Genomic DNA, 116049 nt, shown 5'->3' on the forward strand with positions numbered 1-116049 from the left:
CCTGTATGCTATAGGAGTAAATTCAAGGTACTAACTCACACCTATAAAGCACTGAACAACTCTAGCCCCTCTTATATCTCCTCACAGATCCATAGGTATGTCCCTTCTCAGTCTCTCCGCTCTGCCCGTGACCACCTCCTGTCCGTTGTCCATAATAGGCTGTTTATACTATCACTGTATGTTATTTTTATCTACGACCCCCCGCAATGACCACACTACATGTCCGTTAATATGACCTCACCTGAGGCTATAACTAGACAACTTCTCGACTGACATATTGCTCATCCTGTTTCATGCATGTTAAGTTATACTATACAGCTTACAGGGCAGTTCTGTTTACGCTTCTTTGCCTACGCTAGCTAATGTGAACCCGTTAATATGACAGAACCTACACGCACAGCTTCCTGTTTGTAATGTTATTATAAAAACGTGCAGTTCTTCAGACGTTATATGATCTTTGACTTCACACGCATTTTGTACACTCATATCATATAATAATGTTTACGAAAGCTTATCTGTCAAACATGCACTACCAAAAATAAAGAGAAAATATATATATATATATATATACATGTACAAATGAATTGTGGTTGCTGCTGTGTATGATAGAGCTGCATTTTTACACAATATTCTTACAGCATTAGATTGTTATGATTTACATTTTTCTCTTTTACCCTTGAGCTTCCAACAATAAACCCAGTAGTTATTGGAATACTTGGTTAAATAGTTCTGTACTTTAACATTTTGGTAATCCAGGTGTTGTGGACTACATCTCCCCTGATGCTTTGCCAGCATTATCGCTTTAAGAGAATTATGGGATCTGTAGTCTTTAACATCTGGAGTTCTGAATGATGCCTTACCCTGCCCTAGATAATGAGATATTTCTCTGGTTGTGTCATGGTCAGACATGTCATTTTAGTGAATAAGTGTCAGTTTTTGTGGTTCTTGTGTCTTAAGCTCGTCACCTGTCTTGATCAGTCTTCATCGCTATATATAGCTCCTCTGTGCAAGTCATTCCTTGCTGTCACTGTTTTACTCTAACTGCCTGCTGTATAGACATCAAATGAAATCACGAAGCCAAGTGTTTTATTCCGCAGACAACCATACGGAGAAAATGGGTTCTGTTGTGTGGCTTACTGTCTTGGGATTACTTGAACAATCTTGCTTTTCACAAGAAGGTGAGGACTTTATATCGTACCCAGAAGCCTTTTCTAACACTATAGTAAAAATAGTCTGTAGGGTTGTGTCATGAATGGTGTTGCGGTAGCTCGGCTATTGTACGCTCCATACCTTTTGGGACAGATAGATTTGTCACATTTTAGGGATAACAAGAAGTGTCACAGATCCGGTAGCTTGCTATTATCAAAGCTAAATAATAGGCACACGATGGGGTCGACATTTGATGCCATTTTGAAAATAGCAGAGTCATAGAGTAGATACAGATTATGTTGCATTTGTGACAGGAAATAAATAAAACAAACCACTTAAAGATAGTTTTAAAAGATATATTTTGAATAGTCAGACATATAACGGGTAGGATTAGGGCCTAGGGTTATTGTTAGGGTTCCTTTAATCGTAGGGGAGCATCTGCGTGTTCATGTCCAGAGGATTATTTTTTCCACCTTGCATCTGTTTGTATGTGAGTGGTGCACGTGAAGTAGATTTCTTTGTCTTTCATCCCTCAATGAACTTCGGGCTTTTCTTTTGAAGAAAGGTCTCTGTTATCCCACTACAAACAGTTCGGGACTTGCATAACAACATTCCAAGAACATTCCAGGAACATTCCAAGAACACGTGAAGCCTTTCTGGAGGCAATGGCTGCTTACATACATTGATATTAACTGTTTGCGATCTGGTGTTATTTTTGTCTAATGAGTATAAATTGAAAATATCAGATGTAGTTATGGGACCTATCCGTTAATGTTTATTTTATTCCATCAGCATTTCAACCTTTCATGGGTCTATAGGGAGATCTTATTATAATTACCAAAGCTGACTTAGTACCCAGAGAAGCTTTATTATACGTGGAGTAGCCCCGTGTGCCATACTGGTGAGACTCATAATGTTGAACTTCTACAGTCCATGCTTGGTTTCTGCTCACTGGGCCTTTTGGATAGGAACCCATACTAGGCTTACAAATCTGTGTTTAATACAGTACTCCATTGCTAAGAGTATCTGCAGAATGCACAATGCTGGTCTGGAGCTGGGAATCTGGGAGAGTTGTGAAAACATTATTTCCCCAAATTACCGTCTATCAGATCTATTTTTTCCAAGGTCTTATTTGAGATATGTAGATGATGAAGATGATGAACAACAGTAAATTTAATATTTATACTAGGCAGCAAGTGAACAGGCAGTTCTTGAATTTATTGTGTTGGAAGTAGGTAAAATGAGCCAGTGAAAAGATCTGAGTGACTTTGATCAAGGACCATGTAGTGATGGCTAGACGACTGGTCAGAGCATCTGTAAATGGCCTGTCTTGTGGGGGAGTTCCAGGTATGTAGTGGTTAGTCCCTACTAAAAGTGTTTCAGAGAAGGACAACCACAGCAAACCAGAGTCAGGGTCATGGGCAACCAAGCCTCACTGATGCACCTGGGAAGTAAAGACTAACTGTCTGGTCCAACCACACATAAAAGTTACTGTAGCTCAAATTGCTGAAAAACTTAATACTGGCCATGAAAGAAAGTTGTCAGAACACACAGTGCATCACAGTTTGCTGCATATGGGGCCTGCGTATCTGCAGATCGGTCAGAGTGCCCACAATGATTCCTGTCCACAACTGAAATGGTGGCTCTAGACTTTGTGAGGCCTTAGGCGAAACTCAAACATGAGGCCCCCACTAACACCCAAAGTGGAAAAAAATAGGGGTTTCATTGTGTGTATAAGGTGCTGTAGTTGTATTGAAGGTAGTCTCTGTATTCTTTGTTTAGAGGCTTGCAGTGTCGTGGCTCCCTGTGCCGCTGCGTTGTGAGCTCTCCCACTGTAGTTATGGCATAATTTGCAAACTAAATTAATTAGCAATAAACAAATTTAATTAGCACTTATTCTACTCATGTATACACGACTGCGGGTTATGACTACATAGCCTTGCAGTCGTGTATACATGTATGTACGTAGTGGGCATTGGATAGCATTCCCTTCACCCCCCATAAAACCATAACTTACCCCTTCAAATAACGACAGACAACTTCTTGGAGAAAAACAGGCCACAGCATTTATTAACATAACCAAATACTGTATAACCCCTTTAACATATAACGAAATAATAAATATCATAAATCAACAAACAATTTGCATATAGTCATACAGTAACCAAAGAAACCGTCCTTGCCAATCTAACTTCCCCAAGGCTCTCATCTCCCCCCCCCCCCCCCCCTCAGCATAATAAAAACATCTTCCTTTTCAGGGCTCCCCACCAACTCGGTGGGGCCCAACCATAATGCTCCCCACTGGTCGACTTACAACCCAGTGGGGACACGTCCAACCTGGTACCTCCTCCATGTTCACCATAAGAGACAGGGGGAGGATGAGACCCGACCATTATCCCCCTTTTTCATCTAATCTACCAAACCATCCCTTATTTCTCAAGGACACCCCCCCCCCCCCCGCCTCGCAAAGGGAGGGTGGGCGGGAAACTTGTTGCTGGCCCGGCTCCTAAGTGGCACTGAGGTCAGTCTGATCTGTCACCACCCACTTCCTCACATCTCACACTCCCACATGTAGCATATAGCCAATCATGCATTATCCATCCCACATGTGCCCCTGTCCGCTAAGCTGCGCACTCTCCCTGGGGCCTTTACTGCCGGTGTGTGTATTTCTGAGTGTGTCTGGCATTGTCTACCTGTGTATGTGCATGAAAGTTTGTGTCTGACCGAGAGTATCCTTGTGTGTGAATGTATGTCGTTATGAATATGTGTCTGGGACCGTATGTGTGTGGGGTAGCTGTTTGCGGTGTGTGGTGTTTATGGGGGCTGCCTGTGACCTTTGTGCATGTGTGTATGATAAATGTCTTCAGTTTCTGACTGTGACAAGGTGAGTAAAGGGGTAACTGTGGCAGGCTGAGTGTGACATGGTGAGAGGGATAAATGAGACAGGTTTTGGGGGGGGAGAAGGGAGTGTGACAGAATCAGAGCTGGTTTGGCAGCACGAGGGAGACCTACCTGATATTATGCGGTTGGTTTTAATGTTCTGACTGATCGGTGTATGTGTGTTTGAGCAAGGTACGTATAGTGGCATGATGCAGCTATACATGAAGGATTAAGGCTTGTGGCTGCCTCTAGTCTGAAAGAAAAATAAAACAAACACACATTACTGGTCAGTTAAAGTATAACTAAAGCCAAGGTGAAAACAGAAGCTGCCATCGTGACAGGTGCAGGAGTGCTCAGATTGATCCATGCTAATCTATTATGGAGACGAAATAGGCTGGTAACAGTATTTTTAATTTCCTTTAATTTTTTGCTAATCATTATTTATATAAAAGCTGTATTATGTTTTATATTTGTAGCACACAAAGGTGTATGTCCTTACAGATATGAATGGTCTAAGAGCAACATCTGTTGTGTTGATTATAAAACCAAACATGTTTTCCAAGGTTACTGCCTGTTTGTGTTGTAAGGTGAGAAGGATATTCTTAAAAAATGTGCATTGATTGTGAGGCATACATTGTAATCTACTTAGTGGCTAGATTCACTCTTTGTAACACCTTGTAGTCTATTACCTGGCAGACCAAAACCCGACAGTCTAGTACCTGGCAGACTAAAACCCGACAGTCTATTACCTGGCAGACCAAAACCTGGTAGTCTAGTACCTGGCAGACCAAAACCTGATAGTCTAGTACCTGCCAGACCAAAACCTGGTAGTCTAGTACCTGGCAGACCAAAACCTGATAGTCTAGTACCTGGCAGACTAAAACCTGATAGTCTAGTACCTGGCAGACTATTACCTGGTAGTCTAGTACCTGGCAGACCAAAACCTGATAGTCTAGTACCTGGCAGACCAAAACCTGATAGTCTATTACCTGGCAGACCAAAACCTGATAGTCTAGTACCTGGCAGACCAAAATCTGATAGTCTAGTACCTGGCAGACCAAAACCTGGTAGTCTAGTACCTGGCAGACCAAAACCTGGTAGTCTAGTACCTGGCAGACCAAAACCTGATAGTCTAGTACCTGGCAGACCAAAACCCGACAGTCTAGTACCTGGCAGACTAAAACCCGACAGTCTATTACCTGGCAGACCAAAACCTGGTAGTCTAGTACCTGGCAGACCAAAACCTGATAGTCTAGTACCTGGCAGACCAAAACCTGATAGTCTAGTACCTGGCAGACTAAAACCTGATAGTCTAGTACCTGGCAGACTATTACCTGGTAGTCTAGTACCTGGCAGACCAAAACCTGATAGTCTAGTACCTGGCAGACCAAAACCTGATAGTCTAGTAGCTGGCAGACCAAAACCTGATAGTCTAGTACCTGGCAGACCAAAACCCGACAGTCTAGTACCTGGCAGACTAAAACCCGACAGTCTATTACCTGGCAGACCAAAACCTGGTAGTCTAGTACCTGGCAGACCAAAACCTGATAGTCTAGTACCTGGCAGACTAAAACCTGATAGTCTAGTACCTGGCAGACCAAAACCCGACAGTCTAGTACCTGGCAGACTAAAACCCGACAGTCTATTACCTGGCAGACCAAAACCTGGTAGTCTAGTACCTGGCAGACCAAAACCTGATAGTCTAGTACCTGGCAGACTAAAACCTGATAGTCTAGTACCTGGCAGACTATTACCTGGTAGTCTAGTACCTGGCAGACCAAAACCTGATAGTCTAGTACCTGGCAGACCAAAACCTGATAGTCTAGTAGCTGGCAGACCAAAACCTGATAGTCTAGTACCTGGCAGACCAAAACCCGACAGTCTAGTACCTGGCAGACTAAAACCCGACAGTCTATTACCTGGCAGACCAAAACCTGGTAGTCTAGTACCTGGCAGACCAAAACCTGATAGTCTAGTACCTGGCAGACTAAAACCTGATAGTCTAGTACCTGGCAGACCAAAACCCGACAGTCTAGTACCTGGCAGACTAAAACCCGACAGTCTATTACCTGGCAGACCAAAACCTGGTAGTCTAGTACCTGGCAGACCAAAACCTGATAGTCTAGTACCTGGCAGACTAAAACCTGATAGTCTAGTACCTGGCAGACAAAAACCTGATAGTCTAGTACCTGGCAGACTAAAACCTGGTAGTCTATTAGATGGCAGACCAAAACCTGGTAGTCTATTAGATGGCAGACCAAAACCTGGTAGTCTAGTACCTGGCAGACCAAAACCTGGTAGTCTAGTACCTGGTAGATTTCCCCTTGGTTCACTCTAGAGTTGTGGTTCCCTATTCAGTCCTCAATGCACAGCAAAACCCAGGATTCAGGCATTTCCCAGTTCAGTTCCAATCGAGATACTGACTTATCTGGACTGTTGGAGTGCCCCCAAAACTGCTCTGGAAACCAGCTGTTCTGAGATGCTGGAAACACCAAGAAATCAGCACCAACTTCAACATGCTCGGAGTTTCCTTGATCACTTGTTCTACCCATTCTAATGGTTGATTAACCCTGCATGCTGTATACTGTATGGATTGAGTTGCAGCCGTGGGGTTTCTTGTGTGATTATTTGTTTAATTATGCAGCATTTAGATACAGTGGTTGCCGAGTGTATGCCATGGTGACTCTTAGGATGTGTAGCAAGGTAAACTTTTTTTGTTCTGGTTAAAGGGATTCTATAGTGTTACGACTACAAACTGTAAAAAATCCCTCTAGTCACTTACCTGATTCCAGTGCCGATGTCCTTCTGCGCTCGGTTGGCGTTTAAAGTCCTCGGTGAATGGTGAAAAAATATCATAGCTTACAGCAGAGTTCATCTGGATAAAGTTGAATAAAAACTCAGAGAGACATGGAAAAACCTGACAGCAAAGGTACATTAACTCAGTAAGTACTTGAAAGTAATGTGGAGACAGGTGTGAGACCTTTCTGAGGCCAGAAGGGGGCAGTGTATATTCATAGATAGAACTGCCTTTCTCCCATGAAAAGGCAAATCCTCTTTCAAAAGCCAAAGTCGCCAGTGCCTTCACATTGTGCATTCCTTAGAGATTCTGAGAGATATGAATCCCCACTAGGCAGAGTAGGCAACTGCAGAGGTGTTTATCATTTGCTAGTAATTTAACCTCTGGGTACCACAACCCCTGGTTCTTGTCTCCAAATAATGGGAGATGAAGACTGAGCATCTGATACAGTTTGATACTTTATTTCTACATAATCTCGCCACATAGGACATGAGGACGTGGGGACTAGGGTAAAATAAACACGTGGCACATGGGGGTGAGCCTGGAGGGATTACTTTTACCTCTCTGGTCTCTGATGAGGTACCACAATGAATGACACGTGTAAGTCTTTCAAGCAAGTTATCCTCCCCTTTCTCTTCCAGCTGCTTTAATTTTTATTTTTAAGAAATAAAGGAATGCTATTTTTATTTGTACCTACTATTTTACGGCATCCTGATTTCTAAATACTACCGCTCCACCAAGATCATTAGGGGTTTGGACAAACTCAATTTGTTGCTTTCATGACTGCTGACCCACAAATTATTTTAAATTGTAACAATTCCTAAATGTTAATAACCAACCTGTCTAAAATGTTCTCAGAAATGTACCCATGTTCTAAATAATCCGGGCCCCACATAATGAGACTGACAACCTTTCATGTTGGATCGAGCATAGGCCACAGCTTTATTTTACTGCACAACTTGCCAGCAACCGTCCAAAATAACAAACTGTCAGCTGCCGGCAGACAGAGACACATTTACTTTAACAAGAGTCCAAAGCATTGTGCCTTCAGCTTGCATGCAGACCATAGCCCCCAAGCCAAGCTTAGGTGATTTACTTCTTAGTTGCTGAGCTGTTAGGGACCACCGATGCCGTGACAACACATAGGAGAGAAGCACAAAAACAACAAAGAAAACAAACAAGGCAATACAAAACAAACACATAACCACTACTACCTACAACAACATCTCCTAAAATGTAATTGTAAAGAGGCTACATATCCTACTGTTTCTGTGCTCGGACCACCTTACCCCTCCTTCCTGTATCCTGCTAGAGTGCCAGGGGTAGCCAACCTTTGGCACTCCAGATGTTGTGGACTACATCTCCCACAATGCACTTACAACCATAATGCTGGCAAAGCATCATGGAAGATGTAATCCAAAACAGCTGGAGTGCCAAAGGTTGTCTATTTCTGTGTACAAAGCCGATAAGAAGGGGAGCAGCAGTGGCTGATGAGAAAAAGAAGAGGCTCTGGGGACTGAGCTAGGCCTAAGCTGCACATGGCTGTAGCTGAGCTCAGAGCTGCCATCATTAGAAACATAGAATGTGACGGCAGATAAGAACCATTCGGCCCATCTAGTCTGCCATCATTAATGTTGGGGACCCCGGGGCTCCCACCCAAGTCCGCCAACCTCTTTGTATTAACATTCCACTGGCAGCGGCTTGCAGGATCAGAGGGAGACGAGCAGTCAAAGCCCCCCAGGACTGCCGTGCACCATAACAACCGTGATGGTGGCGGTATTGGCTGTGCTCTCAAAGTTGAATGTAGTTGTATCCCAAATGCAGGGATTTGAACGTATAGCTGACAGAGGTTATTTTGCCCTTAAATTTGAAATTCACTTTTAATTCTCACTTTAGAAAATGACACTGATAGAGTAAAACCCATCGGATGGCATGTCACCTGAATCCCAGAATATCTCTGTGTCCAGAAACATTGTGAACACATTAAATATGTCACGAGAGATTAATCTTAGAACAAAATAGCTTTGTACCTTGGGCCAAGCACCACAATTCTATGTCTGTTTACACGTTTGTGAAAGATCATCATTACTCACTTGACATTTACTTAATGTAAACGAAATAAGAGATACCTAGAATTAAAGAAGAATGTTTAATCAGGCCTGGCTACGAGCATTGTCTAATAAAGTCATATTTTGCAGTTGTCCGTGACTCATCTTTAATTAATACACTTGGAATGATAAGGAACAGGCTACACTCATTGTAACAGGTACCTTAATTAAAAAATGATTGTATAGTGTCAGACATCAAAGAATCCCATTTATTAAATTTCACACATAGTTGGGGGAATATTATTGAACTAAACATGAATACAAAATGATTTGCGTAGCCTAAATTCTATTTCTAGGATTGCACAGACAGTTTGCTAGTGAAACCTGTTAGCACAGATGGTGAAGTTTGTAAAATGCACTTTTATCGAGTAGTAAGTAGCTCTATATGTTAAAAATATTCCTTCCTGCTATCATAGTGTTTGGTCAATGTTACTCGGTGCACTATGCCTTGCCCTGTTAGAGCTGCAATAAGGACTGAACACTTTATGGGGTCTAAACGGATGCCACAAATTGTTCTGTATCAAAGCTTAGTGGTGCATGTCCAAGTTCAGCTCAGGTAAGTTAGTTTTTCATTCTTGCTATTGATTGTTTTATGCAGTTGGAGAATTCCCTCGTAGCATGGCAATATTGATTATTCATTTCTCACGATGAAGGAGCTGTAGATCTACCCAGGAACGATCATAAAAAATGGCCTGGTGTCTGTATTCAGGTGTTATTGCCATGATAATGTGTGGGGCATTTAAAGCTGCAAAGGGTACAGCAGTGCCACCATGCTACCATGTGAACAGGCCAGTCTCCAAGGATCACTGGGGCGTGGAGATAGCCCTCTACCAGATTATTGGAGGTCCCTGTAATATCAAGCTGTTGTAGCAAAAGCCAGTACGCTGTTATAAGTTATCACAGAAAGAGACTGCACGTGCTTAAAGAACGATGAATTCGGGTGCTCAGTGATCTTGGGCAGCCAAACCCCAAATAGTATATAAAAAAAAAAACAGAGAAGCAGGAACTCCCATTTTCATCCTGTAGCATTTAACTTGTGCCCCTAATACACGAGACAGGATGAATAATACAGTGCCTGGTACTCATTATTATTTGAAGTACTCGTTATAGAGCATCAGTCCCATATGATTTACTAGATGCAGGTACAATGTGTCTGTATGGATCCTTGTAGAATGGATGTTACAGTAAGGTAGCTATTGGGAACATTGAACTGGGAAGTTTTCTGGATTATATTAGAAATATAAGGTGAACACAATATGTTGTGTTCCCCTAGTCTTCAATCATTTAAAAACCCATCTCTTTAGGAAAGTTTATGGCCTCCCAGAGTAACCTCTTCCTCACATACCTGTCTCTTGCTCTCTCCTAAAGGGCAGCACTCTACTCTCTCCTCCAGTACCGCTTCACCCCCACCTTATTTGATTGCTACCTCCTGTCCTGTTGGGTTTTACGCCCCACCTCCTATAGACTGTAAGCTCGTTTGAGCAGGACCCTCTTCAATCTATTGTTCCTATAAGTTTTGTAATTGTCTCATTTATTGTTATTGTTTTATAATATTGTAAAGCGCCACGGAATAAGCTGGAGCTATATTAATACCAGTAATAATAATAATATTATAGAACGGAAAGCCTGTAACTGAATATTGCCACTTTGTTCAAGCACTTACGGTGGACAGAAAGACTCCCCCTGCAGAAATCATTGTATTGACCTTGACTATATTGAATAAAGTACCAGTTCTCCACGGCATACCTTTATTTCTAATGTAAATATATCGTTTCATCTCATTAGAAAAACACACCACACAAGGAAGTCTTTAAAATGATGTTTCAGCAGCAACAAGGGGAAACAATAAACAGGACACTCTAGTCAACAAATAGACGTTCACACTTAGGAGCCAGAGCTATCAGTCAAAGAGAGATTGTTATAATAACACAGCTTATATTTATTATACAGCTAAATGCATCATCGGCTTAATATGTTTATTTTCAAGGGACACCATAGGCACCAGCGATCACTTCATTATATTGAAGTGGTTATGGTGATCGAAGTCCCCAGATGCCAACTCATGGTTCAGTATAAACTGTGTTTTAATTGTTTATCATTGAATGAGGAACATTGACCACCCGCAACATGACCCCCAGTGGAGGAACTGTAACTGCTGCCCTATTTTTGTTACCCATCGCAGCTTGGACTAATGAGGAGACGGTTTGAAAATGGTTTAACAACGAACAGCGCCAGGGGACTACAGCGCCAGGGGACTACAGCGCCAGGGGACTACAAGCACCATAAACACTTAAATAAATCAAAGGGGTTATAGTGCCTAGAGTGTCCCTTTAATAGGAGATCCGTTGTCTTCCAACCCTCCTACATCATATTCACATTCTTTTCTGCCACTTCACCATGCCAACATAAAGCAGGGCACAAAGTGTTCCGAGCTGCCAGACCTGTCACCCTCCTTCTCTGTGTCACCGTGACTTAAATATCTTTTCATTTTAATGTCTGATTATCAGTAGCTGGCAAGTCCTGCCATATACTTAACAGATAATCCTGCCTTTTAATTTCTATATCAGCATTTGCCTGTCACCTTCAAACCCCATATGGTGCCAAAGCCTTTAATAAATATAATGAACAGGGATACAGAATTACAGATTGTAGACTTTTTTTTGTCCGCTAGTTACCCTGAACAATGTACAGACATCTTTTAGAAATAAACATAGTGTGTAACGCATAAGGATTCAAAAGTACACATCTCCGTAATCCTGGCAGTACCCAATTAAGACACCATTACGTGTTTTAAACACCCACACACCCGATAAGCAACTGCATTTTCTTGGATTTACCAGTGCGGTATTAAATAAATTAAAAAATAAATAACTTTAGTTGCATTAACTGATTCAAGCAATCGAACGCCGGCGCAGACATTTTCATTTACCATCAGCCACAGTTTCATTAGAACGCCATTACAGTAAATCACATCTAAATGTACCTTGCTCTGTATGTCTCAAGGTCGTTATAGGTCATCTCCGAATGAATATATTGTTACTCTGTATCATCCATTCTTAGTGATGGGAAGAAAAGATTTATTTGCAGACGTGCCACCCTTAAATATGTGCGGTCTATGAAATAAATCGGGACAGAAAGACATGAATAATTCATAAACACGTTAGTGGGGTGTTTGCATGGTTTCAAGGACTCTCAGCATGGATGACGTGGAAAGCGTTTTTGATGTTGGTGTTGTTATTGTAGATAATAGCTATTCTCTCTGTGCTTGATTAAATAATTATACTGTGCAGTATTCCATAAAACATTTGGCCCCTTCCCCTTTACAGAAATCTTTAAAGGAAAAAAAGCAATAAATGAGCTGTATAATTAAATACAAAATATAAAAAAAATTATATAATACCAAATTGTGTTTCATCAATCTGTTGGTATATGTCTAATTTTATATAGACGTTGTTAAGCATGCAATCAACACACACCGGGTTTGTTTATTTATTTATTACTTATTTATTGCCGGCATTTATAAAGCTCCAACAAATTCCGCAGCGCTGTACAATTGGGTTATTCTCTAAACTGAGAATTCAAAGTGAATTTCAAATTTAATATCAAAATAGTCGAACGGGAAACATCCTCAGCAATGGTTTTGTTTGGTTTCTCTGACCATAAATTTGTAGATCATTTTCAATTCTCCTTTTAGTAAAAACCCCTACGAAAGTTACCCTCCTATCCTTCTCTTTAGGTTATGTGACCTTCCAGAGAAGCATTTCATTTTGACTTACTCTTTGGCGATGTTTTCCAACCCAGCTCTCAGGGCACAACAGCGACAGCTTGGGATTTAGGAATTTTCCATTTGTGTTCCAATGGGAATCATGACAAGACCTGGACTATTGATGTACCTCTAGAGGACTGAATTGGGAATCATTGCTCTGTGACATGTCGTGACATGATCTCACAGTCCCATTTCACGATGTGGCCTGCTCCTAGAACTCTCTTAGTCTTCTCATTGTTTTAGTGATTTAAGGTTATATCTGTATCGCTGGCTGTGTATGGCCATAAATGCTAAACTAGAACAAATAAATGTCTAAACCAGAAGGAATTCCAGATCAGTATGGGAAAAGCTGAACACAGGAGTGACACAAAAAGGGGACATTTTAAAGGGACAGGTTACGTTACCGGGTTCTCCATGCATTGGGATTGAATAAATGAAATATAAGCATCTTATTGTTTCTTTCCACTAGACTCCAGTCCTATAACCAACTCATATCAACTATGTCATTAATATTCCTTCCTATTGAAGTCACCGCTGTACCACAAAGGTGGTCGACACATGAGCCAAGGTCAGAGATTGTCGAGAACAGCTTAAACCTAGAACTCACCAGAGTTAGGGCTACGGACGACAACAGTAACGTTATGTAGCTAATGGTCAAAGGAATGGTCAAAGGAAAATATTCAGGAGTGAGCTGTTGAGCTAATAGGAACGTCAGTCATGATGCTAGCAGAATCTCCTAGGGTAACTGGGATGTATGGACATAGGCAGCTCCAAAATATCCTCGATCGTGGCTGTTATAAAACATTGCAGGCTGCAAGAAAGCATTGGGACATTAGAACATTTACACTCCATTCGCTTTAGACTGCAAGCTCTGTTGAACTCTTGTTTGTGTGTGCCTGAAAGTTAGGTCGGCCACACACGCTCCATTAGTCAAGGAGACTTAAGGCTGGGTTCTATTAAAAGAGATAAACTTACCTCTAGTTATTTAATAGCAGTCATCCCATTGACCTATATGGGTAAAATGCAATAAGGTGACACAGACGAGCTCATCGAATAGAATTTAGCCCTGAATTACTGTATAAATGTTCACCTCCATCTGGATTCTGGACAGGAACTAGGTCTGCATATATTGTTCTACCCCTGTGCCACATTATCCCACCAACAGTTTATGTGTTGCACTCCACCTGATTTGTGCCCTTCCAGCTGCTTCGTGCTCTGGATGCCCATGTTTCACCCAGTGGGCAATCCCTAATGCATTGTTAATGGCGGTCATGCACATAGCTGAAACTGATTAAACACAGTTATGGAAACATGCTCCTGATTGCCAGTTTGTTGAGCTTTGTTGTACTTCCCTCTGAAAACTACCTTTCAATGATGGCACATTGTGGGCCCGCATCCAGCGGATGATTTACAGTATTGAGGGCGTATCTCTGGCCTCCATCCAATGGCTGGTTTACTGACATGACATTACCATCTGCAGGATTTATGGGAACTTTTATTACTGAAGGGCAAACAAAGATGTGTGTGTTTCTTTAACCTACAGAGGAACGACGTGTTGGTTGTTTTCCTGTACTGCATTTTTTGTAATCTAAAACAATGCTTTAAGGCTTTTCCTGCCTCTGTAAACTCCTTATGTGCTGGATATAAAATCTCCCTAGTCACCGCTCCTCTTAGAACGCCACTTAATATTCGTGGATAAGCTTTTCATATGATTTAATATTTCGATAAGTTTTGATTTAATTATATGTTAACATATATTAAATTAAGGCCTTAGACAAGGTGGATTAAGAGCTCATTGGGCCTGGTGCTGACAGCTATGATGGGCCTAATTACAGAATCTGATCGTCAGAAAACACTAACCCAGTCATATCTCCCAAGCGTCATGTATCTGGTGGAAGTGGTGCTGACGGGAAACTCACATTTATAAGAATACACATTCCCCAACATCGACATCCAGACAGGGTAAGAGGAGGTCTGCCAGTGATGTAAATCACTTCATTGGCACCACCCAAAGGTCAACCTGCCCACCAATCACACATGCCATCCAAGTAAGGGGGTGCCTGTGCAGTCCGCGCTGTTTCAGCACCCTGAGTTTGCCGCTAGCACACCGGAGGAAGATTCTTTGGTGTTTCCCCAGCACCCTACTGTCCACTCCTCTCCTTCCATTCATATTAACAGGCAGAAGATATGCAGTGTGAGACAGAGAAAAAGGGGGATGTAGTGAGCGAAGAGGAAAGGGGACATGCCACAGTGTAGAGAGACCAAAGCAGCATAATAATCTGCATAGTGCGAAGTCAGCTTTATCTTAACTATTTTATAGTCACCAATCCTCAAAAGTCCTGTACCCCTACATCCTTCCTAAGTTCACATACTTAATTCTCTCTGTACAAAGCAAGAGCATGTGAAGAGTATTAACAAATATATATATATATAACTTTTGGTTTTTTAATTCAATGCATCTATTCCATAGGCATGGGCCCGGAGCTTCAGCACTATCAGCCCCTTTGTTAATCCATCCCTGGCCTTAGGTTTACATCTGTCTGTTGTAAATTGCTCCAAAGGACAGGCTGTATATACAGTGCCTGAGGGCTGTTCTGTACAGAGCACATTGTTTATGCTGTATACAGCAGTTCATACAGTTATAATCAGATAAGTTCGTTATCGTGACGGCAGATCAATTTTCTAAATACTTTCATTAGTTCCTGGCCTTATCTTATAATTAGGATAGCCTTATGCCTATCCCACGCATGCTTAGACTCCCTCACTGTGTTAACCTCTACCACTTCAGCTGGAAGGCTATTCTTTGCATCCACTACCCTCTCAGCAAATTAATACTTCCTGGTGAAGCGCTAAAAGATTTTTTAATTGTAACAGTTGTGAATTTTAATTGTAACAGTTGTGAATAGACTTAAAGTGTGGATATATATATAAACAGTACCTTTTAGGTATACAAAAAGTGTCCTAAGTTGATATTCAATACCTTAAAAATAAACAGAATATACCAAACATAGTGTAAACTGTGACAAAAAATAAATTTCAATTAAGAGTGAAAAATTCCCACTCACACTTTGGAGAGCTAATAGCTCAATTTGATAGCCCGTGGGGTCCGTGAAGGCCTTCTTTTTGCTATCCCTTCTTTTTGCTGGATATTCTTTCCTTTGAATTCTGAAATGTTGAAACATACATATGGTGCAGTACCATATGGTTCCAAATATGTATCAAAAAGAACAGGTTGGTACTTACAGACACAGAGCCATCCACATCGGCTCTGATCACGGGTATATGTGGTTAAGGACCACACACCTTCTTTAAAAGAGCAGGAACAATGCCAGCAGTGTTATAAAAATATAAGTATATTTATTAACATAAAACTATATATAACAATATAAAAAACTATATATAACAATGTAAAAACACTGGATAGGCATATAAAAAGTCCAAATAAATAAAGACCGATATTCTCCAAGCTCCTGGACTTTTTATATGCCTATCCAGTGTTTTTACATTGTTATATATAGTCTGTCAGGACAGGCATCACATGAAATTTCAGCATTTAACAATATTGAGCTGCCATCCAGGAAAAGGTGTCAGATACAGAAAAAAATAAAAAATAAATTACAAATCTGTGAGATGGTTATTCTAAACTAAATGTAACATTCTCGGCCACAAAAAGCTAAAATGGAAAATCTCTCCTAGCACGCTGGGATTTAAATTTGGAAAAATAACTCGATTTGAATTCCCAACACTTCCCAACGCTTGCAAGATTTTTATTGGTTATCTTATTTAAAATAATGAGTTCATCATTATACGTATAGCTTTTATATGTGATAACAGGAGTAATTGTTATTTATATATCGCCAACATATTCTGCTGCACTGTACAATAGCAAATAAAGTGGCATTGGGCGCCATTTTACATTATATCCCTTTCGCTAAATTCAAATCGAAGTTGAAAAACGGAGCCTAATGTAGCTGATTTTCAATATTTCTCTATATCGGGTATAGTCACAGGATATTTTCTCTATTTTGCTATTCGGATTTTAATTCGCTATCATTTACATTTTATTTATAAGCCCTTCGGCTTCCCCCTTTCTGCTACCTGGCCCACACTCAGTTAAAGGACAAAGACACAAGACCCTATCCATTGCTTAGAGCTGGCTGCTAGGTCCATAGCTATGTGTCTAACGCTGCCCGGCCTCTCTCTTCCTTTCGAGTTCCCAATCTCTCTATATGCTGCTACTTTGTAATTCCATCCTGAGCAGGAAGTTTGCCGCCAGCTGTTTACATTCTCATTCAAGCAGCCTCCTCCTCCGATCCAGCCCAGACCTGTCTGACCGAATTTGAAAGCTCCATCCCCTGTAGCATCTTGTGTCGGCTGCGTGGTGAGTATACTCCCCTCTTACAGAATAAGTGAGTATCCAGCCTCATACAAACTCCCTGCTCTGTGTACTACGGTGTTTGTACCCCTTTAAACTCTGCTACACAAAGTATGACGGTTTGCAAACCAAACATCAGAGTGCAATGTACTAAAGTTTTCGCATTGCAGAGCGTGAGTGTTTTTGAGATAATTAAGTCTGGAATTAAGAAATGAAAAGTATACGTAGAATTGCGACATGTCATTATATAACATATTAACCATTTAAGGTCCTGGGATAGGAAAGACCTTGTTACTGTAACAATCCTGACATGTCATCGGTCCTGAAGGAGTTAAGAACGTAGCATTATTTTTAAGGTTAGCGATGATGTATGAACTCTAGTAATGTTACTGTGTTTACAGAGTAATAAAGCACACAGCAGACAATGAATTATGACATGTCAGCGCATTCAGTAACAATTTTTTTTCGACTTGCCACAAGTATTGCAACAACAGTGTCACACGTAAAAAAAAAAAAAAAATTAAAAAGTGCAGTCTTGAGAAATTGTTATTTCTTTTTATACAGAATTACTATGGCAGGTTAGAAAAAGCCTTATGTAAAAGTTAACAGCACACAGAGAATAAACACCCAAAGCAAACCTTATTGAAGCCGAGGAAAGACATGGATAAGCAGATCCTTTCTGGGCTCTGGAAGACATAAAAGGGCTTATTCATTAAATGCAGAACTGAAGTCAGTTTAATATTGAATTGCGCAATATAGACTAAAAAAAAAACCAAGCAGGGACTCAAGCTGAGTCAAAGCATTTTCTAAAGCACCGCTTTTTGCCTGAATTACACAATCTTTTTTGCAATCCACTACAATTCATTGCTTGGTCAGCGATTGTCTGCCTATCTAAAAATAAGAAAAATTGCAGAGATCTCGAGTTCCCAAAATGTGCTGGAATATTGTAAATCTCTATAAAATAATTTAACTAATATATATACCACGACAAGTCAACTCTACTATAGCAAATGGTTAAATGGAGGGGTAATGGGTGAAAATGCAGAAAATTACAGAAAAAGGTAGTATGCACCTTGAAAAGCTCTCCAGTAGTGTTGGTAACTGCTAACTGCATAGAAACTCAAAAATGCTTGGGATGTGCTTTAGGCTGTCCTGAAGAATAATAAGAACAAACTAGATGAGTCAGTTCTATGTGCCACCCCAACCTATGTTAATAAGAAGGTAGAGTGAGACCAGAATGTGTAACTGAGACCAGAATGTGTCCCTCCTATGTGGATTAGTTGGAAGGCTAGCTGTGACTGGGTTAGTATTGTGGGAGAGTCAGGCAGAATAAGTGTAGCATTGTATCTGTTCTGAGTCCTTTACTGGGGGGGTTAGAAGTCGCCCGGATCAGACGGTATACTGATGTTATTATTGTGTGAAGAAGTGGCAGAAACATTTTGTTTTGCTGTTGAGCTCAGGAAGCTCTTAGTCAGCCCTTCCGTCCTGCACAATGTGTTGGAACTTGTTGTAGGACAATTAGTGAGCTTTCATGTAATCTGACTGTGACACAACCTGTAAAATGTTTTACTTCGTGATTTAGATTGTATAAATGGCATGAGCACTTCCCTCTTTCTACTGCTAATACCTCTCCCTATACAACCAAGCATTCTGCTAGCATTTCCTGCTGCTCTATTACATTGTCTGCCTACCTTTAAGTCCTCAGAAATAATCACCCCTAAATCCCTTTCCTCAGATGTTGAGGTTAAGACTCTATCAAATATTCTGTACTCTGCCCTTGGGTTTTTACGTCCAAGATGCATTATCTTGCACTTATCCACATTAAATGTCAGTTGCCACAACTCTGACCATTTTTTTAGTTTACCTAAATCATTAGCCATTTGGCTTATCCCTCCTGGAACATCAACCCTGTTACATATCTTAGTATCATCCGCAAAAAGACACACCTTACCATCAAGACCTTCTGCAATATCACTAATAAAAATATTAAAGAGAATGGGTCCAAGTACAGATCCCTGAGGTACCCCACGGGTAACTAGACCATGCTTCGAATATACTCCATTGACTACAACCCTCTGTTGCCTGTCACTCAGCCACTGCCTTACCTATTCAACAATATTGGAATCCAAGCTTAAAGATTGCAGTTTATTGATAAGCCTTCTATGTGCAACAATGTCGATATCCTTACTGAAATCTAGGTAAGTAATGTCTTCCACCCTGATCTATAATTTGAGTTACCCAATCAAAAAATCAATAAGATTAGTTTGGCATGATCTCCCTGAAGTAAATCCATGTTGTCTCTGATCTTGAAATCCATGTGTTTTTAGATGTTCAACAATCCTATCCTTTAACATGGTTTCCATCACTTTCCCCACTACTGAAGTAAGGCTTACTGGCCTATAGTTGCCCGACTCCTCCCTATTACCTTTCTTGTGAATGGGCACAACATTCGCCAACTTACAATCTTCTGGGACTACTCCTGTTATCAATGATTGGTTAAATAAATATGTTAATAATTTTGCTAGTACACCACTAAGCTCTTTTAATAGCTTTGGGTGTATTCCATCAGGTCCCACTGACTTATTTGTCTTTACTTTTGACAGTTGAAATAGAACCTCTTCCTCTGTAAACTCACGTGTAATAAATGACTAATTTATCCTTTTTCTTAACCCTTTCCTTCATTTTCATCTGTAAATACCGAACAAAAATATTCATTGAGGCAGTCAGCTAGACCTTTATCCTCATCTACATACCTTCCTTCTTTTGTTTTTAATCTAACTAAGCCTTGTTTTACTTTTCTTTTCTCATTTATGTAGCTAAAAAAAGTTTTGTCCCCCTTTTTTACTGACTGTGCTATTTTCTCTTCTGTGTGTGATTTGGAAGCTCTTATAACTTGCTTAGCCTCTTTCTGTCTAATCTTATAGATCATTCTGTCTTCCTCACTCTTTTTTTTATAATTACTAAATGCTAACTTTTTGTTTTTTACTATTTTGGCCACATCTGCAGAGTACCACAGTGGTTTCTTGAATTTTTTTTGCTTTTACTGACAAGCCTAATGCAATTTTCTGTTGCCTTCAGTAGTGCAACTTTTAAATAATCCCATTTCTCTTGGACTCCATTCAAATTGCTCCAGTCTGATAATGACTCCTTTACACATGTTATAATTTTAGAAAAGTCTGTGTTTCTAAAGTCTAAAACTTTTGTTTTTGTGTGGTGTGACTCAGTCACTGTTCTTATATTAAACCACACTGACTGATGATCACTGGATCCTAAACTTTCACCTACAGTAATATCGGACACCAAATCTCCATTTGTTAACACTAAATCTAGTATGGCCTCTTTACGAGTTGGCTCCTCAACGACTTGTTTTAGAGACAATCCCAGTAGGGAGTTTAGAATATGTTTGCTCCTGGCACAAGCAGCTATTTTTGTTTTCCAATTCACATCAGGAAGATTAAAGTCACCCATGATGATAACTTCCCCCCCTCATTGTCATTTTAGCTATTTCCTCAACTAGTATATTATCTAACTCTTTTTTTTTGTCCTGGGGGCCTATAAATCACACCTACACGAGTTACTGTGTGATTGCCAAATTCTAACGTAACCCAAACGGACTCTATGTTCGCCTCACTAACTTTTATTAGGCTAGATTTTATGCTATCCTTCACATACAGGGCCACCCTCCCCCTTTCCTGCCTTTTCTATATAAAGAGTACCCTGGTATTAACCAAACATATATGGATATTTAGTTCTTCTCCCAGCTTTGAAGGATGTACCAATTGGTTACTGTGGCGGTACCAGCCTTGCCACTGGGCATTGGAGAAGACTGATTGCCAGCCTCCTGCCATGTGACTATGGCCCCTGGGATGTATTGCCTGCTCTCCTGTACTGCTGAGGATTGCTACCCCTTAGGTGGATTTGGCTATGGAGCTTGTGTAGTGCCCTCTGTTGGTAGCAACAGTAATATGCATAATAGATTTGCATATCGCTAATTCTGCATGCAGGAGAGACATTGGTGTTAATTATGGTCTTCCCCACCTATTTATAAATATGTAATTATGTTATAATAAGTCACTGAATGTTGCCTGCTATGATTTGACTGTTTGTAATTTTATTGAGTTTTCACAGCAATGTTAATGTAATGACCAAATGGGCTAGTCCCAAGTAAAATAAAGATTTTGTCAGTTCTACTTCACCCTCAATTTGGAGTCCTGTCTCTTATTGGGGGAATCTGCTACAAGGGATTGCTATGCTCTGCATATTCCCTTGCTATAATCAATCCTAAGCTCTTTTAAGAGCTCGTTCCTGCTTCGCTCTGGAAGGAAGAGAGGTTCGTCCTGCGGTGGTTGTGTTGTTGGCTAGAGTGCTTGGAATCCTCAAGAAGCGCTAGGAGCATCCATCAACGGAGGTACCCAGTCGGGGTGCCAGGTGATCCGTTACATTGGTGGCAGCGGTGGGATGGCTTCCTAGCCTTGGGAAAACCAGCACTAATTCAGAGATGGAAGGCCGTGCAGTATCTCCCTTTGATGCCAGGCTCCAGCAGCGACTACAGGATGTGATGCGCAGTATGGAGTATCCTATCCCAGAGGAAAAAGAGACAGAGTGGAGGGTGGCGCTTCGTACCGATCTCTGGAAGGAGGACATCGACGAAATTCGACCCTTCCGGTTCGAGGAAATCCTGACCACTAACCAGCGCCAAGCAGAACAACTAGAGCTGCGGATGCCATTATTGGGAAACCAGCCCTCAGAGGAATGGGTAAGCGAACTGGAGACGCTAGTTGAGACTGAGGTGTGGCTGGATGATTCTTATAGGGCTCTGCGGTGGCATGCTTACCACCTCTACCCATGGCTGACCGAGTACAAGTGTATTGAGGGGGAAGACTACGATGGCCCTGGTTTGTTGTGGGATACTATTGAAACTAGTCTCTGGTTCGGAGACACCGACATTGCTCGCTTCTGGTCCATCCGAGCTGAGCGGGCAGACAACTGGGACCTTACGGAGATCGATGCCATTCAGCCAGATCTATCTTTTCTTGCCAACCGGGAGTGGGAACTAGAACAGGATTAGGTTTGCCTATTCCAATGTATAACGCCGCCTGTCTCTGACATGATGGGGCTTATTGACTGTATGCCACCGGAAGCATTGAGTTTAGTTCCTCCTCCCCAGCAACCAAGCCTGTTATCAGGGGACCTTGGTACTGTACCACATATGTCCCAACCAGCACCAGAGATGGAAGATCTTATTGACTTGTCCTGGGAAGACACCCAGCTGGCAGGTGGAGATGGGACCGAGGTCTCTCTACCGGCCCTACAGGGATGCTGGGCAGTCGGCCCAGATCCCCAGCGGCAGTATGTATCCCAGGGAGCTGAAGGTGCCGTCCTTCCTCCCCAGCGGCAGTTTGTGTCCTTAGGAGAGGAGACAGTTGGTCCCTCTTCCCAGCAGTCCAGTGAGTCTCAGGGAGCCGAAGGTGCAGTCCTTCCTCCCAAGCGGCAGTGTGTGTCCTTAGGAGAGGAGACAGTTGGTCTCTCTCCCCAGCGGCTGAAAGTATGTATGGGAGAGGAGCTTGTTACCCCCTCTCCCCAGCAGCTGAAAGTATGTATGGGAGAGGAGCTTGTTACCCCCTCTCCCCAGCGGCAGCTTAACCCACCAAAGGGAGACAGTAAGCTCCACAACAGTGCAGATGGGACCGTGGTCTCTGCACATGCACCACTAGGGGTAGGGACAGTCGGTCCTGTCCACCAGCAGCAGGGCTGTTTAGCCAAAGGGGAGACAGTCGGTCTCCCCCTCCAGCAGCAGGGCTGTGTGTCCAAAGGGGAGACAGTCAGTCTCCCCCTCCAGCAGCAGGACTATGTAACCAAAGGCGAGACAGTCGGTCTCCCCCTCCAGCAGCAGCCCCAGATCCCGAGAGAGGAGCCTACCAACTCTTCTTTTCAGCATGGCTCCAACCAGGCTACTCCCGTGGTAGCGCTGGCACTCAGCAACCCACCAAGGCAGCCTATCAGTACCCCACACAGCCTTGTTGAGGCACCTGGACATGGACGAGCTAATCTTTTACCCAGGTGTAGTAACCATGTATTGTGGGTAGGCTGTATTACTGTTTGTGCTTCGTGGGTGGGTTGCTGGACTAACCAGGGCACTGACCGGCAGGAGGTCAGATACCCTGTTAGTCTGTTTGGAAAAGGGGAGAAATGTGGCGGTACCAGCCTTGCCACTGGGCATTGGAGAAGACTGATTGCCAGCCTCCTGCCATGTGACTATGGCCCCTGGGATGTATTGCCTGCTCTCCTGTACTGCTGAGGATTGCTACCCCTTAGGTGGATTTGGCTATGGAGCTTGTGTAGTGCCCTCTGTTGGTAGCAACAGTAATATGCATAATAGATTTGCATATCGCTAATTCTGCATGCAGGAGAGACATTGGTGTTAATTATGGTCTTCCCCACCTATTTATAAATATGTAATTATGTTATAATAAGTCACTGAATGTTGCCTGCTATGATTTGACTGTTTGTAATTTTATTGAGTTTTCACAGCAATGTTAATGTAATGACCAAATGGGCTAGTCCCAAGTAAAATAAAGATTTTGTCAGTTCTACTTCACCCTCAATTTGGAGTCCTGTCTCTTATTGGGGGAATCTGCTACAAGGGATTGCTATGCTCTGCATATTCCCTTGCTATAATCAATCCTAAGCTCTTTTAAGAGCTCGTTCCTGCTTCGCTCTGGAAGGAAGAGAGGTTCGTCCTGCGGTGGTTGTGTTGTTGGCTAGAGTGCTTGGAATCCTCAAGAAGCGCTAGGAGCATCCATCAACGGAGGTACCCAGTCGGGGTGCCAGGTGATCCGTTACAGTTACAATGAATTTTGAGCCATCCAGTTATGACAGCTGCTAATATTTCCAGTGTCCTCCTAGTTGGTGTGTTCTCAATGCATTCAGGTTTCATTGTAAAAGGTACTATATATCTAAGTTCTTGTAGAATCCACACGTATAGTTCTTGAATGATTGTCCAATAATGGCGGTTCTTGAACATCTGCATCAAATTTACTTTAACGAAAATATTAATGTAAAATATTATTATTCGCACAACATTTGCCATTGACATGATCTTGCAGGTGTAATATTAACAAGTGAAGCTATAAAACCCACATGGAGCAGCATCGAATTAGACTCTAGAGACAGTGTTATAAATCTACTTTGTGCTCTGTCTTATTGAGCCGCTTGAATACATTTCTTAACAAGGGCAATTATGTGACCATTATTTCACTTTTCTGCAAAAGGCCACTATTGTCACGATACCTTACCTGACTTCCTCGGACCCACGCAGCACAGCGCCCTCCTTCACTGAGCGGCACGGCACTTCTGACGCCGGCCGCTCGATCAGCTCGGAATTTCTTGGTTCGGCGCATGCGCGCCACTGCCGTCGGCTTGAAGCCGACATGGTCCTGACGCGGCCACGCCCCCGGACCTTTTGGGGGCGTGGTTTTAAGGCTACACACACCACACTATAAAAGGGCTGCCCTGACAGCAGTAAGACGCCCTAGTGTGGTTCTTGCTGGTTCCCCTAGTGCTAGTTTCTGTGATATTTGTATTCTACCCTGGTATTTGACTTTTGGCTTCTCTATTCGACTACTCTACTCTCTGGTTCCCTGTACTTTGGCTTGCTTATCGTTATCCCGTCTTCTGTTATCCCTTGACCTCTGGCTATCCCATTTGACTATTCTAACGTGAGTCCGGCCATTCTAAGGTCCGGTATACGTTCTATAGTTAGGTTACACTCTGTGAGAAGGGGTCACTGTCGTGACAACTATGTTCATGCAGATACGTATCTGCTGGGTTTTGAAGCAGTTAATCTCAGCTAAACAGTTTCTTAAGATCTTAGGACCATTTCAAACTGAAGTTTCTCCTACAATGGCCTGCTAGACACAGCTCTTTCATATAGTTTCTTAGGAACCAATGAAATACAGATGGTAAGGTTGGCAAAATCGTGTAAGAAAAGTTTGGATCCCAACCTCCCATTGTTTAGATGAAATTGAACCTAGAACAGTCGAAAATGGTCAGGATGCTGATAAAGTGAGGGCTTTGGTGTTAGAATCCTAGCATTCTGTCTTCTAGATATAGCTGAATCTAGAACGATTAGATGTAATAATCTTATAAATAGTGATACAACCAGATGGAGAATTCCTGCCGTCTGCCCTTTAGATGAAGCAGACCTTGGTTGAATAGAAAGTGATGTGCTGATGGATTCTCGAAGGATAGCAAGATTCTCGAAGGATAGTTACCAACTTGTGATCCTCCAAATAAAGTGAATGCTCCTTAGTTTTCCAAAGTTTCGAATAGCTTTTTTGTCTTTGGATGGCCAACACTGTAGGTTAGATGAAGTAAGCTCCAGGATCTGCTGCTTTCTTTCTGCACGGTGGTAGGAATAGGCTGTGAGAAGACACCTGCTCATCAGTTTGACCAGATACTCTGAACTCACTCTATAACTAACAAAGTATTGATCCTTCCAGAGAGAAGCTGCCATGGAGGCTGTGCTGGACAGTGCCACGGAAATCCAGCATGTTTTCAGGAAATAAGGACATTTTCTGGGGGATGTGTTGTTTTCAGCACCTCTTATTGCTATTATTTCAATGCAAACCAGGCTCCTTCACGACTGATAATGTATCAGGTCTGTGAATATAAGAGTCATGTCACTGCAAATGTATCAGTCAGGAGGATTCCAGTGGTTTCCGTGGTGACTGCTTCACTTTTAGAACTTTGCTCCAGAATTGCTCTTTATATATAAACTCATTATCATAAGTCCTAAATTACCCCTGTGTGTGATTTGAATGTGATACGAGCATCTTATTTTCTGAGAGAATTCTCATTGTTTCTATGTGTGACTGATTAGATTTTTTATTTGGGCAGACTCTTAGTCTGTACCAGTTTTGGAGAAAAAGCCCCAATTCGCAGGTTTTCCATGTTAGAATGTATGATGGATCAGTAAGCCAGTTAAAGGAGACACAATCAGACCTAGCATCCAGGGAGCCCAGCCTTGGGAGCGAGGGGGGGGGGGGGGGGACGGGAAGGGGGGGGATTCAAATATTCTCATGATAAGTGACACAATCTATTCAGTAAAGTAAAAGCTCTTCAGTAAAGTAAATGTTCTATTCTAAATACAATATCTTCTGTAATTCTTACTAATTAATTATCTGATCCCAAAAATCCATATGTGACTCTATTTTATACATGTTTATCAGTATAAAGCACGAACAACTATAGCTGTCCCTTATAGACGTCTACTTTCATTATTCTTCACTGATTTTGCCCAAGGAGGGTGGGCGTTATCCCTACAATAGCTGTGTAGCTACATCACTTAAAATGGACCTGAAAGAGTGTAGATAATCATATTTGTAGCCTTTCTTATTTATGTGCTGTACCTTTAAATGCATGAAAATGGTTTATGACTAGCGTAGGTAAATGTGACATTTGTGCTATTTAAAACGGCACTGGCCTTCAATCAGCACACGCCGGACTTCAGAGAGTGGTGGGAAAGTCATAAAGTATTCCGTAGGATAGATGCGCTGTGAAATCTAATGTGACAACTTTACTGTTATGTTAGACACAGGGTCAAAATCCCAAATTTAAAGTGAAAATGACCAATCCGAAAAAAATCTCTAAATCATGTTTTGATGTTTTTAGTTCGATTCCCTGCCTTAAACTTGAAATTCACACAGATTCACTTTGAATTCTCACTATAGTATAAACCCTGATAGTTTGACTTCACATCAGATTATTACTTAAATCAACATACTAACTATTTTAGCCAGAAATAACCTGGAAAATCCTATAAAATAATTTTGTTGTACTAGACAACAGTTGGATTTGATAACGTAATCTATCTGGGCAGAGAACTCCATATATTTCTTTTTACTGCTATGAACCCGTTAATGTGTTGTGGGTGAGACTGGTATTTAAGGTGCATGTCCAAATTTGATTAATAAAAGGCTTTATAGAATGGATCGTCACTTTATGATTTCTTCTTTGGGGAAATTCAGAAGAACCTTATATTTACGTTTTTGTTTTTTTTGTTACATTCTAAAAAGTTATTATTTACGGAACATAGAAATATCAATTACATCAATCAACAAACATTGAACTAACAAATTAAGGACAGGACCTCCACAGAGGGCATTTTCAGGGCATAGTAAAAGGTCACTCTAAATACCCTAATTGCAAAGTTGATGATACAGAGCGTACCCTGCACCCTTAGCTCTGAGTGTGGCTTATAATAACTACAGCAGTTTGTAGAAATGACAATGCCTTATCTAGCTGCAAGCAGACTAACTACCAGTGCATCTGTAGGGAACAACATTACAGGTAGTTTACTTGTTTTTAATGTAACGGTTTACATTGTTTTTGATGCGTAATCTTTAGAATACATTTTATGTACCATATCCCACACGGTCTATGGAAATGATTGCAGTAATTTTCTAAAACCACAAATATGCATACAGGTGGTCCTCGTTTTGCAACCTACCTGTGTTACGACGGCTCGCACTTACAACTAGCTCTCTCACAGGGTGGTAAGTGCGAGCAATCGTGGGAATTAGAGGGATTCCCTGATCTGCTGCGTTCATCTATGTTTGGGGACATTTCTCCGAACATAGACGTATGCAACAGAGCAGGAATCACTCTAATCTATGCTTTTGTGCGTTCGTCTATGTTCAGGGAAATGTCCCTGAACACAGACATGCGCACCAGAGCAGGGAATCACTCTAATCTATGTTTGGGGAAATTTGCCCGAACATATATTAGAGGGATTCCCTTCTCTTGCGCACCAGAGTAGGGAATCCCTTAACTCCTCACTTACCGACCAATTCGTTCTACGACCGGGTCGTAGGAACTGAACCCGATCGGTAAGTGAAGAGTACCTGTAGTTGGGTCTGTGTTTCATAGCATCGCACTGCAATATTACATGTAGAAAGGCATAATGTACGCATGTCTCTTTTCAGCTATGTAACTATGTAACATGTATTACAACAAACCACACTTCCACTCCAGTAAAGGTCCTCGCCTGGCTCTGAAACCAATAAAACTCTCAGCAGGAGCTCTGGTCGCTCCTCTGCCTCACACAGATAGAATTTAAATCCTATCTACATTTTAATGGAGGCTTGCTCAATTAGGACTTAAATGTTGAAGTAGTCTGCATTGCCCTTAGAAGTACATGTAGCTACCTGTCAAGTAACTTGACTTTACTTCATGTGAAATATTGGTTGCAATCTACTGGCATTGTAGTATCCCTAATAGTGATGTCGCGAACATAAAATTTTCCTTTCGCGAACAGCGAACGCGAACTTCCGCAAATGTTCGCGAACGGGCGAACCGGGCGAACCGCCATAGACTTCAACAGGCAGGCAAATTTTAAAACCCACAGGGACTCTTTCTGGCCACAATAGTGATGGAAATATTGTTTCAAGGGGACTAACACCTGGACTGTGGCATGCCGGAGGGGGAATCCATGGCAAAACTCCCATGGAAAATTACATAGTTGATGCAGAGTCTGGTTTTAATCCATAAAGGGCATAAATCACCTAACATTCCTAAATTGTTTGGAATAACCTGCTTTAAAACATCAGGTATGATGTTGTATCGATCAGGTAGTGTAAGGGTTACGCCCGCTTCACAGTGACAGACCAAACTCCCCGTTTAACGCACCGCAAACAACCGCAAACAGTCCATTTGCACAACCACAAACTCCCCATTTGCACAAGGTTGGATGCCAAGCTAGCCATGTCCCGTTCCTTGTCCTCACTGATGTCATTGAAGGTCTCTTCCTCCACCCAGCCATGTACAACACCAAGGGTCCCCGAAAGGTGACAACAAGCCCCCTGTATTTTCTTTTTAAATGTACACTACTGTTACACCAGATATGAGTTGCACTGGTGTGACACTGTGCCCTGGCAGGCCCTGAAACGCACACGTGTGAAGGAAACTGACTGCTATTATTTCACAGTCAAATTTCTAGTTTTTTTTTTTTAATGTACACTACTGTTACACCAGTGATTGGCCCACGTCATGCCTACGCCGCCAAAACGTTCGTGTGTGGGGGTGCTGTAATGACGTGGGCCAATGGGAGCCTGAATCAAATTTCGGCTCCCACTGCCAGTTTAAGAGCGAGCTCATGACTCAAGCCGTGCTCCTAGTACCAGGCGGGCCACGTGACCGATCACTGCGGTCAGTGCACGTGGCTAAGTCAGAAGAGGAGATCAAGCCGCATGCGGCTCGTGTGGAGGCAGGAGTGATCCAGCCACTCGCAGCTCAAGCTTAGGAGCCAGGTCGGTCCCAGGATAAGGTAAATACAGCCACAACCACTTATCCCAATCACACACACCTTTCCTAACGTCCTATCCCATTAAAAGCATATTACCGCATATTTAATAAAACAGATAGACCCCCTACTTCATCCAGGTTACCGATCGATGGTTCGATATTCTGAGCCCTCTCTGATTTACTGTACACGACTTTTCGATATTCCCACAAATTTTATATAGCATTTTATATTTGTTTGAGACCACCTTAAAAATATTGGATATCGCTAAAAATCATGATCACTATATACTTTCTCTACAAACCTCTAAAACGAACCAAACTACTCATCCATCCGCTATACCACTTTATCCCACCTAGAACTAGTGCCCAGTTAAAATACTTGACTCTTACTTACCCACACTCAGTCATGCCACACACATTTCACCACTACTCTCACTGAATCCCTCTGACTACGGCTAAATTCATCTTCTACATCAGAACACTACTCCTAAGATTGGGTTGTATCCATGTCTCGGGTCTTTCATTTAGAATAGGGGCAGCTTCGGTCTCCTTCAACACTGACACTCCAGTGCATATTATTAAAAGATTGGGCAGATGGCAATCATCAGTCTACAACCGTTATATTCCTCATCCCGAGAAAGAAATGAGGAAAGCTTTTAAAAGTTTGGCTTTGTAAATTTGATGCAATAAGTGTGTTTTTCTTTAATACCTTTCCACCCTCTTTGCATGAACCCGATTTACATATATTACTAATATGTTTCTGAACATATATATTATATTATTCACTCACTCACTCTCTGGGCCGGCCTAAGACATCATGCTGCCTAGGTCCAACGATAAATGACTATGGGGGATAATGTATAATAAACACAGGTTACTGGCTATGGGGGGGGGTAATGTATAATAAACACAGGTTACTGGCTATGGGAGGATAATGTATAATAAACACAGGTTACTGGCTATGGGAGGGATAATGTATAATAAACACAGGTTACTGGCTATGGGAGGATCATGTATAATAAACACAGGTTACTGGCTATGGGGGGGATAATGTATAATAAACACAGGTTACTGGCTATGGGGGGATAATGTATAATAAACACAGGTTACTGATTGTGGGGGGATAATGTATAATAAACACAGGTTACTGGTTGTGGGGGGATAATGTATAATAAACACAGGTTACTGGCTATGGGGGAGATAATGTATAATAAGCACAGGTTACTGGCTATGGGGGGATAATGTATAATAAACACAGGTTACTGGCTATGGGAGGATAATGTATAATAAACACAGGTTACTGGCTATGGGGAGGATAATGTATAATAAACACAGGTTACTGGCTATGGGGGGATAATGTATAATAAACACAGGTTACTGGCTATGGGGGATAATGTATAATAAACACAGGTTACTGGTTGTGGGGGGATAATGTATAATAAACACAGGTTACTGGTTATGGGGGAGATAATGTATAATAAGCACAGGTTACTGGCTATGGGGGGATAATGTATAATAAACACAGGTTACTGGCTATGGGAGGATAATGTATAATAAACACAGGTTACTGGCTATGGGAGGATAATGTATAATAAACACAGGTTACTGGCTATGGGGAGGATAATGTATAATAAACACAGGTTACTGGCTATGGGGGGATAATGTATAATAAACACAGGTTACTGGCTATGGGGGATAATGTATAATAAACACAGGTTACTGGCTATGGGGGGGGGGGGTAATGTATAATAAACACAGGTTACTGGCTATGGAGGATAATGTATAATAAACACAAACGCAAAAAAAATGTAAAAAAATAATAATAAAAAAAAAAAGAAAAAAAAAGAATGCAGCTTCAGAATTAATCTAAATTGTATGCTGTCTAGGAGGTGGGAAGGTCTGGGAGGGAGTGTCTGCTGCTGATTGGCTGGAATGTGTCTGCTGACTGTGAGGTACAGGGTCAAAGTTTACTCAATGATGACGAATAGGGGGCGGACCGAACATCGCATATGTTCGCCGTCTGAGGCGAACGCGAACAAACTATGTTCGCCAGGAACTATTCGCCAGCGAACCGTTCGGGACATCACTAATCCCTAAAGTGCCAGTAGACTCCTTACAAATTCTGATAAGCAAACACTCACCCGAAATATAGCTGGAAAAATGAACAAATAAATGAGACAGTAAAATTCAGAAAATGTACATAATTATTTATTCTAGATATTGCTGAACAACAATCTATACAGAAAATAATTATGTGATTATTGTAAGATGTACATATGTTTGTCCTTAATTGCCCCATTTAATCTAAAATTAATTATCCATTTCATAGGTTTTTTTGAAGCATTGTAGTTAATGTCAGTACATCAAATTAGTTCCATAGGAGGCAGTAGAAAACAGCGCCACCCAGTGGAAAGACTATTTGATGCTACTATGCATTTATAAATAATAACTGTAAAGAATAATGTGCAATTGTGAAAAAGTCAGGTGTTTAAACAACGTATGTTTATTTCCAGGAAAATACAGACAATTCAAAGTTCTTTGAACATGGACCTACCTGTTGATGACAGTGAAGACAGCTGGCCATTATTGTCTTTGGCATCGTCCTTCTTCATAGTGTTTGGAGGTGTCTTGCCGTACATTCCACAGTATCAAGAAATTAAGAGGACTTCAAATCCCGATGGATTCTCTACTTTAGTGTGCCTGGTATTGCTGGTTGCTAACATTCTCAGGATATTTTTTTGGTAAGTTTGAGACTATTGCAAAATATCTGGAACGTTGCTCCACCAGCTCTGTGTAGCTCGATGATCTACCTTTTGTCCACGCATTGCCCAAGTGTTATCAACTTTTCTTTAAACCGACTATTTTATAATATTCATGGGTTAGACTGGGTCAACCACTCTCCAAAACGCAAAACTTTGGAAGCAGCCACTTTGTCAAATTTTTTTATATTTATCGTCTTTTTATCATTTCTTCTACCTCTGTAACAGTTGCTTGAGATGGAGAATTGAGAAGAAGAGAGCCAAGTACAGGCCAGGTTAATGAATAATAATGCAAACGTAACTACACAAGGCACAGTTATCTTATTCTAATCCTAAGGACAAATGTAACACTAGCCCTAACCTTAAATGTTATTCTCATCCTAATTATAACCAATATCCAACTTAAATTTCAGTCTATAACCTTAAAGCCCAAATCTTAACCTGTTCCCTAAATGTTCTAAGTCCCGATGCTGAAGACTACCCTTTGTCCCTAATCTACAGTGTAATATTAATTATACATACCTTACCGGGCCTTGCTGAATAGGCCTCCTTAGTGTGCGTGGGTCTCCAAGAGATCAGGTAACCAATCTCTAAGGGTAACCGACTGCTGAATGAGTAGGACGATTGTGTTCGTTTATGGTCTGTAAGTAAATTGTTAAAAACTGGGATCAGTGTCCCACACAGGAATGTCAAAATATCACCATTCTCAAGATACATTTTTAAGATAATAATAGGTTTTGGATTTATGTTATTGTCAAATTGTCGGTGTTAATTTTAATGTCTGTTTAGCAGCACTTTCCAATTCTAATTAGTAAAAGTCTGCAGCGGTACATTGTAACTTTTCTTTTAGACCTGATAATTTATAGTCATTAGTCTGGTACAACAATACTGCAACATCCTGAAAATTAGAATGTTGTTTGACAATGCAGCATCGTAATTCGAACAGAATGACTTTCAGCCAAGGTAAGATACTGTCACCATGCTAATTAGAAAGTTGATTTACCCTATCCGGTGGTTTATATCTTGTTACTACTCTGAATTTACATTGTAATTATTAAACCTGATGACATGTCCGTTCAACTTTTTTTAAGGTTTAGGTTAAAACAAGTCTTGTTGTCTCCCAGGGCCTTAATTAGATCCAATTCTTAGAATTGTCATGTTTCTTTGAGCTTTCTGCATATTTTCCTAAATTATTTCAGGCCACAAAATGTATTTAGAATTAATAAGAGTCAGATTAACGAGTGGCTTATGATCTCTGTGCCAGTAATAAGGCTTGAGGTGACATTGTAGCTCTTGGCTGTTAAAATGTTAAAGAATGGATAAAGCCACGTTTCATGACTTTGTAATAATTTTTCCCAGTGGAACAAATTTGTAGTTCCACAAGGTCATAGTAAAAACGTAGAAAAAAAGTTGAGGTTTTGAAGAAGAAAATGTCATTTTTCAATTCGTGAAAATCTTGGTTTGCAAAGTTTCAGGCATATTTTCAACTCATTACCATTAAAACTTGTAAGACGTTAGAACCTTCTTAAATGGTTAATTCTTTGCACAATGTGGTCAAATGAAACACATCAGTTGGTTGAAAACTTCGCACCGGGCACCATTGATAGGCATCACCTTACACACTCAGCCTATCAGTAGCTCCCCATTCACAGAACAGATTAAACAAAGGAACGTATGTTTTTCACTCTATTTTGTTAATGGGGAGCAACTGAGAGATTGAATGTGTCAGTGGACGGTCTCAAACTACAAGCGGGGCCCCATTCGTGATTAGGACTGAAATGAAGTGAGGAAGCAGAGCTGATGGGCCCAAATTGAAGACTTTAGGGGTTAAACTGTTCATTAATGGTTTAACCCCTGAAGTTAAGACGGTGCTTGGGACATCCTCACACCATAACAACTAGTGCCTCGCACTCATTAAAAATTCATTAAAAATTCTGAACAGGAAAGCATTGAGTCAGTGCTTTTCTACAGAGCTTTCTCTAGGTCACGTGACCGAGTTTTATACTCCGTCACTGCTGTGGAAGCACCTCTAGCGGCTGTTATACTCACCATCACTAGAGGAGGCGTTAACCGTGCAAAGTAAACATTGATGTTTCTCAAACACTGTATGTTAGGAGGGCAGAGGCACTGCAGCCTATCGTGATTCCTGACTACAGTGTTCCTTTAATTGATTGATAATTGATCATTTGCACAAAGAAATCTGCTTGTTTTAAAAGCTTTGTTTTTAAATAAAAAATAAATAACATTCATAAATGAAAGTTTTTGTTTGTAAAGTTTCAGTAAATATACTGTGTTCCTCATTTTAATCTTTTAATTACATGAATTACTTTCCAAACATTTTTTTATTGGAAATTATGCCGAGTGTCAGCGGCCCTTTGGGTGTCGGGATTGCATTTCCGAAAACCACAGACGACCAATTCTATTTAAATAAAATAAACAAAATAAGGAAGAAAACAAAATGCCATCCATTATATATCTGAATGGAGGCCCCCATTAGGGAGAGGCCAGGGAGAACGTTGTGAAACAAAACGGATTACTTTTTAAAATGGAATGTGGGATAATAAAAGGGTGGAGTTTTAAGAAATAAAATAAATCAAAGAAAAAGAATGCAGGAAAAAAAATAATTGCATGATGGCAGTTCGCAGATAATTAACTGTATTTTTTTCAAGTTTATAATACCTCTTACATCTCCGAGAAGCCTAATTTAGCCAGGCGAGTGTATAAATATTCCTACATGTGATTGACTGCATTGCAATCTACAGTGTTACACTGACCATCTTTTAAATTGTTGATTACATTTGGGGTGCCCAAAAGGTAGATCCCCAGATGTTTTAAAACTACAGCTCCCATGATGCTTTGTCATTCTAAACCCATTCTAAATGCACACAAAGCATCATGGGAGTTGTAGTTCTGCAACATCTGGGGATCTACCTTTTGGACACCCCTGTATTACACAATAGGATATATCTGTACCATCATTTTAATGCATATAAATCCACGGCCCTTAAAATGATTTCCATTCTTAGGGCTTACATTTTTTGAAATTTCTGACCCATTGGCCACTATCCACGCTTTGCATAATACACGACATCAGTTATATAGAAAATATTTCTATAAGAAAAGTGTCAAAATCGCAACATAACAAAGGAGACCACTGCACTCACTCCACGGAAGCGATATGGGCGAAGATGTTGGCGTTGGATAATATACTATAAAGCCCTATCAGACCACACTGGGGCCCTCTCTCTCACACGCAATCAGTTCACAGTGAATAGGCATGGCTGCTTACATCGACAGGTCTCAGCGCTCATTAATGTTCTCATTCTCTCTCCTCTAGGTTTGGGAAGTTCTTTGAGTTCCCTCTTCTGTTACAGAGTATCCTGATGATAGTCACTATGTTAGTCTTACTCAGTCTGTGCTGCTCACTGCAAAATGTCAACCGAGTCTCCACCAAACAGCACCATTTCACAGGTAAGATCGACCATCTCCAAATGAAATACCACTATTAGTTTACTTTTCCTTCAAATAAAGAAAATGCCAATTTTAATAAACCGATTCTTTTTTGGTGAATTGAGATTTTCAGACAACCTAGGAACCAGGCAGACACAGGTTAAAAGTAACTCATGAACTTTCTACTTAAAATTCCAAGAATCTGTTTCCTCCGCGATATCTTTCTATAGGGATAATAGACTCATTTTCATTTACATTGTTTGTTTGTTTTGTTTTTTAACTTTGTCAGTTGATCAATGTAAAATGTTTATTTATCATTTATTAATGTTTAAAATGTTCTACCCTAAATCTCTTGATGACATCACATCGCGTTCCGCTCACCTTGTGTGGCCTGTAAGTGGTTACATTTCTCTTTTTTCTCAAGATAATAAGAATAAAACATTCCAACACGTGAGAAGGAATCACATCTTGTTGAAACCTCTTCTCCGTATAATTTATGGAAGTGACTTATAGTTGTGATTAATTTATCTTCCTTATTTTTACACCTTGTTCTTATCGATTAGACTATTCGTCATTGTCCTTTAGTTGTGAGATCCTGATTGTGCATTTGAAAATGTTTTTTCTCATCGAACCTGTGTCCTCTTTGTCAACGGAGCGTATTTCACTCTAGGCTGGTCACAGCTAACCAAACACTGAAGCAGTGTCACAGTGTGAAATATGACTAATCTATAATGTTTCAAAAGCCATAACACCTTATCAATTGCTCATAAAATACGGCGCTCCACTTGTAGTGTTTCATTCATTGGAGCATGAAATGGGAAAACCTGGTCCGTCATAACATTCGCAAAAATGACAAGTAAGACATTCCTGTCCTTGGTTTATTGTAGGAATTTAATATTCTGAAATATTCCATACACGGTACAAGACCAACGCTGTAGTGGAGGACACAGACTTTAGCAGACTTGCTAAGCATCGTGGGAAGTGTAGTTTGCAAACATCGGTTGTTCAAGGTTAGCAATGATTGGACAATATCATGACACGTTTCATTTCCAAAATCTAGCAGCAACGATCACAATGTACATTTGGCTCATCTTGTCTTCTTGAGCTTATGGGAGAGCAAACCCTCTTTTCTCTATGTGGCCAGCCACGCTTTGTATTCAAGCAGTGTGTAGCCCTACCACCATGGTTTTTACTGATATCTTGTATCACTTGTTCCAAATTCGACTGGTCTGATTGCTTATGTACTTCTGAAAAGTCCGAATCTCACATATTTAATTTGCTTTGTAAGTTTCATTAATATCAAAGTAACTCTCCAAACACCTGAAGCAGTTTAGCTTGCTGAAGTGCTTTGTGTGTGAAGAGTATGTCCTGGGTATTTTTCATTTTACAAAAAAAGCACAGGTTTCAATAGAAATTGGCACTTTTATACATTAACCTTGTTACCTCACCCTGGCCGTCTATCAGACAAACAGTCATGTTACTTCCTGGTTTGTTTAGCTCAGGGGAGATAAACTCAAGAGGCAGCAATTGCCCAGAGCACCTGCCTTGCAAAGACTTCTCATTGAGCTGCAGTGGGAAGTCTGTGATTGGACAGACACAGAAAGTGTGGGTGGGGTTAAAAAGGGAGGGCTTGTAAAGGCTGCAGTAAAGAGATCTGCAGCTTTTGCAAGATTTTTTTCCATATACCACCAATGTAAAAAAAAATCATTATAAAATGCAGGCATGTTTTAATAGGGGTATGTCTACTAAATTGTGTTGTGGTTTTTTTTGGATGATGGAGTGTTCTTTTCATACAGATTGAAAGATGATAAATTAAACCATTGAGCTTTACACTGTTCATGCCTGTGTTTGGAAAGCATCCCAAGCAGTAACAAAGTTATTAAAGTTTCTTCATTAATGCTGTACAGCAATGAGTATACAGAAGGTAGAGAAAGAAGATGTTCAACCCAACCATTATGTTATGAGTGCCACAGTTGTACAATAAATAGCCCTTAATGGCATTTCATTCTGGGCTGGTATATCCATACAGTGTTTGTGTTTCAGGGCTTCTTAATATATAAAGTAGAGTCTGAACGTATCCTTTAATAATAATTTTATCGACACACGATACTGTGATTGTGAATCTATAATCCATCATTCTACAGAAATCTGGTGGAAGAAATGCTCATCAACACTAAATGTTTTTTTAAATGTCCTGAATATTAATAGAATTCAAATTAAACTAATTTACATAAACATAACAATGTTAATTCCAGGCCATTTTCTTTTGTTTAGCATTTGAGTCTTCACGTTCCAGTCACAGACCTTCAATTAGAGACGTTATAAAGGGCATCGTGTTCACGTTTCCTAAAAACATATAAAAAGTCTCCATAAGGGCATGACTAATTACCCAGGGCTAATTGAGTGAGCTGATTAGATTGTGACTACAGTCATTAGGGAGATGTTGATGTCTGGCATTAACCCGCAGCTCTCAATGTATACCTCATTATGGTAATGTACAGTTTGTGAGTGAGGCAACTCGGCCTCTAAGGGAGAATTGTGAGGGACAGCACACTATTCACATGTTATATCACATGTAGAGATGTCCCGAATAGTTCGCTGGCGAATAGTTCCCGGCAAACATAGCTTGTTCGCGTTCGCCACGGTGGGCGAACATATGCGATGTTCAGTCCGCCCCCTATTCCTCATCATTGAGTAAACTTTGACCCTGTACCTCACAGTCAGCAGACACATTCCAGCCAATCAGCAGCAGACCCTCCCTCCCAGACCCTCCCACCTCCTGGACAGCATCCATTTTAGATTAATTTGGAAACTGCATTCTTAGTGAGAGGAGGGACAGTGTAGCTGCTGCTGATTTAATAGGGAAATCGATAGCTAGGCTAGTGTATTCAGTGTCCACTACAGTCCTGAAGGACTCATCTGATCTCTGCTGTAAGGACAGCACCCCAAAAAGGCTAGAACATCAGTCTGCTTTTTTTTTTTTTCCTGTGTAATCTAATTGCACTTGCCTGCCTGCCAGCGTGTGTGTCAGGCTCAAAGCGTATAATGTGCCCACTTGCCCAGTGCCACCACTCATATCTGGTGTCACAATAGCTTGCATTTAAAAAAAAAAAAAAACTTTTTTGACTGTAATATTATAGCAGTCAGTTTCCTTCACGCGTGTGCGTTTCAGGGCCTGCCAGGGCACAGTGTCACACCAGTGCAACTCATATCTGGTGTAACAGTAGTGTACATTTAAAAATATAACTAGAAATTTGACTGTGAATTAATAGCAGTCAGTTACCTTCACACGTGTGCGTTTCAGGGCCTGCCAGGGCACAGTGTCACACCAGTGCAACTCATATCTGGTGTAACAGTAGTGTACATTAAAAAAAAAAAACTAGAAATTTGACTGTGAAATAATAGCAGTCAGTTTCCTTCACACGTGTGCGTTTCAGGGCCTGCCAGGGCACAGTGTCACACCAGTGCAACTCATATCTGGTGTAACAGTAGTGTACATTAAAAAAAAACTAGAAATTTGACTGTGAAATAATAGCAGTCAGTTACCTTCACACGTGTGCGTTTCAGGGCCTGCCAGGGCACAGTGTCACACCAGTGCAACTCATATCTGGTGTAACAGTAGTGTACATTAAAAAAAAAATAGAAATTTGACTGTGAAATAATAGCAGTCAGTTTCCTTCACACGTGTGCGTTTCAGGGCCTGCCTTGGCACAGTGTCACACCAGTGCAACTCATATCTGGTGTAACAGTAGTGTACATTAAAAAATAAAATAAAAAAAAACTAGAAATTTGACTGTGAAATAATAGCAGTCAGTTTCCTTCACACGTCTGCATTTCAGGGCCTGCCAGGGCACAGTGTCACACCAGTGCAACTCATATCTGGTGTAACAGTAGTGTACATTAAAAAAAAACTAGAAATTTGACTGTGAAATAATAGCAGTCAGTTAACTTCACACGTGTGCGTTTCAGGGCCTGCCAGGGCACAGTGTCACACCAGTGCAACTCATATCTGGTGTAACAGTAGTGTACATTAAAAAAAAAAACTAGAAATTTGACTGTGAAATAATAGCAGTCAGTTTCCTTCACACGTGTGCGTTTCAGGGCCTGCCAGGGCACAGTGTCACACCAGTGCAACTCATATCTGGCGTAACAGTAGTGTACATTTAAAAAAAAAACTAGAAATTTGACTGTGAAATAATAGCAGTCAGTTTCCTTCACACGTGTGCGTTTCAGGGCCTGCCAGGGCACAGTGTCACACCAGTGCAACTCATATCTGGTGTAACAGTAGTGTACATTTAAACAAAACAACACTTTTTTGACTGTGAAATAATAGCCGTCAGTTTCCTTCACACGTGTGCGTTTCAGGTCCTGCCAGGGCACAGTGTCACACCAGTGCAACTCATATCTGGTGTAACAGTAGTGTACATTTAAAAAAAAAAAACACTTTTTTGACTGTGAAATAATAGCAGTCAGTTTCCTTCATGCGTGTGCATTTCAGGGCCTGCCAGGGCACAGTGTCACACCAGTGCAACTCATATCTGGTGTAACAGTAGTGTACATTAAAAAAAAAAAAAAAACTAGACATTTGACTGTGAAATAATAGAAGTCTGTTTCCTTCACACGTGTGAGTTTCAGGGCCTGCCAGGGCACAGTGTCACAACAGTGCAACTCATATCTGGTGTAACAGTAGTGTACATTAAAAAAAACCTAGAAATTTGACTGTGAAATAATAGCAGTCAGTTTCCTTCACACGTGTGCGTTTCAGGGCCTGCCTTGGCACAGTGTCACACCAGTGCAACTCATATCTGGTGTAACAGTAGTGTACATTAAAAAAAAAAAAAAAAAACTAGAAATTTGACTGTGAAATAATAGCAGTCAGTTTCCTTCACACGTCTGCATTTCAGGGCCTGCCAGGGCACAGTGTCACACCAGTGCAACTCATATCTGGTGTAACAGTAGTGTACATTAAAAAAAAACTAGAAATTTGACTGTGAAATAATAGCAGTCAGTTAACTTCACACGTGTGCGTTTCAGGGCCTGCCAGGGCACAGTGTCACACCAGTGCAACTCATATCTTGTGTAACAGTAGTGTACATTTAAAAAAAACAACACTTTTTTGACTGCGAAATAATAGCAGTCAGTTTCCTTCACACGTGTGCGTTTCAGGGCCTGCCAGGGCACAGTGTCACACCAGTGCAACTCATATCCTGACAGGCCCCAGGTAAGTTGTCAAACTGTTCTTAAACAGTTTGACTACTTACCCTGGGGGGGGCACTACGGCACTACTGGCACCATAGCCACTACAACATAATGTAGTGGTTATTTAAATAATCTACCAGTGCCACTCCCAAGATTAGGGGCCCAGTATATGCTGCAGCGCTGTACATATATACAACCTAGAAATATTTTTACTTGGGGCACCTAGGAAAAATATTGAAATATTAAGGGCGCCTTGAACCTAAAAGGTTTTGGAACCACTGCTTTATACAATAATTAAAAGATAACCAAACGTGATTTAATTTGCTTTTCTCTTAAATTCTTTTTTTATTTCTATAGCATTTTCTTGAAAAGTTGTGGTTTGACTTGTTTTAATGCCGGGTTCTCGATAGTTATCACTGTGATGGGGTAACGTCACATGGAATTACTCCGATATCCGAATTGGAAGTCATGTATTGGATATCTTGCTAGATTGCCATGACTGGCTGCGAGCTGAGCTTGTCTGACCTACTTTTCTAATAATGATAACGCAATGAGCCATGAATTGAATAATGCTTCATAGACAAACAGTTTCATTTAGATTATACAAAGGTTAACAAAACAAGTTCGAGAAACTCTGCCCAGTCATACGATGCATCACCCCAGGGCTTTAGGGCTTTTTGAACTAGAGAGGAAAATGTTTTATATTTTTTTAAAAGCCCATAATATGTTAACTATTTTACCAACATGGCTGATTTGGGCTACATTTTTGCAATTCAGTTTTCAGTGGACGACATTTAGTCGACATCCCAATAAAATTCAGAGCTAGTTCTGTAATCATTTGAGAAATGGGCATTTGGTCCCCAATTCATTTGTAATTTGGGTAAATTATTTTATTGGGTTTTTCAGTTATAATCCAATAGCTAACAACGGCACTCGAACAGGTTAACATCCGATCATTGAGGTATCATCCTATAAAAAGAGACAGCTATTCCTATAATGTCACATACCAAACAATATGGAAATACAAAACACCAGGTTTTCTTTACCTGAATCAGCCTGCAGGCAAATCTCAGCTACTCAAAATTCTGAATATTCTTTGTGGGGCTTCGGCTAGCCTTCCAAAACAATATTTCAAATTTCTCTGCACAACTCACAGGCACACATACTGCACAATATAGTTAACTGCTGATGTGTTTTATATGGAGGAATAAAGTATCTGGAATAACGTATTAGGAATAAAGTATCTGGTGCTCTCTTGCGATAAAAAAAGTCCCAAAATTTCAAATGGACATACAATGGCCCTTTGTTTTGGGAAGAGAGGTCTTGCCTTCATTAGGGGTCCAGTCAATTTTGGGGATTTAATTAACTTTAGTGTCACAATAAGTGACACAATGTTTTTTTGCACCTTGACTGTGTTAGGTATGTTAGGCAAATCTCAATAAAGTCTTTGCAGTCATAAGCGTGCTGTAGGCCTAGCTCATAGGGAGATAGGGAGATCACGACCTGTTACGAGAACCTCAATACATTAAGAGCCCCTCACAAATGTATCTGTATGCTGATCTTAAACATTTTGTTTCTTGGGACTTAAACCCACAATATAAACTAGTTAGAAATGTTTTATAAGATAATTATGTAACCCTCACCCGACTCGCATGCATACTTCTAGTACCCAGCACCCAGGGACCTCTGCTGGTGGAGGTCAGGAGGTCACGTTATTACATCTTCGCTCGCCCTGTCCTATTACTGTGGAAAAATGTGCTAACGTGTTAACATGAACAGTAATGAGTATGGATTTTTTACCTTTCCCAAAGGTGACACTCCTTCACCTCAACTGAATGTCACATCATCAGAAAGTGACCTGCCATAAATTGCTGACAGCCATTCTAGGTAGAATTTGCTGTAAGTATCAGTTAGACGCTAGTCTCTCCGAGGTAATACTGATTCTTAAAAAACCCACCTATGGAAACAGACTGCTCTTTAGAACACTCTGAATACCCGCAAATGCTCACCGGTATGGTAGCAACCTTACTCTACCGGTTAGTCATGTCCTGGAAAACATCCCTTCATTTCCTGTGCCCTCCAGATTGCCAACCCTCTTTGTTACATACCTTGTCCTGTTGCTCTTTACTACGTCTCATTTATCCTCTCCCATTTTCCATGATCTCCCATCCACTTCATTACATTATCGTTTCCTTTTTGCAGTGTCCTGCTTGAGACTTTATGCATCGTATGATTTTTCCAAAGTACTTACACATAGCTCTTTGAACATGGTACTGGAAAATAATGACATTTGTATTGTGAAAAAACTAATCTCAATAAAATCCAATTTAATTCCAGGCTGTAGCATAATAAAACGAGGAAAGGTGGGTGAATGCATATAAAATATAATATTTAAACCATATAAAATATAATTATATAAATCATATAAGTACATTTAGATCATTTTACTAGAGATAAAAAAAAATGGGGTTATTGAATAACAGGTCTCCTGTTGACATCTATGGGGAAATGCTAAGCAGTTGCAAAGGATAAACTTATCTCATCTAACAGAATCTAGCCTATGGTGATTAGTGTGCGAATATGCTAGAAAACAGAAAATGGAATCTTGAAATTTTCTCTTTACGTTAGTGGTTTCCAGTTACTGGTTGAGTAGAGCATCTCAAACCAATGGGATTCAGACTGTTAAAATGGTTGTTCATTCATTTGCAGTTTTCCTCAGTTCCTGGTTAAAGCATCACTATAGGGTCAGGAACACAAACATTTATTCCTGACCCTAGTGTTAAAACCACCATCTAGCCCCTCTGGGCCCCTCATATAGTAAAAATCTTACGGTATTCAAGCCTGAAGCTGCTGGCTCTGCCCTGTCTGCCTCAGAAAAACAAGCAGTCTGCTGACATCAGCAGAAGTGGTGGCCTGATCCAATCACAGTGCTTCCCCATAGGATTGGCTGAGACTGACAAGGAGGCAGATCAGGGGCAGAGCCAGCATGATTCAAACACAGTCCTGGCCAATCAGCATCTCCTCATAGAGATGAATTGAGTCAATGGATCTCTATGAGGAAAGTCCAGTGTCTGCATGCAGAGGGAGGAGACACTGAATGTTTGGATACATTTTAGGCAGCAATGACCCAGGAAGGATCTCTAAGAGCCATCTGAGGAGTGGCCAGTGAAGTTATCACTAGGCTGTAATGTAAACACTGCATTTTCTCTGAAAAGACAGTGTTTACAGCAAAAACCCTGAGGGTAATGATTCTACTCACCAGAACAAATGCAATAAACTGTAGTTATTCTGGTGACTATAGTGTCCCTTTAAGTAAACTGAGTTCAGTAAATGATTTAAAGGTCAGGATTACACTGTTCCTCTATTCACTGAGAGAGGAAACAACTGTACTAAAATATTGTTATGTGAAAAACAATATTATAGATTGTTCTAAATACCTTTAAAGAGCCCATCACACAATCAGGGATCAATTAATCTCCTGTCACTAATCCTTGTTCGTGTATACGGATTATAAAACGCTCCTTTCTATATATAAACAGAAAGCGTCAATGTTTTAATGCGCATTTTGTTAACCTGTCATGGCTTCCAGTTCTAATCTATAATATGCCTTAGGCTGGCTTACTTCCATTACAGAATTTAACTGAATGTGTTTCTACGGGAAATATCACTAAGTGGTTCCCAGTGACCCGGTTTTCTATTTGTTAGAAAGCTTAAATCAGACGTTGCTTTACACGGATTACTTTTCATTCCATTGAAGATAAGATGAATTGATTCATCAATGTAAAAGCCATTAGCTGTTGAGTAACGAGGTAGAATGAATGGAACATGTGGAAAATAAAGATTCTTGTGAAGCTTGTTGTACACACAGCGGCTTACATATCTATTTCAAGACAGATATATACCGCGGCAATTACAGGAGCCCCGTAATCATTCAGAGCTTAATCAACATTTCTGAACATTGTGCCCAGTAGGTGCTCCTACCAGGAACACACAGGGGACTGGAGCTTGCAACCATGGGTCACTAACCTCCATGGTCATCTCCCACCAGTTCTGGTTGTGGTGGAAAGTCCTGATTTGGGGTCCATCCTCGCTTTTTCAGGGTTGCCACCAGAGAAAGTAGCCAGAAGGAGCAGTGTATATACATAATTAAATACATTGATGACTGATTTCAGGACACTACTTTTCAAACACGAGAGCTTTGTAGCACTCTGCGCATGTATCAGCCCATTAGGCACACAGGTGCACCATGTTTAAAAGACACCTTTTTGTTCTCACCTCCTATCTTGAGTTATCCACAACATGAATTGTTTCATTAACATAGAATCCTTTGTGCCACCTATCCCACATGAATGCCCGCTGAGAATGGCACTTATAACGTATACTGTCGTGAGCCAATCAGAACACATCTGGAATTGAGATCATGGTCAGTGACCAGGAATGGCCATTAATGTCCCGTGGAGAATACAAAATGGTATCGCACATGTCTGCTAGAAAACCAAACCTTCCACAGCAGTATTTGTAACAGCAGGCAGAACCCATAATTTATATTCTAAGTTAGGTCTATATAAGTTGAACTTAGATATCGACGGTAATCTAGCTTTGGTGGGGTTTTATGCATTTTCTTGGGTATGTTAATATTTAGATGTAATAATTCCAATGTTTCATTGTTCATATAAATTGGAAATATTAAAGGGGCTTACTAAGAACCATAAGCACTGTAGTGGTTTATTGGGCAAACAGTCAATATATGGGGAAACAAGCTGATGCCCAATTTGTTTTGCAATACAAATTTTTAAGCTGTTTGACCAATACTGGGGCTTTCCTGGTACTTATGTCTGACCCATTTGCTGCTGTTCATATAATGTAAAAGTAAACAACGGTACTGGCAGTGGGCTAGCCCCCATTTGCTCAGCCTATTGTTACCACCCAAATTAAACAGTAATGCAGAATTCCCTTCCACATGCGCCATACCTACATACAACAAACCAGCTCTATTTCTTTTCAACCCATTTCAAAATATTTGAAACAAACTGGGGGGAGTGGAGTTTAAAAAACCCCACAAAGACCTTGATGACCTGTAGTAGTTATGGTGTTTTGAGGGCCCATTAATTTGTTAGCAATTCATTATCTTCAGTTAGATAACAGCTGAAAAATCACTGCATGGACCAAATTGTGATCAAATTATTCAGATCAGATTCGGTTTTCGGAGAGTATTCAGTATAACTAATAGAATGTTTTAATGTTATTCTTATACTGGAACTTTACATCTATAATTTAATTTGCCAAGTTGAAGAGATTAATATTTACTAACAGGGCCGGCGCATCCATAAGGCGGCACAGGCGGCCGCCTTAGGGCGCCAGAGAAGGGGGGCGCAAAAATCCGAATCCCCTGCCTCTGGCTGGAGACTCGGATTTGTAATCTCCCCTCTCTCCCTGCAGCCAGCACACAGGAGCCTGGCAGTGAAGTCAGCCGTCCTCCTCTGATGATGTCAGAAGGGGGCGGGACTTCTACTGCTCCCAGACTCCCCAGCGGTCCTGATTGCAGCTCCAGCCACCAGCCTCCAGTGCAGCCCATCCCATCCCATCCGACCACCAGGGGTAAGGTTCTCCCTCCTGGACCAAGGTAAGTCTCTGGGAGGGGGTGGGGGAAGAACTTGTAGCATTTTTTTTTTTTTTTTAAATCAAAACGTTTTTTTTTTCAGCCCCTTTCTTCAGCCCCTGCCCCCACCATACTCCCCCTGCCCCCCACCATACTCCCCCTGCCCCCCACCATACTCCCACTGCCCCCCACCATACTCCCCCTGCCCCCACCATACTCCCCCCTGCCCCCACCATACTCCCCCCTGCCCCCACCATACTACCCCTGCCACCTCTATAGCCCCTGCCCCCACCATACTACCCCTGCCACCTCTATAGCCCCTGCCCCATCATACTACCCCTGCCCCCTTTACAGCCCCTCAATAGCCCCTGCCCCCTCTACTGCCCCATGTGCCCCTCTACAGCACTTCTATTTCCCTCTACAGCCCCTGCCTCTGCCCCCCTTTCACACGCCTCTACTGCCCCTGTCTCCCCCCTCTACTTCCTCTACCCGCCTCAACAGCCCCTGTCCCCCCCTCTACTTCCAATTTACCCCCTACCATACTGTCCCTGTGACACCACTTTATTGCCTCAGTGTCCCTCGTTACAGCCTGTGCCCACACCATACTGCCCCTGTGTCCCCCTCTACTGCCCCTGTGTCCCCCCTCTAGTGCCCATTTCCAACCACATTGCCCCTTTGCTCCCACCACAGCCCCTATACTCCCTTCTACAGCCTCTAACTCCCTTACTTTACATCCCTTCCACTCCCTTTTACCCCATATCTCCAGTACAGCCCCTATTCCCTTACTACAGTCCTTACCCCCACTGCAGCCCCTCTCCCCCAAATTGCTGCCCATATCCCCCACACTACAGCCCCTGTTCCCACTTGCAGCCATCAACCTACTTCAGTCCCTAACCCCCTACTACAGCCCCAATTCCCCACTACATTTCCTAAGCCCCCAATTACAGCCCATAACTCTCAACTACAGCCCCTGTCCCCCTACTACAGCCCTTAACTCCTTAATTAGAGCCCCTATTACCCCACTAAAACTCACTACCACCTCCCCCCCCCCCACCCCCCACCACCCAAGACTAGGTTCTGGATCTGCCCCTGCTCTGTATACCTGTCTGCATGTCTCTGTATGACTGTCTGTCTGTGTCTGTATGTCTCTATATGACTGTGTCCGTGTGTTTCTGAATGTCCCTGTATGCCTGTATGTCGCTGTATGACTGTATCCATATGTCTCTGTATGCCTTGTTCTGTATATCTTTGTGTGACTGTCTGTGTATATATGTCTCTGTATGCATTGTTCGTTATGTCTCTGTATGCCTGCATCTTCATGTCTCTGTATGTCTGTATTTGTATAACTGTGTTTTTATTTATCTATATGCCAGTGTCTGCATGTCTGTGTGTGTGTGTCTGTATGACTGTATGTCTGTGTACCTGTATGTGTTGATTGTATGACTGTGTGCCTGTATGGCTGTGTTTGTTTGATTGTGTGCCTGCATATTTCTGTGACTATGTGCCTGTATGTGTGTGTGTAGCTATATATCTATGTCTATATGGCTTGGGAGGGAAAAGTTACACAAAGGAGCCTGAGGGGAAGAGGGACACACAAAAAAACAGGCTGAGGGGAGAGACCCACAGAAAAGGGCTGTGGGAAAGAAAGACACACAAAGGGGCTGGGGGGGGGGGAAGGAGATACACATGGGGGTTGTAAGAGACATACAAGGGGGTGTAAGACACACTAAAGGGGGGTACAATACACTACATGGGGATTTCAAAAGGCTGGATATGAGACACCGCTAAAGATACATCTTATTTGTGTGTGGGGGGGCGGCAAAATTCATCTTCGCCTGTGTAGCCAAAAATCCTTGCACCGGCCCTGTTTACTAAGCATATATACTTTGTATCATACCTCACAGTAATAGATTATACATCAAATACCCACAGCCCTGTCTTAAACCCTCTGAATATATTAAATCCCAACTGGCTCAGGATAAGTAATCTCTGAAATGGATATCAAGATCTAAGTAATCTGCTGATGCCGCAGGGCACTGGCACTTTTAAGTGGCAATAACAAAGGTTCATTTATCCATCCCTCCCAAGTGGTCCTGTTTTGGAGGGATAGTCCTAATTTTGAGAAAACCCACAACACGCCTCTTTTCTATCTTGATGTCCTTCTTTTCTAGAATAAAAGTCTTTAGAAATGAGTCTTTGTAAATAAAACACTTTGGTCTTTATCATTAGCAATTAGTAGGTCATGAGGTGTTAGCTCCACCAAGAGCTGGACCCACGCACACACCCTACTACAGGCCCTACTACAGGCACTTTTGTATCATCTTAAACAAGGAATATGAGAAGTCTGAGAATGCACAACAGCTTAGAGAAATTCAGTAGCTTGCACTTCGGTAAATCCCAGCTCAGGTCTCAAAATAGTTTTGCTCACTTGTGCCATGACAGAGAGATCCAGTTCCAAGGCGTATCAGACTAATCCCACCCATAATGGCAGTCCAGAACCAAAGTGGCGGCAAGTTCTCTCTGCACAAGAGATATAGCAACTCCAGACAATCGTTTTGACCTTCTTTGGGCCTCGTCAGCGAGGTGTGGCTGATACCCCTCAAGGCGCAGTGAACAGGCGTCCATCTAAGCTGCTCATTAATTATATCTGTTTGAATAGAATGAAGAGAATGTAAATTGACTGTATGGTTATATATGCTTAGATATACCTCATTCTTTCATGTTCAATTTAACATTTAGGCAATTATTTGAAAAAAAAGCTATTTCATTTCAGTTTGCTTTGCTAATAAAGTTAAATTTCGTGTAGGATTGAGTAATGTTTGCATACTGCCTTTGTTAACATACTAATTAAATATGTTATGCCCCCTTGCAGCCTACCCCCTGCCCACACCCTAGTCTTCCTTAGTCATTTAGAATGTTGGAGGCTGTGGCATTGTTTCTTTGGATACTGAGTCCTTTGTTGACATCTCTCTATTTCTGTTATATACTTTATATTCTGGTGGGGAGCCAGGTCTCCTTATTGCACAATGTGGCAAGCAGAGTGTCACTTTCTAAATAATCTATAACAATTTATATACATGTTAGTTGACAAACAATATTTACAGCTTGGGGGCAACTTGGGAACCCTACTAATTATAGGCTTACTGCGATCGATATGGAGCACTTTGGCACAGACGGTGCAACCCATCTGAACGAACTAAACTACTACAGCTTGCTTGTAGGAATAATTATATTGACAATAATAACTCTTTAACCCCTTGGCGACATCTTCAATTTTAGCCTGTTTGGGCACTAGAGAGACATTCTAAGCACCATAAATACTACGTGGTACTGAATGGTTTAAAGAGTCTGTACCTGTACCCTCAATCTGTAAACACTGACATTTCTATGAAAATGCTCTGTTTACGTTTGTCCCTAAGGACAGCGTTAGTTGATGTCACTCTGACAGCCACAAGAGGTGCTTTCTCTTACGTTCATGCAATTTTTGAAGACCAACGATCAGCATCTTTAATACGGTTGAATTAGGATAATGCATCTCTTGTACGACCATAGGACGCAGACGTCTGCATATTGACTGCATGTAACATAACAAATTTACCGATACTGATACTGTATTACCTTCTAACTGTTAATATTGTTTAGGTTTATATTCATTTATAATCATATTGCTGTTCCCGATTTTGCGAGACCTGCGTGTCTCCTATTTTGCTATCCCATCGCACTGTTGTACATTTTCGATGACACAAAAAAAAAGCCGTTTGAACCAGGAGGGGGTGGCAGTAGCTTGTGTGGCAGGAACGGGGTAGACTGGCCTCCGGCTTAAGGAGGCCAGTTTGCTCTGTTCCGGTTGCACGTGTTGGTGCTACCTTTTCCAGCTTTAAAGAGTTTTCTTGATATATCATACTTCACTTTCTTTTTTTGTAAAGTTACTATGTGCTCTACATTGTGTCTTTTGAGCAATAAGAAATAAATATTCTAAAAATAAAAAAATAAAAGTTTTTTAACAAAGGATAATGCATCTCTATAAGAAGATGCTGGTTGGCGTAGCGTTCAGCTTGCTACGCGTGACATTAGGCCCCAATGCTTCTCTTTGGAGAACCAGTGGATTGGCTGAGATCAACATTACTGATGATTGGTGCAGGATGTTATATTACTCTTGCAGGCAGGCATGGGCATTTAAACAGGCAGGAGTAAACTCCTACTTTAGAAATACATATTTGTATTTTTAATGTTGGAGTATTCCTTTAACCCCTTAAGGACCAAACTTCTGGAATAAAAGGGAATCATGACATGTCACACGTCATGTGTCCTTAACCCCTTAAGGACCAAACTTCTGGAATAAAAGGGAATCATGACATGTCACACATGTCATGTGTCCTTAAGGGGTTAAGGGGTTAAAGGATTTATAGTTTTTATTGATTTTGGCCTCACTAATATGCAGTATGTTTGGCATGCCCAATTAATTTCTTGTCTGCAGCTTTTGTAAGGCCTCCCCTTCTTCCCCAGCCCAGATTATCTGTGTCTGTCCAATCACAGACTCCCAATGCAGCTCAATTAGAAGTCTTTGCAAGGCAGGTGCTCTAGGCAATATCTGCCTCTTGAGTTTATCTCCACTGAGCTAACCAAACCAGGAAGTAACAGGATCGGTTGTCTGATCCGAAATGTCAAGAGGCCATATCGTTTAGCGGAGATGTAGCCTTTAAAGTTGTAAGTTAGAAGCTAAAGTGGTTTAGGGGTTGGCAATGTTCCTTTAAGCCTACCTCTTTTGCCACACCCTCCCAGTTCGAAAACATTTTAATTTCTTCCTTATCTGTGTATATGCACAGTATAGACACTGTATAGGAAATCTGCCACACAGGCTAATCACCCCAAATAGAGGAAGCACATGAAAGAAATCACCATATGGTGCAATTTAGGGGCACCAGTTTTAAAGAAGGATATTATGGAATTGTAAAACGTACAAATCCATGCCACAATATTAATAAGGGGAATGGAAGATTTCAGTTATGAAGGAAGACTAGAAGAGCTTAATTCTATTTTTTTTTTAGAAAAAGGTCTCAGAGGAAATTTTTATGGCACTAGATAAATATATCAGGTTTATGCAAAGGTTTGTTAATGTAAATTTTTTTCACATGCATTAATAGGTAGGTTTTTTTAAAGCGTGGAATGGAATGGAGTTGAACGGAAGAGTAATTTTGGATGTTGGGAGGGAAAATGCCGAACTTTAGGAGACTGCTTGCTAAGTGGCGAAAGCATAGATTGTCCTAATGAAAATGTCTAGTCAAATTAGGATACCAGAATAGCAGAAAGACAATCCAGCATCAGGAGAGAAGAATAGTCAAATCAAACCACATCAAAAATATAGGATAACATAATATGCAAACACATTAAGGGAGTAATAGAACCATTAAAGAGCACTGATTCTAGTTTGAGCATACCAACGTCATTACTGTACCAAAATAACCGGGGCATGCATGCCCATAATTACAAGATGTGATTAGTTGTTTGATCTTTGATGGTATTGGGCTGGTAGTGTGTGGTAGGACCTGTGTGTGTTGGTATTATTCTGGCTGTGTGTTATGGGGAGTGTGTGAGATACCAGCTAAGGTGCTGGTCCATGTTGTTGTTCTTTTTTCGCCTTGACTACTGCAATCTCCTTCTCAGTGGTCTTACATGTTTCCAGATTGCACTGCTGCAATCTATAATGAATGCGGCGGCACGGCTTATTTTCCTGTCCGCCCGCACCTGCCACGTCCTCCCCCTCTGTCAGTCCCTACATTGTCTTCAAGTTAGATATAGGGCTCAATTTAGTTTAAGATTCTGGTGCTTGCTTACAAGTCCCTACATAATGCTGTTCCAACCTACCTATCCTCCCTAATACACAAGTATGTCCCGTTGAAGCTCCTGCGCTCTGCCGAAGACATAAGTATATCCTCTGTCCGTACTCCCACCTCGCCTCCAAGACTTCTCCAGGGCTGTACCTTTTCTATGGAACTCTCTTCCCTTCTCTGTTAGACTTTCACCTAGCCTCCACTCCTTCAAAATATCTTTCTTCAGTAAAGCATATAATTTAAACTGTTTGCGGGTTTTCATTCCCCCCCTTACCCCCAACACTCCTCTCATGCAACTGTCAAAAAAAAGTTCTCAGTCAATTATTTTCTAGCAACCTATTTCATTACCTCTACTTATACCCTTTTTCCAGTGCCCTGTCGTGGTTTCCACTAGCTGGTTATCCGAGAGTGTGTTCCTGATCGTGTTTTTTCTGGTACTTGACTTTGGCTTTGTTTTGACTTCCCTGATTTCTGGTATCCTTGACTTCTGGTTTTCCTCATCATTGCGTCTCATTCTGTGTCCCTGACCTTTGCGAGTATTTTGACTATTCCCTGGTACGTTAAATCCGGCCATTCTAAGGTCTGGTTAGACGTTATCCTTAGTCTTTAGGTGTGATACAATTCTGGTGCTGGATCAACTATAATCCTGACAATACCCTACTACCTCTAGCATGTAAGCTCATTGAGCAGGGCCCTCAACCCCTCTGTTCCTGTGCATCCATTTGTCTAGTTACAATTACGTGTCTGTTAGTCCACCCATTGTACAGCGCTGTTTGTGTGTGATGTATTGAGCTGTTGTGAGAGGGACAGTTTGTGAGTATTTGTGTGGGATGGTATTGGGTTGTGTACGTGTAATGGAAACCGTGTGTTAGCATTGGGCTGTTGTGATGAGAATGTGTGTGATCATTTTGTACTGTCAATGTGTGATGGGGTGTCATGCTCCTGAGCAGGTCAGAGAGAGGACGATTGCCAGGGTTATTGGTTGAAACTTTATTTGTCTGTTTAGACATAACAATTTACTTGAAATAAAGAATTAAGGCAATATGCCACAAACAGGATACTTTGTGAGTAAAAACAGAATAAAAGCAATATGCCACAAATGGGATATCATGAAAGTAAATGAATTAAAGTATTTTATATACTAGTAGGTTTGACGTTATTCCCAAGGAGATAATTAGTTTGTGGAATGTCACACTGCAGCCAGGTTCAGGATGATACAGGGTTGAAATAGTTAAAGCTGGTAAATCGTTTCGGTATAATATAGTTCAGGTTGCTTACAGGATTATGCAGAGTTTCAGTAGTTGAGACAGTTAAGTACATTCCAGTATAAAGTAATACAGGTTGCTTACAGGATCATGGAGTGATGCAGCAGTTGAAGCAGTTAAGGATCTTCAATGTGGTAGATCAAACAGGTAAGTCTCTTCAGATTTAAATAATGCAGATAAATACAGGATGTTTTCAGGAGCCAGGATCAGAAGTTCTATGTCAGAACACTGACTTCAATGTCAAGGCACTGTTGTGTGCCGGGTGTAGACTAATGGAGCCTCCTCATTAGTTAATACAGGTGAGGATGTTAAAGTGAGTGGAGAGATTAGTGGCTAGGGAGGCCACTAGAGGTGAAAATAAGGAAGTGAAATTAAAGGGGCAGTAATAAACGAAAAAGTCTTACATGTCAGTTTTGGAACCTGACATGGGAACTGTTTTTGTTTGTGATGGTTTTGGGCTGGCTGTGTATGGTGGGACTTAGTATGAAAGTGTTGTTCTGTGTGTGATGGTAATAAATTGTCTGCATGTGATGGGGACTGCTTTTGTGTGATGTTAAAACACTACAGACATGCTAAAGCTTTCTATGACGCTGTTGCAAATCCTCTTTGGACTCAAAACTAGTGAATTTCTCTGAGCCATAGATACACAGGTCCCAAAGTTGGCCAAACTCTTCCTATTAGCTGGGAGGTATGCTAATATGAATCTAGGAACCACGGGAGATGTCCTCAAATTTCAACACAACACTCCCATATTTGCAACTCCTAATAGGATACGAAATGAAAACTATGAGTGCGTTAATGCAATGTTGGTAAAATTATCAAATGTAGAGCTTGGCCTCGTTCCCCTATTAGATAGCATCGGGTAAGTGTTAATCTGTGCTGTGAGATATATGAGAGCTGTATAATAGTATGACTTGGGTTTCTTTATACAAACTATTTATTTCTTACTCTTACTTTTTTTGTCTTTTTTTTTTCAATGATGATTCTCACAAATCAGTTTTAATTGGCAAAAAGTTGCTGTTCTACCTGTACGAAATCCTTCAGTTTAATCACTTTACGTCAAGGGAGGCCTTCATCGAATTTCTCTGCAAATCTCTTCTGCTCCTTTGGGTAGCAAAATTATGGAAGAAACTTTTATCTGTCCAGAATGTACCCATCAGAACCGCCAGGAATCCGTTCCGTGTGTATCGCATTTATCTGTAGGACAAGTACAGACATTCTTAAACAGTTCTAACAAACATTGTAATGTTTGTATAAAATACTTACCTGCTGAGCTACCTAGCACAGGGAGCAATGAGTGTGATTATATATATAGATATTGCAGCAATGCTCTTATTTAACCCTATGAATACTTTATGAGATGAGACATTTATCTAAAGTATCCTGCTCACTCCTCTCACATAGAGAGATAAAAATATTTATTTTTACAAAAATAAACTTGTTTATAGCACATTACTTAGACAATTATCTCACAACAATAAATGTATCAGGCTATATGAAAGGCTTTGCTCCGACGGGATTGCCCCCAAGGGCATGATTACGCTTCTGTACGCTCACCTGAGCGCTGAAACCGGAGAATGGGGAAATCCGAATTACATGTATCAATGGGAAATGGACCTCGGGGAAGTCTTGGAGAGATTGGAGTGGAGGGAAATATGGGAAGCGAATACCGCTGTTTCGATTTGTGTCACTCTCCAAGAGCAAGCATGGAAAACTATGCTTAGGTGGTATACCACGCCTGTGAAACTTTTTTGCATGCACAAATTAGATAATGATGATTGTTGGCGGGGCTGTGGTTCCCGGGGCACGTATATCCACATGTGGTGGGAATGTTCAAAACTCACCGGCTTCTGGAGGTCAGTAGAAGACCTCTTAAGGCAGACGTTCAACAGACCCCTTCGTCTGGATCCCTGGGTATATCTGCTAAATAGATCTCTCGATGGTTGGACCAGGAGAGAACAAAAATTGGTACATAAAATAACCCTAAGCGCGCGCCGTGCTATAGCGATCGCGTGGCTTTCCCCGGAGGGCCCGGACTTCCCCGGAGTGATATCTAGGATTAGGGAATGTAGAATAATGGATGACTTAACTGCTAGAGTGCGGGGGATGATAGCGTCATTTAAAAAGATATGGGAACCATGGGACACTAGCCTGCTGGGCTCGGGCAGTGCCTGACGGCACTGTGTCTTGTTTGCGGAGCCCCCACCCTCTCTATTTTTTCCTTCTTTCCTCGCACCTACCCTGCTCTCTATACTCCGGCAACTTTGCCTTTTTTCCTCTCTCTTTGCTCTGGCTTTTCACTTTTTCCAGTCTCACCCTTTTATAGTTTCTACATTTTCTCTCTCTCCTCCCTCTGGTCTCTCCATGGGTGGAGGTTTTTTTTTTTTTTTTACACCTCCTTCAGATATGAAGATACGGTTGGATGAACAATGTAGTCTGTGAGCTAGTTGGGCACTCACGTAGATTGGGATCGCGGTCTAGCTGCCATACAAGTAGCACTCTACAATACCAAACTTTAGACAGCAGACACCTTGGACACATATTAGGGATTGGCATGTAATGTCAATATACCAATATACATTATGACCAGGCGCAATGAATGTATTGTTTCCATTATTTTCCCGATTTATTCTAGGCTTATATCACAGCCATAGTGCCTCTTTTTATATCAACATGCTACGCAAGTAGCCAGGCTGCCCTTACCCATCATCACGGAATTCGATTTTGCTTTTGTATGGAGTGCTGCGTGCCATCCAACTCACTGTTCCTAAATAGAATTGTGTTTTATGTTTTTCTTTTTTACTCTTATACCTTAAAAATGTGCTGTATTAATCTATGATCTATGACTCAAATACTGTAAGATGCATACAGACGCTTGTCTGACTCTTTGTAATTGTTGTTGATACGTGCACGACAAAAATAAAGAATTTAAAAAATAAATAAATAAATGTAGCATGGTAAAACAAGGTTGAGCTCTCCCATGGACATCTCAGAGGCTCTAGCACTTTAGGTGATGTGCTTGTGTACTATCACCAAGTGCCGGTGCCGAGTCCTGAATGAAGGGACACAGGGGCCTTAGATCTAGCACAGTTGGAAAATATGCTCAGCTGAGTCCACTGGATTCCAATATTACAAACCCAATTACACTTTAAAACTGTCTGAGAAATTCCTTGCTGACTTTAGATATAGTGAATCTGACCAATTAATGAAATGCCAATACCATCCTGCTGTGAGCAAACAGGACACCAAAGCAAGACCGGTTAAAGCAAGGTCCAGTCTGAGACCATTCATTGAAAGATGTTACGGAATCAGTACCCGTGAGTGTGCTATTGGTTGTAATATGTATGTAGGGAATATTAATCATATATCTCCTGCAATGACTCTAGACGTGGATCTCAGGGTCACCTTACTGCCAACACTGCCAAGCATTCCATTTAAATGTAAATTATTTTGACAGATTTTGAACTTGACTACTTTTGGAAGTGGAGCAGATTTGAAGACTATGTCCAGTTCTGCTTCTCTCTGACCATCTCTGGTGCCCTCTTGACATATCTTTTCCTGGATATCCCAGCATACGTGGAAGGAATTGGGCTAGTTTCTCTCCTAACAGAAGCCACACTCGGCATTCCTCAGCTTCTGCAGAACTTCAAGAACAGGTCCACACGGGGAATGAGGTAAGAGAATTCATTCATTTAAAGTCATAATTACATTTGATGAAAAACTAATGTTCTTAGGGATTGAGCAATCAATAAATTTTCACCTTTTATAAAATTCCCAGGTTTATACTTTAATTAACATTTCTGTACAGGGTTAAAACGGAGTACAGGGTTAAAAAGCTTTTTTATTGGAGAAAATAAGTTACGAAAATTGCAGATAGAAAAAACATATATTATTATTTTTATTTAGCTATAAAACTTCAATATATTTCGTAGTGGTGAAAAATTAGTGTAAAACATTAAGAAGGAGGGTTGAGGATGGCTTTCGGAAATGTAAGCCTTGATACTTTTGGCTGTTTGATATTTTATCCAATCAGAATCAGTTACTGAACAGAAAATGCACAGATAACTGTAGTCCACCATCTGACATCCTCGATAGGCTCCATATCTTTTATATTTCTAGAAATGTCTTCTTTTTAAGGTGAACTTGGACGGATACATACATGTAAAATGATATGTAAAAAAAAAACTAAAAACTATTTGGTTATCATGCATGAACAATAAACATAGAGAAATGATATCGGCTGATGCAGTCTGCTAATCTGTTTTAACAAGATCACATGTTACACAAAAAGAAAAAAATAACATTGTTTTGTATAGCCTCCATCTTCAGGCATGTCTCAGGTGACACGTTTATGGGTACACGGACTAGTCTAATAAATGTCATTTTTCAGAACAAACTTCAATAAAGGATAATCTCAGCGTACGAAATAAGATGCAGGTTCCTAATTAACGTGTCATGCCTAGGAACGACATTAGTTATATTTATGTTGATTTGTGCCTTCCCTGTCAGATTCCTCTTGTGAACTACTTATTAGTAAACCATGTGCCAAGCTGGGAAATCATACCCGCGTTATACCGCTGGAGAGCCAACCTTCCTGTCTCTGAGGTCTCATAAAACTAAAGTTGATTTATTATTTAAAGTTTAACTTGGTACAATTATTAAATATCTATAGACAGCTCCTGGGCTTTTACAAATAAATGTAAATAAATGTAATAAATCCTGCTGTAATGTGTCTGTACAGATCTATGATGGCGGGAGCTGGCTGTATGTTTAGAGCACAGTGTGTGCAGATAGTGACCTATTAATTAGAATTTGTCAGGAGACAATGTTACGTTCCCAAACTCCAGCACGTGACCTGGCACCTGACATAATAGTATAACACAGTCATGATAACAATATTGATGCATGGCATTTGGCATGTCACATTGGCACCTTGGCTCATGCTGAATACACCCAAATCGTTCCTTATTCACAGACTATTTATAGTCTAACTCTCTAACCCCCATTACTCCCTTAGCCTAGTATCTGAGAGTAATCTGAATTTTCTAATTATTTTCTAATGATGAATACCATTTTTTTTTGGGGGGGGGGGGGGGAGGGCACACGATATTAAGGGACACTATAGTCACAAGAACAACTACAGCTTATTGAATTTGTTCTGGTGTGTAAAATCCTTACCTTCAGGCCTTTTGCTTTTCAGAGAAAATGCAGTGTTTACATTACAGCCTAGTGATAACTCCACTGGCCACTGCTCAGATGGCTGTTAGAGATCCTTCCTGGGTCATGGTGTGGTGGAATCTCGGTAAAAATAAATTTAGTAGGCCGAGATTACCACGTGGCATGTGTACGTGCATATGCTGACGTATCAATCAGTTGGTTGCACGTGGCAAGATACGATCAGTAGTGTACGGAGCATGTGCAAGAATACAGGATATAGTATTCCCCTCCTCCATTGTGCTGGACAAGCCATGCGGTCAAACAGGAAGTTAATTCTTATTTGTGTTGATTGGTTAAGAGAATGTGCGGGTGGAGCTTAATATGGGAGGAGTTATGTGCCTATATAAGGAGCCTGCACTATTGTCCGGGGCTCAGAACTTGTGGTATTTTGGTGACGCTAGTCCCTCTGAGTCCCGATCGGTGATCCAATAAAGAATCTCTTCCTTCCTGAAGAAACCTGTGTCCATCTCTCTGTGCTTGGCTTCCGTCAGTTTCTCCGATATCATTTGGTGCATTGGCCGGGAAGCTCATCGTTCAACGGTAGCTGAGAGGCAGAGGCGTGAGACGGTCTATCTTTGCCCACGTTCTCTACGGCTGCACCCCTGAACTTCTGCGTGGACCTCCCTTCGTCTCGGCGCCACTGGGCCGTTGTCCAGGAGATCATCGGCCTCTACGTGAGAAGTGCTGGGGTGTCCCCGTCGATGAGTGTGAACTCAGGTTCAGGAACGAGGAGGTAAGACAACTGCTGTTTTAGACGGCAGGACCCACTAGGGGTATACCGATTGTGCGGTAGGCCCAAAGGGGTTTTGAATCTGTGTATCTGCCCCCTCTGTCGGAGGGAAGGAGCGAAGGCGCACCGCTCGATCGAACGCTCTTTAGTCAGACCGTTTGATTCTGTTAGTCAGGCGGGGCTCTGGTGTAAATAGCCCTAGCCGGACACCGGTGTCTTGTCTAGACTAGCGTTCTAGGGTGTATATTTTGTTCGCTAGGTCGGAGGGACCGGGAGACTAAGCGGCGTCTGTGTAAATTCGGTTCGCTAGCTCTCAATCTATCTGGGCTAAGTGGGAAGGCGTGTAAATTTGGAACCCACTAGACTTTTGATAGTGCGACTAAGAGGCGTCTGTGTAAATTCGGTCCTCTAGCTCGCTATATATGTGGTGATTGGGCAGTGTGGCTAACCAAAACGTATGTAGATTGTTTTTAGGTAGTCCATTCAAGGTACTGGCCAATAGTTTAGTTGGGAATTGTAAATGTGTTAACGATTGTTTAGTAAAGTGTATATCTTGTTAGATAGCGCGAGCTCAGCCGTCTAGCGAGAGTGTTAATAGTGTGTTGCTGTATTATAGTGCACGGTACCATAACCCTGTATATTTACTGACACTGTATATAAGTACTAATCATTGTCGTCAATTGCATGTTTTAACACCATAACCACTAATAATTGTATTGTGACCTTAACTTGTGCTTTGACCTATGCTAACCGTACTGTAACCGCTATTTGTAAAAGACGATGTTACTGGGGTGTGTTATAGACGGGTAATTCGTATATAGAGAATTATAGCGTGGGTGACTGTATAGTTACGCCAAAGGGCATAATATTGATTATCTAGTGCATGGGTCGTCAACCTGGTCCCTACCGCCCACTAGTGGGCGTTTCAGGATTCCAGGTGGGCGGTAGGGATTTTCATTTTTTTTTTTATAAATTGCGCAGGCGGGCGGGCGCGAGCCGGCGGTACCACTGTGACTGGGTACCGCCATCACCACTTGCGGCCCCGGCGGCAAACCGCCGGGGCCGCATATGGAGGGGTCCATCGGGTGGCCCATGCTGTCAGGGCCACCCGATGGATGTGGATTGTGAGGGGGCCCGGTCAGCGCTGGGCGCTTTAACAGCGCGACCGGGCCCCCTGTGATGACATCAAATCTGCTGGGAGGAAGTGATTCCCCGGTCACTCCTCCCAGCATACAGAGAGCCGCGCGGGAGGAAGGAGGAGGAGGGAGTCAGAGTGGGAACTCTGACTCCCATGCACCTGAGCCACCACTGGACCCCAGGGAAAGTCACCCTCCTGCACCTTAAAGGTAGGAAACAGGAGGGTGACTTAAATATAATGTGTGTTTGTTTGTGTATGTATGTCTTGTGTGTGTCTGTATGTATGTCTTTTGTGTGTCTTATGTAAGTGTCTTGTGTGTGTATGTCTGTATACATGTGTCTTGTCTTTGTATGTATGTCTTGTGTGTGTCTTATGTATGTGTCTTGTGTGTATGTCTGTATACATGTGTCTTGTGTTTGTATGTATGTCTTGTGTGTGTGTGTCTGTATGTGTGTCTTATGTATGTGTCTTGTGTGTATGTCTGTATACATGTGTCTTGTGTTTGTATGTATGTCTTGTGTGTGTGTCTGTATGTGTGTCTTATGTATGTGTCTTGTGTGTGTGTATGTCTGTATACATGTGTCTTGTCTTTGTATGTATGTCTTGTTTGTGTCTGTGTGTATGTCTGTATATATGTGTGTCTTGTCTTTGTATGTATGTCGTGTGTGTGTCTTTGTATGCATGTTTTGTGTGTGTGTTTGTATGTATGTTTTGTGTGTGTGTGTGTCTGTATGTATGTCTTGTGTGTGTGTGTCTTTGTATGTATGTCTTGTGTGTGTGTGTCTTTGTATGTATGTCTTGTGTGTGTGTGTCTTTGTATGTATGTCTTGTGTGTGTGTCTTTGTATGTATGTCTTGTGTGTGTGTCTTTGTATGTATGTCTTGTGTGTGTGTCTTTGTATGTATGTCTTGTGTGTGTGTCTTTGTATGTATGTCTTTGTGTGTGTGTCTTTGTATGTATGTCTTTGTGTGTGTGTCTTTGTATGTATGTCTTTGTGTGTGTGTGTCTTTGTATGTATGTCTTTGTATGTGTCGTGTGTGTGTCTGTCTGTATGTGTCGTGTGTGTCTGTATATATGTGTGTATGTATGTGTGTCTGTTTCTTGTGTCTGTCTGTATGTGTATGTGTCTTTGTATGCATGTCTTTGTGTGTGTGTGTGTGTGTGTGTGTGTGCCTGTCTGTCTGTATGTCTGTATGTCTGTATGTCTGTATATATGTGTGCCGGTCTGTTATAGTGGGATACCTAGCTCAGCCTTCCTACTGGGCATTGCTATAAGGAAGGTTAAAAAAAAGGGGGAAAAAAAGGTGGGGAGGGGAATTGAGGAGGGAGAAGAGGGGAGCTGAGAAATCATATTATGCGCAAACAGAGAAGTCGTCTGAATATCACCGAAAGAGGAGACCTTCGTTTGTTCCTTACAACCTCAAGGATCTCATTAATCACTAGTAAAGGTAATTTCAATTTACTTTATTGTTTTCTCATTAAACTTTTTATAAAGTTAAAAACATTATAAACATGCATTAATTGCAAATAAAAAGATAAATGTACGTACATTTATTTTTTTTAAAACACCCTCCTTTCGAAAAAAATATTCCGCACTTGCGCGAAAACTGGTGGGCGGTAAGGAAATTTTTTCAACCAAAAAGATGCATTAGTGGGCGGTAGTTAGAAAAAGGTTGACGACCACTGATCTAGTGACTGGTGTAACAGCTGTGTGTGTACGGGAATTCCCTGAGTGTTTATTGTGTTATTGTGTACGTTTCACTCGGTAACCGTACCACGTGGTGCTGTTGCCAGAGGAAACGGGTGTGACTGTTGAATAGTACGCGTGTATAGTATTCGTTGTCGACGACGTTCCATTGTTAAGTATGGGTGCGTCGCAGTCAACGATTCCGGATCCCTTAGGTTGTATGGTGAAGAATTTTAAAAAGGGATTTAAAACTTGTGATTTTGGGGTTAAAATGTCTCCTGTACGTTTGGTTACTTTGTGCACTAGGGAGTGGCCTACTTTGGTTGCGGCATGGCCGCCACGTGGCAGTTTGGATCCAACTCTGGTACAGCGCTTACACGTGGCTGTATCAGGTAGGCCTGAACTTTACGGCCAGTTTCCTTATATTGATTGCTGGAGACAGGCCGTAAATGACTCGCCAAAATGGCTTCAGACATGCCACGAGGAGCAGTGTCGCCTCATGGTAGCTAGGACTTGTTCGTCCACTAGGACCGGTGTTAGGCCCATTTTGGACACGCCCCCTGAGTCCGAGATCCCTTTGCCGCCCCCTTACTTTCCGTTAAGAGGAAATGACGCAAACGCAGGAAGTCCTGCACCCCTCCCCTCATTACCCTCATCCACTTCCGCTTCCTCCTCCAGTACAGGATCCACCCCCCCTCGTACTAAATCTCCCCTTCCGGAATCAGAACCAACCCCCATTAGAAACGAATATCCTGATTTGGCGCCACTTCAGACTTCCGGTCAAGCTTCATCTAGCTCGACTCGAAGTGTTTTATTTACAACCTTTTCCCAAAACCAACCTCCCACATCCCCATACCCTATCTCTCCCCGACCGGAACCCATGACTGATGCCCCTTTACGTAGCCCCATCCAAACCCGACAACTGACTGGTACCCAACAATTAAAGCACTATCAGATGCCTCTTCGCCTGAATCCTGGGTCAGCCTATATCGATGCCGCAGGTCAAATGGCACACGCTGACCCAGTCTTCGTATATGTCCCATTCACCACAACCGATCTTTTAAACTGGAAGACCCATAATTCCTCGTATACTGAGAAACCACAAGCTATGACTGATCTGTTCACCTCAATAGTACAGACGCATAATCCGACATGGGCTGATTGCCAGCAGTTATTAATGACTTTATTTAACAATGAGGAAAGGACAAGAATTAATCAAGCGGCCATTAAAGCACTGGAGGATAAAGCCCGTACTTTAAACCAAGCCAATCCATCAGCATGGGCCGCAACACATTATCCCAACACCGATCCCGATTGGAACGTAAATGGTGCTGATATGGTTCAACTCAGAGCCTATAGAGACGCTATAATTGCTGGCATGAAAGCAGGAGGAAAGAAAGCCATTAACATGTCAAAGACAGTTGAGGTGATTCAGAAAAGCGATGAAGCGCCCAGTGTCTTTTATGACCGATTATTGGAGGCATACCGCTTGTATACCCCCTTTAATCCGGAAGACGCAGATAATTCCCGAATGGTGAACTCCGCCTTTGTCAGCCAAGCTTACGGAGATATTAAGCGCAAGCTACAAAAGTTAGAAGGGTTTGCAGGTATGTCCATCACCCAACTAATGGAGGTAGCGAATAAGGTTTATATGAATAGGGATACAGAAAGTAAGAAAGAGGAAGAGCGCAAGATGCGTAAAAAGGCTGATATGCTAGCGGTAGCGATCGCAGGCGTAGATAGACGGGGCCCGGATAGAGGCGATAGTAGATGGAATGAGGAACCTCTAAGTAGAAATCAGTGCGCTTACTGTAGGGAAGAAGGGCATTGGAGAAATGAGTGTCCGCGAAGAGAACAGTCTGAGAGAGACAGACCTAGGTCAGGTTATGGAAACTTTAGAGGCAGAGCGAGAGGTAGAGGAGGCCCCGGAGGGAGTAATGGTAATAGAGGGAGTAATGGGAACAGAGGAAGTGTTAGAGAAGACAGGTATATTCCAGCAGCGCAAAGGTCCCGCGATAGAGAAGGTAGGGACTTTGTAGGATTGGCTGACACGGTCATGGAGGACTATTGATACCGACCGGGCTCCATCCCCCTTGGTCGAGCGGAGCCTATGGTCGATGTATCAATAGGGGGAAAAAGGAGTGCGTTCATGATCGACACTGGTGCTGAACATTCAGTGGTGACTAATCTAGTTGCTCCTCCATCTGGAAGGACTATTACTGTGATAGGAGCAACTGGAAGAAGTGCTGAAAAACCGGTTCTTAAAAGTCGACTCTGTACATTGGGAGGCCACGTAGTGAAACATCAATTCCTTTATATGCCTGAATGTCCAGTCCAATTGCTGGGACGTGATATGCTATCTAAGTTACAAGCGCAGATTACGTTCCTACCAAATGGAACAACATCCTTAAAGTTTAATGGACCTTCAGGTATTATGACTTTATCCGTACCAAAGGAAGAAGAGTGGCGACTTTATACAGTGTTGACTAGCCAAAACCCTAGGAGTGATGAGACATTATTTAACATACCAGGAGTTTGGGCAGAGAACAACCCACCAGGACTGGCACGCAATATTCCACCTATTAAAATCGAACTAAAACTTGGGGTTTATCCAGTGAGCCTAAGACAATACCACATCCCTCAGAAGGCTAAGAAGAACATCCAATCTTATCTGGATAAGTTCATACGGGATGGTATCCTAAAATTCTGTACTTCCCCCTGGAACACCCCATTGCTGCCTGTTCAAAAGCCCGGTACAGATGAGTATCGACCTGTGCAGGACTTGAGAGCAGTCAATGATGCGGTTGTTAGTATACATCCAGTCGTGCCCAATCCATATAACCTGCTTGCTTTAATTCCGGGCGGGGCTACTTACTTCACAGTCTTAGATCTCAAAGATGCCTTCTTTTGCCTCCGAATTGCCGCAGAAAGTCAATGTATCTTCGCTTTCCAATGGGAGAACGCTGTAACGGGCTCAAAACGCCAAATGACCTGGACAAGACTGCCCCAAGGGTTTAAAAATTCACCTACCCTATTTGGTTCAGCTCTAAGTCAAGATCTATTGGATTTCGAGTCCATCCCAGGAGAGTGTGTATTGTTACAGTATGTAGATGACTTGTTGATAGCAGCAGTTACAAAAGAAAAATGTCAGCAAGCAACGCACGATCTACTACACATTCTCTGGAAGGCAGGATACAAGGTGTCTAGAAAGAAGGCTCAGTTGTGTTTGCCAACTGTCAAATATCTGGGATTCCATATCTCTGAAGGTCAAAGAATTATGGGGCCAGAGAGAAAAGAAGCTGTCTGCCAAATACCAATACCCAAGAATAGAAGGCAAGTGCGAGAATTCTTGGGGGCAGCAGGCTTCTGTAGGATATGGATTCCCAGCTACGCGATACTGGCAAAACCTCTGTACGCAGCCATCAAAGGTACAGAGCATGACCCCTTCTTATGGACTCAAGAACAGCAAACGGCATTTGAAGATGTGAAGAAGGCTTTGATGAGTGCCCCAGCATTAGGTCTACCTGATCACACACGACCATTCTACCTGTATGTACATGAGCAAAGAAGAATGGCTGTGGGAGTATTGACACAGTACTTGGGATCATGGCAAAGACCTGTTGCCTACATGTCTAAGCAACTGGATGCAGTGGCCAGCGGACTTCCACCTTGTCTAAGAGCCGTAGCTGCAGCCGCCCTGCTAGTAGCTGAAGCCGATAAACTCACTCTGGGTCAAGAACTTTATGTACGAGTCCCACATGCAGTACAGACGTTGTTGGATTACAAAGGAAATCATTGGTTTAGTAATAGCCGTATGACCAAGTATCAAGCAATGTTGTGTGAAAACCCAAGAGTGCATTTAGAGACTGTAAATACCTTAAATCCAGCTGCCCTCTTGCCACAACCTACTGAAAGTCAACATGATTGTTTGGAAGTAATGGATGAAGTATTTTCAAGTAGACCAGATCTTCGTGATTTTCCCATCCAGAACCCCGATGTTCAATATTACACCGACGGCAGTAGTTATGTGAAAGAAGGGATCCGCTATGCAGGATATGCAGTAACAACAATAGACAAGGTGATAGAAGCTCGGCCACTGGCGAAAGGAACATCAGCACAAAAGGCAGAATTGATAGCACTGACACGAGCGTTACAATTGGCTGAAGGTTTAAGAGTGAACATCTACACGGACTCCAAGTATGCGTTTTTAACCACTCATGCCCACGGAGCTTTGTATAAAGAAAGAGGACTACTGAATTCAGAAGGCAGAGAAATCAAGTACGCAGCTGAAATCCTACAACTATTAGAAGCAGTGTGGGAGCCGAAAGAAGTCGGTATTATACATTGTCGAGCGCATCTGAGAGGAGATGGTGATGTAACCAAAGGAAATCGGATGGCAGATAGTGCAGCTAAGCGTGCTGCTGAATCAGGAAGACAGGAGTATGTGGGGCATATAGCTGCTCTAATACCAACCCCACTGTCTCAATGGACTCCAGTTTATACAGCTCAAGAAGAGGAGTGGTTAAAAACTGAACCGGGAAAGTATTTGGAGAACAAGTGGTATCAGCTAGAAGATGGAAGAATAGTCATACCAGCATCACTAGCAGTAGAAATTGTCCAAAATTATCATAACGGGACACATTCTGGGAGAGACAGTACAGAAGAATCTCTCAGGAAACATTTCTACATACCAAGATTGTCCAACTTGACTCAGGCCATTGTACGTAGATGTGTAACGTGTGCTAAAAATAATGCAAGACAAGGACCAGTAAAGCCACCAGGAGTCCAGTTTATGGGGGGACTCCCCATGTCCGATCTACAAATAGACTTTACAGTGATGCCTAAATCGGGTGGACATCGTTACCTGTTGGTAATTGTGTGCACCTATTCAGGCTGGGTAGAAGCATGTCCTACTCGTACAGAGAAAGCAGGAGAAGTTGTGAGATTCCTGCTACGAGAAATAATACCCCGATATGGACTACCCTGTTCTATAGGATCGGACAATGGTCCAGCTTTTGTTCACCAGTGCCTACAACAACTGACTCATATGCTTGGTATAAAGTGGAGGCTTCATACTGCATATAGACCCCAGAGTTCTGGTAAGGTAGAGAGAATGAATAGAACTATTAAGAACCAGTTGGCTAAAATGTGTCAGGAAACCCAACTTAAGTGGAACGTTCTCTTACCCATAGCTCTATTGCGAATCCGCAGTACCCCTACCAGAAGGATGGGCCTCTCTCCTTTTGAAATCATGTATGGGCGACCACCTCCCGTACTTGGTAACTTAAGGGGGGATTTGAGTCAGTTGGGAGAAGGAATTACCCGGCAGCAGGTTGTAGAGTTGGGTAAGACTATGGAGGAGGTACAGAAATGGGTACAAGATAGATTACCTGTGAATATTTATCCCCCTGTTCATAGTTATCGTCCAGGAGATCAAGTGTGGATTAAAGAGTGGAATAATGTACCGTTAGGGCCCAAGTGGAGAGGTCCTTATGTTGTTCTTTTGTCTACCCCTACAGCGATTAAAGTGGCCGAAGTGACTCCGTGGATACATCACTCCAGGGTTAAACCAGCAGCAGTCGATTCTTGGCAAGTTACAACAGATCCAGAGAATCCCTGCAAGATCCGGTTGAAACGCACTACTCAGTCGGAGTAACGAGGAATTATTGTGGATTACAAATTTTATTATTTTTGGGATTTGGTGCGTGAGTGAGAAGGCCATAATAAAGCCTGTCCGCTTACCAACACATAGTTTATAAGCCAGGAAAGTCTCGAAGGGACACCTGTGAAGACGAGCAGAACTCCATTCCCTGCAGCCCTCACATGCTGGAAGCTGAGGCGCCTTCGCACGGACGAAGACTGAGGATGACGGCGAAAGATGTGCTTTTGATTGTGTTTATTTGTGTGTGTTTTTATATTCAGGAAGGTAGAGGTACCGACACTCCTAGCTGTGAGGTATGCATTAAGACTACGAGAACAGGTAACCATATTTCCCAAACCCTAATTTGGCATTCACAATACGAGTGTAAAGGAGATGTATCGAGATGTAGATACCTAAATATAGACTATAGTGTGTGCCATTTAGGAGTAGGAGAACCTAAGTGCTTCAGTCCGGAGTATCAACCTCGTACAATTTGGTTGACTCTCAGGAATGGAGATCCTCAGGGGACCCTAATTAATAAGACGGTGTTAGAATCCGTACATTCTTCGGGTGTTCTGCTATTTGATGCATGTAAGGCGATATCAAGTGGTAGAAAGCCGTGGAATGTATGTGGGGATCTTAGATGGGAGAGGACGTATGGATCTAACGATAAATATATTTGTCCCAGTAGTAAGAATAAATATGTGAGTCCTAGATGCCCAAATAAAGACTATAACTTTTGCCCATATTGGTCTTGTGTGGGGTGGGCGACTTGGGGACAGACAGTAGATAAGGACATGATAGTGACTAAGTTGCTGACTAGCCCATATTGTAAGTCTATGGAATGCAACCCAGTCCATATACTTATAAATAACCCCGACAAGTTCTTAGATAAGTATGGCAATTTATTTGGGTTTCAGATATACGGGACGGGCTTAGATCCTGGGACAATATTGTTTATAGGGATAGAGACAGATACGGTATCCTCCCAGACTCATCAAGTATACCATTCCTTTTATGAAGAGATGAGTATAGATAATAAGATCCCCCATAATGCTAAAAACCTGTTCATTGACCTAGCTGAAAGTATTGCCGGTAGTCTTAATGTTACCAACTGCTATGTGTGTGGAGGTACTAACATGGGAGACCAATGGCCTTGGGAAGCAAAGGAGGTAATGTCCGGTTCTGAGGCAGTTGACCAACTAATATCTACACAAGCCGATTATCATATGAGTGTTAGAGGTAAATCTGAGTGGAGATTAAAGACCTCCATCATAGGTTATGTTTGCATAGCAAGGAAAGGAATAATGTATAATACTTCTGTAGGAGAATTAACTTGTCTAGGGCAAAAAGCTTATGATGATGATACTAAAAATACAACTTGGTGGTCGGCTTCAAATGTCTCAGAACCATCTAACCCGTTTGCTAGATACGCCAATTTAAAGGATGTGTGGTTTGATCTATCTATCACATCTACCTGGAGAGCCCCAGCAAATTTGTACTGGATCTGTGGTAAGAAAGCCTATTCGGAGTTGCCACAGGACTGGGAAGGGGCATGTGTGTTGGGTATGCTCAAACCATCCTTCTTCTTGTTACCTATTGAAACAGGTGAGACTTTAGGTGTTAAAGTGTATGATGTGAATCATAGGAAGAAAAGGGGACCCATAGAGATAGGCGCCTGGGAAGATAATGAATGGCCTCCCCAGCGTATTATAGATTATTATGGGCCAGCCACGTGGGCAGAAGATGGTACCTTTGGTTATAGAACCCCTATTTATATGCTCAACCGCATTATAAGATTACAGGCGGTGGTTGAGATTATTACTAACGAAACATCACAAGCGCTCAATCTCCTAGCGAAACATAATACTAGGATGAGGACAGCAGTATACCAGAATAGATTAGCCTTGGATTACCTTTTGGCAGTAGAGGGAGGTGTATGTGGGAAGTTTAACCTAAGCAATTGCTGTCTTCAAATAGATGACGAAGGGCAAGCAATAGCGGAGCTTACTAGCCATATGGTTAAACTAGCGCATGTGCCTACTCAGGTATGGAAAGGGTATAATCCAAGTAGTTGGTTTGGTAGCTGGTATGAGTGGTTTGGAGGGCTTAAGGCAGTGGTAGGTGGAGTCCTACTGATTTTAATGTTGTGTCTACTCCTACCGTGTCTTATACCCTTAGTAGTTAGGTCTGTGCAAAGCCTGATAGCAAATATAGCAGAGAGGAAGGCTGCTGCACAGATAATGGCGATATATAAGTATAAGGCTCTAGATCAAGGAGAACCAATGCAGGAAGATGAATGTTGAAGATTCACATCATAAGATAAGTCTGGTCTGGTTCAAGGTAACTTGCGGTGTAAGCAAAACTAACGTTATGTGATGCCTCAAGTAATTGTAAAATATCAAGAGGCATCAAAGGGGGGAATGTGGTGGAATCTCGGTAAAAATAAATTTAGTAGGCCGAGATTACCACGTGGCATGTGTACGTGCATATGCTGACGTATCAATCAGTTGGTTGCACGTGGCAAGATACGATCAGTAGTGTACGGAGCATGTGCAAGAATACAGGATATAGTATTCCCCTCCTCCATTGTGCTGGACAAGCCATGCGGTCAAACAGGAAGTTAATTCTTATTTGTGTTGATTGGTTAAGAGAATGTGCGGGTGGAGCTTAATATGGGAGGAGTTATGTGCCTATATAAGGAGCCTGCACTATTGTCCGGGGCTCAGAACTTGTGGTATTTTGGTGACGCTAGTCCCTCTGAGTCCCGATCGGTGATCCAATAAAGAATCTCTTCCTTCCTGAAGAAACCTGTGTCCATCTCTCTGTGCTTGGCTTCCGTCAGTTTCTCCGGTATCAATGGCTGCCTAAAATGCATCCAAACATTCAGTATCTCCTCCCTCTGCATGCAGACACTGAACTTTCAATTCATCTCTATGAGGAGATGCTGATTGACCAGGGCTGTGTTTGAATCATGCTGGCTCTGCCCCTGATCTGCCTCTTTGTCAGTCTATGGGGAAGCATTGTGAGTGGATCAGGCTATCACTTCAGATGATGTCAGCAGACTGCTTGTGTTTCTGAGTCTAACACCATGCAGAGTTACAGCTTCAGGCTTGAATACAGTAAGGTTTTTACCACCCAGGGGGGGGAGGGGGGGGGGGCATTTTGGAATCATGGGTGAATATTGTCCTGGTTTGTGGCAAAATTGGAAATACTTAAAACCAGGGTTTTTTTCTGCATTTTCTGGATCAAGCATGGGAATAGATTTGTGGACAGTTGAACTTGATGGACTTTTTTTCCACCTAGGTGACTATGAGACTTGATGACTATATTAGTGTCCTTGTGTATTGACCCTTGTTAAAGGATTTCTCTGCTTGCTGTTAGACCTGGCATGGCTTGTTTCCCTCTTTTAATTTCTTAACCCTTACCTCACAACAAGAAGTCTGAGCCCTTAAAGGGACACTATAGTCACCAAAACAACTGTAGCTTACTGAAGCAGTTTTAGTGAATAGATCACCCCATGCAGTCTCAATTCTCAATTCAATACTCAAATATCTGCCATTTAGGAGTTAAATAACTTTAATTATCCAGCTCTATTCACACTCCGCTGCATGTGACTCGCACAGCCTTCCTAATCACTTCCTGTAAAGAGAGAACTAATGTTTAAACTACATTTACTACTCAGTCTGATTAAATTATAATTTGTATCTCCTTCTCCTTCTCTGTAATAGCCTGCTAAAGCCTACAGGAGCCTCCTGCGTGTAATTAAAGTTACAGATTGTGATCCCAGTGATCTGATTCTACATGAAACAATTTTGTTTTCATGCAGGCTGTCAGTCAAAGCCAGGGGAGGTGTGGCTAGGGCTGCATAAACAGAAACAAAAGTGGTTTAACTCCTAAATGGCATAGAATTGACCAGTGAGACTGCAGGAGAATGAACTATGTACTAAAACTGCTTTATTAATCTAAAGTTGTTTTTGTGCTTAGAGAATCCCTTTTGAACAACAAAATCCAAAAATGTAGTAATATAAATATTAAGACACCCCCTTGGGAGGGCGGAGCCTGAACTTTAAGCTGAATGGTCGTATGTTGGAGGGGCTCCTGCCACACGTTAATTATATGGCGATACAAAATAAACCAAAGCCTGAATACATGCCAGGGTACGGTACCCAAGATAGGGGCACCCTTGTGAACCACCTAATACCGTGAACCCAAACTGGCACTCTGCTGCCCGTGTGGATGGGGTTGGGGAGAGGCGGCCGCTTTCCTCGCCCCTACGCCGGGGATACAGAGCCACTGACTGTCTGCCCCCCCTTTAGGACCGGTGGGGGTGATCCCGGTCCACCCCCCTAAGGCAGCCCAGTCACGGCAGATACAGGCTGCGTGTCTGCAAGAACGGCATCCAGATACAGAGGCCTGCATAATGGCGGACGCCACGTGCACATCAGACCGCTGCGAAGAGAAGCATGACACTCTGACCAGGCTAAATGCCATACTTGATTCCTTCTAGGTGAAGCTAGAAAGCCATGAGCAGCAGACCACAGCACATGCATAGTTACATAGCAAGAAAACCACATATTCCTGCCGCAGACAAGGAGTTCCTCATCCAAGATGGCGCCGCAGAAAGAGACCTCTCCCATCTGCACGCAAACACACATGACGGAACCAGGCAACAGAGTCATGTCATAGAGAGCTGCAAACTTTCCACATACCCAGCCTTAAGCCAAGCCTCGCAATGCAGCCGCAGAAAAAACGTTACTCCTCATTGCCCCGGATCCAGACACCACCAAAGAAAATCCAGCGAACCCTAATGGATGCAGCCACATCTTATACTCTGTACGCAGACCTCCTTTGTGACGGGCAGGCAGGCTGGACAAAGGACATCGGAAGAAACAGCAGGGACTTACCCACTAAATACCCTCATACTACGATCCATCCTCTGAAATAACCTCATACTACGATCCATTCTCTAAAATACCCTCACACTACGATCCCTCCTTAAGCCAAGCCTCGCAATGCAGCCGCAGAAAAAACGTTACTCCTCATTGCCCCGGATCCGGACACCACCAAAGAAAATCCAGCGGACCCTAATGGATGTAGCCACATCTTATACTCTGTACGCAGACCTCCTTTGTGATGGGCAGGCAGGCTGGACAAAGGACATCGCAAGAAACAGCAGGGACTTACCCACTAAATACTCTCACACTACGATCCATCCTCTGAAATACCCTCATACTATGATCCATCCTTTAAAATACCCTCACACTACGATCCATCCTCTGAAATACCCTCACACTACGACCCATCCTCTGAAATACCCTCACACTACGACCCATCCTCTGAAATACCCTCACACTACGACCCATCCTCTGAAATACCCTCACACTACGACCCATCCTCTGAAATACCCTCATACTACGATCCATCCTTTAAAATACCCTCACACTACGACCCATCCTCTAAAATACCCTCACACTACGACCCATCCTCTGAAATACCCTCATACTACGATCCATCCTTTAAAATACCCTCACACTACGACCCATCCTCTAAAATACCCTCACACTACGACCCATCCTCTGAAATACCCTCACACTACGACCCATCCTCTGAAATACCCTCACACTATGACCCATCCTCTGAAATACCCTCATACTACGATCCATCCTCTAAAATACCCTCACACTACGACCCATCCTCTAAAATACCCTCACACTACGACCCATCCTCTAAAATACCCTCACACTACGACCCATCCTCTGAAATACCCTCATACTACGATCCATCCTCTAAAATACCCTCACACTACGATCCATCCTCTGAAATACCCTCACACTACGATCCATCCTCTGAAATACCCTCACACTACGATCCATCCTCTAAAATACCCTCACACTACGATCCATCCTCTGAAATACCCTCACACTACGATCCATCCTCTGAAATACCCTCATACTACGATCCATCCTTTAAAATACCCTCACACTACGACCCATCCTCTGAAATACCCTCACACTACGACCCATCCTCTGAAATACCCTCATACTACGACCCATCCTCTAAAATACCCTCACACTACGACCCATCCTCTGAAATACCCTCATACTACGATCCATCCTCTAAAATACCCTCACACTACGATCCATCCTCTGAAATACCCTCACACTACGATCCATCCTCTGAAATACCCTCACACTACGATCCATCCTCTAAAATACCCTCACACTACGATCCATCCTCTGAAATACCCTCACACTACGATCCATCCTCTAAAATACCCTCACACTACGATCCATCCTCTGAAATACCCTCACACTACGATCCATCCTCTAAAATACCCTCACACTACGATCCATCCTCTGAAATACCCTCACACTACGATCCATCCTCTGAAATACCCTCACACTATGATCCATCCTCTGAAATACCCTCACACTACGACCCATCCTCTGAAATACCCTCACACTACGACCCATCCTCTGAAATACCCTCATACTACGACCCATCCTCTGAAATACCCTCATACTACGACCCATCCTCTAAAATACCCTCACACTACGACCCATCCTCTAAAATACCCTCACACTACGACCCATCCTCTAAAATACCCTCACACTACGATCCATCCTCTGAAATACCCTCACACTACAACCCATCCTCTGAAATACCCTCATACTACGATCCATCCTCTAAAATACCCTCACACTACGATCCATCCTCTGAAATACCCTCACACTACGATCCATCCTCTGAAATACCCTCACACTACGATCCATCCTCTAAAATACCCTCACACTACGATCCATCCTCTGAAATACCCTCACACTACGATCCATCCTCTGAAATACCCTCATACTACGATCCATCCTCTAAAATACCCTCACACTATATTCCATCCTCTGAAATGCCCTCACACTATATTCCATCCTCTGAAATACCCTCACACTACGATCCATCCTCTGAAATACCCTCATACTACGATCCATCCTCTAAAATACCCTCACACTATATTCCATCCTCTGAAATGCCCTCACACTATATTCCATCCTCTGAAATGCCCTCACACTATATTCCATCCTCTGAAATACCCTCACACTACGATCCATCCTCTAAAATACCCACACACTACAATCCATCCTCTGAAATACCCTCACACTACGATCCATCATTTAAAATACCCTCATACTACGATCCATCCTCTGAAACACGTAACTTAACACATCGACTGTCTAACATACCCTCACACAATGACTGTCTAACACACCCTCACACAGACTGTCTGAGATATGTTAACACATCGACTGTCTAACATACCCTCACACAACGACTGTCTAACACACCCTCACACAGACTGTCTAAGATACCTTAACACATCGACCGTCTAACGCACCCTCACACATCGACTGTCTAACGCACCCTCACACATCGACTGTCTAACACACACTCCCACATCGACTGTCTAACACACACTCCCACATCGACTGTCTAACACACACTCCCACATCGACTGTCTAACACACACTCCCACATCGACTGTCTAACACACCCACACATCAACTAAGTGACATACCCTCACACATCGACTGTCTAAACATGGAGTCTAAACTGAAAGAAAACACAGAGAAATTGCCGAATATCTCAAACTGCACAATAGGTGGCTCGGTTTATGTTTCAGGAGTTGTTTAGTGGGGTGTGAATGGAATGATATGTAATTAAACTTCCTCCTTTCCATTCTGTCTCTGTTTGATGTCAATACGTGTACACACTGTATCCCCAGCTATTCTTAAACAGAAAGAACTTGTACTATTGCTCAGGACGGCCGGTTTCTCACAAATCTCAGATTCTTGCAACATTCATAAAACATCAAGGATTGCTGACAAGATGAAAGTTGTTTCCTTGAATTCCTGGCTTGTTTGTACTTTTAAGAGTGGATGCTTTCGTGTGGATCAAACTGATCATCATATTGGTGGTTCTCATATTCTTTTTGAAGACACCCAAACACTCCATCTTCAAACCCTTCAAGTCCATTCTAACGAATGCTTGTTCTGTAGACATTGGAATATACAGTAAAAGCAGAAAAAACCCTCAGGGAAAAACCCATGTGTGACCATCTGACAATCGCCCCAAAGATATGTACTGTTTATAGATTTATTTCAACTCAAATCCCCAGCAAGTCAGAAACACTCCCAACACTTGGGCTGATCGCCTGACCTTCACCAACTCTGATGCAATAGAAATCCTTAACCCCTTAAGGACTGAGCCAAATGTACACTTTGTGATCAAAACAAAACGTAAACAAAAACTTGAATTTTCGCTATATGTCTGTTCAGGCGTAATTCGCCTCTTTCATATTAAATGCACCCACACTTATTATACATCGTTTTATTCAGGGGAAACAGGGCTTTCATTTAACATCAAATATTTAGGTATGAAACATATTTTAATATGAATAAAATATTTTAAAAAATGGAAGAAAAAATTATATTTAGTTAAGACATTTTAACTGTGAATGTCATAATACTGTTTGCTTCAACTGCAATAAAATACACATATTTGTATTCAGCGATGTCTCACATGTAAAACAGTGCCCCCTATGTACAGGTTTTATGGTGTTTTGGGAAGTTACAGGGTCAAATATAGCATGTTACATTTTTCATTTTTTTCACATTGAAATTCGCCAGATTGGTTACGTTGCCTTTGAGACTGTATGGTAGCCCAGGAATGGGAATTACCCCCATGATGGCATACCATTTACAATAGTAGACAACCCGGGGGCGGGGCCTGGCTGCCAACCGAGATGGCCGCATGCAGAGTGTGCTCCGGGTAAAACACTCCAGCAGAGCCCTAATTTAGAATCTTTACACCGGCAAACTCGACTACCTGACAGCAGGCAAAAGCAGACTTTATTTCTGCAACACCTGAAAGACTCCTGGATACAAAATGAGCAGCCTGTTCTCGGCACACAACTGCGGCCTACCTGGGGGTGCTGGCGTGGAAGAGGCGGCCGATCTTCCTGCTGGCTATCCGGCTGCTAAAGGTGGAAGCGACAGGGGCCTTGCCGGTGGGGGTTATCCCGGCACCAGCACTCACACCGCAACCACGACCACTCGGTGGCCCTGCGACACAGCACATGTCACTGCTGGAAGAATCGTCGGAAGCCAAGATGGCGGGAGCAAGACCCCACAACTTGCCACAAGGCCCGAGGGAAACAAGTCTCACTAAGCTGGACGCACTCCTCACAGAATTTTGGCGCAAGCTCGAAGAGAGGCAACGGAGTGCCAGCAAGCTAGACCTCTCACCTCCGGTTGCTGACATAAAGAGCCAAAACCAGCCCACACCTAAAGCACCGGAGGCCCACAGACAGGAAGCCTTCACTCGACGACCGCACGCTGCGTGAGTCTGCCGCTCCTCTCTAGCTACCCATGCAATCGCTCGCACTAAGAAGAGGAGGACAGTCCGCAGGAGGAGTGCAGTTCCATCAAAGCCAACTCACAGGCAATGCCCTAACAAGCTACAAACCACCAGGCGAATCACCGCCGCAACGCAGAAAGTGAGGAGGCCGGCTGGATGCCACCGACTCGCTATGGCTGAGCCCTACCGCCAAAGGCACACCTCGCACCGTTTGAGAGATCCTGCCCATCACAAAGAGAGGCACCAAGGAAGAGGGTTGCTGTCCCAGGTGATGATTAGCGCTACTCCCCAAGCCTGCACCTACCTGAGCTCACCAGGGACGGACAAGGTCCTGTACCTACCCTTCCTTACTGGACACTCCACTGGTTGGGACTGTAGATACCCACTGAGGGGCATCGGGTAGCTGTAATTACGGGGCCATATCCTGCCACAGGCCTCCCACCACATCAAGCCACACACAGTAGTAATTACCCTAACTAGCCTAAATAGGCTTCACCATAGCTTGATACTTAACACCTCTGGCTCAACAGGCACCCTGTACCGTTATTATGCCCCAATGTTCCATATTGTTTTAGCTTACTTGTTTCAACTTACTTATTTTGCTAACCATAGGGAATCGTGTTTTCACATCATCACAGTTAGCCAAGGCGGTGTGAGGGGAGATGGGGGCCAGTGACCCCAACATGTTAACATATGTAACTTAGTCAGATCTACCATTCAGATCCGCAGTTTAGCTTGTTTTATCTAACATCTAAAAATGTGCACAATCCTCAAATGCTATGACACAACATCTCGATGTATGTTCAAGGAATGATTATTGCTGCCGTCATGGCATTTCAAATTTGTATGTTAATCTTTGCACAATAAAAATAAAGAATTAAAAAAAAAAAAAAAATAGTAGACAACCCAAGGTATTGCAAATGGGGTATATCAAGTCTTTTTTAGTAGCCACTTGGTCACAAACACTGGGCAAAGTTAGTGTTAATATTTGTTTGTGTGTGAAAAATGCAAAAAACGAATTTGAATGCCAATTTTGGCCAGTGTTTGTGACTAAGTGGCTACTGGAAAAGACTGGACATACCCCATTTGCAATACCTTGGGTTGTCTACTATTGCAAATGGTATGCCAGCATGGGGTTAATTTTCATTCCTGGGCTACCATACGGTCTCAAAGGCAACGTAACCAATCTGGCGTCTATCACTGTGAAAAAACTGAAACGCAAGCCTTATATTTGACTCTGTAACTTTTGAAAACACCATAAAAGCTGTACATGAGGGGCACTGTAATACTCAGGAGACGTTACTGTTCTACATGCCATGGTGTATTACTTGTTTATACTACGCTTGATATCGCTGCTGTGGCATACTTAGCATATCAAAAATTCTGCAGTTCCTCTAAATGTCATGACCATATTTAATACCGTTTGTTATTGCTGTGCTTGTTACAAGCTCTCTGTGTCATCATTTGCACAACAAAAATAAAGGAAAAAAAAATAAGAAATAAAAAAATATATTTGCTTGTCCCGTATATTTAGCAATTATGTGTTTATGAGGTTTATGATAAATTAGATGTACAGATCTTTCCTCTATGATCCTCCTTCCTTACTGCAATGCATGCCAGGCTGTGCTAGGACTGAACCGGATTGGGATTCAAAAAAGCTATATCTGCAATATACATTTAATAGAAATCTCCAGAGAAGTGACGGTTTCCCTTTAACTGAAGGAGATTTCGATTGCAAGGAACACCCGTGCAGTTGGTAATTAATATGAATGTATTTGCCCAGTTGAGTAGCACATATCCTCGGTTCGCTCAGTTATAGGGGTGAGATGTGACAACTAATTATTACTTTGCAGATCTTCAGGGCAATGGATCCTACATCCTTCATAGATTATTCACGAGTGGAAGCATACTCAGTGATATTTTTATCCCATAATGCTGTCAATGCAAGGCGCACGCTGCCATCGTCCTGGTGATACCAAGCACGGCATGTCCTGATTGTGGGATACGTTTTATTTAAAATGACGTATTCTATCTTCATCAGCCATCACTGCTGTCCAAACATGGAGAGGCTCATTCTGAAATCCACGTCTGTATTAGCTGCACCAAAAGGGTCTGGTTTTAAGCAATGGGAATATTTTAAAGTAAATAAGACGCTTTCCACCATAATCTCCAAATTGAGCTGTAGCAGCAATGCCTGGAGGGTCCCTTTAATGGATCTTTATGATAAGTCATGTGGGTGCCTGCCGTAATAGCAGGACATGCAATAAAGCAGTGGTAATTACTTGCACTGGCAGTTTTAAAGGAACACTCCAGGCACCATAACCACTACAACATGTAATACAGTTTGACAGTTTATCTGAAACCCCCGGGTTCCGATCACCTCCTCCAGGAGAGCTGAACACCATCAGGCCAGAGCAGCCAGGCAGCCCTGCACTGCAGGACTTAGCTGAGGGGAGCCAGAGGACATGCCGTGCAGGTTTATGGCTCCCCTGGAGTCTGTGATCGATGCCTGGCGGATCCCAGATAACTTATCAAACCGTTTGCAAAGTTTGACTACTTACACTGGCACCATAACCACTACAGCACGCTGTATCGGTTATGGTGCTTGGATTGTTCCATTAACGATGAAAGGGGTAAGCTAAAAGTATAAACATAAACAGCTTTTAAAATGCACTGCCCTACAGAAGGCATGTTCCACGTGTTTTACTATAACCCATTTTAATTAATTTAACATTTGTCAAATAGTGTACAACTCATCCAGACAGGATATACAGAGCATATAACACAGAGATAATGATATCACCTTACCCATGAGCTTATAACCTGTCTATACAAAGTACAAAGCCACATTGATTGAATTGGCTACTTACAAACTGCAAGGCGATTGCATTAGTTTTATCAAATATTTCTAATACGATTAGATTCAAATTTTTGGTGACATTGCCACTTTTAAAAATTAAAACGTATAGTAAAACATAAATGACTAATTTAATTCGCCTTCAACCCACTCAACTGACACTCACCCAGGAAATATCTGCCACGTTCTCTTTATTCCCATAATAACTGAATTTCAGCCTACCTCCCGGCTTTACCACCATGCTGCTGTTAAATCCCTTAGTTCGGTAAATTAACCTGGGAACTGTTTTTTTGGCAGGAAAGTGCTTAATATCAGTGGCTCTGCTCTTCCACATTTTTAATCTCCAGGAGACGACGCAGTACCTTGCAAACTACAATTATCCTTAATAAGGCTCCTGCTGTATGGAGAGGCTAGAAAATTGGCCATCGCAAAAAATAAAATAAAGTTTGCAGTACTGTTATAGTTATACAGATAAGATAAAACAGATAGTTCACACTATTTAACCATTCGAATACCAGAACAGTAACCATCCACATATGAACGCCAGGATAATGACATAGCATTCCAATGATTTTAAATACTTTGAATTCACCAAAAGATATAACCGGATTTACCTCACGCCACAACTAGATTTAAAAGGGAACTTTACATTGTGATGTGTTTCTTTTATTTGCAATTTCATATCTTCCTGATGTATATCACATGCAATTTTATTATTTGTTTTTTTTGGAAATACCCCTTTAAATCTCCCATGACACTCAACCAAGCCAAGAAAGTGGACGTCTATTCACTACGTGTTATATGATATATCCATGCATCTACAAGGGCTTTAAATGCTTCTCTGTTCCTTACCTCTGTAGTACGCCTCTGTGTTTTAAATTTCGCACCCATATTTATAAATTTGACACTCAGAAAATTTAGCAAGCCTAAGACATTGTTCCTGCCAAGAATTAGTATTTATTTGTGAGAATCAAATATCAATGAACTCACATTGTCCTTTTTAAAGAAAAACTTTAGAAGTAATTATAATTTTTTACACTCTAACCTTGTTCCAGAGGTGATGGGAGACTTCACACAATGACACAAATGATGTTCAGCTTTGGGTCGTTTCATGATTACGACCCTGTTTTCTAAAGATTCTCCATTTACCAAGTCTAAAAAAAATTAAAGGGGGGACAAGCCCAGAAGCTTGTGATTCTAAAGCATAACAAGATACTGCAATAATCTATGATTTTTTTTTTTACTGAATCACGTTTCCATACTATTTTCCAAAATATCTAAACTTTTAAGGAAAGGTAAATAAAAATAAAAGAAATGATGTGAAACAGTTTGAAATCTTTTTTGAATTCTCATTAAAAAGTCATTATTTTTAGGAGTACTTAGGAAATCGTTAATATTTGCTTTGGGGCAAAGCACAAAGAATAAACACGTACCCATTAAAATCACTTTGATTTCACGCATGCTGATTTTGTAAGCATTAGGGAAAGAAATTAATGAAAAAAACAAGTTGTATGTATTTTTTCTTCTGACATGGGATTGTTCAAAATTCAGCTATTTACGTAATGATGTACGGAAAGAGAAAAACTTGGGTGGAAATTTGTAAAAGTAGGTTAAGGAGATGAGTACTACTATTACTGCTAAGGGAGAAGGGGCTTTACTTATGATACACTGATACGTTTTTCATCAATATATGCTTTCCTGTTTTTTTTACGTAATAATTTGACAATGGCAACACTATAAAAAGAAACATGTTAAAGGGACACTATTGTCACCAAAACAACTTTAGCTTAATGAAGCAGTTTTAGCCAATGCAGTCTCACTGCTCAATTTTCTGCCATTTAGAAGTTATATCACTTTTGTTTCAGTTTATGCAACCCTAGCCACACCTCCCCTGTCTGTGATTGACACAGCCTGCCTGAAAACTAATATTTAATTTTCAATCAGGTGTTAACTTGCTTTAAATGTTTTTATCTCCTGCACTGTAAATTGAAAATGAATTACATACAGGAGGCTCCTGCAGGGCTTAGCAAGCTATTAACAGAGCAGGAGATAAGAAATTCTAAATTAAACAGAATTTGCAGTAAAGGAAGTATAAATATTAGATGTCTCTTTACAGGAAGTGTTTAGGAATGCTGTGCAAGACAAGGTGTCATAAGGTTTGCTATTATAAAAAAACTTATATTTGTTTTTTTTTTAATTTCATGCATTACGCATTCTACTCTGTTAACCTGGGGTACCAACATTGTGCACCTTTCCTGTTATCTCCAGTGCTAGGATCCTTACCAACCTGTAGGCAACATGTATTTAATAAAAAGAAAAAAATAATTTGGGTTCAATATCTGAAAGTGTACCAATCATCAAAGAAACCGATGGAATGTTCATACTGACTTCACCGGTTACCATGGTGATTGCTTCACGTTTACAGCTTTGCCCCACATTTCTCTTGGTCTCTGTTTTTTTGTAATTACTCTTGCAGGAAAATAAGGCAGTTTTGGATCTCTAAATCCTGATTGCATCGCTGTGCTCCAGTATTGTAACGTTGGCCCTAAAGGATAAGTGACACTGTTTCAGCCTATATAGATTAGAGTAACTTTGCCTATATGATGTCAGAATGAATGGTTTGGGAGCCATTTATCTAATCACATAGTTTCCATGTATTAAACGATTTTAAACATATAATTCCATAGAACATTGGGTCTACAAGAAGACGTCTGTTGTGTTTAAAGTAAATGTAGTTATACTGTCTTCCAATTTGTATAATGGCATACGATGATCAATAACGGCAACAAAACAACAGATTTATGCGAATACCTATATGGATTTCCAGAAGGAATATTGCATTTTTAAAAAATATGTAATGTCAGGAGGACTTTAGCTCAAAAGTCCTTTTGTTGTCCTGTTCTAAGTGACAGGTGAGACAGACAAGGAAATGGTTGTCCAGCTCTCATTGTAGTGTAGATGTCCGATGTCAACAGATGAGTCTTGGCTCCTCTTTGGGCCGGCCAGCCATGTTGGATGGCTGTAACTCATTAATCACAGAGAGGATGTGGGAGAGAGATGTACTTAATTAGAACTACAGAGCACATCGCTCAGTGGGGAACAGCAGGCGCTGAATACATCAAGGTTGTCCCACCTTCATTATCAATGCAATGACAGAGTCGGGAATAAGAGATTGCTTAACGTGTACCTTGATCTCACAGCTCAGAGCTGCATCAGCTATTTTGGAGAGGTTTGGGTTATGGGAACTGTTAAGCTATGAATGAAGAATGGTTTTGATGAGATGATTTATTGCTTCTTGTAATATTTCAAGGTGCAGTAAAGAGGGACTTTTGTCCAAAAGTGAAATCAAAGGATTAGATAAAGATGGATTTGACATCAGAAACTGTAATGAACTGCAAACATTCATCGTGCAGCTTTTTGTTACACATCAGTAGTGTTCAGGAGCCCCGTGAGGTCACCTTGCTACCTTCGGATATTGTCTGAATATTGTACTGAATTGTGTCCTTTCTTTTCTTAGTGTGAAGATGGTCTTGTTATGGACAGCGGGGGACTGTTTCAAGACGGGTTATTTTGTCCTTAAAGCTACCCCTGCCCAGTTCTGGATGTGTGGGACATTACAGATCTGCATTGACTTGGCCATCATCTTACAAGTCTTACTCTACGCTCGGAAGCCACATTCCAAGTTTGGCTAGCAAGCCCGTCTAAAATGCTGAAGCTGTTAAATATGTGAGAGACAAAAAAAAAGAGATACAATATTTTACAGCACAACCAAAGAATATAAAGTAAAAAGTAACAGCGCCAGTTACAAAAACCAAACCAAAACATTAATTACAGAATGCATTTATTATCACCATTGAGATCTTTAAAAAACTGATCTACTTGAAAGCAGGTGCTTCTGAGAAAAAAAAACCAAATACATATTTATATTGATCATATGAATACAGTATATATTTTAGCAAAGATTATATTTGGACGATGTCTTCCATTTGACAGGCACCTCCATAAATGTATCACTGGTGAATATATTTTTTTACTTATTGGAGGTGTAGTCCTTCAGATATTAATGTTAGCCTGGAATATTAGGAAAGACTGCTGAACTAACCTGGAATACGATTGACAATTATGTTTCAAATATATATAGATGTAGATTGAGATGGCTAACCCTCTGGTAGTTACATATAATGGTTATATTACTTAAAATGCTTTGGTACGTTGGTTACGTTTCTAAATGCCAAATGAACCTACAGATTATTTGTGAAGAAATATACATTTGATCATGGATTAAGGAACAATTGATCAGTCCATTACTGTATCTTCAACAAAGGCAATCGTAAGAGACAAATCCTCACCAAACGGACTTCATGAGTTTGAGAACATCAGGGTCCACTGTAATGAATGGCGCACTTCAGATCAGGTAGATATTGGCAGTGGTTGTAGACCTGCCTGTCTTGCCCCGTGACCTGTTTGTGGAGACAAAGACCGTTAGTCACCATATAAGTCACACGTGGAATCTGATGAGGACCCAATATTCCAGGAGAATGTGTAAATGAATTGCCATAGCTGTCGGAGAGGAGTGTCCTGCAATGGTTGATTCTTGATGTACATTTTTGGAACGTTGTGGATACTGATAGACTCCGGAGTTTATTTACACCAGCCAGACTACACAAAATCTATACATTGGAATGTCATGCCGACACGTTGTCGTACCACCCTGTAGTGATTTAGATTACCAGCCTGCAGTGGGCAATGCCATGGTATAATATTACATGTAACAGACAGGGTTACACCTCCCTGCCACCGACCCCATTAAACCACCGTGCCACAATGAATGGTGGCCTGACATATTAATAAAGATTAGTTAATGAAGAATAGCAATTAGTTAACTGATAACAATTATATATATATATATATCACAAATTAGTCAATACATTTAATGACACAAAACACAACTACCTTTAATCCTTTATCCTGTTTTTCCGGTCAAACTTGTATTTATGACATTAATTAGTGACAGTGGATTCTACTGTTATCTGACCAACTGCTGCTCAACCTAACTTGGTCAAATAACAGTCGAGTTTGACCCAACATTGCTGCTCAGCCAAATAAAAAAAAAAATACATTTTTTCTTAAAAAAACTCCAATATACATCAATTTAAAAAAATACAATTTCATTAAATGTAATAAACTTAAAAAAACTCAAAAAAGTTGTGAAGTGAATATTTGATGACAGTTGTCCTTTAAAGCTAGCCATTTAAAGTATTGTTACTTTGATATAATATTAATTAATGTGTCTCTACTGAAAGATGTGCTGTTTTGGACTACATCTCTACATTTTAATTTTTGTTTTATACGAAGATGCCTTTTTTTTTTTTAATCCTCTGACTCAGTCTGTCGAATCTGTCACAGATGGCAACTGGTAGGATAGAAGGAATGATTGCCAAAAACCAAAGAAAACATCTTCAGAGGACAGAGAAGGAGCAGAAAACTGCAAAATGAGTAATGATTCCCAAAAATGATTATTTCACACGGAGCTGCTGGTGAGCCGTACACTTAGACCTGGACTGGTATATTGAATTGGTGACACCGGACAATTCCCTTACTAAAGCAGTGACATTTTTGTTGTTTTAATTCTCAGTTAATTTCCTTGGGTTCTTCGTCTAGCCAGCTTATTCTGAAAGGTGAAAAAGGCCAAAAAAAAAGTAGATTGTAAATTCAGCTGAAAAGAGAACCATTACTCTTTAAAACATGTCAGTACGGGGAATGTAGTATCTGGCTAGAAGTCATTGACACAGCAATAGGCAGACTGCCGTATGTACAATATGAATTGTTTGTAACATAGCTGGTCCTTTGTATGAAGATGCTTGTGTCATTTCACTCCTTGGCTGCAGGCAATTGCCCCTCTGGCACGGAAAAAGGGACACCAAGATATATCTAACCGCAGCCTACAACTACGACATGACAAGCATTGTGTAATTAGCGGACTGTTACAGTATTCATATCAGTAACTCAAACCTAACCTCCCCTAACTCACTGCTCAACCAATTCTGTATTATTCAGCAAACTCAAAGGAACACTATAGGGTCAGGATCATAAATGTGTATTTCTGACCCTATAGTGTTAAAAACACTGTGCAGCGCTGCCCCAGGAAGCACCTCTAGTGGCCGTCTGAGCAGTGGGCAATGAGGTATTCCCTAGGCTTTAATGTTAACACTGCATTTTGTATGCAAATTCAGTGTTTACTGCAAAAAGCACAAATACCGTAAGCTGTTTTTAATCTGGTGACTATAGTGTCCCTTTAACGACCACACTAAGGGATTTATGACTTGAATCATTTAGGACAATACAAACAAGCTCAGAAAACACTAAACTGTCCCCCAATTCATTCTTTAGTGAATGACCCCTAAAAGATCCATCTCAGCTGTATTATGTCTGGAACCCGGTTGATTTTTTATTTCAGCCTGTTGATTCAGGTAGGTATAGATTTATTCTATATATTGCGCTGGTGCAAACACTACCCTGAAGATATTTTCCTCCTTAGCAACATGACATCTAGAAGCAGACAGAAGGTATGCAGCCATCGCAGCCCCAAATGGCAACACCCCACAATTATTAGGGGTTTATCCACTAAACACTACATTGTCACCAAATAAAATATGAATTGTAAAATTCAGGCTTACTGCATTATTAACGTATACAGATCATTCTTCGTAAAATTAATGCAATTTATGCAATTTCCAAATTAATTAATTAATTAATTAATTAATTAAAAATTAATGCAATTTCCAAACCAATCAAAAACATTATAATAGGGGTACAGCACATAAAGTTTCCTTGCATAACGCTGTAGTGATTATGGTACTTAGCATGGACCGTTAGCCATCTCTTAGAACTGCAGTGTAACATATGAACAGATAAAGGCTTTTCTCACAGCTAGGTTAACCGATGGCAAAGCGAATCTAAATGAAGCACTTTTCAATATGTATGACCTTACACATTTGCATTTTATCTGGATGTAAAACTGAATTGGGCTAAATTGTTTTGAAAGACTTACAGATATTCATCTAATTGGAGTCGGCACTTGATGCGCTGTTCGTGGTATCCGATGCAAATCTGTGTAATGCTGTTTGATCCTTTTCATGTAAGTTTAGTGAAAGCACTGGGAGCCATTTAAAGAGTTTAATAAACAGATTTCTTCGTAGCTTTCATGATGCTAATGTGGTCGACGTCCCGCAGAGTGGAACACAAGGCATTTTGCAAACTTTCCAAGATATCGAAAAATAGTTTTGTTTTTTCTGTTAACCAGTAGTTCTATTTGCTGCACAATTATTCTTTTTTTTCAAACGCAGGTAAAACAATGTAGCAAGTCACATGACATCATTAAAAATAATAGGGTACAAATACAAAGAAAGAAGTCCTGCGATCAAACTCCCATCACTCCTGGGCGGCAGCAACGACCATAGTACAGATCAGCCCAAATACACATAGTAAAAACCAAATTAAAAACCTGCGCTCTTTCCACATCCCTATGTATTTTTAAACAAATGGAGGTTATTCAGTTACCTCCAATGGCCATGAGAGGGTATGCCCACCTGCCACGTCAAGGCAGACCTCTTAGGTGGGTCCTAACTCTAACCATTCACCTTGCTTCCTTGAGCTTTGGCAAAGACGTGGCAGGGGGGTATACCCTCTCATGGCCTTTAGAGGTAACTAAAAACCTCAATTTGTTTAAAAATACATAGGGATGTGCAAAAATAATAGGTTGTCCGCCATAAGGGATGTCCCTTGTATCTCAGCTATTATGAGAATCTGCTGACTTACTAACTCTGGATTGCGCCTGTGAGTGGTGCCCGTCTTATGTAGATTCTCCAACATCATATATAACTGCATTATTCATCACATTTCTTCTATTATTAACGCCCCCTCTCAGCCACATCCGGACACGAGTGTGTTAATCTCTAAAGTGGATATAAGGAACTTAGAAACACACGCCAAAGATTTTTTTTTTTAAATGTATTTTTGCTGTAGCAATGCAACACAAAGATAATCTTTGACAGATCCATATTACAAAACAGAATAATTGTTCAGACCGTGATAAAGACTTTCTGAGCCGAAATTAATTCCGGAAAAATGTAATAGAAAGATTGTTTTGCGATAAGTTTTATTTTTTCATTAAACAATGCGCAGTGTACTAGGTACGCTGGGACTTTTTGTACCTGGTTTTTCACAATGGCTGTGATCTTTTTCAAAGGATATTATGTGAATCACTTACATCAATTGGATGCCAGAAATGAATTGTCCTGAAATCAATACTCCTATATTTCTGATTTTCTTCCCATTGTCTGTCTGTCTTTTAATAGCTATTTTTTGACACACACAACTTTCTTAATCGTATGTCTCATTCCGTAATACAATGCGAATCTTGACATAGAATTTTATTTGCTATATCCAATACAGTATAATGTGATAAAAGGAATGTTTTGTGATCATGAAGTTAGAGGAAATAAAGCTATCAAAGCAAATCAATGAACAGAATATTCACAAAATGGACGAAAATGGATGATAGGAGCCCATGACACGGGGAGGCCCAAGTGATAAGGAGGCCCATGATGTTAAAAAAGGGGGTCTGCAACAAGAGGCAGGTGTGGCAACCACGTCCTGATCACCGGAGACCCACAGCCTCACTGCCTCCATTACCGTTCTACGGCCACACATCAGTGGCAGTTCAAGACACTGGGGGATTACACTAGACTCCATACACTGCCTTGGCATGTTTAGCTCCAGGGGACTCAAGTACCCACTGCCTCATTACAGGACTCTTGGGCCCACTGAGGCTGATCTGCTGCTTGATCGAATGTGGTCTGAAGTGGTTTATATATTTTTATGTTTTCTATAATTTTATGTTTTCTAATGTTACACTTTTACTCTTATGCTTACAATTTTCCTTGTATAACACATCACGCGGCCAAGCCATACTTTAAGCTAGGTCGCCACATACGGAACTCCACCCACACCTCAGATTGACGAGCGGGGGTTTTCCTACCGCCGCTTAGCTGCGCCTGACCCACTCCCCGACAGAACAAGCCACCACAAGCGTGGACACACATACTTCGGACAGAGAGCCCAGTCTAGAATAATTGCCCAACTTGAGCACTCCCCACGAGCCGACGAGTCCGTAGCCCTTTTTTTACAGAGCTATATACATACACGGTGGCCCACACCTTCACCTGACCTCCCCACCGAAGCAACTTCTCCCAACCTAGACACAGACACACGGCACACACGCACAATCCTCTGCGGCTAGACCGCTACCAGAGACAGCAGAACCCAAATCACACACTGACCGTAGGACCACAGATGCTGTGACACTGTTCTATCAGTACAAGATAACCCTTATGACACTCTCACGGTAGCCCGAGGGTTCGTAAAAGATAGGACTTTTATCTGTGATAGCTCAGGTGATAATTGTTTTAATTGTTTAATTCCGATTTTCAGTCAACTTTGTACGTGCAGCATTTCAAAGTGTATTGCAGCACATACACACCAACCACCATAACTACCTGAAATCACTGAAGTGCTCATGATGCTTGGAGCAGCCCTTTAAATTTAGATCTAAATTTCTATTATTTCTAAAAGAACGAAAACATACATTTAGGAGTGATTTTATAACATATGCTGAAATTCGGCAGTGATAATTACCTATTTATTCTTTCCTAAATCTGGACCGACATCTCTTTCTGTATTACCCTGTCCATAATGTTGTATATTAGATATAGATGTATTGCGCTGTTTGTTATCATAAACATCGCTGCCTTTGGTATTAATGTACACGGCTCAGGGATTAATCTAGTTTAAGGAGCTCTTCGGTCTATCAATTACTTTGAGCTTTACAGGCTCTGAAAGGCAAATTATTTAATCGCAGACAGTCTGCCTGTACAATTTAAGGCCACCCAGATATATTGAATGAGAACGGTACACTTTGTTTATTATAATATGATCCCCGTTTAATATGATTTGATCTATATATCATCTTACATCTCTGATTGTTTGGCTCTCTGTCACTGACGAGCTGACCTCATTATTCCTAATAGTTAAAGGTCAATCCTCGTCTGTGACAGTGTTTGTCATTTGTTCTGTCTGTATCAGATGTAACTTGGATTCATATCACGATGGGATTAGGAACCAGAAGGAGTTAGGAAGATGAGTGTGTTAAATTACTCTTGGGGGGGAACATAGTTTACACCGCCAAGTTTACTAAACTGGGAATTGTGGAAAAATGACAGAGGAATTTCCCTTTCAGGCCAATCTATCCAAACTGCAAATTTTCTACATTGTTCCACATTAAATTAATTCTAGTACATAATTCCTTTAAAAGGACACTATAGTAACCAGAACAACTACAGCTTATAGTATTTGTTCTGGTGAGTTGAGTCAGTCCCTGCAGGCTTTTTGCAGTAAACACTGTCTTTTCAGTGAAAAGGTCATATGGCTACAAAAAGTGCTTCCCGGGGCAGTGCTGCACAGCGTGATTGACATTCAATGTCTTCACCCTCTGCATGGAGACGCTGAACTTTCCTCAAAGAGATTCATTGATTCAATGCATCACTATAAGGAGATGCTGATTGGCCAGGGTGGCGTTTGGCTCCACCCGGGGCCCACCTCCTTGGCTGAGATCATCATTGACAATCTCAGCCAATCTAATGCTTTCCTCACCAGCAGACTGGAATAAAATATTTGACTATATTTCGTGTGGGGATGGGGAGGGAGGGGTAAGGAGGAGCCAGAGGGGCGAGATGGTGTTTTTAATACATGTTTGTGTTCCTTACCCTATAGTGTTCTTTTTATCTGTTAATGGTCATTGTAGACTCTCACATAGCTATAGTGTTTCAGTCTCTCCCTTTATTTCACACCCAGTCCATTCTAATCTTCTTTCTTCTGTGATATGTTAAATTCCCTCTTTCTAAGCCACACATGTCGTATCAGTTTACCTATTGTCTCTCACAGGTCAAGGCAGCTGTCGTTGGTCTTTGTGCACAGCGTCCTGAAAGTTGATAGCGAGAGGCACAATACGACATGCATCTCTAGGAACCCCCACTTTATGGTTTACAATATAATTAAAGATATATACATATTACTCTCCAATGTTACAAATTCCTTTTATTCAGTGACCTTTACTGGTGACCTTGGAATGTTTCGAATACTCGTATCTTTCCCAAGCCAGGAACCAACCTGTGCATTACAGAAGCTATACATTTATCACTTGTAGTTTCCCTTATTGATAAGATATTATTAGAATAAATCTCTATGTTCTTTAATGTTCTTATATAAATGTGTAACAGGATCCTGTACCGTGCAGAGAAAATGTAAATGTATTTAGTGCAGATAGTGTAGCGATGATTAATCACCGCAAAGTCTTGCAAAAACAAAGATTGATTCTTTGCAGGCCGGTGTCCTTCTAAAATCCCAGTAAATCGGCCCCATTGGGGCTAATTTAAAGATTGCAATCCAACTCGAAGACTTGGTAGTTTATTTCGTGAAATCTTGTTTCACAATGCAGTCTGCCTGCTCAGATTTCTCAAGACCCCATATTGTATGCGATATTGTAACACCAGAACACCTGTTACCCCATAACCTACACACACTTCCTACAAGACAGTTACTAATTCTGTTTTTCCAAGGACATCGATACTATCAAATAATGTCACTGTTTTAGGATCTTCTATTTATCTGAGTCATCAGAATATCCGCAATAAGAGACTCTTTGTTTTATGGTTGTAATGCAATCCTATAAAAGATTTTGACCTTGAGTTTTGTTAACATGGATCCCAATATTTTTGGCTTCAAACACAATAAGGTAGACAGTATTACAATTGATAGATGTATCATTGTGTTATATCTTCACATTTTCCATTATAGTCTGTGATAGAATTTGGAGATAAAATGAGCTATAAATGTTTCACAGTTAATTGAATCCTGCCTTTCATTGAAAATTGATTTTCTGGAAGACTTAGCTTGTTTTTTTTTCAGTTTAAATATATCCCAGGCAGGGTTTGATTAACAAATAGAATTATGTAGTAAACTCTGAATTCGAGGGAACAAAGGCGGCGTGCATCATTTGGGCATTCCACGGGCTAAAATTTAGGGGATATTTTCTTAAGCTTTCTTCCTCCCTAGCTGGAAAAATAGTATGAAACTCAGACAAAGTGACTCCAAATTGAGGCCAAGGAACTCAGGAATTCACTCCCAAACCTTCTGGAGCAATCTCCTTACAAATTAAACAATCTGACCCTTTACAAACTGTGAAAATGAATATGTGATGTTGTCAATTAATTGCAAAGATGTATTATTTCTTTATTTCTGTTTGTTTCTATATATAGGGAGTTTATGAGGTTTTTTTTGGATTAGTGTTCGATAGGCAGGAAAGGAGAATACTCTGGGCATGGTCTGACAGCACTGGTTTGGTAAGTTTCCCTCCCTGGACATTCCTCTGGCAATCTGATAACTGGGTCAGTCCTGTGTTTTATGGAGTCAGCAGGGCCCCCAATATTTAAATGTAACCCCTTGCACATTGGATGACGACGTAGGAGGTTCTGGTTGACCTCATGTCATCTCACTGGCAGAGCAGACGAAGCCACCAGCGTGTTCACCCACAATCTAACTGGTAGCAATGAAACGGTTAATACGGAACACGGTTATGGATACAGTCTTAAATATGATATTTATACCACAAATAATTCATGAGCACACGATGCAACTCTGAAAGAGTACAATAATCTGCCGTGCCGCAGTCTTGTCAAAATATATTTGACATTTCTCATCTAATTCTCTGTAATTATATTGTATCCAGGATGTTTAGTTTAATTATTCCAGAACAACTGTTTGATTATGTGCGCTCTACTGAGCAGCAATGTGAGTGTGTCAGTTATGGATTTTCCTAACAGACAGCATGGGACCCTCCGTGCCATGCTACGTACATCCATAACCAATTGCAAGCTCTTTGCCAAGTGATATGGGATTTCTGTACCTTTTTAGGGGGAAGCAGCCTAACGTAGAATCTAGATTTACTGGAAAGTAATGTAAGAATTAGACAAGGGGTGCCCAAAAGGTAGATCCCCAGATATTGTAGAACTACAACCCCCATGATGCTTTGCATGCATCTGCTTACTTTTAGAATGACAAGCATCATAAAGTTGTAGATTTAAAACATCTGGGACTCTACCTATTGGGCACCACTGAATGACTTACTATCTCAGTCTGTGGGTTAAGAATATAGGGTAGCAGAAAGGTAAACCACGGCTCTTACAGTACTACAGCTCCCATGATGCTTTGCAGCCTAAAGATTAGCAATGGGGCACATAAGAGGAAAATACGTAGTACGCGAAGTAAAGTCACAGTGAATTCTGCATTTGTATCGTACTGGTCCCCAAATATGGACGCCGAGTGACTTTGGTTTAATTTATATCCACATCAATGGATCAAACTATTGCAAAATGAATAGTACAGTCTGAAAATAGAGAAAAATATATAAACTTTGCAATTATAAATTGTTTGATTAATTGTACCTGTCATTAATAATGCACTGATTAAATACAGTTGCCATTATAGAATTATTGGCTCTGTTGTCGCTCGGTATAACATTGCATTGGTGGATTTGAGAGATTTGGCCATTTGAATAGCCTGCTCAGGCTTCCATTTCCTATCCTAACACAGTGTGGGAATTTGTGTTTAAATGGCTCGAACAGCCGATCTTGGCAGTGTGTGATGCCGAGCTAATCAAACCATGGGCATGTTTTACAGCCCATCAGTGAGAGTCGGACAGCTGTGTGTGACAGATTGACAATCGTGTCTTCCATGAGCTTACCGTACATTCATTGTGTGATTGTGCAAACACTGCAGATGTATTAACGCCAACCAGACAGTAAGCGATGCAATGAGTACACTGCCCACTGTCTGTGGTCTACCCTTGCCTGTTACTCTGCCTTTTACCAGCCAGCGAATAGGCACGGCCTGAGTAAAACTATATAAAGTTATCTTTTCATAAAACAGTGACAGGACAAACAAGTTGTGTGCCCCTTTCAGAAAAAAATCTGGAGCTTTGCACATTCCATGCATTGGTTCCCAGATACATACTCTGGGATCAAAACAGAATACAGATGAAGTATGTAAACTACAAACCCCACAAAGCTTTACCTAAAGGGGTCTGCTACCTTGACTTCTGATCCTGGCTATTGGTAGTCTTTGGGGATCTGCCACTTTCAACCCTAATCTGAACTATTGGTAGTCTTTGGGGGTCTGCCACCTTCCAACCTAATCTGAACTATTGGTAGTCTTTGGGGGTCTGCCACCTTCCAACCTAATCTGAACTATTGGTAGTCTTTGGGGGTCTGCCACTTTCCTTTCTAATCTGAACTATTGGTAGTCTTTGGGGGTCTGCCACTTTCCTTTCTAATCTGAACTATTGGTAGTCTTTGGGGGTCTGCCACTTTCCTTTCTAATCTGAACTATTGGTAGTCTTTGGGGGTCTGCCACCTTCCAACCTAATCTGAACTATTGGTAGTCTTTGGGGGTCTGCCACTTTCCTTTCTAATCTGAACTATTGGTAGTCTTTGGGGGTCTGCCACTTTCCTTTCTAATCTGAACTATTGGTAGTCTTTGGGGGTCTGCCACTTTCCTTTCTAATCTGAACTATTGGTAGTCTTTGGGGGTCTGCCACTTTCCTTTCTAATCTGAACTATTGGTAGTCTTTGGGGATCTGCCACATTCCCTCCTGATCTGGACTATTTGTAGTCTTTTGGGATTGTCTCAAGAACCGTTGACCGCAGGTCTAGTATACTGATCAGGAGACCAGCTTGTCAGATATCGAGTTGCTCAACAAGAGTACATTCTGTTCCACTGATGGGACCAAAGACAAGTCTCCTACACAACTTAGCAAACCATACACATACAAAGTGATACCTCTGGAATAACATGACACATTTAATTAAAATGTATGAATGTATCCAACTGTGTAACAAAGTAGAAGCACAATGAAGGAAGAAAGGGCCAAGCCTAGGTCCTGATGATGGATCCCATGAGATATTGGTTACATAGTAACAATACCTATAGCTAGATGACGTATTGCACAGCCGCTCAACCAACAACAACACCAGCAACGTTTAGGACTTGATTCATTTTTCTTCACTTGAATTTGCTTTCAGAACCACTCTGCTTAGTAATGAATCTCCAGACAGATGTCTCGCTATCATTTTTTCTCAACAATTTGTTGTTTCTGTGCATATTTGAGCAGGTGCCAGCCTGTAGACCTGCATCTGATATACAGTGAGTGCACTGACTCTGAAAGCGAGGTTTTGATGGAAACGCCATGGGACAGGCTGACATGCTTCCCAGCATTAATACTGTCTGCTGGGCAGAGAGATCCCTCAGTTGTTCTGATAAGTAAATACTGCCCTCCCCAGGGAGTTCTGATGGCATAGTGTGTGCTCTACACCTGAAGCAGTCTCCAACCTTCCTGCTAAATGAGGACTGACACAGTCAGCGTGGCCGAGTTGGGATCTCATTAAAACAGTGTTGGACTGTGATGGCCCTCTCCTGACCATAAAAAAACCTAAAACATTATATATATATATTATAACAAAATAACTGGAATAGGCAAACAGAGTGAGAGTCAGTCAGGGCAAAGTATCAATATACATTCTTAATTCTAAATTCAGATTTCTCAGTTCTTCTTGTTAAGCCGTTAACCCCTGCCTTACCATTTGCAATCCACGGAGCGATTTTAGCTCACGTATTAACTCCTCGATGAAATGACATGACCCGGATAAATCCACACATCACATTTCTTCGCAAACCGCCACAGCTTTTATGCTTTCATTTTATTTTTTTCCTTCAGCAGCATTTTTTTTAATTCTTCAGAAATAAAAGTTCTATGTCTGTTTTATTGGAAAAGAATTGACTTTTATCCAAAGTTATAAATACAGTTTATTGCACGTTTTTATAGTACTGCTCACGTAGCTTATTCCTCTTAATGCAAATTTCATGTCCGAGTATAGTAGGGACGATTCAATGAAAACGTCATTTTATGCTGATCTATCGAAGATATATCTTTGGCAGGGTTCCCTCTAAATACCATTTCTGTGAGTGCTCCAGGGCTGACAGTTTAGTTATTTGTACTTTTATAGAAAGAAATGGAACCAAACAAATTGCTGCTGGTTTTAGCAAAACAAATCCATCACCGCCACAGATATTACCGGCCGCTACTCCCAGATGGTTACAGTTATTCACTAAAGAGAGAGTTCAGAGTGGAAATTATCAGCCATTTCAGTTTGTTCGCCCCGGCCTTTAATTTGAAATTTACTATGAATTCTCACTCTTGTAAATAATCCTCTAAATATTTTGTTCATGGGGTTAAACCCATAGGGCCCCCTGTCAGCTTCTCTCATGCACAACCCGCAGGGGCCAGCATCATCAACTCTTTGCCCTGAGCTTCACCCACTGGGAGGAGCAGCCTGGTATACATGGGGCAACTTCCAGCTCTCCATTCACAGCAAGGGGTGAGTGACAGTGACCTTGTGTGTGTGCATGTAGTGAGATTGTGTGTACATGTAGTGAGATTGTGTGTGTGTGCATGTAGTGAGATTGTGTGTACATGTAGTGAGATTGTGTATGCATGTAGTGAGATTGTGAGTGCATGCATGTAGTGAGATTGTGTGTACATGTAGTGAGATTGTGTATGCATGTAGTGAGATTGTGTATGCATGTAGTGAGATTGTGTATGCATGTAGTGAGATTGTGTGTACATGTAGTGAGCTTGTGTGTGTGTGCATGTAGTGAGATTGTGTGTACATGTAGTGAGATTGTGTATGCATGTAGTGAGATTGTGTGTGTGCATGTAGTGATATTGTAAGTGTGTACATGTAGTGAGATTGTGTGTGCATGTAGTGAGCTTGTGAGTGTGTGCATGTAGTGAGTTTGTAAGTGTGTACATATAGTGAGATTGTGTGTGTGCATGTAGTGAACTTGTGAGTGTGTGCATGTAGTGAGTTTGTAAGTGTGTACATGTAGTAAGATTGTGTGTGCATGTAGTGAACTTGTGAGTGTGTGCATGTAGTGAGTTTGTAAGTGTGTACATGTAGTGAGATTGTGTGTACATGTAGTGAGCTTGTGTGTGTGTGCATGTAGTGAGATTGTGTGTACATGTAGTGAGATTGTGTTTGCATGTAGTGAGATTGTGAGTGTGTGCATGTAGTGATATTGTAAGTGTGTACATGTAGTGAGATTGTGTGTGCATGTAGTGAGCTTGTGAGTGTGTGCATGTAGTGAGTTTGTAAGTGTGTACATGTAGTGAGATTGTGTGTGTGCATGTAGTGAACTTGTGAGTGTGTGCATGTAGTGAGTTTGTAAGTGTGTACATGTAGTGAGATTGTGTGTGCATGTAGTGAGCTTGTGAGTGTATGCATGTAGTGAGATTGTGTGTGTGCTTTTAGTGAGATTGTGTACATGTAGTGAGCTTGTGAGTGTGTGCATGTAGTGAGCTTGTGAGTGTGTGCATGTAGTGATATTGTGAGTGTGTGCATGTAGTGAGATTGTGAGTGTGTGCATGTAGTGGATGTTGTGTAGTGCATGTAGTGTGTGTAGTAAATGCAGTGTCTGTGTGTAGTGCATATAGTGTGTGCAGTGTATGTGTGCAGTGCATGTAATGGACGCAGTGTCTCTGTGTAGTGCATGTAGTGTGGGCAGTGTATGTGTGTAGTGCATGTAATGGATGCAGTGTCTCTGTGTAGTGCATGTAGTGTGGGCAGTGTATGTGTGTCTGTGTGTAGTACATGTAGTGTGTGTAGTGGGGCTGTGAGGGGTGATCCGTTTTTGAAAAAAGTATGGTTTAGTGTATTTCCCCCTCCCTGCCTCTAACCTGTGGTCAGGGAGGGGGACACTAGTTTCCATGGTGGTCCAGTGGCACATTTTGTGTCCTGTGGAGAGGGGGCCCAGTGATCTGATCTTCCTCCTGCAGCTTCATGCCTTCTGCTCTCACGAGCCGCGGGTTGCTGTGGCAATGCTCCCTGCAGCACGTAATGCACGCCTGAGCGGTAATCCGCAGCAACGCTCTTGCGGTGTTACAAGATGAGCAGATATGAAGCTGCAGGAAGGGAAGATAAGACCTCTGGGCCCCCTCTCCACAGGACAAGGTAGCGGGGGCCCAGAGCAGCATATATATGTATAGCGGTTATCGCTATATATATATATATATATATATATGTGCATAAGCGGCCCAGGCCACACAACAGTCACTTTACAGTGTAAAAGTGCCGCCTGGAGCAGTGGCCTCGCTGGGGCCAATGCATGATCCAGCCCTGCGTGAGGTTACATGTATGTGTATGTGTCAATAAGCTTTCTTCAGTGACATGTGTGTCATAATTTTTCTGTAGTGAGCTTGTGTGTCTGTGGGTGAGCTTGTGTGTAGTGAGCTGTGTGAACTTGTGATCTTGTGTGTGTGTTTGTCAGTGAGCTTGTGTATGTGTCAGTGTGCTTGTGTGTGTCAGTAAGCTTCCTGTAGCAACCTGTGTATAATGAGCTTGTGTGTGTGTCAGTGACCTGTCTATAGTGAGCTGTTTGAGTTTTTTATGTAGTTAGCTGTTTGTAGTGAGCTTTGTATGTGTGTGTAGTGAGCTTGTGTGTGTAGTGATTTTTCTGTAGTGAGCTTGAATGGATTTCTTTCAGTAGTAAACTTGTGTGTATGTGAGTGGACTTGTGAATGTGTCGTGAGCTTGTGTGTAGTGAGTTGTGTGTATCAGTGAGCTTGTGTGCACTTATTGTGTGAGTCAGTGTGAGCTTTCTTTAGTTCGATGTGTCTAGTGAGCTTGCCTATGTGCATGTATGTGCAAGAACCAACATTTTGAATTAAAATAAATTTATGTATAACTGGTATAATGGGTGAGTCCAAAAGCTCATTTTGCCCAGGGACCCAGAAGGCTGTCTGTCCGTCCCTGCTTCCCTGGGTATTATCATCCAAACGCCCATGTCATCTTGGTGTGCGTGCAAAAAAATGACAATTTCACTTTAATTACACACTGGCAATAAAGGCGAGTTTAATTTAAAGCTTTATATATTTCCTCACTGAAACATTAAATTAAACGCTATCACATTGATTTAACAATGGATTTGTACTTGAGGTTAGTGGAAGTTCATGGTTATTATTTGAGTTGGAATGTTTGGTTACTGTTAGAACAAGCATGCTATATTAGAAAGGACATTTCATTATAATATGGAGATTATTACATGTAATTAATTTAAAGAGGTCAGTATGTCAAAACTGCATATTTGCAAGTTTTAGCCCATGGGCGTGTGGCTGGAATGGTCAAGGGATCCTTACGTCATACAAAGACTTTCTGTAGATAATTCGACTTGCCCAACAAATACAATACATACATCTGTCTATATTCTGTTAAAGGGACGGCAAGGGAGGCTCATATTATAGGGTATCTGTCGTACTCATAAAATATTTTTTTCTCTTTTTGAGGGGTGTATTATAATGTCTATGCATTGTGCTAGTGTTGGTAGAAAACGAATTTGAAAATGTATCTTTTTCCCATCTGTCAATCAAATTTTTAGCGTAGACTCTGCGCCGAAGAATTGACCGATAAGATATAGCAGACAAGACCTTGCACAGGTGGTCATTCTGCTCTCCACACAAAGTTGTCAATGTTCCACAATTCCTGTTTTAGTGAGTGAACACCATAGTGTTTCAGCAGAGCACTGTGTCACACTATTTCGCAATGTTAATTACATACAATAATCAGCTATTTTATGGAGTAGCGTTCTCCTATATAATGCCTAGATGGCATATCATTTTCAGAGCCTTAGTGCATTTTATATAGCTTGCAAAGTCACAGACAGAGGCCAATACAGGAGAAATTAACCTGGGATTCATTTAGAGAATCTTTATTACAAATCAATAAAGAAATCTAAACTTAGCCTGGAATGATATTTCTTTATATTCTGCTAGCAGAGCATGGCAACATGAAAAAGCAAATCAACGAGAGATTGTGACATATTATTCACCCCTTTAATCCTGTGTGGAGCTTAATTAAATATAAGTAGCTAACATTGGCCTCGATTTATTATTTTTGATAAGCTTTTAATGTATTATTTTTTAAATATTATAATATCCAAAAATATATATAAGAATATGTCAATATATCCCAAAAAATAAAATGTGAAAAAAATATTAAATCATTTCAAAAGCATATTTTAAAACATTACATTGAGGCAATGACCCTTTAGGAATCATTGTGTTTGTTGTTAAACCGGCTCTGTCACCGTCTTGAGTCTTTGTATAATGTGGTTATGGTGGTGGGAGGGCTCCTTTAAAAAGGAATTCTATATCAAAAATGCATATAATTAATAATTGCAAAAAGATATGGATTTGCTGAAATGTGCAGAAATGTTTCCTAAAAAAAATTAACTTTTGTTAGCTGCAGAACTGGCCTTTTCAAACCGGCTTTTACACCATATTTTAGCCTGAGAACAGCAGACGTATACGTTGTACAAAACTGAAACTGTCATCCAGGAAGAGAGTACTCAGGCTGGCTGATTGACAGCTCAGGGAGGATGTGGATGTAACATTTTTTTTCTGCCTATAACATACTTACTGACGATGGGATGTATGAAGGCAGGGCAGTGTGAGAGGCCAGTGACCTGTGGTGGCAGCTGTGCCCAGAAGGGGTCATGCCAGCCAGCCAATCAGAATGGTCCACGTACAGAGCACTCCAATGGACTCTTACCTTAATTGTTTGTAATATGTAATATGTAATATGTTTAATTACTGCATGTCTAGCATGGCACTTTATGGGTGCCTGTATCTATCAGGGTTATTTACTAAGGCGAGAATTCAAAGTGAATTCCAAATTTAAGGCCAGAGTAGTTGAACTGACAGCACAGGTGACTGGGAGAATCTTTCCAGTTCGGACCTTAAATTTGAAATTATCTTTGAATTCACCTTGAATTTTCACTTAAGTTAATAACCCTGTTAGTCCTCAAATGCTGGATGCACAAGAAAACACAAGGATGCAGTGACTGTCCCCACTAGATACGGGACTGTTGGCAAGTATGAAAAATAAATGCAATGACTCGGAGTGCTCACCTGAAAATCCGAGCCTTATATCAACTCTGGCACCATGGGCACAGCCAGCTATTCATAGAAGGCTACAGTCATCATTCTGAGACAGCACAGATCTGATTCAGCTTGATGGGAGTTGCAGCATGTAGCATTTAGCTTTAAAGAAGTTATGAATTGATATCCATTTTATTGACCTATATTGGTTTGTTGTTAGTTTCTCTAACTCTACACTTTAACTCTCATGATGCCGTTAATCAATACCCATAACTACATGATAGCTGGAGGCAAGGTCTCTGTGTACAGCGAGGCCATTCCTAGCCGGCAGCTCTAACCTGTACAGCAGGCACCACGGGCCGGGTTAACGTTATTATCGCTACATATAAAAAGGTCTATTAACTGAATGCAGTACTGTTTTTGCATTAGACATGTGACAATCGATAAGTTGAAGAGTTGGTACAGATCAATTACAATTATTGATAAAGTGCCAAAATATTCAGCAGTGCTGTACAATAATAAGCCACAGACAGATAATTAATTCTAACAAAACATGTTTGACATACAGAAAGATGAAGAGGGCTCAAGCCATATGAGCTTACTATCTAAGCAATTAGCTATTTTATCTTTTGGTTTTGGCTGAGAGTTATGTCATTCTAGTCCAGATATTAAAGTGACACTATAGGCACCAAAACAACTTTGACTTAATAAAGAGTTTTTTTTGTATAGATCATGCCCCTGCAGTCTCGAGGCTCAATTCTCTGCCATTTAGGAGTTAAATCATTTTTGTTATGTCTATGCAGCCCAAGCCACACCTCCACCTGGCTGTGACTGACACAGCCTGCATGAAAACACAATGGTTTCACTTTCAATCAGATGTAACTCACATTATAAGTTTTTTTTATCTCCTGCTCTGTAAATCAAACTTTAATTACATACAGGAGGTTCATGCAAGGTCTAGCAGGCTATTAACAGTACAGGAGATAAGAAAAACAAAATTATTCAGAATTTGCAATAAAGGAAGTTTAAACAAGTTTAAACACTAGATGACGCTTTACAGGAAGTGTTTAGGAAGGCTGTGCAAGTCACAGGCAGGGAGGTGTGACTATGGCTGCATAAACAAAGTGATTTGACTCCTAAATGTTAGCGAATTGAGCAGTGAGACAGCAGGGGCATGATCTATACACCAAAACTGCTTCATTAAGCTAAAGTTGTTTTTGGTGACTACAGTGTCCCTTAAACTCCTTAAGGACCGCGGATGTACTAAGTACGTCCGACAAAAACTAGGTGCGTCAGCGGTATTCCTTAGTACTTACCTGATCGCCGCCTTTCCCCCGCCAGCGATCAGTGTTGCTCCCGGTCAGCCCAGACATAAATATGTATATATATTTAAATTCTACATGCAATTTATGTAATATTTTTACAAAGTAAAAATACAAGTAATTACAAGTAATTTTATTGATTGCTGCCTGACAACCCAGGCCAAAAGTCCAGAGAAATGAATTTGCTAGCATTGTATTTAACCCTGTAACTTTCCATGACACCCTAAAACCTGTACATGGGGGGTACTGTTTTACTCGGGCGACTTCACTGAACACAAATATTAGTGTTTCAAAACCGCATAACACATCACAAAAATGTAATCATATTTCATAATTTTTTTATTGTAAATTATATGAGATGATAAAAACAATGATATCTTGAAAAAGACCATTTAAAGGCGAGAAAAACTGCGTATAATATGTGTGGGTACAGTAAACGAGTAAAAGGGAAAACTACAGCTAAACACAAGCACCGCAGAAATGTAAAAACAGCCCTGGTCCTTAACGGTAAGAAAATTGAAAAACGATCTGGTCACTAAGGGGTTAAATCAATACCAGTCCTGTATAACTAGATGGAAACTGAATAAGGTCATGCAAATTGGGCCATCATGGTTTTATATTGCGTCTCAATAAGGACGGACAGCATGTGAAAGGTTCTGCACTGTAGTTTGAGCATTCATACTCTGTAGGAAGGATAGTTAACTAGTCAAGTCATTTCTCAGAGATTCCTGAATTACTGATCAATTGATTTGCTTCCTGCAGCATGTGAATGCTAAGTATGGCAATGCAGCACTTTATATGAACTGGCCATCAGTGTGACGTCCGATTAAAAAAAAAATGCTGAGCTGGCAAGCCTAATTGTAATAAAACATAACGATTATTATTATCTTTAACCCCTTAAGGACCAAACTTCTGGAATAAAAGGGAATCATGACATGTCACACATGTCATGGGTCCTTAAGGGGTTAAAGCTCCAACTTACTCCACGGCGCTGTACAACAGGTGGCCTGGCAAACAGTTGAAACAAGACAGGTTGGATGTACGGGAACAGACGGTGGTGGTGAGAGTCCTGCTCAAACAAGCCTATGGTCCAAGTGGGGTCAGAAGGGTTAATCTGCTGATTCTGTTAGTGATACTGTGTACCTAGAAGTTGTTTTATATTAACTTTGTTTGCACGTATCACTTTAAACACTGGTGCTATCTAGATATTTGAATTCTTTGTTTGTGATATTATGTTTGTGATGCAAGCAGTATCGCTGTTGTTCTTTATGTACGCAGGAAGAGCTATGACGTTTTTTGATCGTTCGCACAGTCAGAAGTCATTGTCCAAGAATTGTCATGACAGCTCGGTGGGGGCTTTTACACGGACTCATTATCAGTGACGCAAGAGACTCGCTCTACTATTTCAAAGAAATTAAACAACGCAGCGTAATAGCCGGAAATCACAGACACCTAGAAATATTCATTAAACTGGAAAGTGTGGACAATTGACAAGGGAACTGCAGATTTTAGACACAAAGTAGCTTAATTGTGGAATTGTTGGTCACATTGTGGATTATTCTCCAAAGAGCGTACCTCCCAACATCAGGGGTATGAGATTAAGAGGGGGTGTTGCCAGTGGCGTCACCGTATCATTGGTGACGCCCACAATGCGTAAAGGTAGTGGCTCCTCCTAATGAAAGGGTGTGTCTGGCTGGCCCCCCACCTACAGGACCTTGCAGAGAGTGCTGCTGAAGGGCTTTCTGCAGGGTCCTAGTGCCTATTCACAACGCAAGTGCGCCTAATGATATGTCCATGCTGTGCTACCTAAGGACTATTCCCTACTGCCCCTGGATGTGGGACATCAAGGAAAAAATCAGGGGGCGGCGGGACAGGACCCTGAAATCGGGATTCTTGGGGGGTCTGCAACAACACATTATATTAAACTGAAAATGTTGGCTAAAGTAGTCAAACTGTGACTACAGCTGAGTTGGAGAATATTTCCAAATATTTTTGGCCTACATTTTGGTTAAACATAGAAACATAGAATGTGACGCCAGATAAGAACCATTTGGCCCATCTAGTCTGCCCAGTTTTCGAAATACTTTCATTAGTCCCTGGCATTATCTTATAGTTAGGATAGCCTTATGCCTATCCCACGCAGGTTATTCAAGTTGTGCATTGTCACGAGTTCGCAAGAGAATTGTACGTTTTAATCTGATATACACAAGTTGGAAAATGTCTCCCTGTTAAGAATTTGTCCAGATCGGCTAGTTTGGCCTGACGCTTGCATTTCCCAGTGAATTCTCCTCTTTCTTTTGCCCGTGTCTGTGGAGGTGATCATTGGACATCCTCTGCTAGGAAAGTTCCCAAATATACAGAGCTATTTACTAAATAGAGAGTTCAACATTCTTACTTTAGTAAACGCTGAATAATTTTATTTAGTGAATATTGAATATTTAGTGAATATACCTGTTGATCTTTTTTCTCCCTGAAACACCTTAGATCACCATATATTGCAATTACTAAAACCGCAGAAACCCTCCCACGTCACCGCGTCCGTAAAATAAAACTAACATCTGTGGCTTCAATTATTGATCAGTGATTTGCATTGTGCTCAGACTTGTTACGTTAAGAACTGGGTTCAATCCATCTTAATAAGACGAGATAACTCATTAGTCAATTAAAAGAAAATCATTACCCAGAGTGCATCTATTATAATTTACGAATAGATTAGTGTATATTCGCATCCTGAGTATTTATAAACAGACAATTTAACTCTTCAGCTGCCACGCCGGTTTGAAACACACGTGGGCGAGGGACGCTATCTAACACTTTGAATTATTGTGTGTTTACAAAGCTTTTTTGCTCTGAAAGCGTCGCACTCTCGAGGATACTGAGAGAAAACACTATTTGTCTTTATAATATATTCATGCGCTGTGTGTATATATCATTTATAACAGCACTGTGTATCAGATACCCAGAGATAGGCTGGAAAATATTATATGATTCTTGCAAAAAGATTCATTCAATGATCTCAGTGTTTGTTTAAATTCTGTAAAACAATTATGGACCCAAAGGCATTTGTTATTTTTTTGATTAAATCACTTAATTTGTGCACCAAAAAGAGCATTTTATTAAAGGATACAAAAGGGAATATTTAATTTAAATGCTGAATGTAAGAAAAACTACTTATTCGGTCATATTCAGTGACAAAGTGAATATTTATTAATACAAATAAATAATTGTTACTATTATCCATCTTAATTAGGCTCATTATCATCCAAAGATTAACAAGTGGTTCATTCTGCCAGAAATAGCTTCTCTGAACATTTACAGTGGGTGCATTAAAGGGTTATTACAAGCACCATGACCCCGTCAGTGTTTTGAAGTGGTCATGGTGCCTGGAGTCTGTTTCAAAGCGAAACGCTGCGCATGTCTCTCTAGCCTGTTTGGGTCCAGCAGCTTGGTAGGCCACGTAAAGGCAGCTTGGTGGGCCACACAAAGGCAGCTTGGTGGGCCACGTAAAGGCAGCTTGGTGGGCCACACAAAGGCAGCTTGGTAGGCCACGTAAAGGCAGCTTGGTGGGCCACACAAAGGCAGCTTGGTAGGCCACGTAAAGGCAGCTTGGTGGGCCACACAAAGGCAGCTTGGTAGGCCACGTAAAGGCAGCTTGGTGGGCCACGTAAAGGCAGCTTGGTGGGCCACACAAAGGCAGCTTGGTGGGCCACACAAAGGCAGCTTGGTAGGCCACGTAAAGGCCGCTTGGTAGGCCATGCAGAGCCAGCTTGGTGGGTCACACAAAGGCAGCTTGGAGGGCCGTGCAAAGGCAGCTTGGTGGGTCACGCAAAGGCAGCTTGGTAGGCCACGCAAAGGCAGCTTGGTGGGCCACGCAAAGGCAGCTTGGTGGGTCACGTAAAGGCAGCTTGGTGGGCCACACAAAGGCAGCTTGGTAGGCCACGCAAAGGCAGCTTGGTGGGCCACGTAAAGGCAGCTTGGTGGGCCACACAAAGGCAGCTTGGTAGGCCACGTAAAGGCAGCTTGGTGGGCCACGTAAAGGCAGCTTGGTGGGCCACACAAAGGCAGCTTGGTGGGCCACGTAAAGGCAACTTGGTGGGCCACACAAAGGCAGCTTGGTAGGCCACGTAAAGGCAGCTTGGTGGGCCACACAAAGGCAGCTTGGTAGGCCACGTAAAGGCAGCTTGGTGGGTCACACAAAGGCAGCTTGGTGGGCCGTGCAAAGGCAGCTTGGTGGGCCATGCAAAGGGAGCTTGCCATACAGGTTGCCTATCCCTGAGTTAGGTGTGATGTGTAGCTTAGGATATGTTTGCCATGCTTGGCTTTTTTTTTAATTATTATAATTTTATTTTTTGTAATTTACTCTTTAAGCCAACTCTGCCAAGCACAGGTTTATAAGATATGCTCATCACAGTTAGAGAAAGGTATGCAATGAGGTATCCCTCATTTGGTGATAACTCATTGCACCAGAATGGAATATCTTTTTATTTTGTATAATTTATCTTTATTTTGGTTTATTTTTTTAATTGCAGCATTAGCATGATAAAGCTTTCTCAGTAACACAGTACTGGAGCTCTGATGATCGCTACAGAAAATAGTCTATAATCACCATGTGACCGAGGTTCAGTTCCACCCAGAAAGTCGATTTAAAACACGCTACTCTATATTTGTACATTGTTTGTTTTGACTATAGAGAACTACGTCCCCGAAGGCCACGTTTCCTCTTCGCTGTCATTAAGGAAATATAATTGTGACACAGCCATGATTAGCAGGCTAACACCTGTTCACATGTAACGATTTACATAGAAAACAGGACACAAATTTAACTTTTTAGGTTTCAAAAGGTTTATTTTATATTTTTTTGCATTAAGCATAAGGCAAGTCAACACAAATATATACCACTACTGCATATATAATTAATGAAGTGAAGTTTTTTAAAGATAACGAATCATTGTAAAGCGCTGCGGAATTTGATGGCGCTACATAAATATCATAATAATAATTTTAAAAAACAAAACCAACTAATTAAAGTAATGCTTAAAAATTGGACTTGACATCCAACTTGTGATGACAATGCCATAAGAAATCTGAATCTATGAATCACCCAACTCTTTTTTTTAGGGTTACAAGTCACCCCAGGACTTGCAACTAATGCATTATTCCTCCAAGGAAGTGGCTGAAACCTTTTAGCCAGTCCTGGTGCTCTGATTCTTCTATACGACCCCCATTCCTGCTAGGTCGCTTGACATCCTATGATTATATCTGTTTGTCCTAAGGACAACCTAGAAATACATCCCCAGTGGTTACAGAACTTCTGTTCCTATGTACTTTACAATCCTTCCCACTGATAAAACAACATGTGAACTGAAGTTCTGCATCGGCTGGGGACCTACCTCTCGGCCACCCCAGTTTTAGATTATACTTGTGTAATTATTCATTATTATTAATGACACACCCTAATGCTGCTAATATTGATTACTTCCCACCTAGAGAGTGGATTAGGTCAGAGCCTATTCATGGACGCAGATTAAATTGTGTGTTACACAGTTACCATGACATAGCTTTCAGCTTCTACCGTGTTCGGGTCTTTGGAATCTGTGACAACGCAAAACGTACCTCTTCCTTCTCCTACGTCTCTAGACCTTTCTTTGAATTAAACATTTGTGAATGACGAAAACAGCAAGACGTATTGTTTTAATTATTACTTAAGCTTGTAGTTTTAACCCTCTGCGGTCCTATGTCGAACTTTAACTGCCAAAATATTTTACCACTGTGGACTTTCCCAGTAGAGTGCCGGCGATGCTCGGTGCGCAACAACGCACAATGCACAGTGCAATATTTTAGTCCAACATAGGACCGCAAATGGTTAAGTATTGATAATTTGTTAATTGGGAAAAATCAAAGGGAAATTTTAGTTTGGTGAATGAAATGATTCTATTAATAAATATTCATTTAACTGCACTGTTTGTATTTATCTCCATTTTTCCAGTATCATGCTCACTTCTTTTCCATTTTCCAGATCGCACACACAACAGTTGCTTAGCATTTCGACATCCAAACTGCATGGAAGATTTTAATTGTATAGTTTTTTTCCAATTCCCAAAACAACAAATCACAGATCCCAAGGCAATTCCTGTAATATTCCACACCAAGTTACTATTACGCTGTTCTAATTATGACGACAGAGATTTCCCAGCAGACTATTCACTGCAGTGACCGTCACAGCCGTCAGTGTGCGCTTTGCATTCAGACACTGTTTGATCTGAGCACCATAACCACTACAGTCCACTTTGCAGGTTATGGCTCCAGGAGTCTCCTGATGCCACCCCACCGTAAGGAGTCAAACCATTTTTAAACACATTGACCCTTAACTAGATCCCTTGGTAACCTGTGGTCCTTTGAGCCTTCTGTGATATGAATAATGCATACGTTCCCATTTTTTTTTTTTTGCCATATTCATTTTTTCCCTTTTAGGACTTTCACTGGCAAAGAGTATCGGCGGTTGCTTTCAGCCAATAACTGATTTCCAAATCTTTACAAAATAGCTATTGCGAGATTGGAAATTATAGTATAGGGTTATGACCATCGGCAAAATGCACCTTCACTGTGATTGGCTGAGAGTGTCTTGCTTAGAGTGTCACCTGGCCGCTTTCTGCCTATCACAGCGTCCGATGCTGGTATAAATCGGTATGGCTACAAGAAAGTGTGTAATATCTGCCTTAGTCACACTTCCAGTTGGGCTGTGGGTGGCCAGAAAGCCGAATTTTGTGTTAAATTGCTCAAAATGGTTTAACACTAAATTCAGAGACAACAACTGACTACAAGCACTATAACTAACTCAATGAGATTAAATGGTTACAGTGTCCCTTTATTCAAAGTTCCACATCGGTTTCTAAGCTAACTTACCCACAATCCATCAACTGCTGACGTTGTGGACAGAAGAGAATAAAATGAAGGCACGCAGGTATTGAGATCCAGCGCAAGGGACAAAATATAATAAATATAAAGCAAGCGGTAAGGAGGGGAGTGTAATCATTACAATACAATAAACACAAAAAAAAAAAGGAAAACGATGATAGAGTCACTTTAAATAAATGATCTCTAGTCTAAATCACAAGACGTGTATTTGCCTGGTTTCTCAACGTCGAAAATTCGTATAAAGAGCTTGGATTCATCTGCGTGTAAAACATATAACAGATTTCCAAACGAGCAGGCTTTTCAAAGATCAGGTTTAACCTTAAGAACCATGACCAACTTGTACCATCAATATAACCGTCAACACCTGGCAGGTCACCCTCACCGCGTCATTTGATAAAATGCGTACCATTCTAAAGTGCCGAGCACGTTAAATCCCCCCCAAAAAGTGCTTTCAGTATCCTTAGGGGGAAATGTGCTATAAAACAGGTTATTGTTAATATTAAAGCAATAAACTAACTTTTATTTCTGCTCTGTTGCTGAAATATTTTTGGGTACCTGTGCAAGGAATAAAAAGTGCATATATTCTGAATAATGCATAAACAGCCACATTTGTACGGAAATTGTATTCATAACTCCGAGAAGCAATGAGCGATAATGCCGTCTGGATATCAAATTATTTATTCATTTCACAGTTTTATGTCAACATAAAATAGTAGAAAGCCTGGTATTTTTATGCTGCCTCTTGATCTGTGGGTCTGAAATATTAATTTATTAGATGAGTACGAGACAGGGAGGTTTTTGAATAAAAATATCATTGTAAAATGAATCTGATGATTGATAGAACAGGTGATTGTCCCTATTTCAGTAGAACGAGCAATGACTAGTCTCGTGCAAGGGAACAAATTGTCTTGTGTATCAAGCTATGCTCGGGATAACATAACAGATGGGATTATGAAATTAATTCTACATTTGCCAAATAATTTTGGCTGGATCTTCATTTTAACCCTTTCATGAGAGATCTCCTGCCAATACTGTCAGAATATAAATTGATTTTGCCTAACTTTTTTTCAGAAAGGGGTTAAAAGTATAAATAAATATATATATTTTCAAATATGATCTACATAGCTCTGTTACCCAGGGTACGTTTGTGAAGATTAGTAAATATATAGCCATCTATCAATGCTCATATTAAACTGTCACTTCTCTGGAACTGATAGATCTTCACTCCATCACCCTAGTAAATGCTATCGACGTGTTTACTGCGTGAAGGGTTCATGGGAGATAAGTATAAAAACACACTTACCTCTATAGCAAGTCGTAATAGAGGCCAGTCAGCATTCCATCTTGCTATTGTCAGGCTCAAGTGAATTTGGGCATTTGCTGAAGAATGCTATACAAGCATCAAACTTCCATACCGCACAGAACTCTGAGCGTTAAATTCATTTGAATGATATGCCCTGCCTGTGCCAGGACAGACTGACATGTGATGGAAATGAAATAACTACGTTTAAATTTTTTATTATAGTAAGTCAAGTAGTCCATGAAATGCACTTTTTAAATAACTTGCGTTATCCTGGTTGTTTGGTGGAGTCCCCATCCTTGGATAGGTCTAGATCACTAGACCCATAAAGGGGGATTCTCTAAGCATCATATACACTACAGCCTATTATACAAATATATTTATGGCATTGGTACAGCTTTTTGTAGTGGTTTTGTAGTGGTCCTTGCACCCAAAAGTAGTAATTCTCCTGCCACACTGGTAAAGCGGAGGAAAGTACAGGGTGCCAATGATAAGCTGCCATCAATATTGAGAGATTATCACTGAGCGAATGAATGTGCGCACTGATGGCGTCTTAGCCCTGTACTTGCCGCCTATCACTGCCATCCAAAGTCTACTTTGTGCATTATCAGAGTGGCAGACTTTGTGTACCGAGAATACCATGTTTCTGTCTGACCTCTAAACCAGGGCGATGGCACCCAAAAGATTCCTTCTACCATAACCACTGCACTTATCCGTAAAGGCCATTTTGCTCACAGTGTCCTTTTAATGTTTTGTCGCGCTGCATAGTTAATTTACTTACTCCATGAATTATAGGAGATGCAGGTTAGTGGGCATTTAATGAAGGTGGACTCTCTCCCTATATACAACCCCTTCTATGGTCCAGTTCTGAAACTCCCTGTCTGTGGCTTTTACAGAAGCAATAATGTCACACTCCAGCGATGCAGAGCCTCTCCGATAATAACAGACATTATTAAAAAGTCCACTTTGCTTTAGCAGCAGAAAATGAAAGTTGGGGTGCACTGTTGGTTTAATCTTTTCCCCTCCTGCGGGCCTGTTATTACAATTACTGCCTGCCCACATAGCTTGGAGGGTGAAGGATATATTACCTATTAACAGTAACCTGACTTCTTGCTTGTGCTGGTATAATGATGACTCTTACTCCTGCATTTCTCCTGACTATTGAATAAATAAACACTTTACAGACCACTGCCCAGAACAGCTGGGATTACAAGCACCTGAGGGCACCTTATTTACTACCATAACAAAGAACACACACATATCGGTTAGGTCACAGAATTTCATTATAAAGCCACGGCTATAACGGCTATTTTCTGTATTGAGCAAGATTATCCCAAGTGAGAAACCCTAATTATTCCTTTTTAGGAATTGTCACCTTCTTTCCAGATTCCCCACAGTCAGACGTGTAGCTGGGGGTGACCTTAAAGATGGGGTGTTATTAAAGGATGGGGTTATCACACAAATCTTTTATTTAATATATATTCAGGTGGTTTCCAATAAAACCGGTATACAAGGAAGCAGGATCCTAAAAATGGTGACCTATCTTTTTACAGGCTCCAAAAACAGAAAGTAATTTATATTATATCTATCGGCTGATATCTAAAGCCGTGTCCTCTTAATGTGTGTATGGATTCACAGACAGCAATTGTATAGGAGCAGTGTTATTCACCAACGTGAACATTCTAAGTGAATTTCAAATGTTAGGACCCAACTGGCCAAACTGGAAGCACATACAACAGCTGAGTTAGAGAATTGTTCTAGTTTGGCTAGTTTAGAGAATTACTCTGCTGTAACCCTGTTTGTATTACAAGTAAAGCCTAAATTGGCATCTAACGACAGGTTCTATTCTGTTTAATTGTATTCATTAAACCTGTTTTTCTATGACCTTCAGATATAAAGGTATGTTTTATAGGACGGTTCTGTAATAGCAGCTGTCTGTGGTTGAAAATATACTGCTTTAGGAAAGATGCCCAATTTGTGCCACCAGTGACAAGGAGAACACAAGGTCACCTCTCTCAAGAAGACTATAACAACTATGTGAAATCTCCCTGGACTGCCATCTCCATATGGACAGTATCAATGCAGTGTTTCCATTAAATGGCAAAACTGCCCCAAATTTTATAAAAACAGAAGTGTATTAATAGCGTACAGGGTTATGCAGAAATAGATACATAGAATGTGACGGCAGATAAGAACCATTCGGCCCATCAAGTCTCCCCAATTGTCTAAATACTTTCATTAGTCCCTGACCTTATCTTATAGTTAGGATAGCCTTATGCCTATCCCACACATGCTTAAACCCCTTTACTGTGTTAACCTCTACCACGTCAGCTGGAAGACTATTCCATGCATCCACTACCATCTCAGTAAAGTAATACTTCCTGATATTATTTTTAAACCTTTGCCCCTCTAATTTAAGACTATGTCCTCTTGTTGTGGTAGTTTATTTTAAATATAGTCTCCTCCTTTACAGTAATGGTTCCCTTTATGTATTTAAATGTTTCTCGTCTTTCCTCCAAGCTATACATGTTAAGATCCTTTAACCTTTCCTGGTAAGTTTTATCCAGCAATCCATGAACCAGTTTAGTAGCCCTTCTCTGAACTCTCTCTAAGGTATCAATATCCTTCTGAAGATATGGTCTCCAGTACTGCGTACAGTACTCCAAGTGAGGTCTCACCAGTGTTCTGTACAATGGCATGAGCACTTCTCTCTTTCTACCTCTATTACCTCTCCCTATACAACCAAGCATTCTGCTAGCATTTCCTGCTGCTCTATTACATTGTCTGCCTACCTTAAGGACACATGACATGTGTGACATGTCATGATTCCCTTTTATTCCAGAAGTTTGGTCCTTAAGGGGTTAAAGGATCACTATAGTGCCAGGAAAACAAACTCGTTTTCCTGTCACTATAGGGTCTTTAGGTCCCCCCCACCCTCAGGGTCCCACTCTCGCCGGGCTGAAGGGGTTAAACTCTTACCTTTCTCCAGCGCCGGGCTCCTTTGGGTTCCCGCTTCTGACGTCAGAGCCGAATGCACATGTGCAGCATTTCTCAATGCTTTTCTATGGACATCAGCGTCTTCACACTGTGATATTCACAGTTAGAACCGCGGAAGCGCCTCTAGCGGCTGTCAATGAGACAGTCACAAGAGGCTGGATTAACCCAAGTGTAAACATAGCAGTTTCTCAGAAACAGCTATGTTTACAGTAGACAGGGTTAACCCTAGATGGACCTGGCACCCAGACCACTTCATTGAGCTGAAGTGGTCTGGGTGCCTATAGTGGTCCTTTAAGTCATCAGAAATAATCACCCCTAAATCCCTTTCCTCAGATGTTGAGGTTAGGACGCTATCAAATACTGAAGTAAGATCCGTGGCAATCGTGTCGAACTTGTTTTTCACACATTCCCAGATAATTCCCCTCAGAAATTTCATTGGGTTGTTTTTTGTTCAGAATTTTGGTGCTCTCAAAGTATAAAATGGGGTCAAACTGACGCAGTTTCGTTTCTACAAAATTAACCACGTCACCACTGTAACCACAACACAGCGGTCCGTTTTTACGACTAAGGAAATATAACAAGTTCTGTTTCTCATATAAGAAAATGCCAAATTGTACTAACCCCACCATAACAGTAACATTTCTTAGAAACCATTTCCCCACATTTATACATAACCCCCATTGTGTTTTGACGGCTATTAGTCTGACAGTGATTTCACCCAAGGTTAACCCATATTGTTACACGTTAGTCAGCGTCCTTGCTTATCTCATTAAATTCTCAACTCATGCTGTTATTCCGCTGCACACGGAAATCGTATTATTTCAAAAGATAACATATAGGCGTTGTTATCCTCTTTATAATTTAAGTTTGTTTGATTGATTGAAAGGTCCCCGGGCTGCAAACTTTTCTTCTATGACCTGATTTTCCAAAATGATATTTCAATACAAAGACTTTTTTTCACGAGCAAAAATCCTAATGAGAAAATTTGTAACAAGCGCGGGCTTATCACTTTCCACACTGTTGAGTAAAGCAGCGAACATTATGGGAATTCAAGCTCATTAATTTCATAACAAAACACGCTGTTTTTATTTCCTTCCTCTGTTGAGAGTTCCATGAAATAATGTTTACTCTACATTATTCCACAATAATTAGGGGAAGATTGCGGGGTGCTGATACAAACTTAGATAACTCTGCAAAATCGGACAATTTACCAAACTTGTCAGGAGTTCTGTGAATATGCAGAGTTAATTTCACTAGTGATTAAACACATGATTTAATAAGGAAAAGTAGCATAAAAGTAAATATACGCATCGCATTGCATGGTTTTCATATGATGTTTCAAAGGGTTATTACTCAGTAAATCACTCCAGGCTCCCACACGTTAGGTGCACTGTGTAGGTTAGGTTACAGTTTGTTATACTGGGTGGGTTTATATTATTACAGGGACACTCCAGGCTCCCACACACGTTAGGTGCACTGTGTAGGTTAGGTTACAGTTTGTTATACTGGGTGGGTTTATATTATTAAAGGGACACTCCAGGCTCCCACACACGTTAGGTGCACTGTGTGGGTAATGTTACAGTTAGTTATACTGGGTGGGATTATATTATTAAAGGGACACTCCAGGCTCCCACACACGTTAGGTGCACTGTGTAGGTTAGGTTACAGTTAGTTATACTGGGTGGGTTTATATTATTAAAGGGACACTCCAGGCTCCCACACGTTAGATGCACTGTGTAGGTAATGTTACAGTTAGTTATACTGGGTGGGTTTATATTATTAAAGGGACACTCCAGGCTCCCACACACGTTAGATGCACTGTGTAGGTTAGGTTACAGTTAGTTATACTGGGTGGGTTTATATTATTAAAGGGACACTCCAGGCTCCCACACACGTTAGGTGCACTGTGTAGGTTAGGTTACAGTTAGTTATACTGGGTGGGTTTATATTATTAAAGGGACACTCCAGGCTCCCACACACGTTAGATGCACTGTGTAGGTTACGTTACAGTTAGTTATACCAGGTGGGTTTATATCATTAAAGGGACACTCCAGGCTCCCACACACGTTAGCACTGTTTATGTACACGTTGCACTTTGTAATGTAGAACGTCGTGTAAAAGCTTTAAATTTGCACTAAATGCAGCAACCTCAAATTATTATTATTCTTTTACATTTATTTTTGCATATATAAGAATGGGTAACTAGAGTGTTCCATTAAAGACGTCTGTAAGGTCCAAAGTTATTTAATA

General features: G+C 41.3%; 1 protein-coding gene across 1 annotated transcript; it reads left to right on the forward strand.

Annotated features, from left to right (window-relative positions):
- Nucleotides 1-1146: 1146 nt before the first annotated feature.
- LOC134579337 (solute carrier family 66 member 2-like) lies at nucleotides 1147-84873 on the forward strand. Its single transcript, XM_063438600.1, has 5 exons — nucleotides 1147-1178; nucleotides 31892-32119; nucleotides 35475-35608; nucleotides 56939-57155; nucleotides 83680-84873. The coding sequence occupies exons 2-5, from the start codon at nucleotides 31923-31925 to the stop codon at nucleotides 83852-83854; spliced, it is 723 nt and encodes a 240-aa protein (XP_063294670.1). The 5' UTR covers nucleotides 1147-1178; nucleotides 31892-31922; the 3' UTR covers nucleotides 83855-84873.
- The last annotated feature ends 31176 nt before the right edge of the window (nucleotides 84874-116049 follow it).

Source organism: Pelobates fuscus, chromosome 12 (assembly GCF_036172605.1).
Source record: "Pelobates fuscus isolate aPelFus1 chromosome 12, aPelFus1.pri, whole genome shotgun sequence".
Taxonomy (NCBI): Eukaryota; Metazoa; Chordata; class Amphibia; order Anura; family Pelobatidae; genus Pelobates; species Pelobates fuscus.

Excerpts from the sequence above, each read along its gene's own strand:
- LOC134579337 (XM_063438600.1), top strand. The coding sequence starts at position 31,923 with ATGGACCTACCTGTTGATGACAGTGAAGACAGCTGGCCATTATTGTCT. Across the intron at positions 32,120-35,474 it reads ATTCTCAGGATATTTTTTTG|GTTTGGGAAGTTCTTTGAGT; the intron begins GTAAGTTTGAGA and ends TCTCTCCTCTAG. Across the intron at positions 35,609-56,938 it reads CAAACAGCACCATTTCACAG|ATTTTGAACTTGACTACTTT; the intron begins GTAAGATCGACC and ends TTATTTTGACAG.